The sequence below is a fragment of the Nyctereutes procyonoides genome, unplaced genomic scaffold (assembly GCF_905146905.1).
Source record: "Nyctereutes procyonoides isolate TBG_1078 unplaced genomic scaffold, NYPRO_anot_genome, whole genome shotgun sequence".
Taxonomy (NCBI): domain Eukaryota; kingdom Metazoa; phylum Chordata; class Mammalia; order Carnivora; family Canidae; genus Nyctereutes; species Nyctereutes procyonoides.
Genome location: NW_026575133.1, coordinates 55630654 through 55774832, shown reverse-complemented (window position 1 = coordinate 55774832; position 144179 = coordinate 55630654). Strand labels below are relative to the sequence as shown.

General features: G+C 37.8%; 1 protein-coding gene across 2 annotated transcripts; it reads right to left on the bottom strand.

Annotated features, from left to right (window-relative positions):
* Positions 1 to 51182: 51182 nt before the first annotated feature.
* Positions 51183 to 142462, bottom strand: ELP3 (elongator acetyltransferase complex subunit 3). Of its 2 annotated transcripts, XM_055300528.1 has the most exons (15): positions 142368 to 142462; positions 138800 to 138899; positions 135987 to 136125; positions 122121 to 122191; positions 121294 to 121357; positions 119822 to 119890; positions 116814 to 116968; positions 100917 to 101078; positions 98324 to 98450; positions 87786 to 87979; positions 75877 to 75967; positions 73141 to 73206; positions 71341 to 71568; positions 70067 to 70148; positions 51183 to 52856 (listed from the first exon to the last, which is right to left on the bottom strand). In XM_055300528.1, the coding sequence occupies exons 1-15, from the start codon at positions 142384 to 142386 to the stop codon at positions 52780 to 52782; spliced, it is 1644 nt and encodes a 547-aa protein (XP_055156503.1). In that variant the 5' UTR covers positions 142387 to 142462; the 3' UTR covers positions 51183 to 52779. The 2 variants fall into 2 exon arrangements, with proteins under 2 accessions (XP_055156503.1, XP_055156504.1); XM_055300529.1 differs by lacking the exon at positions 138800 to 138899 and having other exon boundaries at positions 142368 to 142444.
* Between the last annotated feature and the right edge of the window lie 1717 nt (positions 142463 to 144179).

Below are 144179 nucleotides of genomic sequence, written 5' to 3'. Positions count from 1 at the left end.
TCCAATATCCCCTAGGGCCTTATAATCCTCTGCAGACATCCATTGTGTGGGGTGGGGTGGGGAAGTGTAGGTAAGTATGAGTACTGCAAAGCCTTGGCCTGAAATTGCATACATTACTCACATTTCATTGATTAGAATGTAATCCCCTGGCCACACAAACAGCAAGGGAAACTGGATAGGATAATGTTGGTGCCCAGGAAGAAAAAGGAGCATAGATTTTGTTGGCTGGCAGCCATCCTTTCCATAGTGTTTACATGAATGAGATTGGCTTTTAACTTTCCTTTTCATATGTTTCTTGTCTGGTGTTTGACATTCAAGTTTAGACTAGGTTATGCAGTCCTAAAAGGATATAATTGGGAGGAGTAGTTTTTTTTTCTTGGAAGCATTTGGGTAAGACTGTAACTTACCTATTTTTAAAATAATTGGTAGATTTCTCACTGCTCCTTGGTAGAAGGATTTTTTAACTATTAATTCAATTTGTTAAGTGCCTATGGAATGATTCAGGATTTTTATTTCTCAGCAATTTTGGTAGGCTCCACTTTTTAAAGAAATTGATCCATTTCAAGGAATTTTTCAACATAAATATGCTCACAATATATGTTCTGTCTTCTTTTATTTCAGCAGCACTGGGAAGTGTTTCCTTTTTCATTTCCAATATTATTTATCTACGTTTCTTAGGAATGTAGATGAGGATGTTCTCCAGCAAAACAAGAGTGTAAACCAGGAAAAGGGAAAACATGGAATTAGTAGACTGTAGCCCTGAAGAGTAGGGCAGTAAAGTTCTGGGGGATAACTGTGTGAGGGACTTTCAAATTCTCAACCCACACAGGAGAAGAGAACCAGGGGTCTTCTTTAGAAAAAAATATTGGAGGTAGTCCACCAAATGGGGTATGCTGAAACCTTGAGGGGGGAAAAAGGCAGATTGTTCAAGAAAAAGAAAAGTGAAAATGTCAAGGATAAAACTGCACAAGAAAACTATAAGCCAACATAAAATGCAACATAATTATAAGGAATTAATGGGGTGTAAAAAGAGAATCTTGTTTTTCCTTGACGCTAGAGGTACTGTCTTTCAAGTGTCTGGTGTTGTAAAATTGAATCCACAGGGGAATCAATGTAATTCTATCACACTGTGCAGCACTACATGGGAAAGTATTTGCATAGCCATAGTAATAAAACACTTTTATGGATTTCAACTTTTAGAGTGTGCATATGGATAGGGAAACAGTTGATGGACAGAAGTAAAGCTTAATAAGGCTTGAAAAAATATTCTAAAAAGTGAAAATTCTACAGCTATCCTCATAATATACGTATTTGTCCATATGTCCCATTATTTCTTTAGGATAAATTTCCAGGGGCTGAGTGGCTGCAAATAAGAGTGCACACTTAGAATGAATACACGGTTAAATCCCCATCCAGAAAAATGTACCACTTTATCCTCTCTAGTATGTGTCCCTGCTCCTATCTGCTTCAGCTCTAGGAAATCCCCAGAATTTCTGACTTGTTTATGGTATCCTTCTCTGTTTTCCAGCCCTATCCCCAGATAGATCACCTTCTATTACTATTTATAGGAATATCTCAAATGATTTTTGTATTAGGTGAGTGGTAAAGTGTATGTCCTTAAATTACCATCCTGAAAGCAGAAGGCCCCCACCAGCTTTTAAAAATGTAAATTGGTATTTTTTTCCCAATTATAAAAGTAATGCATACTCATTCTAGAAACAGTGTGAAGTGAAGAGAAAACACCTGAGCTTTTGAAAAGGCCCAGACATAGGAGCATCCTGGCCAGAGCAGTCTGTTCTGTGGAGAGTTGGTGAGGAGCCTTCTTGGTATCTCATCTGCCAGCACTGGGAAATGGGAAAGAAACCACCTCTTTCTCCCTTTTGTTTGCCAAAAATATTGAGAGGCCAGGATCATTCAGTTTTGCTTGGTAATTTTCCCAACTGAAGTAGCAAGGTTTATTTGAGTATTTTCCTGTGATCACTGGTGCTCCTACAATTTCACTTTCCCCAATATCTTTCTTTGGCCTTGCAGTGCTACCAAACAACCAGCCTATACCCTGGAACCCACTGACCATGCCTTTTCTTTCATGCAGGGATATCATTCAGCTGGTTCATTTAGAATTGCTAACAACTAAAAACCCTATATGAGAGGCACCTAGGTGGCTCAGTCAGTTAAGCATCCCACTCTTGCTTTCCGCTCAGATCATGATCTTGGGTTGTGAAATCAAGAACTAGGGGTGGTAGAAGGGGAGGAGGGCGGGGGGTGAGGGTGAATGGGTGACGGGCACTGAGGGGGATACTTGACGGGATGAGCACTGGGTGTTATTCTGTATATTGGTAAATTGAACACCAATAAAAATTAATTTATTAAAAAAAAAGAAATCAAGCCCCATGTTAAGCTCTGCACTTAGTGGGGGAGTCTGCTTGGGATTCTTCCTTCTCTCAAATAAAAAAAAATCTATATGCAATGTATGTTACATCAGTCTGTGCCACTTGATTGCCATCACCATGGGGAGAAAAGGAATTCTGCAAAGCCATTTAGACCCATGCTTTATCGATGAAAACCAGATGTCTTCAGGGTCTTGTGCACCCCTTGAAGGTCTGGTGGAACTTGACCCAAAATCCTTTCCACAGCCCAGGACATTGGGCTTCCTGTCCTTATTTTCTTGTGACTTTCTTTTGTGTTCCCACTTCACATCAGCAGCGCTGATTCACAGGCATTTGACGACTGGTAACTGAAGTTTCACAGGGAGGGACCATTTCCATGCATCACTCACCTACCACCCACTGTCTTGTCTCCCCTCCACCTCACCCTCCATGCTTCCCCACACTCACACCTGCCTGACCACCCATATGCAGGGCCTTAGAAAGGGTAACCCCTCCAGGCTCCCAGTGGTTCTCAGCACACCAGATTGCTTATCTTCAGCCCACTGAGGTCCCAGGAAATTAAAATGTCTCCAACTTGTTTTTTCACTCTATTACTGGAAAAGAATGCTTTTATGTGATGGCCGGTTTTATATGTCACCTTGGCTGGGCTACTGTACCCAATTATTTAATCCATCACTAATCTAGGTGTTGCTGTGAGGATTTTGTAGGTGTGGCTAACATCTACCATCAGCTGACCTAAATGGAGACCCTCAATATGGGTGGACCCCACACAATCAGTTGGAGGCTTTAAGACCAAAAACTGAGGTTTTTCCTGAGAGGAAATTCTGCCTTAAGACTGCAACATTGGGCAGCCCGGGTGGCTCAGTGGTTAAGCGCTGCCTTCGGTCCAGGGCATGACCCTGGAGTCCTGGGATCGTGTCCTATGTCGGGCTCCCTTCATGGAACCTGCTTCTCCCTCTGCCTATGTCTCTCATGGGTAAATAATTTAAAAAATTAAAAAGATTGCAACATTAACTGTTGGAGTTTCCAGCCTGCCAGCCCTGCCCTACAGATTTTGGACTTGCCAGACCGACAATCATGTGACACAACCCCTTAAAAATAAATCCTTATACATATATACACACACACAGATACATATACACATGAATGTCTGCTATATATATGTACATCTCCTATCTACCTATTCTTTCCTATTGGTTTTATCTACATCCTACTGATTCGATTTCTCTGGAGAACTTTGATATACCCTGTGTATTTGTTTTAATTATGTAGATGAGGCATGTTTAGTATAGAAAACTACAGATCAAAAGAAAATCTTACCAGCAATTTTATCACCATTGTAAAATAATCACCATTAACCTTTCAAGAGCTGTGTGTAGGTATACATATTTCAAAGAGGTATATTTTACATATTTTGCACTTAATATATCATGAATATCTTTCTATGTCAGAAGGTACAGATATAGATAATTTTGAATGATTACCAAATATTATGTTTTTGGCTCAACCATAACTTCTTTAATCCTTTCCCTAGTGATGGAAGATTATAGTGTCTCACTATTTTCATTATTCCAAACAACACTGAGAAACATCCTTGCATATGTCTCTGTGCCCTTTGTCTATGATTTTTAAGTAGACTCCACAATGGGCTTGAACCATAGGGCTTGAACTCACAACCCTGAGATCAAGACCTGAGCTAAGGTCAAGAGTTGGATGCTTAACTGACTGAGCCACCCAGGTGCCCCATGTCTATGATTTCTTAATGATGAATTCTCCTGGCCACCATCTCATTTTTCCGTACACCCAAGAGGATATTTCCTACAAAATAGTGATCTGCTTGGACTGTTGACTTCTCTAAGTGGGGTTCATACATTGTTTAAGCTGGAAAGACCTTACAGATCCAGCCAAACCTTATCACTTTCACATAAACGAAGGCCAAGAGAGAGGAAGTAATTCCCCAACATGACATAGCCAGCTGAGCACTGATCAGGGCCCAGAATGCAAGTTTCACTGGATTTGTGCTTTCAGATGAATTGAGTGCAGTCCCTTCAACTGTTTCATTTAATCTCCACAAAGCACTACACCCTGCCTAGGTGATATTCTTCAGTTTGGTGAAAGTCACCATTCAGGGTAAATGTCTTTAGTATTTTGCTCATGGGAAACCAGCCCAGTGAAAGATGAAAGAGAAAAACTCAAGTTCTCAATTTCTGGTGGACTCAACTTCCATGACATTTTGATTAGGTGAACTATCCTGCGGGCAAGATAGTGGCTGCTGCTAAAACCAATGCGCAGAGAAATTGAACTGAGGAGGAGTAGTTATTCATGGCAATAAAATGTCCCTTTTATTAGAAAAAAGTTTTTACATTTTAAAAATAATAGTCCTGAAAGCTGGGCATTTTGAAGAGTAGGAAGAAAATAATTTTTCTGTAGTCCTGATATCTAAAATAATTTTTCTGTAGTCCTGATATCTATCTAAAGATGTTAACATTTCAGGTAACTTATTTCTAGTTTTTTGGTGTTCTTTCTAAAATCTAAAGTTATAATATAGTCTGTGTAGGCTGTTTTCTTTACCAGACTGTACTCATTCTTTGTTACCGCATAGTCTTCATAAATACAATTTTAATAGCTGTGTAATTGTATTAATGTGCCAGTTTTGCATTCCCCTGTTGTTGCATATGTGGTTGTTTCTACTCTTTCACTGTATGAGATACAGACAGGGAAAGAAAAAGGTCCTCTAAAGGATGTATATCCTGGAAATGTGGAAACAATATTTCATGATTAACATGTATTCCTAGCCTGAGGCTGCACTTCACTTTAATAGACCAGTAATAACTCGAAATAAGATAATCAGGATAATTCTAACCGGACAACATCCTTAAAGTCTTGAGCATGTGTTTGAAGGAGGGACTCTTAAGGTACCTATTCAATCTAAGGATTAAAAAATGATCATTCTTCCTGTACATTAAATGTGCAAGATTCCTTAGAGGCTGTTAAAGTCCTTACAGTCTCGTGTTGTAAAACTGTCCTCTACAAATGAATTACCTAGGAAATATGTTAAAATGTAGACTCCTGAGCCCACCTGCAGAAAGTCTGATGTGAGATTAGGATGGGACCTGGGAATATGCATTCTTATCTAGCACCCCAGGTGCTTCTAAGGCATGCCAGACATGAACCCACTCCAGGGAACTATGATGTTTGTTAATGGAGTATCTTCTGCCAAATGGATGGGTACATGCCCTGCATGTTCAAGTCTATTCATCATGGAATATTTCTCCCATGCCTCAGCAGTTAGTGATGAGTCAATCAGATTTGTTCCCCCATTTAAATATAACTTATCTTTCATGGAAGCTCCCATTTGACATCAAGATTAAGTTGTGAATGATAGCAGATATTACTGACTACCCCTTCTGTGGAAGGTACAAATTAAAATTTTTTTCTTAGTTTCAGTTCATTAAAAGAGGAGAATTCGACACTTTATTTCACAAAATTAGCCATAGTCTTCTGTTGGACCCTCTTCAAGCAATGATTATGCTTTGACTAGACCTGTCTTAGAGTGGTGCACAGAGTAAATAGTCTTTACTCTGAGCCCTCGAATGATGTAAAGGCAGTACTTGTAGTTAATTACCATGGGGCAATGCACTGTGCCATCGCAGTCCAAAATAGACTTGTTCATCTTTCTGAAGTCACCACAGTGGGAGACATGAAATGTAACCTGTACATCAGGGCCTTACTAACGGATATGGGCAGTTGGACTAAAAACAATGGCCATTAAGAAAAATTGGACTCCACAAAAATAATGCTAAGAAATGGGCAAAGGATTTGAATAGACATTTTTCTGAATGGATGATAAGTACTTGAAAAAATGATCAGCATCATTATTCATTAGGAAAATCTAGATGAAAACCACAATGAAATACCATTTCATATTCACTAAAATGGCTGTAGTGATCTACCATCATCATTATTATTGGAAATTAAAAAGTACTGGTGAGGATGTGGAGAAATTATAGCTCATTGCTGGTGGGAACATAAAATGGTATAGCCACTGTGGAAAATTATTTGGCAGTTTCTCAAAAAGCATAGAACTACCATAGAACCTAGCAATTCCAAAGAATTGAAAACAGACATTCAAACTGATTCTTGTTCACCAATGTTCATGGTAGCATTATTTATAGTAGCCAGAAGATGGAAACAAGTGTCCATCAACAATTGAGTGGGTAAACAAAAAGTGGTATATACACACATCCAGCCGAATGGCACATGCTGCAATGTGGATGAACCTAAAAAAAAATTATGCTAAGAGAAAGAAGGCAGTGATAAAAGGCCACATATTCTAGGATACCATTTCTATAAAATGTCCAGAATAGGCAAATGTAGAGATACAGAAAATAGAATAGTTTGCGGAGGGTTGATGGGAGGAGGGATATGGTAGGGTGATAACTAAAGGGTTCAGAGTTTCTGTTTGTGGAAGATGAAAACATTCTAAAATTACTAGTGGTGGTAGTTGTGCAACTCTGTGAGTATGCTGAAAAACATTAAATTGTATATTTTAAATGGGTGAATTGTATTATGTAAATCATATTTCAATAAGCTGCTTTTAAAAAGAAAGAAGTAATTAGCCTAAATACATTTATAGCTTACATTCCAGATTCAGAGGAACTTAAAAAAGAATCAAGATAATTATTGATGTGGAACTCTGCTTATAATTTTAAAAGAAAAAGTAATAGAATACCTGCAGAAAACAAAGCAGCAAAAAGCTGTGTATGAGTGTACAGCTTGTTGTCCAAAAAACCTACCAGCTAACATTCAATTGCAATAAATTGAATTGAATTGAATTGCTTGTTAAAATTAGATGGTAAAATAAATAAATAAATAAATAAAAAATAAAAAAATAAAAATAAATTAGATGGTGATGAAAACTAGAAATATTTTCTTTTGCTTTTTGGCTAACGGTACATACTCAGGAGAATATTATCTTATCTTTTTTTAAAAGAATTTATATATTTATTTATGAGAGAGGCAGAGACATAGGTAGAGAGAGAGAAGCAGGCTTCCCATGGGGAGCCTGATGCGAGACTCAATCCCAGGACCCCAGGATCACGACCCGAGCCAAAGGCAGACGCTCAAACAATGAGCCACCCAGGTGCCCCAGGAGAACATTTTCTGATCTCTTCCATATATGTATGTGCCCATGAGTATACATCTACATATATTGTGCATATAATTTATGTATAAGCTAAGATGCATACATATACATGCCAGCTCTATAGATGTTTTAGATATACACAGAGATATGCAAATTGCTGGACAGATCCTTTTTTATTCCTTAGTGGCTACTCTTGTTCTCTTTACTTGCATTATGTGCAGAAAGCTCTTGATTAAGTGAATAATCATAAGCAACTGGTGATTCTTGCGTGGAAACTTCCTATGCACAGCGTCTAATTCCTTCTGGGTTCCGGCTCCTGTCTCCCTAAAGTCTTTCACAGTCTGGCCAATCTATTTGTTATTTCAGCCAAAAAACTGGTGATGGAAATTTACATCCTGAGACTTAGAATGGAGCCCATTAGAGTGGGAAAGAATCAAAGGGAAAAACATGAGGAGAAAAGCAAATTTCAGAAAAAATTTTTTTGCTGCATTTTCATAGTTTGGCTTAAAAGGCTAGAATGAGAGCACACATGTTTCAACGGGTCCAGAAAGAGCCTGAGGTATGTAAAGAATACTGTGCCTCTTGGCCTGAGAATTTCATGTGATCATACCTGTGGTCCTTTATCATAGAGGTATGTACTTTTATCCACATGACCTGGAGTAGCATTCTTAAAAAATCTTTGCCCTTATTATTATTATTAAATGCCCTTTCTTGGGATGCCTGGGTGGCTCACCGGTTAAGCATCTGCCTTCAGTTCAGGGAGTGATCCTGGAGTCCCGGGATCCTGTCCCACATCGGGCTCCCTGCATGGATCCTGTTTCTCCCTCTGCATATGTCTCTGCCTCTCTCCCTGTCTCTCTGTCTCTCATGAATAAATAAATAAAATCTTAAAAAAAAAAACCCTTCTTTTTCAGAGCTGTTTTAGGTTCACCACAAAATTGAGCAGGAAGTACAGTTTTCTTATATTCCCTGTCCCATATACAGCTTCTTCACAACCAATGTGCCTCACCAGAATGGTACATTTTTAACCATCAGTGGGTCTACATTGACACATCATTATCCCCTAGAGTCTGTAGTTTACAGTAGGGTTCACTGTTGGGGAGTTTGTATCCACCATTCTAGTACCATCCGGAACAGTTTCACTACCCTAAAAATCTCTGTGCTCCACCTAAATTTATCCCTTCCTCCCCCCAATCCCTGATCTTTTTTATTATCTCCATAGTTTTTTGTTTTGTGTGTTTTTTTTAGTTTTTTTGATACAAGTAAAATGAACATACAATGTTATGTTGGTTTCAGGTGTATATCATTTTCAACAATTCAACATGTAATGCTTAAGAGCACTAAGTGTAGTTACCATCTGTCAACAAAATGCTATTACAATATTATTGACTATATTCCCTATGCTGTACTTTTCAGCTCTGTGGCTTATTTATTTCATAACTGGAAGTTGGTACTTCTTAATCTCCTTTATCTATTTCACCTATCCTCCTCGCCACCTCCCCTCTGACAGCCATTAGTTTGTCCTCTGTATTTAAGAGTTTGAGGTGGGCACTTGACGGGATGAGCACTGGGTGTTATTCTGTATGTTGGCAAATTGAACACCAATAGAAAATAAATTTATTATTAAAAAAAGAGTTTATTTCCTTTTTTAGACTCCACATATAAATGAAATTATATGGTCTTTTCTTACTCTGAGTTATTTCACTTAACATGATACTAAGTCCATTGTGTTGTTATAAATGGCAAGATCTCATTCTTTTTTATTGTTAACTTTCCATCATAGATATGCCACATCTTCTTTATCCATTCATTCAATGATGAATAATTAGGTTGTTTCCATATCTTGGCTACCGTAAATAATGCTGCAATAAACATAGGGGCACACATACCTTTTTGAATTAGTGTTTCATTTTCATTGGATAAACACGCAGTAGTGGAATTACAATTTTAGAATGTTTTCATCTCTACAAACAGAAATCCTGAACCCTTTAATTATCACCCTGCCAGGAGATCTATTTTTAATTTTTTTGAGGAACCACCATATTGTTTTCCACAGTGGCTACACCAGTTTACATTCCCACCAGCAGTGCATGAGGGTTGCTTTTTCTCCAAATTTCTGCCAACACTTATTTCGTTTTGATTTGAGCCATTCTGCTAGGTGCAAGATGATATTTCATTGTGGTTTTGATTTGCATTTCCTTGATGATAAGTGATGTTGAACATCCTTTAATGTGCCTGTTGGACACCTTATGTCTTTTTTGGAAAGAAATCTATTCAGGTCCTCAGCTCATTCTTTTGTCATATTATTTGTTTTTCTGAAGTTGAGTTTTGTAAGTTCTTGATATATTTTAGATATTAACAACTTATTGACAGTATCATTTGCAATTATCTTCTCTCATCCAGTAGGGTTGACTTGTTGATGGTTTCCTTCACTGTGCCAAAGCTTTCTATTTGGTGTAGTCCCAATAGGGTTTTGTCTTGTTTTGTTTTGCTTTTACTTTTGCTGGAGACGTATCTAGAAAAATATTGCTAAAGCAATGTCAAATTACTGCCTATGTTCTCTTCTAGGAGTTTTATGGTTTCATGTCTTACAGTTAGGTCTTTAATCCACTTAGAGTTTCTCTTTCGTATGGTGGGAGAAAGTGGTTCAGTTTCATTCTTTTGCAGGTAGCTGTCAAGTTTTCCCAACACCATTTATTGAAGAGACTGTCGTTTTGCCATTGTCATAGATTGCTTCCTTTTTCATAGATTAATTGAATATATATACATGGATTTTTTTCTGGGTTCTCTATTCTGTTGGTCTATGTGTCTGTATTTGTGTTAGCACCATACTGTTTTGATTATTGCAGGTGTGAAGTATATTTTAAAATCTGGGATTATGGGATGCCTGGGTGGCTCAGTGGTTGAGCGTCTGCCTTTGGCTCTGGGCATGATCCTGGGGTCCCGGGTTCAAGTCCCACATCGGGGTCCCCACATGGAGTCTGCTTCTTCTCCCTCTGCCTGTGTCTCTGCCTCTCTCTGTGTGTATGTCTCTCATGTTTAAATAAATAAAATCTTTTTGAAAAATCTGGGATTGTAATACCTCTGTTTTTATTCTTCTTCCTCAAGATTGTATTGGCAGGTCAGGGTCTTTTGTGGTTTCATATGAATTTTAGTAATATTTGTTCAAGTTCAGTGAAAAATGCTGTTGGTATTTTGATAGGGATTGCATCACATGTGTAGACTGTTTTGATATTATGGACATTTTAACAATATTCTTCCAATCCGTGAGCATGAAATATCTTTGTGTCATCTTCATTTTATTTCATAATGTTTGCAGTTTTCAGAGTACAGGTCTTTCACCTCTTTGGTTAAGTTTATTCCTAGATATTTTATTTTTGGTGTAACTGTAAATGGAATTGTTTTCTTAATTTCTCTTTGCAGCTTCATTATTACAGTATAGAAATGCGACAGATTTCCATACGTTGATTTTTGTATGCTGCAACTTTACTGAATTCATTATTCAGTTCTAGTGATTTTTTTTTTTTTGGGGGTAAGGTCTTTAGAGTTTTCTACATATAGTATCATGCTATCTTTAGATAGTGAATGTTTTATTTCTTATCAATTTGGATCCCTTTTAGTTTTTTTGTGTTGTCTGATTGCAGTGGCTGGGACTTCCAGTACTATGTTGAATAAAAGTAGTGAGAGTGAATATACTTGTCTTGTTCCTGACCTTCGGAGAAAGCTCTCAGGTTTTCACCATTGAGTATGATGTTAGCTGCTGATTTTCCTATATGGCCTTTTTTATGTTGAGATATGTTCCTTCTAAACCTATTTTGTTAAGGATTTTTAGTATGAATGGATGTTGTACTTTGTCAAATGCTTTTTCTGCATCTACGAAATGATCATATGGTTTTTATCCTTTCTCTTGTTGATGTGATGTATCATATAGATAGATTTGTGAATATCAAAACACCCTTGCATTTTGGGAATAAAACCCACTTGATTGTGGTAAATTATTTTTTAATGTATTGTTGGATTTTATTTGCTAGCATTTTATTGAGGATTCTTGGTTCTGTGTCATCAGGGATATTGGCGTATAGTTCTCTTATTTATGGAGTCTTTATCAAGTTTGGATATCAGGAAAATGCTGGCCTCAAAGAGTGAATTTGGAAGTTTTTCTTCCTCTTCTATTTTTTTTAAAGAGTTTTATTTTTTTTAAAATTTTTATTTATTTATGATAGTCACACAGAGAGAGAGAGAGAGAGGCAGAGACACAGGCAGAGGGAGAAGCAGGCTCCATGCACCGGGAGCCCGACGTGGGATTCGATCCCGGGTCTCCAGGATCGCGCCCTGGGCCAAAGGCAGGCGCCAAACCGCTGCACCACCCAGGGATCCCTTTCCTCTTCTATTTTTTGAAATAGTTGGAGAAACATAGCTATTAACTCTCCTTAAATGTTTGGTAGAATTTGCCCGTGAAACTCTCTGGGCCTAGACTTTTATTTGTTGGGAGTTCTTTGATTACTGATTCAATTTCATTGCTGGTAATGGTCTGTCAAGGTTTCTATTTCTGTTTCAGTTTTGATAGGTTATATGTTTCTAGGAATTTACCCATTTCTTTTAGGTTGTCCAATTTGTCAGCATATAATTTGTTATAACATTCTGTTACAATCCTTTGTATTCTCATGGTGTTGGTTCTCTTTCACTTATGATTTTGAGTCCTCTCTCTCCCTGCCCCTCCTCCTCTTTTTTAATGAGTTTGGGTAGAGGTTTATCAATTAAGTTTATCTTTTCAAAGAACCAGCTCCTGGTTTCATTGATCTGTTCTACTGCTTTTTGTGTTTCTATATTATTTATTTAATTCCATTCTAATCTTCATTATTTTCGTCCTTCTGCTGGATTTGGGTTTTGTTTGTTCTAGCTTCTTTAAGTGTGTGGTCAGGTTGTTTGAGATTTTTCTTGCTTCTTGAATTATGCCTGACATGGGACTCAATCCTGAGACTCCAGGATCGCGCCCTGGGCCAAACGCAGGCGCTAAACCACTGAGCCACCCAGGGATCCCTGGGTGTTACTTTTTAAAGTCCATTTATGCCTTTTGAATGAAGCATTTAGTCCATTTACATGAAAAGTAATTATTAATGGGTATATACTTCTTGCTATTTTGTTATTTGTTTTTTGATTATTTTTATAGTTTTTCTTTGTTCCTTTCCTCTTCTCTTGTTCTATTTCCTTGTGGTTTGACAGCTTTTTGTGCTATTATGCTTGGATTCCTCTCTCTTTATATTTTGTGTGTCTATTACAGGTTTCTGATCTGTGGTTACTATTAGGTTGATATATAACATCTTATGTGTATAGCAGTCTATATTAGGTTGATGGTCATTTAAGTTCAAGTACATTCTAAGAGCACTAAATTTTTACTCCATTCCTCCATGTTTTATGTATACAATGTTATTTTTTACACCCTTTTGTGTATCCCTTGACTAATTATGGTAGATATAATTGATTACTTCTTTTTGTTTTAACTTCAGTACTGGTTTTCTACTACCTTTATTATATGCTAGCACTTACCTATGGAATTTTTTCTTTTCATAGTATTCTTACTTCTAGCTATTGCTTTTTCTTTCCACTCACAAATTTCCTTTAACATTTATTGTAATGCTGGTTTAGTGGTGATAAACTCTTTTGACTTTTGTTTGTTGGGAGACTTCGTCTTTCCTTCTATTTTGAGTGATAAACTTTCTGCACAGAGTTGCAGGTTTTCCCTTTCAGCATTTTCAATATACATGCTACTTCTTTCTGGCCTGTAAAATTCCTGCTGAAAAATCATCTGATAGCCTTATGGGGTTTCCATTGTATGGAATCGTCTTTTTTTTTTTTCTGCTTTTAAAATTTTCTCTTTACCATTACTTTTTGCCATTTTAATTATTATGTGTCTTTGTGTGGATAATCCTTGGGTTAATCTCATTAGGGACTCTGTGCCTCCTGAATCTGGATGCCTGTTTCTGTCCCCAGATTAGGCAATTATTCAGCTATTATTTCTTCAAATATTTTCTGCCCCCACCCCCTTCTCTGTCTGAAATCTCTATAATGTGAATATTATTACACTTATGTCACTGAATTCCCTTAATCTATTTTCATTTTTTATTATTTTCTTTTATTTTTGCTGCTCAGCTTGGTTGCTTTCCCTGTCTTCCAGATCACTGATATGTTCTTTTGCATCCTCTAATCTGCTATTGATTCCCTCTAGTGTATTTCAGTTATTGTCCTTCATCTCTGATTCTTTTTTATATTTTGTTTGTTGATACTTTCATTGGGATCCTTCCTTCTTTTTTCAAGTCTAGTGAGTAACTTTATCACCATTACTGTGATTTGTTTATCAGGCATATTGCTTATATCTGTTTAATTTAGCTCCTTTGCTGTGATTTGGGCCACACTTCTATTTATTTTTGTCTAACTCTGTGTTTGTTTCTGTGTGCTAGAAAGGTCAGCCATGTCTCTTGGTCTTGAAGCAGTGGGCTTCCATAAGAGTTCCTGTGGTGCCCTGTAGCACCATTACCCCTCATCACCAGAACCAGAAACTCCACCACAATAGCCAAACTGTGGAAGGAGCCTCGGTGCCCATCGAAAGATGAATGGATAAAGAAGATGTGGTTTATGTATACAATGGAATATTACTCAGCCATTAGAAACGACAAATACCCACCATTTGCTTCAACGTGGATGGAACTGGAGGGTATTATGCTGAGTGAAGTAAGTCAATCGGAGAAGGACAAACAGTGTATGTTCTCATTCATTTGGGGAATATGAATAATAGTGAAGGGGAATATAAGGGAAGGGAGAAGAAATGTGTGGGAGATATCAGAAAGGGACACAGAACATAAAGACTTCTAACTCTGGGAAATGAACTAGGGGTGGTGGAAGGGGAGGAGGGCGGGGGGTGGGGGTGAATGGGTGACGGGCACTGAGGGGGACACTTGACGGGATGAGCACTGGGTGTTATTCTGTATGTTGGTAAATTGAACACCAATAAAAATTAATTTATAAAAAAAAAAAAAAGAACCAGAAACTCCAGAGTCTCCTATGGGCCACATATGGCTCATTATTGTGGCTGAGCTGTGTTTGTCTTCTGTCCTGTCAGCTGCAATGATCTGCTTTGCCTGCTGTGGGCATACTGGACAGGATTTGGTCTCCATGCTGTTAAGTAATCTCTACATCCAGTGAGGAGCTTGAACTTACAACCCTGAGAACAAGAGTCACATGCTCCACCAACTGAAACAGCCAGGCACTCCTCACTGGTTTTTTAATTTACAATTCCTGAATGAATATGATGTTGAGTATCTTTTTATATACTTACTTGCCATTTGTATATCTTCTTTGGTGAAGTGTCTGTTTAGATCTCATTTCCTATTTCTAATTGGGTTTTTGGTCTTTTATTGTTGATTTATAGTTTCTTTTTGTATATTTTGGGTAAAAGTTCTTTATCAGATATCTTTTTTAAAAATTGAAGTGTAATCAACATTCAATACCCTATGTTTCAGATATACAACATAGTGATTTGATATTTTTCTGCATTAGGAAATGATCTCCATGACAAGTCTAGTTATTATCCATCACCATAAAAGTTATTATACTATCATTGTCTATATTCCCTATGCTGTATATTACATTCCCATAACTTATAAGTTGAAATTTGAACCTTTTAAACCCCTCACTTATTTTGCCCATCCCCCTGCCCCACCCACCCCAGGTAACCAACAGTTCATTTCCTATATCTTTGAGGTTGTTTTTGTTTTGCTTTGTTTTCTAATTTGTCTTTTTTTTTAAGATTCCACATATAAATGAAATCATATGGTATTTGTCTTTCTATGTCTGATTTCTCATTAATACCCTCTAAGTCCATCCATGTTGTCCTAAATGGCAACATTTCATTTTTTTATGGCTAATATTCGATTGTGTGTGTGTAGAAGTGTCTGTATATATGTATACATATATACATACATGCATATTTATATATATAAATACATATATATACACACATACACCATGACTTACCCATTAATATATCAATGAACACTTAGACTGCTTCCATATTTTGGCTATTGTAAATAACACTACAATAAATATAGGGGTGCATATATCTCCTTGATTTGGTATTTCCATTTTCTTTGAATAAATACCTATAAATGAAGTTGCCATTATATGGTAGTTCTTTTTTTTTTTTTTTAAGGAACTCTCACATTGTTTCTCATTGTGGCTGCAATGATTTACAGTCTCACCATTAGCGCATGAGAGTTCCCTTTTTTCCACATTTTTGCCAACATTTGTTATTTGTCTTTTAGATACTAGCCATTCTGACAGGTGTGAGGTGATCTCATTGTGGTTTTGATTTGCATTTCCCTGACTGTTGATGTTAAACATCTTTCCATGTGACTATTAGCCACAGGTATGTCGTCTTTGGAAAATGTGTATGTCCTCTGCCTAATTAGTTGACTTTACTATTTGCCTTTTAATTTTACTAGTTTTTTAAGTATCTATTCCACTGCCTTTACTATATATTTGCTTTACCAGTGAGATTTTTTTTCAAATATTTTATTTTATTTCTAGTTGTGGCCTTATCTTTTCTTTAATGGAAATCCCTTAACATTTCTCATAACACCAGTTTAGTGATAATTATCTCCTTTATCTTTTGCTTGTCTAAGAAACTTTTATATCTCTTTCAATTTTGAATGATAATCTTGCTAGGTAGAGTAGTCTTGGTTTTAAGTTTTTCCCTTTCAGGATTTTAAATATATCCTGCCACTCCCTGCTGGAAATTCAACAAGAATCGTTTCTCCCACGTATGAGACTATTTTTTCTCTTGCTGCTTTTACAATTATTTCTCTCTTTTTAAAAATTAAAGCGTAGTTAACATACTGTATTATTAGTTTCAGGTGTATAGCATAGTGATTCAACATTTATATAAGTTATGAGGTGATCACCATAGTAAATCTAGCTATTATCTGTCACCAAACTTGTTACATGTTAACTGTATTCACTATGCGGTACATGTATTTCCATGTCTCAATTATTTTAAAACTGGAAATTTGTACCTTTTAATATCTTTTTCCCTGTTTTGTCCATCCCCCAACTTGTCCCCTCTGGCTACCACCAGATTTTTCTTTATATGTAGGAGTCTATTTCTATTTTTGTTCATTTGTTTTAGATTCCACATATATGTGAAATCCTATGGTATTTGTCTTTCTCTGACATATTTCACTTTGTGTTATAACCTCTAGGTCCATCCTCATTGTCACAAATAGCAATATATTTTTTTAAATGGCTGAATAATATTCCATTATGCACGTGTGTTTGTGTGCCTGGTGGCTTTGGTAGGTCAGCTGCAGGTGGAGCAGACATAGGCTGGGTGTTATGAGGTGCTTTACATTGGGGTTGCCTTGGTGGGATTGCTTGAGCAGGTATACATGCCAGCAGGATCCTGTGCTGGGGCCATCTTGGCTGGACAGCTGGATCAGATGCAGATCAGGTTTGTCCCAGGGCATATGGTGCCAGGGCTGCCTTGAGGGGATGGCTGGAGCTGGAGCAGGTACAGGGTAGGGGGATCCTAGACATGCTCTGCTAATGCTCCCCTGGTGGGATAGCTGGATCAGGCATAGCCTGGGGGTATGGAGCATTCTGTGACAGGGCTGCCTTGTGGGGGAAGGCCAGAGGTCATGTAGGCCAAGGGACTGGGGTGTGCTGGGGCAGCCCTAGCTTGCTATTGTGCATGGACCCTGCTTCTTCATGAGCTGTCAAGGTGAAGGGAGAAATATAAAAAAAAAAAGGTCCTCACCAGCATCTCCAACCCTGGAAAGAGCCTTTTTACCCATTTAGTGGAGACTCTTTGTTTTGTGACTTCACTCCCCTTAGTTGTGTCTTTTGCAAATATTTTTTTCCAGTCTGTGACTTATCTTCTCATTCTCTTGTGTTTTTCTCAGAGCAGAAGTTTTTAATTTTAATGAATTCTACTCTATCAATTCTTTCTTTCATGGATTGTGTTTTTGGTGTCATATCGAAAAACTCCTCACATATCCAAGGTCATCTGGTTTTTTTCCTGTTATCTTCTAGGATTTTTGTAGTTTTGCATTTTACACTTAGGTCTCTTATCCATTTTGAGTTAATTTGTGGGAAGGCTCTAAAATCTGTGTCTAGATTAGTTTTTGTGTATGTAGATTGCTGGGAAATTTTTAGAAAAAAAAATTGTTTTACTTTTGTATTTTATTTATTTTTAATTTTTTTTAAAGGAATGTTTCATTCCCCTTCAGTGTGGGCCTTTCCAAAGTTACATCTTTCAAATAATTCTTAAACAGTTTTCAAATATGGAGAAAGGTTTTTCAGAGTCTCAGTCAGGGGTGTGAACTTCTTGCTTATCATTTAGAAACAGCATGGGCATCAGCCAAGCACAGATCTGTTCTCCTGTTGATCTGATTTTCCTTCCTATTTCAACTTGGTTAGTAGCCAGGCAAGGCAGGGCATTTATCAGTGACAACCAGTTTCAGGTAAACAATGAGTGGGGGAAAAGATTACTGCTGATTTTCATTTAGCCAGCTGTGGCAGCTATTGTATGGAGCCAAAAGCACAGAAGCAGATCCTAAATTGTCTCTGGAAGGGAAAACATAAAGCAGAAGGTACTGAGCAGGGCAGGAAGGGGGCATTGGTGAATCAGTGCAGTATGGCTCCTTCTCTGTGAGTCATCACAGAAACAATTTTCTCAAAGGAATCCTGAGGAGTGTTTGAGGAATGGGGCCTGGTTAAGCCATGCTGAGCCCAGTTCTGCAAAGTGAACAAATGACATTGAAGGTGGGCCATGCTGGTGTTCCTTTCCCTTAGGAGGTCAGGGTGGATGAATAAAATTTCAGCAGGAAGTATTGTGGGGCCTCTTGAATGGTGTACTGTCATGGCCCATCAGTGTAGTGGTAGATGGGATGGTAAGTACTAGCAAGCAATGGAAATCACTTTTCTACACCAGTCCTAGTTTTCTTATGTCTCTGTTTCTTTCCTGGGTTTATCTTTCATCTTTCCTCTCTCCTGCCCCTCTCTTCCCACTCTGCTTCTCACTTCACTCCCTTGATCTAGATTGGAGTCTTCATTGAGCCCCCAACTCAAATTAGATTGAGTATATGCTCTGAGCCCAAACACTGGACCAGCTCTGAGTATTGGGAAAAATGGGAACAGAGGTAAAGAAATGTACAGTAGTGTTTCCTGATGTGGAGAACAAAGACAAAAGGAAATGTAGATAAAATTAAATTTCCTTACATCTTGCAGTCCACTGACAAATGCTTGAGACAGGCGGAGTATGCCCTACCTCCAGGAACTCCCAACTGTCTTAATGTTTTGCTAGAGGCAAAAACAAAACAAAATACCAAACCCAACAACAAACAACCTTAGCTTGACAATAGCCAGGCCTCCAGGATTCTGTTAAGTCTTCTTTAATATATGAAAATCCTTTTGGAAATTTCCTTTGTCTCTACCCTCCCCATCCAGTTTAAAAGTATATAACCAGGGCAGCCTGGGTGGCTCAGCAGTTTAGCGCCGCCTTTGGCCTGGAAACCCAGAATCAAGTCCCACGTCAGGCTCCCTGCATGGAGCCTGCGTCTCCCTCTGCCTGTGTCCCCCCCCCCCCCCCGTGTGTATATCTCATGAATAAAGAAATAAAATCTTAAAAAAAAGTATATAACCAATCTCTCCTCGTAATTCTAGGGGATCTGTTCCTGCAGACAGGTTCTGTCCCTGTGCTTTAATAAAACCATATTTTTCTGCACCAAAAATATCTGAAGAATTCTTTCTTGACCGATCACTCTTGGGCCCCCCATATCACATGACCCCCTTATCCATGGGTTGATGAGACCCCCAGTGGATGCTTGAAACCACAGATAGTACTGACCCCTAAATATACTATGTTGTTCCCTATGCGTACATACCTATGATAAAGTTTATTTTATAAATTAGGCAAAGTAGATTAACAACAAAAATGATAAAATAGAATGATTATAAGAATATGCTGTATGAAGACTATGACTATTGTTCTGTACTCCTTCTTGTGATGATGTGAAATGATAAAATGCCTATATGATGAAAGAAAGTAAAGTGAATGATTCAGGTATTGTGACGTAGCATTAGGTTACTGTTGACCTGACAATACACGGAAAAGAGAATCCTCTGCTTCTGGAGCATGGTTGATTGAGGGTCACTCAAACCAGGCAATGCAAAACTGTAGATAATGGAGGACTACTCTATAAGACATAGTACTTTTTACAGATGTATGACATACCAATGTCACCATTTGATATCAGGAAAATTTCTTGAAATTATAGTAAAAAATATATTAGATTTCTGGGGAAGATGGCAGAGTAGAAGGATTTTAATCTCACTTGTCACATGGATACAACTAGAAAACACCCACATCAATGTAAATAACCCAAAAAATGATCCCAAAACTGGCAGAACAAATTCCAAACCTACATATAGAGGAGGGACCACATCGAAGAGAGTAGGAAGGATGGAGATACAATGGGGAGCTAAACTCCATGGGTATGACCATCAGAGGGAGGGAGCCACTGGCATAGAGAGGAAAGAAAAACAGACACCCTGGGGAGTCTGCAAAGGGAAGGCGAATCCACATAACATCTGGCTTTGAAAACCAGAGGGGCAGAATTTCACGAATTTCACGAGTTCTTATAACCAGCAGTACTTAAAGCCTGGAATATTAGAAAAGTTCAGGCTCAGCTCTAGGAGAACTGGGAGGATGATAGGAAATGGAGTCCCTGCCCTTAAAGAGATAGCACGACAAACAGCCCATAGAGACACAGTGTAGGAACAATAGTTTGAAAAATGCCTGAGGCATATAGGAGATAGTTATTTACTAATCTCAGAGTTAGCTGAGGGAGCTCTCTAGGGACAAAGGAGTTGGTAGAGACATTTCCCTCCCTCAGCCCCAACATAAACAAACTGTAGAAACCAGCACTGTGCAGACACTCCCTACTTAACTTGTTTACCCTATGCCCTGCCCCCTCCAGCCAAACATCCCTCAGTCCCTGTGCTGTGGGCTCCCTCCCCCAGAAGACCAGTGGAAACCTTACCAACATTGTATTTCCTGACTGCACTCTTTGGGCCTTGGTCCTCATGGGGGCTGATCACATCCTGTGAAGGGATCATGCGCCTTGATAAAACTGCATGCCCCACCCAGAACTTTCAAGAGCAAGAGATGTAGATGAATTTCCTAACACAGAGAAACAGAGAGTTAGACAAAGTGAGGAAACTGAGGAATATGTCCTAAATGAATAAAAGAAAACAGAACAAAATCACAGCAAAAGATACAAGTGAAAATGGAGATAACCAATACAACTAATAGAGAATTTAAGGTAATGATTATAAAGATACTCACTGGATTTGAGAAAAGAGTGGAAGACCTTAGATGCTTAACAAAGGCATAATAAAAGAACCAATCAGAGATGAAGAACACAATAATTGAAAGTAAAAATACACAGATGGAATAAATAGCCAGCTAGAGGAAGCAAAAGAACAAATCAGTGACCTGGAAGACAGAGTAACGGAAAGTAATCAAGCTGGAGTAGGAGAGAGAAAAAATTATGTAAAATAAAAATAGACTTAAGGAACTCAGTGACTCAATCAAGCATAGTAATATTCACTTTATAGGGATCCCAGAAGAAGAAGAGAGAAGGGATAGAAAATTTATTTGAAGAAATAATAGCTGAATGCATCCTGAATTTGGGGAAGAAAACATAAATTCACATCTAAGAGGCACAGAGATCCCCTAACAAAATCAACCCAAAGATGTCCACATCAAGACACATAGTAATTAAAATGGCAAAAAGCAGTGATAAAAAATTTTAAAACCAGAAAGAGAAAATAAAACAGTTATATACAATGGAAATCTCACAAAGCTATCACCTGATTTTTCAGCAAAGCTTTGCAGGCCAGAAGAGCATGGTATGATATATTCAAAGTGCTGAAAGGGAAAATTCTGCAGCTAAGAATACTTTATGAAACAAAGCTATCATTCAGAATAGAAGGAGAGAGAGTTTTCTAAACAAAACTTAAAGGATTTCATGACCACTAAACTAGCCCTATAAGAAATATTAAAGGGGACTCTTTGAGAAAGAAAGACCCCAAATAAGAGTAGGAAAGGTGGGAAGTACAAAAGCAGTAAAATAAGTATATCTGTAAAAATCAGTTGGGGTCGGGAGGGGGGATGCTTGGGTGGCTCAATTGATGAAGCATTTACCTTTGGCTCAGGTCATGATCCCAGGGTCCTAGATCAAGCCCCCTGTTGGGCTCCCTGCTCAGTGGGGAGTCTGCTTCTCCCTCTCCCCATGCGCATGCTCTCTTTCTCTCACTTGCTCACTCTCTCAAATAAATAGAATCTTAAAAAAAAATTAGTCAAAGGGGGCACCTGGTGACACAGTTGGTTAGAAGGCCAACTCTTGGTTTCAGCTCAGGCTGTGATCTCAGGGTTATGAGATTGAGCCCCATGTCAATCCACACTGAGCCTGGAGTCTGGTTAGGTTTCTATCTCCCTCTCCCCTGTGCACATACCCTCTCTCTCAAATCAATAAATCTTAAAAAATCAGTCAAGGGATTCACAAAATAAAAGGATGTAAAGTATGACATCATATACCTAAAACATGGGGAGTAAAGAATGTGTTCAAACTTCTTAAGTGACCATCAAGTTAATATAGACTGCTATATGCTATATATTTATATACAAACATAATGGCAACCACAAATCAAAAACCAATAAATAGATATGCAAAAAATAAAGAGAAAGAAATCTAAGTATATCACTAAAGAAGGCCAACCTACTGTGAGAGAAGAGAGTGAAGAAGAAAGGAACAGAGAAGATTCACAAAAACAAATGCAAAACAAATAACAAAATGTCAATGAATACCTATCAATAATTACTTTGAACGTAATTGGATTAAATGCTCCAATCAAAAGACACCGATTAATGGAATGGATAAAAAAACAAGACCCATCTACATGCTGCTTACAAGAGACTCACTTCAGACCTAAAGACACATGGAAACTGAAGGTGAGAGGATGAAGAAACATCTATCATGCAAATGGATGTGAAGAAAAAGCTGGGGTAGCAATACTTAGACAAAATTGACTTTATTTTTTTAAAAAAGATTTATTTATCTTAGAGCTTGAGTGGGGAAAGGGGTAGAAGGAGAAGGAGAGATCTCACCCGGACTCCATACTGAACACAGAGCCCAATGTGGGACTTGATCCTATGGCCCTCAGATCATGACCTGAGCCCAAATCAAGAGTTGGACACAATGAAATTGAATCAGTAATCGAAAAACTCCCCACAAGCAAAAGTCCAGGACAAGATGGTTTCGCAGATGAGTTCTACCAAACATTTAAAGAAGAGATAATACCTATTTTCAAACTATTCCAAAAACTTAAGTGGAAGGAAAACTTCCAAATCCATTCTTTGAGACCAGCGTTATTCTGATACCAGAAGCAGATAAAGATTCCATAAATAAAAGAGAACTAATTATAGGCCAATATCTCTGATGAACATAGATGTAAAAATTCTCAATAAAATATTGCCAAAGCAGGGATCCCTGGGTGCTCAGCAGTTTGACACCTGCCTTTGGCCCTGGGAGTGATCCTGGGATCCCGGGATCAAGTTCCACATCAGGCTCCCTGCATGAAGTCTCCTTCTCCCTCTGCCTGTCTCTGTCTCTCTCTCTCTCTCTCTGTGTGTGTGTGTGTCTCTCATGAATAAATAAATAAAATCTTAAAAAAATATATTGCCAAACCAAATCCAACAATACATTAAAACATCATGCACCATGATCAAGTGGGATTTATTCCCAGTTTGCAAGGGTGTTCAATATTTGCAAAGCAATACATCACATCAATAAGGTAAAGGATAAAAAAACATATTATTTGCTTCAATAGATTCAAAGAAAGGATTTGACAAAGTAAAACATCCATTCATGATAAAAAAAAAAACCCTCAACAAAGTATGTTTACAGAAAACATACGTCAACATAATAAAGGCCACATATAAAAAATCCACAGCTAATATTATCCTCAATAGGGAAAAACTGAGAGCTTTCCTCCTAAGGTCAGAATAAGGCAAGAATGTTCACTCTTACCACTATTATTAACATAGTACTGGAAGTCCTTTTTTTTTTTTTTTTTTAGTACTGGAAGTCCTATCAGAGAATTCAGACAATATAAAGAAATATAAAGAAATAAAAAGCATCCAAATAAATAAGAAAGAAGTGAAATTTTCACTATTTGCAGATGACATAATACTGTATATAGGAAACCTAAAAGACTCCACCAAAAAAAACCCTCCCAGGACTGATAAATGAATTCAGTAAAATATCAGGATACAAAATCAATGTACAGAAATTTATTGCATTTGCATTTCTATACACTAATAATGAAGCAGCAGAAGTGAAAATTTAAAAATACCATTTACAATTATACCAAGGGATCCCTGGGTGGCGCAGCGGTTTGGCGCCTGCCTTTGGCCCAGGGCGCGATCCTGGAGACCCGGGATCGAATCCCACATCGGGCTCCCGGTGCATGGAGCCTGCTTCTCCCTCTGCCTATGTCTCTGCCTCTCTCTCTCTCTCTCTCTCTCTCTCTCTCTCTCTGTCAGTGCCTATCATAAATAAATAAAATTAAAAAAATACAATTATACCAAAAATAATAAAATACCTAGGAATAAACTTAACCAAGGAGGCAAAAGACCTCAACTTTGAAAACTATAAAACATTGATGAAAAAAATTGAGATGGACACAAAGAAATGGAAAGACATTTCATGCTTATAGATTGGATGACCAAACACTGTTAAAATATCTATAATACCTAAAGCAATCTACTGATGTAATGCAATCTCTATCAAAATACCAACAGTATTTTTCACAGAACTAAAACAAACCAATCCTAAAATTTGTATTGAATCACTAAAGACCCCAAATAGCTGAAGCAATCTTGAAAAACAAAACTTGGAGGCATCACAATTCCAGACTTCAAGTTATATTACAGTCATAGTAATCAAAGCAGTACAGGCAAAGAAACAGACATAGATCAATGGAACAGAATAAAAGGCCCAGAAATAAACACACAATTATATGATCAATTTATCTTTTTTAAAAAGATTTTATTTATTTATTAATGAGAGACAGAGAGATAGAGAGGCAGAGACACAGGCAGAGGGAGAAGCAGGCTCCATGCAGGGAGCCTGATGTGGGACTCGATCCCTAAACTGCAGGATCATGCCCTGGGAAGAAGGCAGGCGCTAAACCACTGAGCCACCTGGGCTGCCCTCAATTTATCTTTGACAAAGGAAGCAAGAATATGCAATGAGAAAAAATCTCTCAAACAAATGGTATTTGGAAGACTGGACACAGCTACATACAAAATAATGAAACTGGACCACTTTTCACCATACACAAAAATAAACTCAAAATGGATTAAGGACCTAAGTATGAGACCTAAAGCCATAAAAATCCAAGAAGGCACAGGCAGTAGCCTCTTTGACATCAGCCATAGTATTCTCTTTCAAGATATGTCTTCTGAGGCAAGGGAAACAAAAGCAAAAATAAACTGTTGGAATTACATCAAAATAAAATACTTCTGCACAGCAAAGAAACAACCAACAAAGCTAAAAAACAGCCTACTGAATGGGAGAAGATATTTTCAAATGACATTTCCAATAAAAGATTAGTATCTAAAAATATATAAATGACTTATATTAACTCAATAGGAAAAAAATTCCATTCAAAAGTATGCAGAAGACATGAATAAGCACTTCTCCAAAGAAGACACAGTAGATGGCCAAAGGACTCGTGAAAAGATGCCTAACATCACTCATGATCAGAGAAATGCAAATCAAAACCACAATGAAATATCACCTCACATTTGTCAGAATGGATAAAATCAAAAACATAAGAAATAAGAAGTGTTGGTGAGGATGTGGAGAAAAAAGAACCCTCTTGCACTGTTGGTGGGAATGTAAACTGGTGCAGCCATTGTGGAAAACAGTATAGAGATTCCTCAAAAAGTTAGAAATAAAACTACCCTACGATCCAGTATTTGCACTACTGGATATTTACCCAAATACAGAAACACAAATTAGTAGAGATGCATATTCCCCTATATTTATTTCAGCATTATTTACAATAGCCAAATTATGGAAGCAGCCCAAGGGTCCATAGATTGATAAATGAATAAGGATGAGGTGGTTGTATGTGTACACACATGCACATACATAAATATATATATACATGTGCACATACAATGGAATATTATTCAGCTATAAAAAAAGAATAAAATCTTGCCATTTCCAATGACATGGATGGATCTAGAGTGTGTAATGCTAAGCAAAATTAGAGAAAAAAAATACCAAATGATTTCACTCGTATGTGGAATTTAAGAAACAAATGAACAAAGAGAAAAAAGAAAAACCAAAAACTAGACTTTTATCTATAGGGAAAAAAAGGAGGGTTACAGAGGGGAAGTGGATGGAGGGATGAGTGAAATAGGTGAAGGGGATTAAGAGTACACTTACTGTGATGAGCACTGATAAATACATGGAATTGTTGAATCTCTATATAGAACATCTGAAACAAATATAATACTGTAAACTACACTGGAATTGAAATAAAATCTATATAACATAAACTTTATCATGAACCATTTTAAGTGTATAATTCAGTGACATACGGTATATTCACATTGTTATGTGACAGATCTTTAGAAGATTTTCATCTTGCAACACTGAAATGTGATGCTCCTTAAACACAAATTCCCTCAACATCCAGACAGTTTTTAATATCTGTGTCTTGACCACCAAAATTTCAGAAAACAATTGAACTTTCATCTTTAAAAATATCAAACATATTGGGATGCCTGGGTGGCTCAGTGGTTGAGCATCTGCCTTTGGCTCAGAGCGTGATCCTGGGGTGCTGGGATGGAGTCCAGTGTCGGGCTCCCTGTAGGGAGCCTGCTTCTCCCTCTGCCTCTCTCTTTGTCTCTCATGAATAAATAAATAAAATCTTTAAAAAATATATCAAGCATATACATTGATATGCTTTCATATTCCCTGGATATCTTTGAAAAGATAAATAGTTGCTTTGGGAAGAGAAAGGGTTATGGGGGACAGGGTGGTAAAGGAGGCTTATTTTTCATGATCTATCCCTTCATAGCTTTGGAATTTTGTACTGTGTGCTTGCATATCCTAATAAGAAAAATTAAAGTAGCTGAGAAGAAAGAAATTCAAGTCATGGGCATAACAGACCCCTGGTTAAAGGACAGAAATTCAACTGAGTATATTCTAAGATGTAATTGGCTTTGTTGAACGATTCATGAATGAGGCAGCATCTCATCTAGTAACTAGGGGGGCTCCAAGGATGCGTACAAAATGGAAGATTTTAGGCAAGAACTTTTTTTTTTTTTTTTGCAAGAAAGTTATTAGTGAAAGACAAGGATTGTTCTAGGCAAGTCTTTCTGTGAGGGGGAAAGGCGAGGGCTCTCATCATGCGGATTGCCTCATCATTCTGGGGGTGGTGTAGGGCTGGAGAGGACCCTGTGGTGGATTCATTGTCACTGTTAGAAAAATTCTTGACTGATGAGCTGAGACTACATTTCTGGGGGAGGTCGAAATTGCAATTAGATTATGTGGTAAGGCCCAGTTTTGAGACTGGTCTAAGTGACACCATTCTGGGCCTATGGCTTCCTTTTTAATATGAAAGTGGTCAAGGCAGTGAATATTTAGATGAATGATAAAGGTTGAGGAAAGGACTCAGAAATTGGCCACTTATGCAGTGGGGAGGGAGGATAGTCAAGGAGCGAAGTCCATGGTGACCACAGACTTAGTCTGGGTTGTTGGGACAGTATCGAAGCCATTAACAGAAACTGAAGTCAGGCAGGGCAGCACTTTTATGGGGATAGATGGCGTCAGGTTTAATTTCAGATGACTTTGAGGTAACAGTGGGCCATTACAGTAGAAATGTCAAGTATGCAATTGGAAATGGGTGACTGGAGCTCACGAGGAGGTGACATGATTGTCACTAATAGAGTCACATAGCACCTTAGACCAGAGTGGATGCATTGTCTGTCGGTGTGGAAAGGGGATGGGAGGAGGCGGAGGGGAAGGCAGTGGTGGATGTTCAGTCGTAAAATGTATAATGTCAAATAAGGCCAGGGAAAGTGGGAAGGACCATCGTAATCCTGGGCAAAGAGGCCCAGGAGGATAACCATGGAGGGAAGGCCACTGGAGTTCAAAGTTGGAGATCAGTGTTCACATTAAAGCACAGAAAACTTTTTCATAGAAGCATTTGAAGTAGAATTTCCCTTGGCTTACAAGCAAGCTACAAAATCTCCAGCAGCCGTGGTTAATTTTGTGGTTGACAAGGCAATGCAAAAAGATTTCAGAGAAACACCATTTTGATTGAGCACAATACCTTCCGCTTCCTTCTAGTGCCTCTCTCATTCTGCAGCAGAACACACTGACGGCCATTCTTCCACAAACACTTCCTGAGGCCTCCTGGGTGCCTGTGGTGCTCTGGGAGTACAAAGGTGGAGGTGGTGTGGTCTCCAGGCCTGCAGCAGCTCACAGCCTGCAGGGTCTGGAAAGCAAGTGAGCCTCCAGGCCCTGCTTGGTGGGACTGTAAAACACTGGTGTCATGGGGTCTGAGTAAATAGGGGGTAAAGACACTGCATTTGCAGGTCTATGTCTCCCTGTGCACTCCACCCCCTCACCCTTGCCCTTTGTGCATTTGCTGCTGTATTTTGAGTTCTCAACTGTCTTCTTTCCTTTGCCTTTGGCCTATTTTTTTCTTTTTCTTTTTTTAAAATTTTTATTTATTTATGAGTCACACACAGAGAGAGAGAGAGAGAGAGAGAGAGAGAGAGGCAGAGACATAGGCAGAGGGAGAAGCAGGCTCCATGCACCAGGAGCCTGATGTGGGATTCCATCCCGGGTCTCCAGGATCGCGCCCTGGGCCAAAGGCAGGCGCTAAATCGCTGCGCCACCCAGGGATCCCATGCGCCACCCAGGGATCCCCTATTTTTTTCTAAAACTGGTCTTTTCTTTTCATCCTCTCACCAGCTCCAGCCACCTCTGGGGTACATGCTACAGGCTTCAGCCTGGAATTGTCTCTGCATCTCGGCTTCCCCGGCAAACTCTTGTTCACCCTCCTGGCCCTCCCCATAGAAAGCTTTCTGGATTCTTCTCATTGAGTGCACTCCCTCGCGTTCTGTAGACTTTCTGCTATAGTCAGTTTTTGGTAATATATGAATGATGTCATCAACTGATCTCCAGAGGACAGTTTGAGAGTGTTGGCTTCCCCAAGGTAGCTAAACTTGCCACATAGTTTCTAGATGAAGGACAAGAGTATTAAATGAGATTATAGAGTATAAGAAGATGTTTCATATTTGATGTGCAGCTTTAAGGATGAATATTCAAAATCCTATTTTGAACTCAGTTAATGAGATTTCCTTAAATATTGTAAATCAGTCAGAATTCATATAAATTTGGTAAACTTGATTTTTTTGTATGTACTTCCAGTGCCAGACTGGTCAGTTCATGACCTCAACAAGCAACAACTTCCCAAGCAATTTTTAAACAATCTTATAAATTAAATACCTAAAAATGTGAATGTAGCAAATCTCAATTTAAATATTTCAGGATTGTTTACAAATTTAGTCAAATTTTCTCACACCCTCCAACTTAAAATCATGTCTAAAAACAACTGCACATTTTAAATTGGAATCACAAGCTCAACTGTCATATAATCTAAAATGTCAAATTGTCTGAAAAATGACACTTTAAATACACAGACTATCTTTAACTCCAAAGTATTGGTAGTAAGATTTCATTTCATTATAAACTTTTCTGTTGTTAAAAAATGATTTCACACATTACATAATCCCAGTCACAGGATTAAGGCTGAATTCTGTAGTTACAGAGCAATGTCAAATTCTACACCAGACAACATCAATAGGGGTAATGAATTATGAAACAAAAAATGATAGGTAAATATTTGTTCATTTTCTTTCGATTTTCAATTTAAAGTGGAAATTTAGTGTTGTCTATGCTAATCAAATAGGCTGAGCAGATGGAGCAAGACCCTAATGATGCAGTTATCTTGAAGGAGCCCAGCTGATGGAAGGCTCTCAAGGGACACCCATGATTTTTATGACCTCGCTTAGGTAATAAAATGTCCCACCTTTTATTAGAGTCACTCAATACAATCTTAGTTCAACAATTAGAATGTCCCATCCCATACAATATCCACACTTCAAATGTGTGACCTCTGTCCTCTCCCTTGTGGTGGCCTACCGTACCGGGATGCAATGTCTCCTTCTCATGCTCTACTCCCTGCAAGATGAATGGCTGGGTCTAGAAACAAGTCAGGTGTGGGGGAGGGGTTATAATAGGATAGGCTTGTCTTGACCGGGCTTTGTGCTCCCTGGGCCAGCAGGGGGTTAAGCCAACTTGACAGAAGGTCATGCATCTCTATGTTGATTGGCTACTTGCTGTTTCTGCAGTTCTTGGAATCTGGAGATGCTTTCAGTTTCTCCTGGCTAAGACCTATTTGTGCTTCTGGGAAGCCTCAGACACCCCATGCTGGCTTCCTGTCCTGTGTGGCTTGCCTTGCTTACTGGGAACATTCAAACACCTGTATCCAGACACATCCTGAGAGCCCTCATCTATCTCCTTATTCCTATTCTTTCCACTTTCCCTGGAGGGGCTCTCCAGAACCTTCTGGATTTCCCAAGGGAGAGGTACTATGCTCGTGGGGGAGAGGCACATAGCTACCTTTCAGAGGGTCCTGTTGAAGTTTCATTCAAGTGAGAGGCAACCCTCTACCTCTCTTCTTTGAGAAAAGGAGTGGGTCTCTCTTTTTTAAAAAAAATCCTTTAAAAAAAAAATCTCTTAGTCTCCAATCTGACTTTCCATACTCCTGATCTGGATGAGAGGTTCAAAATCAGTGTAATGATATCCAACCATGTGAGTTGAGTATCTCATCTGGAAAGCTCCATTCTAAGGAACTCTGCTGTAGCTTCTGTTTTACCTTTTATTATATGGACCAGCTCAGTGAGTACTGTCAGGAAACAGCTTGCTTGCTTGCTTTCCTTTTCTTTCTTTTTTCCACCTTCACATGGTTCCAGCCTCTTCCTCCCTGCTCCCCAGTGACATCTCAGATGCATGGTTTCCCTGTTTTATTTCTAAGAGCAGTCTCTTTTGTAGACATTTAAAAAGTGGTCTAAGTCAACAATGCACTATAATTCCAGTTCTAGACCTGTACCCCCTGCTAGCTGTGAGGAAGGGACCTAGCTGTCCTCTCACTCTTGCTCCATCTTGCTCCCCCTGTTGCAGGCTCCTTAAAGGTGTGGGGAGGGAGGGGCCATAGAGAAGAAGGGGTAAAGCTCTCAATGACAGAAGATGCTGCAGTCAGGCCACCAGGCACCTCTGAGTGCATGATGTGCATTTCTGGGTTGTGAGAAGACTTTTATAAGGACCTCTGTGCCACACTGCTTCTTGCTATCTGGCAAATTATCTCCTACCCTGATCCTCCCAACCCATCTGTATAGAGCTACTGCTATGGTCTGAAGGTTGTATCCCTCCAAAATGCCTATGTTGGAATTCTAAGCCTTACTGTGGTTGATATCTGGAGATGGAGCCTCTGGGGTGATTAGGTCATGGGGATGGAGCCCTCATGAATGAGAATAGTGCCCGTATAAGAGAGACCCTGGAGAGATCCCTTGCCTCTTCTGTTGAAGATGGCTATCTATGATCCAGGAGGTAGGGTCTCATCAGACACCAAATTTGCTGGTACCTTGATCTTAGACTTCCCCACTTCTATAATGGGAATAAATTTCTGTTGGTTTTAAGCCACCCAGTGGTATTTGTAACATAGACTAGAACAGTCTCTTCCTACCGAGACCCTTTATCACTCTAGACACTGCTCTTGGGAGGACCAACTTCAAGATGTCTCAAGCCATCTGTGTTCCCTGGGTCTGTGACTTCTTGAGGGCACATTCATCCCTGCACTGGTACTCACTGCTGTCCCTTTCCCTCTGCTGTCCTGGCTGCCCCAGTTGGCTCCCACTTGAGAATTCTCCTTTCAGGCAGGAACCAGGCTTCATATTCACATGTATCCCATTTCTCCCTAAACCTTCTCTCACCATGTATGCCCTGGTGGCAGCAAAGAGATCAGCTCATTAGTTTCTACAGCTGGAGGGAAACATGAGGCTCCCCTTTCTAAGGCACACCCTCATCTTGCCTAGTGGTTCTCTTAGAGACCCTTCACTTGGCTTGTGGAAGGTCCCTGCCTCCCTCTTTTCCCATGAATCCCTTCCAATAGTTCTCCTTTCCCATCCCAGCCTCCTCTTTTTAGGCTGAGGATGTCTAGCTAGGTTGGTTCCACTCTAGTTTATTAAACCCCTCTAGATTGTTGAATGTCCACTTTCTGTGGAGGTATTTATCACTATCCTCCTCAGCTTGGGGACTTTGGGCAAAGTTTTGTGACAACAGGAAGAATATCCTCACATCTTGTTTGAAATACATATTTACACTATAGTTTTGATGGTTGATCTTTTTCTTAAACCGACTTCACTCATTTACGTTAATCCCTCAGCCCCTACAGGCATTTGAAATTATCACTTCTGCTCTGCATTTATACTTGTTTTAAAAAGATTGCTTGATCATGCTCTGACAAAGATGAATTTGTCTCCCATTGCTATTGTGTTTTGTTAATTCCTCCTTGCAGGTATGGCTTTTTGTACTTTTGCAAGAAAAGTTACCTGAAACTTGGAAAGAGGCAAAAGATATTACTAGGTGTTTTTCCAGTGAAATGCTGGGCTTGACTCTATTTGCTAGATATTTTCTAAGTCTGACAGGGCAGAAGTTAACTTGTAGCTGGTTGTCAGATGGAGATGGAAATCACTTCTCTGCAGAGGAATAGATAACACCAAAGGTTACATACAGCTTATGGTCCTGCTGGATATAAATAGTTTTGTGTCTAACTCATAACCTAGTAAATGAACTGTATGCATGTATCTAGCTTCTCAGATGGTCTTTTGATTAGTTTTACATTTTTCTGGTTCTCTCATTAATTAGTCAAATAAAATCTTTGACACATCTTCTTCTTATATTTACCTGAGTGTTCAGATTTTTACCGTTTTGAAAATTATACTTTAACCATTTATTTGGTATTCTTCTGTGGTACATAATAATTTATGTCAGTTATGACCTCATTGTAGAATATCAGCTCTTTCATGATAAAGTTTCATTTACGTGTTTAATACTTTTTGTCTCAAATTGAGCTTTGTCTGATATTAACATAAACCTGCTTCTGCTTTTGGTTGATATTTAATAGATCATGGGTTAAATACAACTTGTTAATTTCCATCTTTCTGAGTCACTTGATCTTAAATATCTCCTATTGAACATGTACTTGGGGTTTATTATTTGACTTAATATGAGTTTTTTCCATTTGTATATTAACATTAAAGTATGTGGTTGGTCTTAATGCTGTTATCTTTTTGTTTTGTTTTATCTTCAATACTTCCTTGTGATTTTCCTTAATACTTTTTTAAAAGATTTCATTTATTTGAGATAGACTGAGTGAGAGAGAGAGAGTGCCTGAGTGAGGGGGAAGGGTGGACAGAGGGAGAGGGAGAAGCAGACTCCCCACCAAGCAGGGATCTCAACTTGGGGCTCAGGATCAGGACAGAGCTAAAGGCAGATGCTCAATGGACTAAGCCACCCAGGTGCCCTCCTTTATTACTTTTTTTTTTTTTAACAATTCTATTTTCCAAGTAAAATCAAGTACAATAAAATAGTTCAGAAAAGTCTGTACGCACCTCAGGTCTCCTGGCCTCCTCTTCAGTCTTGCTTTCCAGAGACTCATGGTCTTTTCTATATCCTTCTCCCCTGCTGTGTTCCTTGCACATTGGAAGTCTATAGATTATTTTTAGTTCTTCTGTTAATGACCATTATAACTTTGACCTCTATTTCTTGGTTTGTCAAGGTAAAAAATGAAGTTGAATCTATTGATTCTTGTTATTAAATATGAGGAAATCAGTGCACTCATATATCTTCCTTCCCTTTGTTTCTTTTTTCCTAATTTTTTTGCATAGTACACTAAGTCCTTTATGATTATATTACAATTCTCTCACATTGTATGATTCTTTTTTATCCATTTTAATAACTGGGAAATATATTTTAGGGTATATAAAAAATATAAAGTATGAAGAGGAAAAAAAAAATAAACGCCTGCTCTTACCTTACCACAACCTTAGAAGAATCCTTTGCATACTTCCCCAATCACAATTCCCTATTCTCCATCTCTCTGACTTTGTGCTAATCATCCCTTACATCTGTGTGTCTGTGTGTATGTACTTTTTATAGCTTTATCCAACTGTGTAAAGACAGGGAAATTTGCTACTCTGAGAGAAAGGCTCCCAGAAGATAAGCTGAACAGAGACTAGCCATAGTGTGGCTGTAGCCACCTTGAGACTTTATGGGTGTCTCTTCTGGAAAAGTCATTGAGTTAGGTTTATGAATGAGTCTTGGGAAATCTAGGACTCCCATATTTGGGTGTCTGGCAGGATTGTAGTCTGAGACAGGTATTAGAGAACTAGCATAAACATAGCCAGGGAGAGGAGGTTACTCTGTGTTTTCTGTTTCTAATGTCTTCACCACTGACCCCAGAGGATTTGGGCAGCAGGACAAGGAGGGAGCACAAACCTCATCAGTATGTGGCAAAGAGCAGCTCAGTACAGAAGAGAATCTGGAATAGGCTCTTGTGGGCATTCTGGCTTCCCACTGTAAAGAGGGTATAACTGCAGTGAAGAATTGAAGGCAATGTTCCTCAATAGGACTGTTGTTTTTTTTTTTTTGAAGGATTTTATTTTTAAGCAACTCTACACCTTGCATGGGTCTCAAACTCACAACCCCGAGATCAAGAGTTGCACACTCCCCCAACTGAGTTCCCCAGGTACCCCAAAATGATTGTCTTAAGTCATCCCATTTCAGTCAGAATTTGTTTCGCTCTGTACTGGATACAACCATTATTCTGGGACCTTCCCTTCACCATCATGTGGAAGATTTTCATCTCTATTCTTGTATATTTAGTATCCTTTAACTTGTCTCTAATGGCATCTTTTTTTCTGGAGTAGCAAAATATCTTCTTTGCTTTGGTAGAGCAAATCCTCAGTAGCTTCTTGAGAAAGAGTATATGGGAAGTAAATATTTTTACTCCTTAAATATCTGAAAATGTCTTTATTCTGTCCTTACATTGAATTGATAATCTGAGAATAGAATTTGGAAAAATTTCCCTTCAGAATGTTGAAGTTATTGCTTCCTTTCTATCTTGTTTTCAGTGTTGCTGCTAAGAAGCCTAAAGCCAGTTTGATTTTTTGGTCCTTTGTATATTATAACTTGTTCTCCAGCCCCATCAAAACCTTTTGGGTTGTCTTGTACTCTCCACTGTTCTGAAATTTCAGTTCTGTACTTTGGTATGGGTCTGCTTTCAAACTATCACACCTGAAAATCCCAATTCCATTTCCGTCTGGAAATTCATATCCTTCAGATTTTGGAAAATATTTTGAATGCTTTTGTAAGAGTCCTTTTTCTCCTTTTCTCTCTGTTCCGTCATCTGTAACTCCTATTCAGTTGTCGGACCACATGAATTGGACTTCCAATTTTTTTAGCTTTTCATTTTAGCACTATACTTTTCTTTCCTGGTGTTTCTGTTGCTTCAACTGCTATAACAGAATACCACAGACTGAGTGGCTTAAATTACAGAAATTTATTTTCTTGCAGTTCTGGAAGCTGGGAAGTTCAAGATTAAGGTTTTGGTAAGGCTTGGTTCCTGATGAGAACTCTCTGGCTTACAAATGGCTCACATATCTCATTGTGATCTCAACATGGTTGTGTGTATGTGTGTGTGTGTGTGTGTGTGTGTGTGTGTGTGTGTGTGAGAGAGAGAGAGAGAGAGAGAGAGAGAGAGAGAGTTTTCTATTGTTTCTTCTCCCCCCATCCCTGTTATTGAGATATAATTGACACACAGCGCTATAGAAGTTTAAGATGTATAGTGTAATGATTTGGTTTGCATATATTGTGAAATGATTGCCACAATAAGCTTAGTTAAATCCATCATCTCATATAGATTCAAAAACAAAAGAAAGAAAAAAATGGTTTTTCCTTGTGTGAGAACTCTTGGAATTTATTCTAAGAACTTTCATTTATACTATCAGACAGCTATAGTCATCATGTTGTACACAACATCCCTAGTACTTATTTATATTGTACCTTTTGACTGGTTTTATCCAATTACTCCTCTCATCTCCTGCTTTGGGTAATCATAAATATGATCTCTTTTTCTATGAGTTTGGTTTTTTTCTTTTCTTTCAGATTCCACATATAAATGAGATTATATAGTACTTGTCTTTCTCTGACTTATTTCACTTAGGATAATGTCCTTAGGATCCATTCACATTGTCACAAATGGCAGGGTTTCCTTCTATATTATGGCTGAATAATATTGCATTGTGTGTACACACACACCACAACTTCTTTAACCACTCATCCATTGATGGGCATTTAGGTTGTTTCCATGTCTTGGCTATTGTAAGTAATGCTGCTATGAACATGGAAGTGGTACAGATATCTCTTTGACAAAGTGGTTTCATTTCCTTCAGATATATCCCCAGAAATGGAATCACTGGAACATATGGCAGGTCTATTTTTAATATTTTGGAAAACTCCATACTCTTTTTCATAGTGGCAGCAGCAATTTACATTCCCAACAACAGTGCACATAGGTCCTTTTTCTCCATATCTTTACTAGCATTTGTTTTGTCTTGTCTTCTCAGTGATTCTAACAGGCATGAGGTGATATTTCATTGTGGTTTTGATTTGCATTTCCCTAGTAATAAGGCATGATGAGCATCTTTTTGTGTACCTGTTGGCCATTTGTGTATTTTCTTCAGAAAAAGGTCCTTCAGATCCTTTGCCCATTTTTAAATTGGATTATTGGTTTTTTTTTTTTTTTCTGCTGTTGAGTTGTATGAGTTCTTTAGATTTTTTGGGTATTAACCTCTTACCAGATATACCATTTGCAAATTTTTTTCCCATTCCATAGGTTGTCTTTTTATTTTGTTGATCATTTCTTTTGCCGTGCAGAGCTTTTTAGTTCCACTTATTTTTTTATTTTGTCACTTGTGCCTTAGGTGTAATATCCCCCAAATCATTGCCTAGATCCATGTCATAGAGGTATTCCTTACGTTTTCTTGTAGGAGTTTTATGATTTCTGGTCTTACATTTAAGTCTTTAATCCATTTCAAGTTACTTTTTGTGAGTGGTGCAAGATAAGGGTCTAGTTTCATTCTTTACAAATGAATATCCAATTTTATCAGCACCGTTGAAGAGACTATCTTTTCTCCATTGAGTATTCTTGGCATCCTTGTCAAATATTACTTGACTGTATGGTTTATTTCTGGACTCTTAATTCTATTCCATTTGTCAATGTGTCTGTTTTCATGCCAGAACCATTCTATTTGATTACTAAAAGTTTATAATATTGCTTGAAATCAGAAAGTGTGATGCCTCCCACTTTGTTCTTTCTTATTATTGCTTTGGGTGTTTGGGGTCTTTTGTGACTCCACATAAATTTTAGGATTGTTTTTCCTACTTCTGTAAAAAAAAAATGCCATTGGAATCTTGATAAGGATTGCATTGAATTCAGCTATAGATGGCTTTGGATAATAAGGACATTTTAACAATATTAATTCTTCTGCTACATGAACATGAAATACCTTTCCATTTGTATCTTCTTTGATTTCTTTCATCAGTGTCTTCTAGTTTTCAGTCTGCTGATCTTTACCTACTTGGTTAAATTTATTCCTAAGTATTTTATTGCTTTTGATGCTATTGTAAATGGGATGGTTTTATTTCTTTTTCTGATAATGTGTTAGTGTATAGAAATGCTAATGATTTTTTTGTACATTAATTTTGTATCCAGCAACTTTACTGAATTCATTGATTACATCTAACAGTTTTTTTGGAACCTTTTGGATGTTTTATATATACAATCATGTCATCTGCAAATAGAGACAATTTTACTTCTTTCTTTCTAATTCTGTTGCCTTTATTTTTTTTCTGCATCTGATTAACCATTGAATATGTATTTCTATATTCACCATTGAATATAGTGTTAGGTGTCATATATGGTCTTATTGATATATTCTCCTTCTATACCTAATTTGTTGAGTTTTTAGAATATTGAGTTTTGTCAAATGATTTTTCTGCATCTGTAGAGATGATCATTACATATTTTATTCTTTCATTTTATTAATGGTATGTACCATATTGGTTAAATTATATATCGTGTGCCATCCTTGCATCTCATGGATAAATCCTACTTGATTACGGTGGATAATCATCTTAATGAAATGCTAATTTTGGTTTGCTTTAATATTTTATAGAGATTTTTACATTTATATTCCCAGGAATAGGGCCTATAGTTTTCTTTTTGAAAAGTGTCCTTTTCTGGCTTTGGTATCAGGGTAATGCTGCCTCAAAAAAGGAATTTTGGAGTTGTCTTCGATTTTTTTTTTTTTTGAAAAGTTTTAGAAGGATTGGTGTTAATTTTTCTTTAAATGTTTAGTAAAATTCACCAGTGAAGCCATTTGGTCTTAGGATTTTCATGGTTGAGAAATTTTTGATTACTGATTTATTCCTCCTAAAAGTAATTAGTCTGTCCAGGTTTTCTATTTCTCTTCCTGCTTTGCTGTGGGTAGGTTGTATGCTTCTAAGAATTTTTCCATTTCTTCTATGTGGTCCAGTTTGTTGGCATATAGTTTTTCATAGTAACTTTGATGAAGCTTTGTATTTTTGTGGTATCAGTTGTAAAATCTTCTTTTTCACTTATAATTTTATTTGGGTCCTCTCTCTTTTCCTTGGTTAGTTTATCTAAAAGTTTGTCAATTTCGTTTTTCTTTTCATGGAACTAACTCTTAGTTTTGTTAATTTTTAAAAATTGTTTTCGTGTTCTCTATTTCATTTATTTCTGCTCTAATCTTTATTGTTTCCTTTGTTCTGCAAATTTGGAGTTCAGTTTGTTGTTCTTTTTCTAGTTCCTTAAGGCAGAGATTTAAATTGTTTGAGAAACTTCTCATTTTTAAAAACTTTTTAATTCCAACTAATGAACATAGTGTTATATTAGTTTCAGGTGTACAATATGGTGATTTAATAATTCCATATGTCACCCAATGCTTATCACGGACAAGTGCACTCCTTTAATCGCATCATCTATTTAATCTGTAACCCTACACCCCCTCCCTTCTGGTAACCATCAGTTTATTTCCTATAATTAAGAACCTGTTTCTGGATTTGTCTCTTTTCCTCCTCCCTTTATTCATTTGTTTTGTTTCATAATTTCCACATGTGAGTGAAATCATAGGGTATTTGTCTTTCTCTGATACTTATTTTGCTTAGCATTATACTCTAGCTCCATACATGTCATTGCAAATGGCAAGATTTCATTCCTTTTTATTTTATTTTATTCTTTTTTTTTTCTAGCTCCTTCAGGTATAAGTTACGTTGTTTGAGATATTTCTTGCTTCTTGAGGTAGGTGTGTATTGTTACAAACTTCCCTCTTAGAACCACTTTTGCTGCATTCCAAAGATTTTTGAACTGTTGTGTTTTCATTTTCATTGGTTTCATGTGCTTTTTAACTTATTTTCTTGTTGACCTATTTGTTGTTTAGTAGCATGTTATTTAACCTCCATGTATTTGTGGTCTTTACAGATTTTTTTTAAAGATTTTATTTATTTATTAATGAGAGACACAAAGAGGCAGAGACATAGGCAGAGGGAGAAGCAGGCTCCCCACAAGGAGCCCAATGTGGGACTCAATCCTGGACCCCAGGATCATGCCCTGAGCCGAAGGAAAATGCTCAACCACTGAGCTACCCAGGCATCCCTTTCCAGATTTTTTTCTTGTGGTTGATTTCTTGTATGTGATTTTTTTTTATACTGTTGTGATCAGAAAAGCTATATGGCATGACTTCTATCTTCTTGAATTTGTTGAGGATTGTTTTGTGATCCAATGCAAGATTTATTCTAAAGAATGTTCCATATGCCCCTAAAAATAATGCATATTCTGCTATTTTAGGATGGAATGTTCTGAATATATTTGTTAAATCCATTGAGTCCAGTTTGTCCTTCAAAGCCACTGTTTTCTTGTTGATTTTCTGTTTCAGTGATCTGTCCATTAATGTAAGTGGGGTTTTAAAATCTCTTACTATTATTGTTTTAGTTCCTTTCTGTTTATAATCCATTGTTTTGTGTATTTGGGTGTTCCTTTGTTGGGTGCATGAATATTTACAAATGTTATATATTCTTGTTGGATTGTCCCCTTTATTGTTATATAGTGTCCTTCGTTGTTTCTTGTTATAGTCTTTTTTTTTTTTTTTTAGATTTTATTTATTTATTTATGAGAGACAGAGGGAGAAAGGCAGACACAGGCAGAGGGAAAAGCAGGCTCCTCCCAGGGAGCCCAGTGTGGGACTTGATCCTGGATCCCGGGATCATGCCCTGAGCTGAAGGCAGATGCTCAACCGCTGAGCCACCCAGGTGTCCCTGTTCTTTGTTTTAAAGTTTATTTTGCCTAATATAAATATTGCTATGCCAGCTTTATTTTGACATCCGTTTGTATGATAGATGTTTCTCCATCCCCATGTGTCTTTAGATCTAAAAAGAGTCTCTTTTAGGCAGTATATAGGTGGGTCTTGTTGGGTTTTATTTATCTATTCTGTTACCCCATGTCTTTTGATTGGAGCAGTTAATCCGTTTACATTCAAAGCATTATTGATAGATATGTATTTATTGCCATTTTATTCCTTGTTTTGTGGTGGTCTCTGATGTTTTTCTCCAGTCCTTTGTCTTGCTTTCTTACATGGTTTGCTGGTTTTCTTTAATGATATATTTTGATTCCATTCTCTTTACTCCTTGCATATAAGTGGTTTTTGATTTGTGGTTCCCATATAACATCTTCTGCATATAGCAGTTTATATTAACTTGAAAACTTAAAAGTTATTCTTTACTCCTTTCATCCCCACATTTTAGGTATATGGTGTCATCTTTTTTACCTCCTTTTATTTTGTGGGCTACTTGACTGATTTTTTTAATAGAAATATTCATTTTTACTGCTTTTGTGTTTCCTGCCTTCATACTGTTACTTTTGTTCTTTCATGTTCACTCAAAAGGCCCCTCTAATATTTTTTACAGAGCTGGTTTAGTGGTCACAAACTCCTTTAGGTTTTGTTTGAGACTCTATATCTCTCTTTCTCTTCTGAATGATAGCCTTGCTGGATAGAATAATCTGGACTGGAGATTTTTCCCATTTAGCACTTTGAATATATCATGCCATTCTCTCCTGGCTTGGAAAATTTCTGCTGAAAAATCTGCTGATAGTCTTATCGGACTTCCCATTTATATTACTGTCTTCTGTTGTCTGGTTGCTTTTTTTTAAGATTTTATTTATTTATTCATGAGAAACACACACACACACACAGAGAGAGAGAGAGAGAGAGAGAGAGAGAGAGAGAGAGAGAGAGAGAGGCAGAGACACAGGCAGAGGGAGAAGTAGGTTCCATGCAGGGAGCCCGATGTGGAACTCGATCCTGGGACTCCGGGATCACGCCCTGGGCCAAAGGCAGGTGCTAAACCACTGAGCCACCTGGGCTTCCCTGTCTGGCTGCTTTTAATACTTTTTTCTTTATCACTATATTTTCCAATTGAATTAATATGTCTTGGTGTAATCTACTTTTGATTTTTTTGGGGGTTCTCTTTGTTTCCTGGATCTGAATATCCATTTCCTTATCCAGATTAGAGAAGTTTTCAACTAGTATCACTTCAAATAAATTTTCTTTCCCCTTTCTCTCTTCTTCTTCTGGGCTCCTATTATACAAATGTCATTATGTTTGATAAAGTCCCTGAGTTCCCTAAGTCTATTCCAATTTTGTATATAGATATATATATATATATATATATATATATAAATTCTCTGCTGCTGCATGTTTTAATATACAATTATACTTTCTTGATGGATTGAGCACTTTGTCATTAGATAATGGCTTTGTCTCTTTTTACCATTTTTAGTTAAGGTCTATTTTGTCTAATATACGTGTTCCTGCTTTTTTGGTTACCATTTCCTAGAAATAGCTTTTTCCATTTTCCATCCCTTCATTCTGTCTAAGTGTGTCTTTGAGGCTAAACTGAGTCTCTCATAGGCAGGATACTACTGAATGTTGTTTTTAAAATCCATTCAGCTACTTTGTGTCTTTTTAAGTAATTATTGATAGATAAGGACTCACTACTGTCATTTTATTAATTGTTTTTACCAGACATTTGGTAAACTTGTTCCTTGTTTCTAATCATGTTGTCTTTCTTTGTGTTTTGATGTCTTTTGGTATCAGTATGCTTTTACTTCATTATATTCTTATATGTAATTACTGCAGGTTTTTCCCTTGTGGTTATCATGAGGCTTACATTAACTTGAAATTATAACAGCTTATTTTGAACTGATTAAAACTTCAATGGTATTCCTAAACCTTATAATTTTACTTCTCCTGCCCCTCACATTCTATGTTATTGATGTCACAGTTTATATATTTTTATATTGTGTAACCAATAACAGATTATCATAGTTTTGTTTTTACTTTTGTTTTTTAACTTTTAAACTAGTTATAAGTGAATTATGCACCACTATTACCATTTTATAGAATCTAACTTTGACTATATATTTACCATTATTAGTGAGTTTTTTGGTACCATTTTATATTTTTATGACATTAATTAACATTCTTTTACCAAGTTAGAGACCTCCCTTTTGCATTTACTATAAGGCAAGTCTAGTGGTTATGAACTTCCTCAGCTTTTGTTTGGGAAAGTTTTTATCTCTTTTTGATTTCTGAAGGACAGCTTTGGCAGGTGTTGAATTCTTGGTTGGCAGTTTTTGTCTTTCAATATTTTGAATATCTCAGCCTATTCTCTCCTGGTCTGAAAAGCTTCTATTGAGAAATCTGCCAGTAATCTTAGAGGGGTCCTTTTACACATAACTCTTCTCTTTTCTCTTGCCATTTAAAAATTCTTTGCATTTGATTTTTGACAATTAACTACAGTATGTGTTGGTGTAACCCTATTCAGGTTCAACTTATTTGGGGCCTTTTGAGCCTCATGGATTTGATGTCCATTTCTCTCTCCAGGTTTGGGAAGTTTTCAGCATTATTGCTTTCAATATGCTATGTCTCTTCCTTTTACCCTTCTCTTTATGGAATTCCCACAATGTGGGTATTGTTCCTTTTGATTGTGTTCCATAAATCCCATAGGCTTTCTTCACTCTCTTTCCATAAATTTTTCCTTTTTATCTTCTGACTGGATAATTTCAAATGTTCTGTGTTCTAGGTCAATGATTCTTTCTTCTACATGGTCAGATCTACTTTTGAAGCTCACTATTGAACTGAATTCTTCACTTCAGTCATTGTAATTTTTTAGCTCTAGATTGAAACAAATTTTTTGATGGTTTCTACTTCCTCACTGAACTTATTTTTAATGCATTTTCCCCTAATTTCATTGTGTGTCCTAATAGTTCACTAAGCTTCTTTAAGAGAATTGTTCTGAATATTTTGACAGTTCGTAGATCTCCATTTTCTTAGTGTCAATTATTAGAGCTTTTTATTAGTTTCTTTTGGTAGAGTCATGTTTACTTGTCTTTTCTTTTTTTTTTAATAATCCTTGATTCCTTACACTGGTGTCTGTACATTTGGGTAAGTGAGTGGTCTCATCCAGACTTTATAGGTTCCCTTTGGCAGACATAGTTACTTACTGGTTAGCTCAGTTTGGGTTTCTGAATGTGTGTGCTGGTGGGCAGGTGGAGCTTGCTAAACAGGGTCTATTTTGGGGGGGAGGACACTGCCTAACCTCTGAGGCTGGGGGATGTGTCACTGGCTTAGAACAGTTGGATAGGACTGCTGGCCTGGTTCCCAGCTCAACTAGTAGTGTAGGATGAGATCTGTGGCTGCCTGAATTTTGTAGTCAGGCTTACTAGATGGTGAGGACTGGATGCTATACTCAGAAGTAGGTAGAGCTATGAATTGCTTCCTTGCCCTGGCAGTAAAACAGGGATAGGCCCCAAGCCCTACATGGCTAATTGTTTGGCAAGATTGTGCACTGAGTTTTCTGGCCTGCTGGGGCCACTGGTTTTGTTCTGCAAATGGGGAAAGCAACAGGGTACTTTTTGTTCAAGTGCCTCTGTCAGCAGGGCCATTAATGGGCTATGTAGCTTCCCATATGCTCTGGTTAGGATCCTGATAATGTGGCTGAAGGCTGTACTTAGCAGTAGGTGGGGATGTAAATTAGCTTCTCTGTCCAACAAGGCTCTTTGTGGTCTTGGCTCATGCCAACCTATGCCCCAAGTTTCCTGGCCCAGTGGTGTTACTGGCTTTGCTCTGTGATCAATTCTGCCTGTCATACTCTCTGTTAGAGCATTGTTGGGGTACATAGCTTCCAGGTGTTCTTGTCAGGCTTTCTGGTCAGGAGGGCCCAGGAGCCACATGCAGCAGTGAACTGGACTGTGATTCAGCTTGCCAGCCTGGGCAAAGCAGAGGAACCCTCCAAGGCTGGCAAGACTTTTTGTTTGTGGTTTTGACTCAAGCCAACCTGCTCCCTAAGTCCCCTGGCTGAATGGTGCCACCGGCTTGGCTTTACAGATCAGCTCTGCCTTCGATTCTCTCCGCTCAGCTTCAGCAAGTTGGGCTATGCAGCCTCCATGTGTTCCTGATGCGACTTTCTGGCTGGGAAGGGCCCGGGGCTACCCTCAGTAATGGGTTGGGCTATACCTTAGCTTCCCTGTCTGGGCGAAGGCAGACCAGGCTCCAAGGCCAGCAAAACTTTTCATTTGAGGACCCAAATCAGGTAGATCTGCATCCTGCCAAGTTCCCTGGTCAGACTGTGCCATCTTGGCTCTGTAAATAAACAAAACAGCTGTAGTCATTGGTCCTATTAGTAGGATGCTACAGATATGAACTGGGTCAGGATCCTTGTGCTAGTGGTTGTAAACTCCTCTCCTTTCTCCATCATCATTGGATGGATTTCCAGTGGTTGAGCTCCTCACATTCCCCTGCAGTCCCTGTAGGGCTCTCAAGAAGCCACCCAAAATGCTGGGGAGCTGAAGGTCTGCCATAGGCTTTCTTTTCTCACTGGAGGCACCATAGGCTCAGGGCAGGCCTCTTGGTGCAGTGCTGCGCCAGCCTGGGTGAGGGGCGATATGGTCTACATGGGCTACTCCTCTCACCCTTCTAATGCAGTCTATCTTGGTCACTTGTGGTGCAGGGGGATGCTTCAGCCCCATCCCCATGTTCTAGAATCTCTCATTGGTGTCTTGTCTATGAATAATTGTTAGCTGTTCTCCTTGTGAGGGGGGAGTGGATCAGGAACAACCTACCATCTTGTTGATGTTACTCTCCTCTGTTTTCTTTACTTGTAAGGACACTAATATTATTGGATCAAGATTCTATCTTTTGTGACGTCACTTTGCCTTAATTACTTCCTTAAAAGGCTCTATCTCTAGGCCACCTGAGTGGTTCAGTTGGTTAAGTGTCTGCCTTCAACTCATGATCTCAGGATCCTGGGATCAAGCCCCATGTTGGGCTCCGTGCTCAGTGAGGAGCCTGCTTCTCCCTCTCTTCCTCACTTATTATTTCTGTAACTATCTCTGTCTCTCTAATAAATAAATGAATCTTTTAAAAAATCATTGTTTTTAAAAAATAAATAAAAGCCTCTATCTCCAAATATAGTTACACTGGGGTTTGAGGCTTCAATATATATATTTGGTTGGGGGCGCGGAATACAAACATTCAGCCCTTGACACTGGGGCTTACTGATCTTGCTGGGGAGTAGCCATCTGTGTTGTTTCCTGAGGAACTCCAAACAACAGTCTCTTTTTAGGTCTTTCATCTAGGGTTGGTTAGAATCTCCAAAAGAGCCTTTCAATTTCTGGTCTGTAGGGAAAAGTTTCAGCTGCTTGCATTCTGAAAATTGGAGTTGGGGAAGATGGCTGGAACTCTTAGGACTCACTGTTCGGTGTGCATGGGTTCACTTAATCATCCTGTTTTCAATTATATTACCCAACCTTCGACTTCGTCAGGGTTCTCTCTTTCAAAGATCCTCTGTTTGATGCTCTTCAGAAAATAAACCTCCAGACTATTGCTGACGTGGGAACAGAGCATCTGCTTCGTGGAAGGAGCTGGTACAGGGACCCAGGGACCTATCTGCTATCAAATGATTTCCATAGTCCTGATTTTGGTCTCTTCCCTTCTTCTCCAGTGTTTGCAGCTGCCTGATCCTGTGGCTTTTGGTTTCTGTGGTATGAGCTGTATTGGCTGTGAACTTTCTCCATTGCTGTTTCAACTACTAAGTGAGTTACTACGATCTGCTCTATAGCTTCTAAAATCTTATCACTTTGGTCTCTTCTGTCATTTCTGTGGTATGGATTTTTTTTAAAAATCCCCTTTAGTTTGTGTTGTGAACTTCCAGGTGGAAGCAAAACTAGATCGGTGTGCTCAATCCTCCATTTTAACCCAGAAGCTCCCATTCTTTTCTGTAGCAATAACTTTCAGAGTTAGTGTCAATTCTCTAATTAAGTAGATTGATTACTTATTGCTGGTTCTTTCTTTCCATATTGCCTCTAGTCCCAGGTTCTTTATTTGGATGTATCTCTTGGCTATGTTTCTTCATCAAGTTTTTTTTTTAAGATTTTATTTATTTGAGAGAGAGAGAGAGAGAGAGAGAGAGAGAGAGAGAGAGAGAGAGAGAGGAGACACAGGCAGAGGGAGAAGTAGGCTCCATGCAGGGAGCCTTACATGAGACTGGATCCCGGGTCTCCAGGATCACACCCTGGGCTGAAGGCAGTGCTAAACCGCTGAGCCACCCGGGCTGCCCCATCAAGTTGTTTTTTAAGGAAGAGTTTACTGGCAGTTGTGCCAAGAGATAGCCTGAGGTAGGTGGGGTGAGTGCAGACAGTATCTGCTAGGCAAATGTAGCTTTAAAAAAAATCCCTGTCTAACCCAATTGCCAGCCTGAAGCCCTTTTTTATTTTTAAAAAAGATTTATTTATTTATTTTAGAGAGAGTGAGCATGGAGGTGGAGGGGTGGGGGAAGGGCAGAGGGAGAAAATCTCGAGCAGACTCCCTGCCGAGTGTGGAGCCTGACATGTGGCTCAATCTCACAACTCTGAAATCACAACCTGAGCTGAAATCAAGAGTCAGACACTTGGGACACCTGGGTGGCTCAGGGCATGATCCTGGGATCTGGGATCGAGTCTCACATCAGGTTCCCTGTGAGGGGCCTGCTTCTCCCTCAGCCTGTGTCTCTGCCTCTCTTTCTACATCTCTCATGAATAAATAAACAAAACCTTAAAAAAAAAGTCAGATGCTTAAGCCATTGAGCCACCCAGGTGCCCCTGAAACCCTGTTTTAGAAATTCTACAGGTACTACTCCTCATAGGTTTCAGAGTCCTTAGGTGAATGCCAATTTGTTGTCTTTATGTTCAGCCCTTCATTTCCTAGTTTTGTGGCCTTGGTTAACTTACTTAACTATTTGGGACCTTGGTTTCTAGTTTGTAAAATGGAGGCCATAATTTCTCCAAAGGTTGTTGGGGGTGGGGGGCAACACCAGGACTACCTGTTCAACAGGTACTACTTCTCTTTCTCTGCTCTCCCCCCACTTTCCTAGCATTCCTTTCCTTTCCCCAGATGGATATAAAGGATCCTTTGCTGCTGCCCCAGTACCCCAGATACACAGTGGCCTGAGACCCTAGTTCTTGTAAAGCTTGACAACAGGTGGAAACAAGCCTTGAACCCAGGCAGCTAAAAGCCAGGCTGGCTTTTCCTAGAGGTTCAGGTGCTGAGCCCGCCTCCACCTGCCCTGGTTGGGACAGCAGGAGCGTCACCTTCTTGCCCTCATAGCCGCTAACCTCACAGACAAGATCGGCCCGAGACAAGAGGATAACCTTTTCTGGCAAGGAAATCTGACTCGAAGCCGTAACTTCCATCAGGGGAGAAAAGATAAGGCCCAGTCACCTCTAATCTCCACTCACGCTCCAGTGCCTTTCCGTGAACCGGCAGCTTGACATTTTTCATCATGGACCTTGTTCACAATCAAGTGTGCTGCCGCTTTCTGAATGAGAAAGGGCAAGCTCCAGACGGGTTTGCTCCTTCCCCAGCTCCTGCAAGATGGCCTGTGAATGAAGGATTGAAGGACTTGGGGGTAGACACAGAAGCAGCCTGCCGTGGAGGAGGGAATGCTTTAGGAAACAAGTGTAAAGAGGCCAGTCTTAGGGTCGAGTCCGCGTACGTGGGCAGCCCCCATGTCATACGTGATTCCAGCTATTGTGATGATGAGAATGTAAGATACGAAAGCGTAAATAAACCGTGGCATCTGCAGACAACGGAGGGTTAGCTGTCGGTAGGTTAAGTATAGGTAGTCGTTAAAAAGGACTGGGCTCCTCTGTGTGTATCGACACAGGAAGGTGCTTGTTTCTAGTTCATCAGGTCACGAAGGTTACAAAGCAGCATGCGCAGTGCGGACATTTTATGTGAACTGATCATCCGTGTGCAGGAGACGGACGGTGGGTATGCGACAGTTCACTGCGCTTGTCCCGGGTGGTGGGATCCGGGGACTTTGTGTTTTTCTGTTTCAATTACTTATAATGAGCATATATAATTTTTAGAACCAAAAGCGATTTTCATTTAAATAAAAAAAGCAGACTCTTGGCATTCCCTCTGGAGGACCTCATTTACTTCCACCTGCCGTTTTACAACTGGGATGGATGAGGACAGGATTTTCCGCACAGGCTGTTTGTTGTGAGGGTGAAATGGTGTGAAAGCGCAGACTCGTTGCTCCATACCTGCTGGCTGAACAGCTTTGAACAGAAGCTGACTGGAATTTTTTTTCCCCTTAAAACAGGAAACATGGGGTAGCGTGGGGTGGGAAAGGCTGAGTCACTGACGTACTCGAATCCTAAATCCATTCAGCAGCTGACCAGGGCTGCCAGGCTGGGCCGTGGGGTGCGGGGGGGGGGGGCACTCTCATATTCCAGTGCAGGCCACCCAGGTGCTTCAGGACTGGTACCGACTGGAACTGGGCAGTGACAGCCCCGCCTGGGACTCGAGGCTCAGAGGTGAAGTCCCCAGCCCGGGTCGTCCTTTGTCACGTGGCGGGGAGTCCGGCATTCACCTTTGGGTGAGGACTGCCTAGCGAAGCACTGGGAGGGCCTGCGCCCAGCACAGTGGGACCCAGCAACACCAGATGCCTCCCCGGAAGGCGTTTTCCAGGCGGAAGAGAGGGGGTTCTAGGCTTGCGAAGAGACGGAGGTATAATAGTGTTGCCCATTTGGATATGAAAGAAAGCAGCCAGTTTGTTACTTCTAACAGTCATGAATTTGGGAGGGCAAAAAAAAGTGTTAAAATCAGTTTCTTTCAAGAGTCTGTAAAGTTAGTTTTTGAGACTGCCTGCCCGGAGTCAAACAGAAGCGTATTGCAGGCACATGCAACCCTATTAGGTTGCCACATAGAAACGTGGCACCACGTTGCTCCCCACGTTGAGAGGCTGCTAAACTCCCTTGGAGGGACTCCCCAAGTGGACAGAGTCACCAGCACAAGCAGGGGAGACTGGCAGTCCATATTGATATTGGACAGTATTCTGGGAAGCCCCCAGAATTACACTGATTTATTTTATTTTTTTAAGATTTTACTTATTTGAGAGAGCGTGAGTGAACATGAGCAGGGGAGAGGGACAGAAGGAGAGAAGCAGAGTCTCCGCTGAGCAGGGAGACTGACATGGGACTCAATCCCAGGACCCCGGGATCATGACCTGAGCTGAAGGCAAACGCTTAACTGACTCAGCTACCCAGGCACCCCTACAGTGGTATTTTAAAATGCTTTTTGCTGTTCCATATCTCAGCTAGTCTCTTGTCCCTCAGAGCATGGATCTGACAATTTGCAACCCTAGACTTAAATGAATGACATAGAAGGACCAACTAGAGGATGGGAGAAAAGGCCACAGAGCACCAGAGACACTATTTTTCTGACTGGCTTCTAGCAACATTTAGGGATTCTAGGAAAAAGCCACATTCTATTGCTAACATAAGAAACTCCCTTTTAAAAATGGGCCAAACACTGCACTTTGTTAGATTTAATAATAGCTAGTACTTCCAGTGTCTTAAGTTGAACAGCCCTGCACTAAGGGGCTTATACACTTGAGCTCATTGAACCTGCACTCTACTGCAGGCGGGAGTTACTGCCATCATCGGGAACTTACTAAGGGGCAGATAAGCTTATGTGCCCACGGTCACCCTTTCGAGAAGCCACTTCACTAGAGTAACCACTGTTTACATATAAGAGAATGTCATGGTGTCTGCATTATCCCTCCAGCGTGACCACAGCTGATCCTCGCACCTGTCCTAGGAGCTGTGTTTATCCCACATTAAGAGGGGAATTGTAAGGGGCCTGGGTGGCTCTGTTGGTTAAGTGACTGACTCCTGGTTTCAGCCCAGGTTGTGATCTCAGGATTGTGAGGTCCAGCCCCGCGTTGGGCCCTGTGCTTAGCACAAATGTCTGCTTAAAACTCCCTCTCCCTCCGCCCCTTCCCCCCCCAACTCTCTCTAAAATAAGCCTTTAAATGTAGCTCAAAAGGTGAGGGGGCACCCCCAGAGCTTCAGGGTTAATACAGAGCCCAGGTTTTCAGAACCTAGGTCTTGAGCTCTTAAACTCAGGGGGTCTGTGAGTTCATGAACAAATTGTTGTTTTTGATTAGATGATAATACCTAAACATGTACACCCACAGCACACCTTTGGAAATAGACATTTGCAATTTGAAAGATGTTTTCTTAGAATAGGTTTTAGTTCTTAAGCTGTACTTTTCAGTATTCCTTTGGGTCAGTAGAAATCTTTCCATAAAGGAAGTTGGTTCCTTCCCAACTTTGAGAAACCCTAGCTTTACTAGGCCTCTTCACTTGGTGATAATCTATTTTTAAAATCTATATTCTTAGCAGATTTGTCTGCGATATGGCTTAATTAAAAAAAACCCAAAAAAACAAAAAAACCCAACTCTCCAGGTGATTTAACAAGGTGAACTAAAAGCTGAGCTCTTTGACGAGGCTTGAGGTGGTTGCTAAGGTTTGTTCAATAGAGATCAGAAATACAGGCTTTAAAAGCTTCTGTGCTGAGGCTGGAGTGACCCTTCTCAGGAAGCGGTCTGTGGGACAGAGGCGCACCCGTCTTGTGAGGGCCAGCCCGGCCAGGCTGTGGAGGCGCCAAGCACCACACACACCAGGAAGAGCCCTGGGCAGTCAGAAGAGCAGCTGAAGCTTCTGCTTGCCCTCCCTCTCTCCCATGTAGCTTTAGAAATTCTGCGGCTTTACACAAGCTTAGGAGACTCACTCCAAAGAAGGCTGACAACGAGCTAGAAAGAAAGAGTATTTTTCTGAGTCCTGAGATGAAAACTCAAATAGAACACTGGCTGATAGCCACTGGAAATGAGCACACTCCTAGGCAATTGTTTTAAGATCTTGCTCTAAATTATTTTAAAAGGCTTTTTACAATTTTACAAGGGACTTGTTTGTACGTTACACATGGGGATCCATTTAGGTAAACAGGACACTGAGGATGAGAAACCAGAGGCCCAGAAACCCCTGTATAAGCCAGGGGCACACCGCAGGCAGAGGGGAGGCCGGGCCTGCGCGTTTGCCATTCGCCCCCCACTCTGCCCACAGCCAGTGTGGTGCAGGCACGGCTAGTTTGTTTTCTTTTTAAAGGAAAAAACAAGCACAAATGAGTAGCTAAATTCCCTAAACTACACTCAGGGAACTACACGCAGGGAAAGCCTTTGTGGCAAGCCCGTGTGCCCAGTGGCAGTTGAACGAAATGGCACACAGCACCCAGGAGAAAATAGTGTCACAGATTCATAGCAAATGTCACTACATGTGTAACAGACAGTGGAAAAACCCCTTACACGATTCTTCTCTGTACGTTGAAGGTTTTATTTTTTGAGGCTTTTAGGAGAATCCATTCCATTTACTAAACCTTTGTCAAATGGCACAGAAGCCAGGGGGCACAGGGTTAAGCTATGCTCTTAAGAACTGGCTCTCTCCAGGCAGAGTCTCCTTTGCAGATTGGCTGGAAGTTACAAAGAGGCAGTTATATAATATGAACCTTTGAAAAAGCCAATCTTTTTCCTAGTTTTAGATTTGGGCTTGTTTCCCACTTTTTTGCTTTCAAAGGAGTTGAACTCTTACCTTTCTTCTTCTAAAACAAACCAAAATCTATCTTAGAGAATTATAATGCAGGAAACCACTTTTGTGGAAGCACATTTTGACTTAGGGTTACACTCGGCCTGCTCAGGACAGACAACAGGGGAAGCCAGACTCTTCTCTGGGTAGAAGTGCTGCCCTCACTGTTTGGCAGGTGTCAAGAATGTGGGGAGTATAGACAATAAAAAATGTAAAATAAAGGATGTTTGTAGTGGGCTATTGTAGATGGTAGACTCCCAAGTGAGAAGGGCTGGTTTCAACTGACAGCTTCGGTTCTTCTCTCCCCATCAGGCTGTTATTTCAAACATCAGCACAGGAATCAGAACAATTTCCATGAAAATAAAAGCTCATTTTCTTGTGCTGGAATGTATATAAAGTAAAAGGCCAGAGATCAAAGTTTAACAGTTTTCATATGTTCCAATCTTTTTGTCCTTACAGTATATAAATAACCTACTCCTAAGTTTATTCCCCAAATGACAACAGCTAGTTTTATCTCATGAATTATGGTGCCCAAATGAGTTAATTTGCTTTCGTCACTGTGTGTTGAGTCAAAGTAGGTCAACTGCAGGCTCCATGCAGACTTTAGAAACTGAACATGTGACTTGAGAACACGCAGGGGAGGGCGTGTGGGAGCTCTGAGCACCAGAAGCTCAGTGGGCTGGGCAGCAGATGACTGGCCTGGCCCTGAAAGCAGTTCCTAGTCTCCACAGCTGCAGGATGAAGGTGAAGCTCCTTGCCAGGGAGGCAGGGTAGGTCCAATTGTTTAGCTCAGCCTCTCTGCTGAGTATTCAAAATATCTTGAATTTTTTTTTTCTTTCAGGGAAGATACTGCATCAAGGTAGGCTGGTATGGCCGTTATTTTAGCGTCTTTACCATGTACGGCCCTTGTAATCTGTAGCCAATCTTTCTGTAATAATTCCTGGTACCGACCCCTGTGAAGCAACAGAAAACCAAAGTAAGAAAAGTCTCCATGAAGCAGAAGTTTAGTAAAACCCTCAAAAGCCAGCAAACACTACCCTCACAACTCCCCACTCCCACTCTCATTCACAGACCAAATTCCCAGTCCAGACTGAATCTCATTTTAACAAGTTTGGAACATTTGTATTATTTTGAATTCAAGCCACATTTAAAATAGAGAAACTGTATTTTAGAGCCTCGCATATTCCAATGCTGTTGACATCACACCATGAGAGGAGGTGGATTTGAGAGGAGGTGGATTTGTGTATGAGATGTCCACGCTCTCAGTGGAGCCAAACAGTATATTTTAGTTTCCCGGAAGCTGAGAGAAGAGGTGTGGGAAAACGGGGTCTCCACACAGGGCCAACGTGAAAAAGGCCCTGAATGAAAGAAGCTGCACTTCAGTGTGAGCACCACACTCCCTTGGCACGAGTGACAACTGCAGCAAAATATTGGTCACATTAAATTAACGCTACTTAAATTTGCAATTTATTAAAGTTTTGTATTAACTGGCATATTTACTTTCCTGTATGAGCAGTATTAAGTACCAGGAATTTATGCCAGATTTGCGTTTGCATGCATTTAAACAACACAGCTGATTTAAGTCAATATGAAAGATCATTCAACTTTGAGAAACACTATCTTTAGTGACACCTCTAAAATAAAACAGTATCAAACATAAGCAACTGAGTTCCTAGGAGGATAAAGCATGGCCCTCTAAGGTAGTATCTACAGGAGTGGTTAAGAGGATGGGCTTTGGATCAGGTTGGTGTGGGTCGACCACACTCACACTGAAATGTGATTAGTTAAGAGTCTGAAAAAGGCCGATTCCTCAGAAACACCAGCTGTTGCTGTTATTCTTTTAAGCTTTTTATAATCTGGTACCTGCTTACATTTCTAGCTTCATCTCTTGCTACAACTCTCTCCCTAAACACTATGCTTCAGCCTTGGTGGATTTTAAATTTTTCTAAGTTCTCTGCATATGTCTGGCTCTTTCTCTAGCTTCCAGGTCTTTGCTCATGCCCTCGTTCCCTCTAGTAAATTAATTGAACCTGAGGAGGTGGGTAGTGGAAACTTCCATTTACAGGTCAGAAGCGCAGGTAACAAGCTGGACTTGCAATTGGCATCTGAAGTACAGACATTCTTGTGGGCCTGAGCTCTTAACCTGTGGGATCTGATGTTATCTCCAGGGAGACAGTGTTGGAACTGAGTTAAATTATGGGACACCCAGCTGGTATTGCAGAATTGCTTGATGTGTGGAAAACCCCTGCATCTGGTGTCAGTCGTGTAGTATTCAGTACTGTGTGCAATGTGAATGAAAACAATAGCGTTTTTCTTTACAGTGTTTTGCCCCCTACAGCTCTCCCCATGGTGAACTGTGTCGCTGCTCTGCCTCCCTGTGTGGTGGAAGTGTGGTGGAAGTTGTATTTAACTTGTTCATCATGTTGTATTCCAGTGCTGAGTATCATGCCTGGACTCAAATAATCGTTAGCTCTTTCAAGTCTAGCTCAGTGCTTTAGCCCAAACGTTTGCTATTTAGGAACAGGCCTTCCCCATCATGTTTTGTTTCCTATTCCCTTCAACATTTTTCAAGTGTTTAGAAAATGTAACTGGAGCTGGCACGACAGAGGTAACAAAACTGTCCTGTGAGAACCTGTCACTGGAGACTTTCCCTCTTAAGTCAAGGATTACTGCTATTCCATCTCACACAGTTGCACCTTGTCTCTGCATTCTATTCATTACTTCGGTTTAACACTGTGGCTTGGGGTAGAGCAAGGGGAAAACAAAAACAGTACAGGTGAGGTGGCAGCTCAGACCCCCTGAATACAGGAAGACAGATCAAAACCCCAGAGGGAGACAACCTTTCCTCAAGTTCTCTATCCGTAAGCATATCCTATAACCAAGCAACAATACCGAGGGAAAAGAGAAATGAATGCTTACATCTAAGAGAAGATATTATTTATAATATCCAAACAGGAAATATCCCAAATATCTGTCAATAACAGAATGGAGAAATTGTATTTTCACACAACAGAATACTACACAACAATGAAAAAAGGAGCTACAGCTATCTGTAAGAACATGGATGAAGCTCATAGACCTAACATGTACGAAAGAAAGCAGACAGAAAGGAGCCGGTCAACACAAAGTTCAGACAGAGGTAAAACTAGTTTTATGGTCCTAGAAGTCAGAGTACTGGTCACATTTGGAAGATGACATGGACTGAAAGAGGGGAAGAGAAAGTCTTCTGGAGTGCTGAAATGTTCTATTTTCATCTAGTAGTTACATGGGAACATAATTCACATGTAAAAATGAACCAAGTGGTATGCTTAACATGTACTTTTTGCATATAATATCTCAAAAAACAAACAAAAAGCCTCCAGAGGGGCAGTGCATGTAATAGCTATTTCAATGTATTTTGAGAGGTCAATTTGTCCAGAGAATTCAGTGAAGTGAAACAGAAGGAATAAGATGAGTGGCTCACTCGCCCACTCCACACTGAACCAACCTGGACAAACCACCAACTTGAACACCCCCACTTGGACAAACCGCTCAGCTAGAAATCATAGCCCCTCTCTCCATGCTAGCTGCATCCCTTACTTATTGTCCTGTTGTTTTGGTAGTCATGCTGTGCTTTGTTTTACTTGCATGTCTATCTCCCCTCTTAGAACATAAGCTCTTTAGTCAATGACTTCCATCATCAGGGCTTAATAAGTGTCTGGCATATATGAACAGGCAATAAATGCTTGCGGATATACTGTACTGTATTCAGTTATTACGTTGTGTACATACAAAGAAATGTGCTCCTGGAGGATGTCTTTAAAAAGAGAAAAAGAAAAAAACTGGCTCTGTGTTGTGAGGTGCCAGGAAGTGGGAATGACTCACTGTAAAAGGCATTAAGGGCAGGACTTCTTCATCTACTTATTACATATTTCCTACCTTGTTAACTTCAAGATTGAGAGGAAGCTTTCTGATTTATAGTATTATCTCTAATAATACTGCCCCCCAATTTTTTGAAATATTTCTGGCTTTTTATATTTTCTAATCACAAAGCAGATTCCATTTTCCATGTACTTAATTTATTACAGGGAATTTCATATATATATAAAATAGAGATGACAGTGTATCAAACCTCCACATACCCATTACTCAGCTTTAACAATTATCAATTCCTCACCATGGGAAGTCACAAAATGAATCTGTTTCCTTCTGGTTCTGCTCAGCCTGGCCACTGGAGGCATGTTTTAATTGCCTTCTTTCAAATAAAGATGATGGTATCTTCTTTACCATGGATTACCAGACTGAAGATGTACCATTGGTTGGAATGTTTTACTTGCTGAGGCATGCTACAAGCTGCATCTGTCCACCACAACCAGCTGCAGGGGTGAGACAGAAGCCACTCCTGACATCTAATGCAGAACTAGCCAGGTCCTGGATCACTGTAGAAGTTCACTCACCTTGAGTGTGTCCTGATTTCCTAGGCACGCTGCTGAAAAGAACAGCTCTGCAGGGGCACAGCTAAGCATTCCTCTGTCATGAGGAATTCCCACTGAGCGCACGGGCTCCCTGGGCTCTTCATTCCTGCCTTTAGACAGGGCACGGGCCCTATAAGCCAGTACTAACTTGAGAAGTGGCACTCAGGCTTTGTGCTTTTTTGAAAGAAAGGTACATTTTGAAAGAAAGGTACGTTTTCAAGCTCCTATCCTTGTTTTCAGTATCATGCAGTTAACACTGAGACAGACCCTACCCAGAAGTAACACTACTTCTGGACCCTCTGGGTGACTTAGTATTTGGGGAAAGGAGTCTGACCTCCAGTGGGCCTTAACCAACTAAGCAAAAATACTCCCCATTTGTATTTCACTGTGCCTATCTTTTCTAGAAAGAGCCCCTCACCCCCAGCCTCGTCTCTTGCTGTTTCTCAGATCTGATGAACAGACTGGGGAAAGGATTAGGACTCTTAGCCAGCTTGGAGGAGAACACACCATCACCGGGGCGGGGTGTTGGCTGTACCCTGCTCCCATCCCCCCTCTGTGCTGAGTAGGGCTCCTAACAGTCCTGTCACGGTAACTTTCCTCTTGTGATTCGGCCAACAACAAGCAATTACATGTCACAGCTGACGTCAGCTAGCCTCCCAGACTGACGTAGGCAGGCTGTGTCACAGGCCTCACCATTAACGCTGCTCCTGCCCTTGAGGAGAGATGCAGGGGGCTGTACATATAACTGAGTTCTCCACTTAGTTGCTGGGGTGTCTCTGTGAAGCCCCTGGGCTGGGGAATGGACAGGACTTACAGCAACATGCAGCAGTCCTTAGGATGCCCTTTGGGCAGCTGTCAGTAAAGCAGTCAAGACAGGGAGGAGTGGGTGGGTCAAACACCTGCTTCGTTTTATCCTCCAAGTTCTGTAACCCCTAGCCACAATCTACCTATATCACGGGGGCTTTTTTCCTACTCTCAGAGGCAGGATAAATGTTTTATCTTCACCACTTTGCAGGCTGTGATGATGATGAAATGAGATAAGGTGAAAGAAGAGTATTTTGAAATGTGCTAGAGTGATATTCTGGGATTTGGCTGTAGTGACCAGCCTCTGTAGCTACCTTCCTGGCCTCCGCCTGTGCCATAGGACATACACCTCTTTGGGGAGAAAAACAAAAACCTTGTTTGTTATGTGTGAAGGAACTTTAGGTAGAATCAGCCCCAGGACAGAGTTAAGTTAAAGGCAGGGAACACTGTTCACCCAGATGAGATAACAAGAACTGAGAGCCAGTCAGCACTAGGTGAGAAAGCCTCTGTGCCCTTTCCAATTATGACCTTTGGTTTTATTGTTCAAGGTTGGCTGCCAAGAGCTGCCCGCCTCCTGTGAACCTGGCTCCTGGGGAAGACCAGGGACTATAGTATTTCTCTGATCCTTTCTCTGTACCAAATGCCTTGAAGCCTCAAGCCCCGCACAGTGGACAAAAATGCCTCTGCTTTCTCATCCCCCGACCCTCTTTCTTTGAAAGATGCACACCATTTAGTTTAAGATACAATTTTGCATACTCTAAATATTGAGGAAAGAAAGGAAATCACCTAGAGTGTACATACATGCCAACTGCCTCAGTCACTGGCTATAGGAGCAGGTTAATTTTGAGTTGCTTAATGCTCTTTAGTAGAAGTGGGAGAATAAAAAATCACAAAGCCTTAAAATTTATGAAAGAGGAGGGACACAAGGGTGGTTCAGTTGCTTAAGCATCTATATCCCAGCATCCTGGATCAAGCCCTGCATCAGGCTCTCTGCTCAGCCAGGAGCCTGCTTCTCTTTCTCCCTCTGCCACTGTCCCTGCTTGTGCACATGCTCTCTATCAAATTAATAAAATCCGAAAAAAAAAAAAAAGAAAAAAGTAGTGAAAGAGGAAAAATGGGACAACTCTGTTTACTCAAATTCTACTGATTCTATTTTAGAAAACAAAAGGGGAAGAAGTAAGCAAAAGGAGTAAACAGGTCAATGTGGTGCCTAAATTGGGTGGAAAACAACTCTTCGTATTACTGCAGCCCTTTCCTGCTAAAAGGAGAAATTCAACACCAAAGCTGAGGCTGAGAAAACTGGAAACACATTTTCCCTTCAAAAGAGAAAAGCCAGGAGCAGGAATGAGCCTATATTCTACCAATCTCCATTTCAAAACAAAGGAAGTAACAACTTCAAAGTCGATTGAGTACAAAGTATAAAGCTAGAGGAGGAAGAAATTTCTTGAGCACTTAGAAATGTGGCAGGCATTGCATCTAGATATTTGCCATACCAACTTAATTAAATATCTAACAAGGGGGAGACTGGATGGCTTAGTTGGTTAACTGTCTGACTCTTGGCTTTAGCTTAGGTCATGGTTTCAGGGTTCTGGATTGAGCCCCGTTTCCAGCTTTGTGCTCAGAGATTCTCAGGGAGTCTGCTTGAGATTCCCTCTCTCTTCCTCTCCCCTACCTGAGTGCATTCTGTAAAATAAATAAAATCTTAAACAAAAAACCGAACAAGATTGGAATTACTTTTTTTAAAAAAATATTTTATTTATTTATTAATGAGAGAGAGAGAGAGAGGCAGAGACACAGGCAGAGGGAGAAGCAGGCTGCATGCAAGGAGCCCGACATGGCACTCGATCCCGGGTCTCCAGGTTCAGGCCCTGGGACAAAGGCAGTGCTATACTGCTGAGCCACTGGGGCTGCCCCTGGAATTACTATCCTATGAGGAATGTGAGTTCCAGAAAGGGTCCTAATGAAAAGTCAAAGAGTTAGGAAGCAGAACTGTAATTTGGACCCAGGTCCCTTGTCTCCACCGCTCACGGTATTTCAGATAACTAGAATGGACAACTAAGTGGCTTGTCTTCATCACCTTACCTCTCACATCTCTGTCTAGTTTTTGAGGATCGTTTTTGATAAATCACCAGATGAAATAAACATGGTAATCTTACTTTCATTTCACTAACTGGGCTCAGTAAGAAAAAGTTACATAAAAGGGTCTGATAACATAGGTAGACAATAACAAACTTTGTAAGCAGACATGGCTTACAAATGGGATACCTACTATTACTTTTCAGTGACAACTTGATAAATTGTGGTCACCCCTTTTAAAATGAAGAAAAATACAATATAGAGTTTGGAGGGAAAAAGCAACAAAGATGGAGCAATGATGGAAACCAGATCTCAGAGGAAGGGGAGTCAAGTCAGGACTATGAAACTTATAGAAAAGAAGGTGACTTCACCCTGGACTCTGCACACTAAATGATTAAGGTTAACTTTCCAGCTGAGAACAATTTAATTTAAAAAATTTGGACAAACTCAAAATGCTTCCAGTAAAAAAAAAAAAAAAAAAAAAAAAAAAGTTAACAGTTCTTATCAGGCAGAGAATAAGGAGAAAAGGTAAGCTTTAAGAAGGGAGGAGAGCCTTTTGTGCCTCAGTGGTGTTTGCTAATCCAGGAAGAGCAGCTGAGATCCACAGAGACTAGCTGGAGATAAGTGGGACCGGGCAGGAGTCACATGGTCACCGCTCATCTTACTCCTTTCCACAAAAGGTGCAGTCTGGATTGTGGGAGTAACTGAAAGCCAGAGTTGCTTCAAAGACTCAAGGAGATGGAACAGACAGGGGTCTGAATTCAGAGCCTGGTAAAGGCACAGACTCCAGCGTAACAATCTCCTTTCTGGACTGTCTTTGAAAGGCTCGACTTTGAAGTGGAGAGAGGGATTGCTGGGGAGTGGGTCATTCAAACAACCCAGATAAACTGCAAGCCTTGCTCTTGGACAACCAGTGCTCTTAGATGCCCTGGTGAAAGGAAAACATAAATCCTCCTTGGAAGAAGCTAACATCATCTGGTCTTGAAGTATTCTTGAAAGCAAACTCTCTAATAAAATGTTCAGCAAATAAAAAATGATGAGGTATACTTTGAAACAAAACAAGAGGGTAACAAGAGACTATCAGTACTCCAGATCTGAGGTCATTTGATGCAAATTGTAGAAAAGCTATGCTTACTACATTCATTGAGATAGAAGCTGACTTTAAGACTGTTTAAAAGCAACAAGAAACTATAAAACATGATGTAACAGATGAAAAATATACTAGAAATCAAAGAATTGAAAAATAAAGTGAGAATTAAGTCCTCAATGAGTTTAGCAGTAGGTTAGACTGAATTAGTAAACTGTAAGCTAAGTCAGAAGAAAATATTAACAATGACACATGGAGAAACAAAACAATAGGGGTAGGGAAAGAGGGTATGAGACACAATGGATACAATGAGTAGGCCTAACAAATGTTTAAATGCAGTCCCAGGAAGTGGGGAGAGAATGGGATAGAGTCAATATATGTGTTAGTTCGATACTACCTCTGTTAAGACACAAGACTGTCCCCCTTCATTGCTAGTCATGTGTTGGACTGAATTAAAATTCAGCCCACATCACATTCCCAAAGCCAAACTTGAAAAGAGAAAATATGCTAAATCTATCCTTTGAAACTTACATCTGATTTTTCTGAGTAGGTGCAATGATTGAGATGATGGATTCATGATCATTTTTAAAAAATCAGTAAAATAAACTGTTTTAATTACTTTGGGGTTCAATTAATTATTGAGTGATATATGCCTAGTAGCATTAATACAAGGCAAATGTATTCATTAGTTTCATTCATTTGCTACTAAAATGAGACTTTATTATATCTCATTGATCTCTTAGTTGGATGGCAATATTTCACTCTTCAACAATGAGCACATATGAGAGGAAAAGGTTTTTATTCAGAATGTTTGATAATGAACCAATTAACTCAATGACCTTAAATCTTTGAAAGAGGTTTTTTCCTGTTCTTAAAAAAAAAAAAAAACTTAAAGTTACCCACATAGAGCAGTTGATTATTCAAAGTCATTAATATAGCACCTTAGTACCTTATTCTCCAATACTTTGGAAGATACAGATAATATGTGAGCAGAGTTACAAGATCCAACCTGCCACCCAGCAACCTAAAAGTTCTTCTATCCATTCTGAAATGGCTATACCAAGATAACAAAGACAAACTGAATGAAAAAAAGTATCTCAATGAATAAAAGTAGATAACTTATAAAGCACTTAAAGAGAATCTAAATGAACGTTGACTTAAGAGTAGGGTGATGGTGGCAGGTTATCCTACAGCTCTTAGGTTTCTTCCCTTCATAGGGTATCTGATATAGTAGAGCCCGTAATCTTCTAAATTTTAAGTATTTAAATTTACTCCACTCCAAAATGGAGTGGCTCTGTTCATATCAGTGTAGAATATTGGTATGTCACAGATCATTCTCACTACTTTGCTCATGTCCCAAATTATTAGTGTGTCTCTGCAGAAGTTGAAGACTGTGCCACCTGTAACCTGATAGGAAGTGGGATCCTTCTATTTATAGTCTTAAAAAACAGACTTTAAAAGAGCAAATGTTGGAATAGGAAATTCTAGAGATCAGTCCCTCCACTGAAACTGGAAAAAATAGAACCAACTATTTTGGGACACTAGATCTTAATAAGACACTGATAACAACCAGGAAGTTGTTATAAGCAACTCTCGGTCTCTGTGATCACTTTACTGGGGGAAACAGCTGACACATGATGAACAACTCTATAGAGAGACCTACATGGCATGGTGAGGAACTGTGGCCCTAAAACCGACAGCCTATGAGGAACTGAGGCCTGCCAAAACCACACGGTAACCTGGCATTGGGTCTTTCAACCCCAACTGAATCCTAAAATGATTACACCCCCAGTTGATACTTTAACTGCAGCTTTATGAGATACCTGAGCCAGAGGTACCCAGGTAAATTACTTCTAATTTTTGACCTACAGAAACTGTGTGATAAACTGCTTGTTTTCAGCCACTAAGTTTTGTGGTTATTTATTACACAGCAACAGATAATGAATATAAGATGTTCTGGGACTTCTAAGCCCAAGTCTCGATTCCCCTTCCTTTCAGAGCTCAGCCTTCAAGCTACGGGATGTGTGAGTTATGTGGAAAAGAACCAAGGTGCTCATACTGACAGTCTCAACTGAGCACCTGCTACTAGCTAGAACTGAGACTCCAGACAAGCCAACCTAGTCAACTGACAGCCACTGAAGCCACCCTCGTGAACGGTCTAGACATCATAAAACAAATGAACCATCCTCTCTAGGATCTGCTGAATTTCTCTAACCCACAGAATCACTAAGAAAATAAAACGGTGGTTCTTTAAGCCACTAAATTTTGGTGTGGTGTGTTACACAACAAGAAAAAAACCAAAACAATTAGTAACCGGAAGGATTTGCAGTAAGAGGTAATAGAGCACATATGGTATAGATCTGGGACTTCTTTCTGGACTGGCATACCAAACATCAGTAATTCATTCATAAATAGTGGACAAACTGGACAACTAGATGCTCAGAGAGGTAAAGGATGGGGGATAAGCATAAGGAAACATTATATCTCACGGCCACTATCCAGATCCCTAAATCCACCAGTTAATGTCTTAAAATGTGAGCTATTAGTCAGAGACAACAGTTTAAGCCAGGCTGATCAAAGAGTAAGAAATTCCCTGTGTTATGCTCTGTTGGAATTAGAAATGCGTAAACTAAAAGACTCCATAAAAGCAGTATCTTAGTTGCTAAGGAAGGGCAGCATCAATATTTTCCAGCATTATTTAGTGATCTGCTCATGCAAAAGGGAAAAATCTGTCAAATCCTTGCCTCTAATAGATCTAAAAGGGGAAAGCTTTATTACATTGAATGGATTATAGATAGCAATGTCAAATATTTACAAAAAAGAGCCGCACTAATCATATGAAAGTTACATTGATAGGGAATTAACATTGTAACAAAATAAAAACAGAATTTGTGACAGCAGATGATGAGTAGTCTAGACTAGACCCCTCTGGAAAAGGCTTCCCTCCTCAGAAAAAGCCTGTGAAGTGTCTAACTTTACAATAAAGATAGTCGTTTCTATCAAAGCTCCCAGACCTCTCGGGAACATTATTAGGAGCCACACGATATAACACTATTTCTCTTGCCAAGCAGAAGCACACAGTCATAATTCTCAACATTCATAAACTAAGAGGAACAACAATGGGGAGAGAAAGCATACAGATGTGTGTCAATATTAGCAAGGCTGTCCTCTAGGACATTAATGTGCACATTTCTGAGACACAAGGAAACTTGCTAGCAAGGACCTGGGAAGAGCATCAGCACTTGCCAGATACTGTTCCTCAAGGGCCAACAAGTTACTACCTACCCATATCACTAGCTTCTGCCTAGGTAACCTCACCATGAATTCAGTTGTTGACAAGATCCAAACAGTGGAAACTCACTAGTGACTGATTCAGGAATATTTGAAAAATATTAATTAATTAATATGGTCATGAGATACTAAGAGAGGGATAAGTATAATGCACTGGATATGCAAAGTACTATAATGTGGTACCTGATTCATCTACAAATGAATAAATAACAAGTCAGGGACTAGAGTCCTGAGAGGAGCTGGGCAACAATGTCTCCACAGTGGCATTTTTGCCCAGTGGCAATACAGACACCAATGAGCAAACATTTAGCTAATTTCTTATCTAGGAAAATAGTATTCTATGTCATCAATGCTAGTCTGATTAATAATGATACTAAAATCAATAAAATCCTGGGAACAAAGCAATATTTTATGTTATATCTATTGTCTTTAAAAAGAAAGATATCAGCCACCACCATGATAAAATCCTATGGGAACATGCATCAAAAGTATGTATAATTGTTAGAATATCGAAGCAGAAGAAATAGAGAAATATACAGAAACCTAACAATGTACATTTAATTAGGGGCTAGTTTATTAAAAGATAAATTATGTAAAGGGATGAGACAGGAACTACAAGAGAGCAAACAATCTATTCCCCTCCTTTCTGAGAAGTGCTATGCACATGTGGCACAAACTGGTTTGCCTTTGGCAGGCTTCCTGTGTCCATCAGCAAACAGATAAGCCCAAATGAGGAAAAGCTTTTCTAGGCATTTTGCTAAGGATTATGAGTTCCTTACCAGACAGATCTAGTTACAAATGCATACTGCTTTTCACCTAGATTTTTTTTTTCCACCTAGATTTTAATGCAAAGAATAAAATTACCTTCACCTTAAATAAAGGGAGACCGGATGTAGCCTGGAATACAGGTGAAGTTTCTGGGTCCAGTAAGTAACTCTAAGCCATTTGTAGTTTAATGAAATCATCGACTGCTATTTTCTGCCCACATATCATTAAACACTGGCTCTGGGGTACCAGACTATTAATTTCAGTCCTGGGAAACCAAACTAGATTATATAAGGCACAGTTACATTGATGTTTTTTCACTAGTAGGCATTGTAGATGTAGCTTTAGAATCATATTCTGAGCATTGTGATTTAGAATGATGTCATCTCTACAATGACTCCTTTACTCACTCTATATTTAAGGTTTATGGTTTACTCACCCTGTGTATTTCTTCTCCCCTGCTTTCTTCTTTGCCTGTTTAATGGGTTTAAACAAAATGGCTAACAGTCTCTGACTTTAGTAATTTCTGCCATCAACCATTCAGGCATTTTCCTCATTTCTCACCACCACTGTGTGATCTATCAGCCTTGTACAATTCTTGGCCAATGGCCATATTAATTTTCTACTTGAAAGAACACAAATAGAATACTGCTTATGACGAAGGTACTGGGGGGAGCTTGGGGAATAGCTGTTCGTCTTGATGCATAGCAATTAGCTTGGCAAACAGAAATGGTAACATGATTGGATCTGATACCTAGCCAAAATTGCCAAAAGAAAAAAATCATTCTGTTGGGGGTATTAAGTGGCTTTTTAAATAGTAGCTATCAATAGTTCTATTTGCCCTTTTGGAAATGGTACGGGCAGTGTAACATCAGAGATCTCCAGTTTCCATGGTGATTATTAGTGATGGCATTTCAAATGTTGTAGTTAGGTTCTATAGTATAATCACTTGCACTTTATACCACCATATAGGGAAGAGAAAAAACTGCTTCATCTTAATGTATTAGAAAGAATGTTCATCAGAAACAGATAAGCATCACGGCTTTTAAGCTGATACAATTTGTTAATCTTAAACAGATATATGTTGATAGAAGCTACATGAGTAAGTTGGGGAAAAATACTAAAGCACTTGGATGTAATGGGGACTAATTACCTGCTTTGATACTTAGCGGTAATTAACTGCCTACACATTATTTTGTAAACTGGTTGTTCTTATCCTATCGATTTACCTATTTTTGTATGTAGAAAAAGATTATTTTCTTATTTTTAGGCAATTAATCATGAGTTGAGATGTAAGCAGAGAGAAAAATTTATCTTCTTCTGCAGTTAGGGATAATCTGTGGGGTGAAGACTGAGTTGGCTGTGCAGCCCAACAGCAACATCCCTCAAAGACAGGGCAGCATCTTGTACTCTTCTGTCCTCTCAGTGCTGGTTCCTTGAGCACTGGAGGTACTCAATACGCTTGGTGATTTTGATGTTGATGAAGCCAAATATTTATTTCATTTTTGCTTTAATTCTCACATTTATAGTTGATGGTTAACCTTAAAACACAGTTTACTTACTGAGACAAATATACATATTATAAAAATAGAATAATCTCAAAAGTGTAAGAAGGTGCTTCATTTGACTTCAATAAACAAGAAAATTTGCAATTTTCTCATATAGCTATAAAGTTAATCTTTTAAAAAAGGATCAACCAGCTATAAAATATTCAGTATATACCCTCTAGGAACAAAATATATTTGAGGTAACAAAGAAAAACTGATTTGTTTTTATTTTTATTTTTTTAAAGATTTTATTTATTTATTCATGAGAGACAGAGAGAAAGAGAGAGGCAGAGACAGAGGCAGAGGGAGAAGCAGGCTCCATGCAGGGAGCCAGACGTGGGACTCGATCCCGGTTCTCCAGGATCAGACCCTGGGCCGAAGGCGGTGCTAAACCACTGAGCCACCTGGGCTGCCCCTGACTTGTTTTTAATAGGGAAAAATAGAACACATGGAGACTTTCTGACTAGTGAGTCAAATCAGATCTACTCTGTGGTTAATCATATTGTCTAGAATCATAGATTATAAATCCAAGTGACAGAAAATCTGCTGGCAAGTTGAGAGGAAGTCATAATGAATCAGAATGTAATTAGAAAAAAACTCTACGAAAAAAAAAAAAACTCTACGTAAGTGCATTGCTCTTACAGTCACAGTAACCAGAATGATAAATGACCTGTCTCTCCCTTGCTTAAGCTACTAGTTATGCCAGGACAGACTATCTAGGCCACCACTGTGTATAAAATCCTACAGATCAGAACAAGGATGATTTACAAATCAAGGGCAAGGTCAGAAAAAAACAGAGGACACTTAGGTCACAAAGTATCACCAAACTGTGACTGAAGTCACTATGCATCCACAAATCATGGATAGGATAACCTACCTAACGGGAAACTGTACAATTTTTATCATCATATACCTAGTGTACAAGGAGACCAAACTCAATTACTAATGAAATTAAAGGGCTTTCTAACATGATTTCAGAAAAGAATCTATTTAAAATGTAATCAGTAAAACATAATTGGTTACTCTGAAGACACTGAGGGGCAGAGTTCTAGACTGCTAGAACTGTAAAAGATAACCTACCTCAGTTGTTTTTAGTAAGGAAAGAAAGGTCCATGGAGATCAAGTGAAATTATCCAAGATCACAAGGAGTGCTACTGTCAACACAGGAATGGAATCCAAATGGAATGCCTTCCCCCTACCACATGTCTCTTCCTATACAGTACATCTAATGAAGCACTGTGACTAAGCACAGTGCACAAATACCACTGTGATCAGATTTTCATTCCAAGGATCAATTTATGGAGAATAACTGTTTGACTCTTTGCAAAAATAATTTAAAACACAACCTCCCCACCACCACCCACACACACTCATTGTACTCAAAGCAGAAAAGTCCAAAGTAAAAAATGAGCAACCATGGAAGGACAAAAGCAACATAAAAGATATGTGATATCATTTGTGGAAGATAAATAGTGCAAGGGACCATAAGGGTAGGCGAGGAATCTGCGTGGGGAAAAATCAGAGAGGAAGACAAGCCATGAGACACTCTTAAATCTGGGAAACAAACTGAGGGTTGCTGAAGGGGAAGGTGATGAGCGAGGGGGTACTGGGTGATGGGCATTGAGGAGGGCATGTGATGTGATGAGCATTGGGTGTTATACACAACTGATGAATTACTGAAAACTACACTGGAAAATAATGATGTACTATATGTTGGCAAACTGAATTTAAATTTTAAATAAGACATGATAATACATTAAATCTGCACTACTCAAAGTTCTGAATTATGAACATCTCAGGTATCTGACTCAGAAACGTAACTGGAACAGTAACACATTTCTAAATTAGAGAAATAAAATGCACCATACAAAGAGCAAATGTTCTTGGTTTTTTCATTTGAAAGGTGATCAGATGTTGAGTCAAAGAGAAAGTCAAAGCATTATGTGCTTTCCCCAATAGAAAGCTTTATAGATTAGAGTGACAGGAAGTAATACTTCCTTCCTCTCATAGAACTCAGTTTGGTTCAAAAGACAATCCAGGACTGCTCCAACAGAAACTCACTGGCCAAAGGAAACCCCCATACAGAAATTTGGTGGTCCTATTGTAGTGCTGATAAGCAGAAAGGTTCTTTCCTGCTATTTTCAGTAAGTCTCTTCTTATTATTTTAAAAATTCTACAGGCAGATGATCTGAAATTGAGCTATTATTTAGATTACAATAAAAAGCTAGAAAGAGGACAGAAACAGATTTCCACTTAGAAAGACATCCTACTCATAAAAAACGAAAACTGAGGCTCTTATGGACAACTGAATAGAACCTCAGGCAAATCAGGGGGCCTCTCTGCATGTAACATTTCTAAGAGAGAGATGTTATGAAGGCTAATGAAATAATGTGGAGAAGTGAAAGAATCTACCAATGCTCTTCAGTTTTAAAATTGATTATGCTCCCACAGATACCAGAAAACCATGTGATTGCATAGCAGACTGTGGGAGTGCAGGCACTGCCAGGGCCACAGAAAGTATCCTCATCTTAATGATTTGGACAAGAATATGAAAATCCTGTTACTCAAAGTGTGGTCAGCATAGGTATCACTGTGAGCTGGTTAGAAATGCAGGCTCTGAAGCCCTACCCCAGACTGAATGTGTCAGAATGTACATTTTAACAAGATTTCCAGGTGAAATACAAGTACATTTAAAGCTCGAGAAGTATTGTGCTGAAAACACTGACAGTGCTCTAGCAAAAGGGACCACTGAAATTTCAGGTGCTCTTGACCCTCCACAGATTTGTGTAGGAGTCCTGAGTACCTGGTACCAGGAAAGGCTGACTTCTAAACAACCACAGGTTAAACAGTTGAGAGGTAAACATTTTTTATTACAAATATCAGTATCTATTGGGTAAGCCTAATTTGGTTCCCTCTTCTTTAGTGAAATTAAAGAAAACAGAGGAAAAAATATAAAGCTAGCCATGTTAAGAAATCTTTTACTAATCTGCCTGGATAATGCCAAAAACCATAGCCAGACTAAACGATGAGCCTAGGTCATTACATTTTCATAATTATAATCATTAAAACCTGAGCAAGGGTACGGATTTATTGATCAGCAACAATTATTGATTTGTTTTAAAAAAATGCATTTCAACTTTCATTTTCAGAAAGGATTATGTAAAAGATCTTAAAAGAAAATAATCTGCCTTTAAGAGAGAATGTTTCCGGGATGCGTGGGTGGCTCAGCGGTTGAGCGTCTGCCTTAGGCTCAGGGCGTGATCCTGGGGTCCTAGGATCGAGTCCCACATTGGGCTCCCTGCATGGAGCCTGTTTCTCCTTCTGCCTGTGTCTCCCCCTCTCTCTCTCTGGGTCTCTCATGAATAAATATAGAAAATCTTTAAAAAAAAAAAAAAAGAATGTTTTCTAATAGGAAAAGAAATGCTGGAGAAAAAACAACCTATGTTCTGATTACAGCTTTTCCTATTAGCTTCTTACTGGGAATAGTAATTTTTGTAAGTATATAGTACCAAAGTATAGGAGTGAAACAGTACATATGTACATATGCTACTTCTTGCTCCATTCATACCAGAATTTCCTTTTTGTGCCCACTTCCCCAGTTATCTGATGTCCTAAACAAATATGGGAAAACTTGCAAACAGGGAAAAACTATTTCTCAGAAGCAAAGTCACTGAGAGCAGTATTTAAGGAGCAAAGAACTCTACCTTTAAACATCCTGTACTGGCAACTGAGGTTCCATTCTAAGTTTCTGAACACCAATATTGATAATGGCCACATTGGTTTACTTTTTCTTGGATCCCTATCACCAAATTTCATTTTCCCAGACAGAGTAACCAGGCACAGAGCATGAGAGGAAATGCCCCTGACAGCTAGTGGGACAGACAGGTGACTGATGTGACAGACAACAAGGAAGACGAGACCCAAGTTACTGGTATTGCCAATCAGAGATGCAGTGCTTCTGAAACTATGCCACCGAACTGCTTGCAGGAACTCCGTGTCTGACTGCAAGTCTTTCACTATTATACTCTGCCCAGTTGTGAATAATCACAAATAGGGGCAAGAGAGGCCTGAGATCATTTTAATTCTGATACCAAGTTAAAAATGTGAATGGATCATGACCTCCGTCCTCCCCTAGTTACCTGATATGACAGCTATTCTCCCAGACCCATGTTCTTCTCTAGCTATTCTTTCTGCCTCCTCCATCAGCAGCATGCCAAATCCCTAGAAAGAGCAAAAGAGGGGGATAGGGAATTAAGAAGGAAGTCATTGAGGGGCCGTAAAACAAAAAGGCTAATATGCAGTAGTTGCTAAAATCTGCTGAAGTAAGAGAGACAAAAAAAAAAAAAAATTATGGGAATAAGAGAAACCATCCAATTATACCAAAAATACACTGCAGCAGATCAGTAAAAAAGGCAATAATTTTGAAACAAAAGCCATCAAAAGGTATTCTATGGATGATGTAGTCTCATCACAGGAAGGGGGCAATTGCCTCTCAACTCCTGTCTCTTTTTAAATAAGCTCTAGGCAATCTCCAGGTGATGAAGTCTGGGGCATCTAATCTTGTATCTATTAGTCACCTTTTCAATTTCTAAAAGGTTTTTGAAACCAGGCAATATTCTTAAATCACCAAGTTTAGGGTTTATGCTATATCCACATTAGTGGTTTTAAGCCATTTTCTAGAAATTTGAAAAAAAAATATTTATTTATGTTTGTGGGAGTTATGTTTAGGTTGTTTGTGGGGAGTGGAATAGCATTTCACTATATATCAGATACAGCTTGCATGTATGAAGAGCTTTCACATTTCACAAGTGCTTTTACATTATCATCTGCTTTGATTTCATAATACATAGTTGAATCATAACAAATAGCTGGTATTAGACCATTTCTGACTTTCAAAAATAGCAATTTCATATAGTTCAATCTAATACTATATTCTACTTGACTGAGTCTCAAATTTGTCTCTTACTTCCTCCCCTCTCATATACCAAAAGGGTACAACTTGGAGAAAAAAAATCCCTCAACATAAAATACTAGTTCCTTGGTTTCTGTACTTACCTTTCCCCTTCCTCCTTCCTCTTTCACTGTCCCTTTCTCTGTCCCCTCCCTCCACCTAATCCTTTCCCTCCTTTGGGCAATTTTTGTCTCTCTCTCTTTTCCTTTCTTCCTTATTAATCTATTTTTGAGAAAGAGAGAATGCATATGCCCATAAGAGTGAGTAAGGTGGGGGGATGGGGGGAGAGGGAAGGGGAAGAGAGAGAAAATCTCAAGCATAGTCTACGATCAGCACAGAGCCCAATGTGGGACTCAATCTCACAGCCCTGAGATCATGATCTGAGCTGAAATCAAGAGTCAGATGCTTAACTGACTGGGCAATTTCTTAATTACAGTCAAACAGAAATGGAATACAGGATACCTGATGCTGAAATTTAGTAGGATCTCGACTGCTCACAGGGACTACACTTCCATACACATGCAGCTCTCGAACTATGGAAACACCTCCAACCAATTCAAAACGGAAGGTTTCCTCTGAACACTTTCGTAATCGCAGGAGGCCAATCAAAATGTCTTGATCTGGGTCTTCATATGATAAGAATGTTTCCCAGCCACCATTTGCAACATAATCTCTCCTTACCAATTCAACCTAAAAAAAATTTTTTTTAAATTTAAATCAGAGAAAAAAAAATTAAATTAGAGAACAAAATTCGTTTCTACAAGTACTTACTAAGGTTAATATACTCAACTAAGGATAAAGAATGAATAATCATGAATTATGCTTCTTTTACTTGTTTACTCTCAAATATCAATGATTAAATGAGTTCATGCCTTGTTCGTGGAATATTATAAAAAGAAAACTTATTTGAACATCATTAACTTTGAGATTCTTGCAGAGACCTGGCTCAGTAAATGCTTCTATGTACTTAAATCTTTGATCTTCCATGAAGAGTCTCTAAGGTAAAATTATACATTATGTTACACGTGTAGCTCCTGAGAGAACCACTGAGGCGCAGAAAAGTCAGGTGTTCAATAGTTTCATTTCCTAGCCTTTACCTCTTTCACTAAAACCTGCTTTTGGGGGAAAAAAATTGTGTTACTGGTCATTTGTTTCTTGATGAGATTTTAAGAAAGTATGGCATTCCCTTTAAAGGGATGAGCCCTTTAAACTATTATGCCTAGTTAGTTATAAGATTAAAACGTCCAAGAAAATTCAAGCACTGGAGAGTAGCTTTTGGGGAAAGCTCTTGTGGTAGCAATCTATAGGCTTTGGACTCTTCAAATCATTGTTCAAGTGGCCACTGAACTTTGCACCTATAATATGTAACAATATGCACAGAGAAACCTACATATATGGGAATGGTCACACCCAGACACATTTCAAAAATGGGCAGACTGTATCCATAGTAAGGTGAACAATTCAAACTAAGGCTTATGTTTCTTCTCAAACTTACTGTTTGCTAACTAACTGATTTGCAAAGGAATTTGGAAAAAAATGATTAACTGTGTTTGGGTCTACTTTTCTCCTCAAAAATTCCCAAATGTTAAAAATATCAATGCAAGTATCATAGGCTTTCTTAAGTGGGGTTCCACAAGAGAGTTAACTCCCCCAGGAAATTTGGCACACAGCTAGGCATTATAGTTATATAAGGAGAGAAATTAACTGATTACAAACAATTAGGCTTAAGTTTTGTGGAACCCCTGCTGAAAGGGGCTCATATATTCATTTGATTATCACCAATGGAGTATTATATTATTTAATAGTTGTACATAGAGAAATAAACATCACATCCAACTTTACCTCAAGGTAGCCACTAGCTACATGTGGCTATTTATAGTTGAATTAATTAAAGTTAAATAAACAGTTCTGGAGTTGCACAAGTCACTTTTCAAGCGCTACTAGTCACATGTGACATGTGATTGGTGGCTGACACAATATTGGATGATGCAGATTATATATTTCCAACCCTGAAGAAAAGTTCTAGTGGATTGTGCTGATTTCAGAATGAAGCTCAAACTTGGTTTTCCTAGCCTGGCTCTTCTACAATTCAGTCACCTTCATATTTGCCTTTCCTGTCTTGACATCTGTATCTATCCTTAATTACTCCTTGCATACTTATTAGCTTCTAGGGATCAGTCCTGTTGGTTAGAAAGCGTGGGTTCAGGCTTGACAAAAATTTATGAACAGGACCCAATCTCTCTATAAAATGAAGAAACTAACCTGGTATGGCCGTACTTTGTGATGAATTTCTTGGATTCCAACCTCTCTAGTTCTCACATCTCGACACTGGCAAAAAAGAAAGAAAGAAAAAAAAAAAGGTGGAGGAGAGGGGCAAATAGAAAACTGCTAACTAATTCAATTTTTATTCACACCTTTCCACCAAACCCTGGGCTCAGAATTAAGTTTGAACAAATTTATAATGGTATAAGAAGAACATAACTTAAAAATAAAACCATCTTTAATAAATCTGAAAATAGGGGAAAACAAAGTATGAAGTTAGTACAGTAATGCTTTAAAAACAAGCTTAGAATTCAGAAATCAATATATAATACCCAAAGTAAATAACATACGTCCTAAAGTCTGAAAATAGTTTTACCCAGGGGATATAACTGTACCTCAAAGTATAATCCAAAACTATGGATATAGAAGAACAAAAGGCAAATTTCTAATTTTTTAAAACCTTCACCATTTTATGGCAGTTAATTTTTTTTAGCATTACCATGTTTGTATCATTTTACAATGTCAAAAAGAGGGATGCTGAAAGACTGCTGTGATTTTTTTTTTTTTTTTTTTTGCAGAGAAGGGCATCGTGGAAGAAAGGATACGAGGAAGGAAGGGAGGAAAAAAGGAAGAAAAGAAGGAAGCTAGAGCTATTTATTATACAATTTGATAGTCACCAGAGCATTGCTGGGAGGCAAAAAGCTGCCTCCAGATGATACACAATAATTGTGTGGTCTCTGCAAGGCCAAACTCATATGATGTGACTCTCACTTCTATTCTACACCCCATTGTGCATACTACATAGCCCGATGCTTCTAATTACAAAATCCTTACAGTATTCCATTCTATGTCATATGGCATATTTTCCCCTACAGAATAAATTGTAAAAATTATTGTCAAAGATTCTAACATTTTCTACCAGTGAGAAAAAAATCATCCTAGGAAATGTAATGATGCTATGCAAGCTATACTACTAAAACAGTATATTTATGAAGTACTGTTATATATGTATAGAATTCCACAAGAAAAATAAGAGCTCATTATTCAGTTCTATAAAAACAAAGCTATTTCCATATCCCAGGAACCAGCTCAAGATAATAATGCTTTGCTGATGTGGATTCTTATGAACTCTAAAATTATATAGCAAGCAAGGATCACAAGTCTCTATAATCACAAGTCTATTACATTTAGATGTTGTCTTTTAGCTATGGCAGTTCTGTACAGTAGTTTGCATGTGAATACACCATAGTTACATGCTCTTAATGAACACCTGTATGCCTTTGGGAGGTGGGCTATGAAAGGATGCAGAGGGTGAGTGTGAGAGAGAATCCCAAGCAAGCTCCATGCCCAGTGCACAGGTCTGATGTAGAGCCTGATCCCATGACCCTGAGATCACAACCTGAGCCAAAATCAAGAATTGGAAGCTTAACCCACCGAGCCACCCAGATACCCCAAGAATGCTTTTTAAAAAGTAGAGATTGGTATGTGCTTATTTTATGGTAAAGACACTGCCTATGTGAACTAGATATTTTTGATTATGACTGAATTTTAGTCTTCCCAGTTTACTTTGAGAGAGGCTATCAAGGTTTAAAAGGGATACTAGCTTAAAGACAATAGCTAGATGATGAGATTATCAGGATAACCAGGCTAGGCCAATCACTTTGGCTATGGTATTCTCAGGAGAAAGGGGCCAGAAGGCAAGGACAGCTAGAGATTGGGAAGCAGAACAGGCATGTAGTCTTGTTTGGCGCTATTAATTACTGTAAATAACACATTTGCTATTTTTCTACAACCTGTATTCCAAAATTGTCTTTTTTTTTTTTTTTTTTTAAAGAATAAGCCAATCATGTTCACAGACTCTTCTCTGGACAGTTTTCTGAAAAGTTTTCTCCATAATAATTTCACTAAAAGAATAAAATATCTTGGGCAAGTCCATAAACATGCAATTCTCAAAACGATGTCTTTCAAAGTGTGGTCCATGTTTTTACTGCGTATGAGAACAATCCACAGCTTCATCCCAGACCTAGTGAATCCAAATTGCAGAAGGCAGAGCCTAGGAACCAATTATCAGGCCTTGACTCCACTCCTGGCCTTTTCTCTTTAGTAGCTCTAAGAAAGAGTTTCTAGGGCACTGTGAATTTATGTCATAATCCCCTTCCTGTGATTAAAAAGTCATCTGTAGAGATTGTTGCAGATTCCTGGGCTCTTCTGTACTTCCAGGGTCAGAAGAAAGAAGATGTTTATTTAGGAAATATCTGTGAAATAAGTGAGTACCTGAACAGACATAGGGAAGGAGTAGGGCAAGGGACACTGAGCATATATGGGCAACTGCACTGTTTGGTAATCATTTTACACCTGTAATCATTGTTTCTTCAAATGCATACTCATATCTTCTATCAATGCTAGTCAAGAATTGAATACTCAAGATTTCAAAAGAAAGAAAAAAATAAATACTTCAAAATTTAAAAAAGAGAGTTGAGCACACATAGTTGGCATCTGAGTAGGTAGTTGAAAAAGCAACCCTTAAATTGCCACTCTTTTAGAAGAAAGCAGAGGGGTGTAAGATGCAGCCCTTGCAACCACTGGTTTCAACTTCATGTAACAGAGTAAGAATGCCTTCAGTACATGAAACTTTTTGACCAAACTTGTGAGTTTGTAAGCAGGTATCAAAGTTAGTATCAAAGTGTTTTGTGTTTCAGATTACTTTGATCCTAACAAGTATGGTCAGACTCTTACCTGTATTCCAAGGTCTTTCATTCTTGCAAATGCCAGCTCTCTCAAATTACCATGCTCTACTCCTGAGCTGACTAAGGGCATTGGAATATCTCTGCAAAAGAAAAACAGCTGTTGCAAAATACAAATCATTCTCTACTGCAGCAAGGCAGGGATATTAAAGAAAAGGAGACAAACAAAAATCTACAAAGCAAATCAGAAAAGCAGAATATTCTAAACAGGAAGCAAGGTTCAGGACTTCTCTGTCCCTCAATTTTCCCATCCATGAAATTATGATTTTCACCTACCACTCAGGATTTTTGTGAGAAACATCCAATGAAAATCACTTTATAAGATTACAAAGTATTAAAATAAATGTCTGATAACAATTAGTAATGATTTTTGGCTAATGGGATATTTGCACTAAGCAAAACAAGAAATACAACTGTCTTTTTAAATAAAATCCACTTTGTTTAAAGAGGAGAAATAACAATTATTATTAATGCACTGCTTTATTAATAGCTTATAAACACTTCCCCATACAGTTGCTGAATGACAAGTAACCAGGAAGCTCAAAAGCCTGGCTCAATGAATACCATCATTCCATCCCATTTCCCAGAAATCTAAATTAGAAGTGACTTGGTATTAGAAGATTAACAGCTTGCCTAAAGATAAGAGAAGATAAATTTTAATTCCTGGCATCCATACAGCATAAAGTGCCAGGCATCAAGGAGATTTCAATCAAAAGTTGAGTTATGAGCCCTATTATAGTAGCCCCCAACAGCCTCTTCTAGACAAAAATCAGTATCTGAAGATAGAAGTTAAAAAAAATATAAAGAATATGCTTAGCACGTCTGTTTCCTATTCAAAGACAAGTCTCCAATTTGCTTTGTCTAGTATTTGGTTTATTAGAAGATTTGAAAAAACAACAAATATGTTTTCTTTTGCTTTTGAGTCAACTTGAGTCTTTTACTTCTCTTTTTATTCATCCTTCCAAATGTTAAGTAAGTATATGCAATTAACTAATTCATCCATTTGATTCTAGGAAGATATTTCTTAATCACTCAAAAATATTAAAAGCCAATCAATTAGCATTAAAAGTTATACACAGTAAATATGTTAGGCTCTGGAATCCACAATTTCCATTAGACATTACATAAAACAATGATAAGCCAAAATTCTTTAAGACAATGAAACACCACAGAGTTGAGAGTGATAGTGATATTAAAAAATATATTTTAGTGTGATTAGTTAATATATATGATTTACTTGGAGTTTTTAGACAAAAAAGTTAATTTATTATCTTTGGAACTATAATTTCTTAAAATCAAATACATTTTTAATTAGTAATCAGATGTAGGGGCGCCTAGGTGGCACAGTTGGTTAAACATCTGTCTCTTGGTTTCAGTTCAGGTCATGATCTCAAGGTTGTGAGACTGAGCCCTATTTGGGGCCCTGCGCTCAGTGAGGAGTCTGCTTGTGACTCTCTTTCCCTTTCTCCCTCCCTGTCACACACTCTCTAAAAAATAATCTTAAAAAAAAAAAGGTAATCAAATGCAGCTAAATACAGTTGGTAAAGTAAAAAAATATATACATATGGTTTATTTCAGTAAGGAATGTGCAAATATACTATTTTAAATATTTTACTGTTTCTTATTTATGTAAGCCAAAGTTCAAGTTTTCTAAATGCCCCTTTTCGCCCTGACACATTGTTAAAGATTTTATTTATTTGAGAGAGAGAGAGAGAGAGAGAGAGCGCGCGCGAGAGCGTGCACGAGTTGGGGTAGGGGCAAAGAGAAAGGGAAGCAGATTCCCCACTCAGTACAGAGCCTGATGTGGGGCTCTGGGGCTCAATTTCAGGACCCTGAGATCATAACCTGAGCCAAAGTCAGATGCTTAACTGACTGAGACACCCAGGTGCCCCATTTACCCTGAAACATTTTATAAATAATTCACATATACATGTACTTTCACAACGTGAAAGTAAAATTTTAAAACTTGTTATATGATATTAATCTGATAAAATCAGTGCAAGCACTGTTAGTTTAGTACCCATTATATGACAGATACATTTGATTCTTGTTATTCACTGAACTTAAATTCTATAAAGATGCCATGAACACTGTATTTGCAATTACTCAAGCACTGTTCCTACAGAAAATGCAGAGTTAGGTTTCTGTGAGTCTTAATCACATTTTCTTCAACTGATCAATACATAACCCTGTTTTATGTATATTTCTGTGTAAAGATACTTTATAATATTGCGGCTAGCAGCAGTATAATTCTTTCCTTAATGAAGCTCATCTAATATTTATTTTCTTCAGAAGGCTCATTACAACTTTCTTGTACTTATAGGAATGCTAGACAGCACTTCAGAACTATGCTTGGGGTCATTTTAAACAGCAAAATCAACACAAAGCACAAAACTGTGAAAAAATGGGTTATTTAGTAGATTGTGAAAAGGACACCTGTTTACAGTATGAGAGCTGAAACAAGTACCCAGTATCAGAACAGTATCTTGTTCCTCCTCAACCCTCCAACTACTAGTGTAACATGTACTGATGACTGTTTCATCATCCCTATCGTGACTGTCAAATTGGTGATTATCATCCCTTCTGAATTTATTAATTGGGCTTGTATTTTAGTGCAAAGAACTTTCTCTTCTCCATTTATTTATTCACTTATGAACTCATGGATTCCTATTTTATGCAAAGAGTTGTAATCTGATACTAAGTTATTTATTTTGTTGCTTAAATTAGATTTGGCCAGTGGGTATGGATTCAGGCTGGTTTCTGGGTCCTTTTGACATGCCCTCATTCTTTGAATATTTCCTTACTTTCTGAACAACAAGATGTTCCAGGTTTATTTTGTAAGTTTGCTGCCCCAGCCCTGGAATTGGCCATTTTTCCAAGCAGCCCTGATTCCTTTTAGTGGAGAATGGAATTTAGAAATCAAGATGTGGGCACTCACTGTGCTTGCTCATTACTATTGAGGTGTAATTGTCTCCAGACTCTCTCAGTGTAAACAACCAAGAAATTTATGTATACACATACTTTTATGTATGTGCTTTATGTATGTGCATATATTCATATATGCACACACATAAACATACATCTATAACTATTTCTATATATAAATTTAAAAAAATCCATGAGTTCATGCTGATTATAATTCTAATCCAGTGTTCAACTTTTCACCTTACAATGTTTATAAATCGTTTTAGAGAGTGATAACTCTGGCTCTCTTTAGTATATTTACTTATTTGCTAAATCAAATAGTTTATTTGCTCAATATAACCAATCTCCTAACTACTCAAGCTGCCACAGCTGTACTCTCTACCCTTACTCTCCATTTCTTCAGATGACAGATATGTTGTGGCCAATGCCTCCATGGCTTGCCTCTCTAGGCAATGAGGAGGAGAAATGAGAGGGGAAAGGAAGATGGGCCTTATACAAATATTTTTAAAAATGAACCAGGACTTTTAAAAGACACTAAAATTTTCAAAGGAAGTAAACTCTCTAAGGGATTGGTTTTATCATATCGTGTTAAACAGAATTATATGACAGAGATTATTACCAGCAGGGTTGGCTAATAATTTGTGGGGCCTAGTACAATGACAACAGCCTCTTGTTAAGAAATTATTAATTTCAAGATGGTGAAAGCAAAGCATTAAGCCAATTTCAAGGCCCTATGAGACTACACAGGTCGCATGTCCCAGGAGCTGGCATTGATTACCACGAAGCACAAATCAGAGAGGACCTGATAATACAGGGCTTTATAAGGATATTGACAGTTCATAAATATCCTTAAATTTATGTCTGTCACTACAAAAATGCAACATGGTTTTAATAGTCTTTGGTGGTAACATGCTTAGAGTATACCAGATGCAAGTTCTTTCTCATTAAGGAATAGAAATATGGCAATCTCCATTTTCAGTGATAAGATCTTTTTCAATGAAAACAAAAAGACAATTCTATATATCCTGAGCAACTTCTATATGTGCAAAGTATTAAGCAATCTGAAATATATAAACATATATTGTTATAGTCTTCCAGGAGTTCAAAGCCCAAATAAGATTACTGACCATCTGAATTCCATCTAGGTAGAAGTTAAAATTATTTTTACATTTCTCAATTTGTTTCAATCTAGTTTTACTTTATTGACTTGAAGAGAGATGACACTAAAGAATATTTATTCACTTTTCTATTTCAACAGGTAACATCTTAAGTTTAGAGGTGCTAGTATTTGCAATTTGCTCATCAAAAAACTTTCAAAGTAATGTCTAGCTTTTTTGGTCTGAAGGTTCTCAAGCTTCAGAAGCATGTTTTGGTTGCAAATTGGTATTCCTATTCTAATGCTTCACAGTGATTTAAATATCACATGGAGGCAGACAGCTGTCAAAGAGCCTGCAGGCAGCAGCACTTTAATGTGGTTCCATTATGGATCTGGACAGAATTTATCATTTAATCATTCACTGCACCCTTCAGGGCCACAATACAGAATTATCTATTAGAATACTACTTCCTAAAAATACCTAGTAAGATGGTATTGACTCAAGTGTCATAAAATTAAAAGTACAAATTATAAATTAGTTAAGGAAAGAAAAGGTGGGGAAAATGTTCAATTAAAAAAATCAACTAGGGATCCCTGGGTGGCGCACCGGTTTGGCGCCTGCCTTTGGCCCAGGGCGCGATCCTGGAGACCCAGGATCGAATCCCACGTCGGGCTCCCGGTGCATGGAGCCTGCTTCTCCCTCTGCCTGTGTCTCTGCCTCTCTCTCTCTCTGTGTGACTATCATAAATAAAATAAAAAAATTAAAAAAAAATTGAAAAAAATCAAGTAATCTACTAGTAAAATATAGTACTAAAAAAAAAAAAAGCCAAGTATAAAACATTGTGTTTTCACTTGAAATACCTTCTCTCCTACTTTCCTTTCTCTGTCCCCTTCTAACACTGGTCTGAAAGACAATTCCTAAGATCTTCTTCTGGTATGTTTAGATTCACCAGACAACACAAAAGTTATTGCCTGTAATTGGTAGAAGTTGTCACCAGGTGACCCTACATAGGTATAGCCAGATATCCTATAGGCACAGAACAAAAAGACACATGATTTGCCTTTACTATGGTTTAAAACAAAACAAAAAAAAATTATAATTACCTACATTCAACACTCTGGGAGGAGACTTTTCTCCCTTGTCAATGGTTTTTTTTTTTTTTTTTTTTTTTTTTTTAGTCAGTTTTCTAAATTCTCAGAATTGCTCTAAAAGTCTAAAACTGAGGCTAGAGGAAACACTGCAGAGTCAAAACCATATGATTCTCTTAGCCTAAAACAGGTTTCTCAGTTACTTAACAGTGTCTAAAGACCCAGCCTTTTCTTGTATACATTTATATATAATGCTTGAGTTATCCACTAACAATTTCTTTAGCATCTCTATTTCAAAATTTTACCATCTAGTTGTCAATACAAATTTCCTTCCAGAGGTCCAGATATAACAAATTTGGGCTATAGCCAAATATAAACATGAGTAAATAGAATATAAAGTTTTTAAGCTGAGACATGAAGCTGTTATACCAGAACAACACAGCTATCACACTGTTATTGTTAAGTGTACTATGTGAACATGGACTTGGTTTTTTGTCTCCTTAGCCTTCATATTTGCACAGAAGAATGAAGATGATTCAAAAGGTCTCTGAAAGGTAAAACTGACATTTTCTTTCAGTTATCTCAATAAAAAGCACTTTATGATCCAAATTCCATGACTGGCAGGCAACTTATATATAAACAGACAAGCGCTTTAAGAAGCAGCACAAATAATAATCAGTTACATGAAAAAAATGTTAATCTCCACTAATAACTACAGAATGCAAATTAAAACTCCTAGGTAAATAAAAAATATAAGCATCTGATTCTATAGAGATTGCAATAAATAATAACTATTTATTACTCTAAACTAGTAGCTTATCCTAACCCCTTTGGAAAACCATTGTCAATATATACATATTAAAACCATAAAATTTATTTATACTCTCCCTGTTCCAGAAAGTATATTCATCTTCACCATTATCATAGAAAGATCCTTACTTGGATCTTTATCATTAGTAATTCTTTTCCTAGATTATACTACTCTAATGAATGACTTCAGCAAAAGTAACAAGTTCTATTACATGGATTTTTCTATGTACATGGATTTTAGCTGTAGTGGAGGTCAGGATAATGATTTAAAAAAAAAAAGTTGGAAGCAACCTAAATGTCCAACATCAGGGAACAGTTTACTAAATGAGACAAATTAAAATGCTAGACAACAGTGCTGTCATTAAAATTATAACTATGGAGATTATTCTAAGTCTTTAATAAGAAATGGAACACAAAAAAATCAAACAATATTTGCCAGTGTAAAAAATGTATTGCTGTGTAAAGATGCATCCTAATTATACAAGGAAATTTTTGGAAAAATAATGTAAGCCTATTAAAAATATATATTTGGAAGTGCTTCTAAAATAGCTTTATAGAGAAGTTATTTTGTTCCTATAAATACAGTACTGTATGGCTGGACCTCAAGTAGAAAATACAAGTTCTGGATAGTAATATTCTATAAACCCTGTTGGAAAAAAAATATAAAATCACATGCTCCAAAAGAAATGTGTTGGGATCAATGAACAGGGGTACACAGAAACACTCTACCTCAGCATTGTAAAAGTCTACACTAGAATTTCAGTGACTATTGATAACAAAAAATAAGTCAATGTGAAATAAATTTGAATAGATTTTTATGCAGTATATACGAAGAAAGTATGCAAATAAAAATGGGTTAAAAGTAGTAACACATAAATCTGAATAAATCCCTATGTAGGTAGTCATAATAATATTTCACACAAAACATAAGGTATTTGAGGAATTCTGTCCATGCTTATTGGGAAACATGGTTTACATCAGTCCACATAATTAAGCTACATAAAACAAAAGAATTCTAATGTAAACTTGTTTAGCAGTATCATAGTTCTATTAAAAACACACACAAAAAAATAAAATAGCATCATAAATTCTATGATTTATGATAGAATCATAATTTGAATTCAAATTCAAATTAAGTAAATATCAAATTTAGTAATTCAAAATTAAGTAAATTCTATATTCAAAATTCATTTAAATTCAAAATTAAGGGGCAGCCCGGGTGGCTCAGTGGTTTAGCGCCACCTTCAGCCCAGGGCATGATCCTGGAGACCCAGGATCTAGTCCCACATCAGGCTCCCTGCATGGAGCCTGTTTCTCCTTCTGCCTGTGTCTCTGATTTTCTCTCTCTCCTCTCTATGTTCTCACGAATAAATAAATAAAATCCTAAAAAAAAAAAAAATCAAAATTAAGTAAATTATCAGTCCCAAAGCATGAAACTCTGACATCATTGGTAGACTCAAGATGACTCCACCAAAGGCATGTGCTTTGTTTGGAACTGAGTCATCACGATCTTGAAATAAATTTTGAGTCTGAGGACATTACTAATTCTACATTTTAAAAGAGATTGTACCTCTTGTTTTACAGCATTCTGCTGAGTTTTCATTCACCCACACGTATGTGAAGTAATAAAAGAGTGTCACTTCAAACTCTTAAGCCTACAACCCACCTGTATCATTTGTTCTGCATAAATCTTTTAAGTGATATATTGATAGAGAAGTAGAACTGACAGTTTGGCCCCTTGGAATTAGAGCGAGGGGACACTTCTATTGCTGGATTCTCCAGAGAGAGCTGTAATGGGGTCATGACAGGAGAACTGAGAACAGAGAGGTTTGTTTTATCAGACTCATGTTGGTTATCCATAATATTATGCCCTTCTCATCATACAACCTTTGGTTATATTAACACACATATTCTTAATTCTTTTGGTCATGACGCCTTTACAATTTTCCTACAGAGATTATTTTGCTGCTCTTCTCTTCTCAAAGTCCTTATTTTCTTAGTTGGTGATAGGCCAGGATAATGTCCCACGGTGATACTTCATAGTTTATAATTTAAGCTTTTAATGTTAGAGCAGTATCTCTGTTTCTTTTGACTCACTGGTTATAGTAGTAAGAAATTTAAACCTGAATGTGAAGGGGGTGAATGCAAATTCTTCATCTAATTGTGTGAGCTATGCCTTGTTACTTATGGTAAGAAAACTATGACGTCTATGGCTGTGAAATTTCTATCTACTCTGTGATATTTGCTGCCATGCTCTGCTGTTGGGAAGTATTATCTTCTGTGCTCTTTGGTTATTACCCTGTAGTCTAAGTGCCTGACATTAAACTTTCTGTAGTCTAAGTGCTTGACATTAAGTTTTTGATTGCTGAGGCATTCATTTCAAAAGACATCCCTCCTGAATAAACATATTGCAGCTGTGTGACACAGCTACTAACAAAACAACCAGATAAGGAATTAGACTACCCCTTCCCCCATGAAGTTCCCTCTTTCAGAAAGCCCTGGGTAACCTAGATAACTGACCATCCGAGTCAGTTATCTTCCTTATCACACCCTAATTCCCATTCTTATTCTTTAATCAATAGTGAGTGAACGCACAAAACCCTAGACACTCTCCATCCTTGGATCCTAATAAAGGCAGAGGCCCGGGTTCATGCCTTTCCCCCTTCCCCCTTCAAGCTCACTGTGTACCTCTCAGGTTTCCTGGGTATCCTCTAGGACATTTGAATAAGTCCTCTAGGACATCTGAATAAGAAATCTTGTTTCTCAAAGTCCCCTGATGGTTTTTGCTGAAGTGTGTCCTGCAATTGTAATAAGCAGTATAAGGGTTAGTCCAACAACACTGGTCCCCATGCAGGAAATGTCTGTTGGGGCTCACCATGAGTAGTAATGGCCAGGTGAGTGTCTCAGATATTCAAAGCTGATAAGATCACTATCATTAAGCTGACGTCAACACAGTAGATTTGTTGCCATGCTCTCCTGCTGGGAAGTAGTATCTTCACTTGTATCTAGTTGCTTCAAGTCAGTTAAATGCAAATAATCTTTTGTCTTTGCTAATACTATCTATTGCATCTTTGTTTTCTATTGTATAATTTACATTTTTTGAAACAATCTCAAAATTACATAAAAAGTCCTAAGTGTCATACAAAAAACTATTTTCCTAAATTATTTGCTTGTAAATTGGGAACAAGATGTTCCAACACCCTCTGAATAAAGTATTTCCTACAATAGGGATGTTCTCTTATACAGCTATAATACAACCATCAAAATCAGGAAATTAACACTGGTATTTTACTGGTATTTCTACTGCAGGCTCACTAGTGTCTAAATAATGTCCTTTATGGCAAAAGAGTCCAGTCAGAACCTTGTGTTGTATTTAGGTATCATGACCTTTTGGTCTCCTTCAAAATGAAACTCTTTCTTTAATTCTTCTAATTTTGAAGATTTCACCCTTTTTTTTTTTTTTTAGAATATCCCTCAATTTGGGATTGTCTGCTGTTTTATAATTATATTCAGATTATGAGTAACAGAAGTGATACTGTCATACTATAATGTGGCACATAATTGACTTATACTAGTACTGGTGATATGTACTTTGACTAGCTGCCAGTCTTCTCCATAGTCAAGTCACTTATTTCTGCTCTGTAATTAATAAGCATGTTGTAGGCAGGTACTCTGAAACAACGTACAATCAATTCTCATTATTCATAGTAACTATGTTCTACAAAGTTGTTGTGAACACTGAGTTAGTGAATATTAAAACATTGCTCCTAGTGGAAATACAGGGCTAGGTTCCTGTAAGCCTCTAGTCACAACATTTTAATTAACTGATAGCCTTGTTTCACATGTGTTTAAAAACACCCTGTATATGTAATTGCTGGTTCAACACTGAACTCCCAGGCAATAGGGCTATAACTCATGGCTGAATGAAGCTTATCTCACACATGTATTTTCTCTGTAAGGCACATCATAGCCTTCTTGCACTTACACTACACAACATTTCAGTACTATCCTTAAGGGCCATCTTAAATAGTGAAATCACCAACTGCACAAAAACGCAAAAAAACCCACATGGCATTCAACAGACTATGAAAAGGATACACACACTATATTTATTACTTATTACATATTTACAATTATTTCTATATCTACCTATATATTAAAAACCATGAGTTCAGACCAGTATCTCCTATTCTAAAACACCATGTGGTACATTCTAATTTTCTCCTTTTTCACACTTGCAATTTCCATTCCAGATAACACAAAACCAACTCCCATTATCCTTAATTACCTACTTTCTAGATCAGCCCTCTGCAAGAAACCAATCTTCTGTTGCTGTCCTCTTCTCTACACTGCCACATCACCCCGAGATATTCTCCTTACCCTGCTCAGTTCTGACATCCAGTGCCAGACCAGTCCTCAGTGAGAAAGCACTTTTTACCACATTCGGGCTGCCAGAGACATCACACTGCTGCCTGTTCCACGTGAACAGCCTACAAGCCCTGTGGCTACCTACTTCAGTGTGGATGGTGTCTCGCTGAACAACTTCTAAAGTCTTTTGAATTGAGTTGTTTCAGAAGGGTTGAAAAAGAAGTGGAAGGACAATGCAAACAATTTTGGCAGCTGAGTTTTCCTCAGTATTTTAAAAAAGAGATCATATAGGCAATTTAAATCCTTAAATTAGAATAATAACTTATTAAAATTTTTTTTAATTTTTATTTATTTATGATAGTCAGAGAGAGAGAGAGAGAGAGAGAGAGAGGCAGAGACATAGGCAGAGGGAGAAGCAGGCTCCATGCACCGGGAGCCCGACATGGGATTCGATCCCGGGTCTCCAGGATCGCGCCCTGGGCCAAAGGCAGGCGCCAAACCACTGCGCCACCCAGGGATCCCTAAAATTTTTTTTTTTAAATATTTTATTTATTTATTTATTCATGAGAGACACACACAGAGAGAGAGAGGCACAGACACAGGCAGAGGGAGAAGCAGGCTCCATGCAGGGAGGCTGACATGGGACTTGATCCCGGGCCTCCCGGATCACACCCTGGGCTGAAGGCAGCGCTAAACCGCTGAACCACCCGGGCTGCCCTAGACCAAGAATTTAAAAAAATCTAAGAAATCAATATGCTGTGGCAGAAGTATGGTGTAAACATCCTTCAACTTTTAAGCAAATCCATGATTTTATAATCTTGATAATTTTCCTTTAGTTGATCATTCTGCTTAATTTTCAGTGTTCATTATTTTATATTATCAGGCACACAATTTTTGTTTTTAGTGGAATAATATAGCAACTGATTGTACATGCATTTGCTAGTCATCTTTTCACCTTTTATTTATACTAGAATCCAGGTAGCTTTTGGCAAGGTGGTGGAAATATGCCTTCCTGACCAGCAAATACAGGAATGCCTTTGTCAGGATTATAGGTACACATGTAATTTTATGGCTCCTAAAATTTTTTGTCAATGTCATATTTCTTGTTAAAAAAAAAAAAGGCATGAATGCAAATGAGATTTTAGCTTTTCTCTCCTTTAGGGAAAAAAAAGTTAAGATGATCTCCTTCATACCATCAGGAATCGGTTACTCTTTCTCCATCTGTAAAGAATGATTATTGCTACTCTTTTTTTCTTCAGAGACTCTACCACAGGGATAACAGACACTTCTTCCTTCCGTACTCACTACTGTATCCAGACTGAAGTAGGGCTGGCAAAGAAATCCTGGAACCAACAACATGCTATCGTAACTCTGTCTCTTGGTGCATGAATCAATGGAGAGATGAATACATGAATAAATAAGATACTGGCAAAGTGGCTTGGACATGCTGTCCTTTCATTTTCATCCCTATCTATGTGTAGACAGCATTCCAGGTCTCATTTTTAATTAAAAAAAATTCAAGCTCCTCAATATTAAATTATACTGTTCTCATTAGAAATTAAACAGACAGACTCATCACTGATTTTTTTCTGGCCTAAGAGATAACACACTACCTCTGCACTCGGTACACTCGTGTCCACGGAGGCACAAGGGCAAGGATCCGAGCCACCAATTCAATCAGGTCGCTAGGAGAATAACTCTTATATCTTCCTGATTTCCACAGCTCATAAAGCCCAGTTCCACGAATCACCAGAGTAGGGTAGAGTTTCAAACCATCAGGACGAAAAGCAGGGTTCTCAAAAAACTCCTGTGAATGGAGAACAGAAAATTACCACTCCATTAGTTATATAGAGATTGATGATCCATTAGTTATATAGAGATTGATGAAGTTTCCATGGTCAAGTTTCAGTCTCGGGGCAACTTCTCTCATATATCTATCTAGTCTGTAGACTGCCTTTCCTTTCCAACAAGGGAGGGGATGCAGACAGAACAGCAACTCATTGTTTTTATAGGCTCACTGGAGCAAAATGTGTGTGTGCTAGGTTACAAAGCCCTTGTTAATCCAACCCCTGTCTACTGCTACAATCTCCTCTCATGCCACCCTTACCACCCTGCCTTTCTGCTTCTGCAAAGGCAATTTACTCTGTCTGGAAAGTACGTCAATCTTACTTTATCTAGCTAATTTCAAGGTCTCAACATGAATGCCAATTCTTCAGATAGGCATTCTTGACCTCGAATACAAGTTGCCTCGCTTAAAAAAGAAAAAACTTCATATTGGGACACCTGGGTGGCTCAGTGGTTAAGTATCTGCCTTTGGCTCAGGGCATGATCCTGGGATCGAATCCCACACCGTGCTCCTTGCAGGAAAACTGCTTCCCCCTCTACCTGTGTCTCTGCCTCTCTCTCTGTGTATCTCTCATGAAAAAATAAAATCTTAAAAAAAATTCATATTGAATTCTATATTACTGCTTTCTTAATATCACCATACTTTATTCAATGCCTGCCATTACCTTTAGACTGTATCCTCCTTTAATAATAGAATACACTTATTGTTTAAACTTTGAAAAAGTTGTGACAGAGATCATCACTTGCCTGCAAAACCTAAAGTGTTTACTATACAGCCCTTAGCAGGAAGAGTATGTCAATCCCTGGATATGCCTATTTTGTCTTCAGGCCAACTGACACCATTCCTAACCTCGGATATACACTATTTGTTATCTAGACACTGAGGAATACATCTAATTTATCTACTTTGACATAGTCATTTCCTGTACTATATCATCCCAGCTGGCTTTATTTGGGATAAAGCAAGGAGACACCAGGCATTATCTTTCCCTGACTTTGCACTGTTCATTTGCTCTTAATTTAGCAGTGTGTAAGGGAGGAATGAAGGTGGACTCAGTTTCCTCTCAACTCACCCTGGCATAGTATCTATAGAGCCAACTGTACTATATCTTATGACTGTAACAATGCTTTTTATCTTATGCTATATTCTTCAGAGCTTTCCATTGCTTAACCTGTTTTTCAAAGAAATGTTAACTACAGACTTTTTGATCTCATTGATTTCTGTCATATTTTTAAATGCTGTATTCTTTGTGCATCGTTTGGTCTTAGGGATATTCTTCTGTAATTGTCTGTAATTTTCCCTATAACGTTTCTATGTTGAAGGTTCATCAGCCCTTTTTAAGTATTCTATAACCACCCAAAAGAACATGTATGCAAGTCATTCTGTACCTAGTTTGAATCCATATTGGAAGATGAGATTTCAGAAAAGTAGTTCAAGTGCTTATATGATAAAGAAGATAGATGGGTTGATAAGAATGACAATAGATGAAACTGGTTCTGGATTTCTGATTAAACATGGAGAATTAAAGCATGTGTCTCCTTCCTTTTCCTCTAAAATCATAATTACATAACAGAGACGAACTTTTTAAAAAAGTATAAACTCAGAAGAACAAAAAGAACATCAGAGGAGATGGGGGTTGTGGGGGGAGGACAGGACCAGTTATGATAATAAATTTTTGGAAAACAGAAAATAGATGAAGACTGGTAAATGACTTTGCAAGTAAATAAAACTATAAACAAAGTACTTGCAAAAGGGGATACCATGAAAGTCCAGCTCAGTCACACTAGAGTCTCAAAAAGGCTCATGCGTTAAGTGAGCAGGATGGAAGAAATCACGAGATCAAAGTCTGTACATGGAGGGATTATTTCCCTTATTCCTTTGCCATTCTTACTGGCAGTCACCTGCCCATTTGTTCCCATCCAAAACTACTGGATTCTGAGATTCCAAGGACAAAGGAAGGCCTAGGTGAGAATAAAGGCTGAAAACAGAGAGATTAAGTGAAAGCCAGCACACTGACTGGTGGATTCCTTGCCTTGCTCCCTGGGTACCAGCAGTCAATTTTCTGTGACTTACTCATACCAGCCACCCCCAAGCAGGAAGTTGGAGAGTTCATCTATGGATTAATCAAATGACACTAAATAAGAATTCAAGATACTGACATTTGAGAATTCCCTAAAGAAAAGGAGAGCTGGGCACATCTGGATGGCTCAGTTGGTAAAGCATGTGACTCTTGATCTTGGAGTTATGAGTTTCAGCCCCATGTTGGGTGCAGAGATTACTGAAAAATAAAATCTTGGGATGCCTGAGTGGCTTAGTGGTTGAGCGTCTGCCTTTGACTCATGGTGTCATCCTGGGGTCCTGGGATTGAGTCCCACATTTGAGTTCCCTATGGGGAGCCTGCTTCTCCCTCTGCCTATGTCTCTGCCTTTCTTTTCTGTGTCTCTCATGAATAAATAAAGAAATCTTAAAAAAAAATAAAATCTTTAATAAGTAAATAAAACAAAACCTTAAAAAAAGGAGAGCTTATTATACGAATACCCTCCAATGAGATATATTCAGCAGCTAGCCACCTAGAGCTTGCAATCTGTTCTTTCAGCTCCTTACTTTTATTTTTAAATTTTTATTTTTATTTATTTTTTTAAGAGGGGGAAAAGGGGTGGATGGGCAGAGGGAGAGGGAGCAAGAGAATCTTAAGCAGTCTTCATACCTGGCATGGAGCCTGACATGGGGCTCAATCTCACAACCCTGAGATCACGACTTGAGATGAAATCAAGAACTGGATGCTTAACTGACTTAAGCAAGCTACCCAGGCACCCCTGACCCCTTACTTTTAAAATATGACCATTTGGCTAAGGATCACCAGAAAACTTGGAGGAAGCCTAGAACATAAAGGGCAGAACAAAACAAAAAGAAGGAAAAGGAACTTTAGAGGAAAGAGGCATTGCATAAAGGAGAAAAAAAAATCTATAATTCCTTCAGAGAGAAGATATATTACATCCATTAGACAAGAAAGGATGTTAGAGAAAATCAAACAACCAGAAAGTAAAAAAGAACTCTTGAAAATCAAAGCTATAACAAAAATAAAAACATTTAACAGAAATGTTGAAAGATAAACATGAGAATATAAGCAAGCAGAAAAAAAAGAAAAATAGGTAAAAAAAATATATGAAAATATTTGATGAATCCAGGAGATCCAACATTTGCTTAATAGGAGTTTTAGAAAGAGAATATAGAAAAATGAAAGGGGAAAACTATCCAGTAGTACAAAGAAATTTCCTAGATGACAGATCCTTCAAAAATCTAGCACAATTAAACAACTCTTACCAAAATACAGCACTGTGAAATTTCACAACATATGGGATAACAACAATTTCCTAAAATATTTCATAGTTAACAAAACAAGACACCAGGTTACATACATCATAGGATTAAAGAATACGGAATATAGAATTAGGAATAAAAACAAAATTGTGCTCCTTAGGAGCAGTGCTAAAAGCTACAAGGCAATGGTACAATGCCTTAAAAAATGGTTTTACAGAACTGTGTTAAGTGTAAAGGTGGAAAAGATTTGGAACACACAAATGGCTTACTTTCCATGATGAATCTTTCCTTTGGAAACTGGTGGAAAGTGTGTTTTAGTAACGGCAAGGAATAAACAAATAAAAAGGGCCAATTTGGAACCCAGAAGGCAAAGAATCCAATACAGGAGATTGGTGAAGAGAAGCCCTCCAAGGAAGACAGTTGTGAACTGGGTATACAAAGAACTGCCTAGCACAGTTTGGCATTGGAAGACAGGGTATCAGGAGTCATGGCCGTAGGCTAAAAAACAAACTGACATAGTATCTGATTAATTATGCCACAACAGAGAGGCCTTAACATTCAGTGAGTACCCCTGAAAGTTACAGGTGCAAAGAGAACTAAGCAAGTAAAAAAAAGACAATTGTTGATTCCAGAAAAAAACCAAAAGGTTATTCAAGAAAAGAATACTAGTATTATTACTTGGCTTTAGATCAGTAATAATTTATGTAAAAACTATAATGTAAACAGTGACTACTAATGTAACTAAAATAGTGACGTAACAATATTGGGAGAATGGGAGCAAAGTATAAAAGAAAAACAATTAACTTTTCAACTATGGTAACAGTAAGACAAGAGAATCTATCTAAAACTGATCATCAAGAAAAAGCAATCCAAACATGGTAGTAAGAAATATAAAGGTAAATATCAGGAAAAAACCCCACAGCTACAATGGTTTAATGGAGGCAGAGGACTACTTCTGTGTTCTGATATGATCTCTTTAGGATTTACTGAATTTTCAAATAACAATAGTGTTGAATTTATTATTCAACAACTTTTATATCGTAAAGATAAAAAATTAATAAACATCATTTTGGTGCAATGTGAATGGAACATCAGAAGGGAACAGGACTTATGGTAGGGTGACTTTGTTGAGAAGCTGTTTAACTGTGTAGGTAAGCTGACGAAAATATGAACTAAAGTTGTGGCAGTGGGAACCCAGAGGAGGGAGTAAATTGAAAACCTCCTGTAGAGTTAGATCCCAGGTACGAGGGGATAGTCACAGCAGCAAAGTACTGAGCACTCACTACATGCCAGGCATGTTTCTAAGTATGTTACATGTATTTTCTCAGCTAATCTTCATAATTGGTAAATACTATAATTAACCTCATTTTTGGGATGAGGAAACTGGGGAACAAAGCAGTCAAACAAACGGTCTGTTACTAAGTAGCGGGAGCTAGTATCCAAACTAGGTGCTCTGGCTCCAGAGTCCAAATATTCTCAACTTGCTCCTGAAAAACTCCTCTAAATTTCTGGCTAGGGAGAATATGTGGATGAAGAGGCCACCAAGGAAATATGAAAGGAAATAAAAGGGGAAAAGACTGCTGGGGAAAAGGATAAATATGTCCACAATGGATATATTAAGTTCTAACTACATGGAAGACATCTGGTGCTAGCTGCAGAGTATTAAGTAATTGGTCTTAGGAGCCTGAGGCTTAAGGCTAGAGAGAAAATGAGACTCAATGAAATGTTAAGTGGTCAAGTTAGAATTACAGAAGAAAGGCAAGCACATAGAAGAGTGCAAAAGACAGAACCTACATTTAAGTTGTGAGAACATATAAAGAAGATAGAGCCAAACAAAACAAAACAAAAGAGTCCTAGAGGTAAGGGGAGAGCCAGGAGACAGTAGAGTCACAAAAGCCAGGGAGGTGAGAATCCTAAAATGGAAACAGTCTCTAACAACAACAAATGCTAAGACTGAATAACATGACAGCAGAGAAATATCCTTTCCATCTGGAAAGCATCTTACAATATTTGAGGGAAGAGTTTCAATGGGATGTGGGAACTAAAACTGCAGCAGGTTTGAGGAATGAAGGCAAGGAGGGAGCAGAAACACTGGAGAGTTTGTAAAATGGTCTGGGTGCACTCAAGGAAAAGGAAAGGAAGGTATTACTGTCTTTCATTGCAGGTCTTCTGGTACAATTTGACTTTTAACATTATGCATGTATCCCTTTACTACAAATAAAAAGTAACTAAAAACAGAAACAGAATGAGGTTTAAAGTTTTGTTAACATCCAACTTGACTTATATTTCAACATCATTCAGGTCATGCAGTCACTCATGGTCAAACAGACTTCCCTTCACCTAAAAAAGTTACCACAGAAAGGAAAGCCATGGAAAGGGTGCTCATCTTACAGCTTGGGTTCTACCTGAGACTACCACAGACTTTTAACAGTTACTTAATCTCATCAGGCTTGCTTCCTCAACTGAGGAGACTATAACAGGTGGTCTTGTCTGATAGAATACTACTATGACCTGTATCCTATGCCACTATCTTCAGTAATAAACCTTTACATTAAAAACAAGTAACAACAAATACTGCCAGCCATCCCTGCCAAACAGTAACTTAATCAGATTGGCTCAGTGTAAAAAAAAAAAAAAAAAAAAAGGAACTTGTGTCATGTTAATGGACTTTGAAAGAGAAACAGATACTTTTCAAGCATTTTCAGCAATCTTAGCTTGTATATTCAAGAACAGTCTAATTTTTAAAGGAATAAGCCACCAAAACAACTAAATGTTATTTTGAGTAATAAGTCCTATCTGAGAATAGGTAGAAAGGGTGAAGTCAATACTCTTAGGATAAATTCCTAAATTTCCACCACAAGGACTTTCAGCTTTATAAGGACAAAGAAAATTTCATTTCCGAGTTCCTGGAAAATATAAGCAAATGCTATTTATCACACACAGCTACAAGATCTGCATCTACCACTAGGGAAGAGTGTGAATTTGTCATGAACAGATGCAAATAAACAGATACTAAGAGTAGTGACCCAGAGCTGACCTAAACAACAAAGTGTGAGGTCTAAGCCAATTTATAATTAGTGTTGTGCCCAAGACTGCAAATCCGAGAAACCACCAAGGAGCCGACACCCATGCAAGCACATGAGGGTTTATTAACAAGCTCGAGCTTGGGTCCAAGTATACCCGACACAGAGGAGCAGGGACTTGGACCCCGAGGCTAAGAGGTGTAGCAGTTTTATAGGGGCCAGTGGCCCATGAGATTGTAATTTACACAGGAAGTTGCACAGTCATGTCGGTCCACACGCAGGTGGCCAACTGAATTACAATTTACCCTACAGTGACCTTTTGAACTAGCCTATCACTCTGGTCAGAATCGATGCACAGGTTTGGTGGGCAAAAGGCGGGGTTTACATTTTTATAAGCCAGTTTCTGGTAAGGGTGTGCTCAGCCGCTTGACTAGGATGGGGGAGTCCCTTAAGCAATTGGGGGTTATACATGAGATGGCGGGTGTAGCACAAAATGGAGTTAGTCCTGCTCTGCTTGTCCAGGGGTAGGGGATTTTTGTTAAATTCCTTGGGTCCCACAATTAGCACACTATAGGCATACAACCCAAGATATGGCTGTGACATCTCAGCAGGCTGGGTAGTTGCTTTATGGATCTGTGCCAGGCAAGGCCATCCCATCCTCTACAGAAATAACATTTGGTATATTTCTGTAATTATATGAGCAGACCCCCAATTTAGCAATCCTTCCTATGGAACAAAACACATTAATTCAGGAAAATATATCTGTGGGTTTCTAATGATGGGACAATGAAATAAAATGGGGAAAAAGGTTTTAAAGTATAAAAGAGGGGTGCCTGAGTGGCTCAGTAGGTTAAGCATCTGTCTTTGGCTCAGGTCATGATCTCAGGGTCTTGGGATCGAGCCCATTGGGCTCCTTGCTCAGTGAGGAGTCTGCTCCCTTTCCCTTTGCTAGTCTACACCTACCCACTCATGTGCTATCAAATAAAAATCTTTAAAAAAGTATAAAATATATTGCTTACTAATTCAGGAAAGGTTGTGAATTCCAAATAGGTCCAAATAAGACTTCCTAAACAAAAACTAGTTTTAAAAGTTTTTGTGTGAACTTTTATTAGAATGTATCTTAGATACAGAAAAGTACACAAGCCCTAAGTATACATCTTGATAGATTTTTTACACGTCATGTAACTAGCACCCAACACTCAGATTCAGAAAAAAAATATCAAAACGTTAGAAGTTCACCTCCTGCCTGTTTCCAGTTACAACTCCACCCAAATTTTTTGACATAATATTAACGGAATTGTATGTGTAGTCTTTTGGATCTAGTTTCCTTCACTCAATTTTATATTAAAAAGAATCAGTCATGAGGATGGATAAGGTTGTAATAAATTTATTATTATTTCTAGTATTTCACTGTATGATTCCTCAATTTATTCACGCATTCTGTGTTAATGGATACTTGTTGCCACTCTGATGATATTACTAACAGTAGTAAACTGTGACTGTGACTTTTGGTCACAAATATATGTACACAAATACAGGTAGGTGTTTCTGTTGAGTACAATTGCTAGGTCATGGGATATGCATATATATTCATCCTTAGTAGATAATGCCAAACATGACATACCAATGCAGTAAATGAAGAATTCTAGTTGCTCCATACTCTTAGCAACACTTGATTTTGTCTTTTTTCATTTTAGCTATTCTTACCTTTTCTGGTGAGTATATGGTAGGAATATATTGTAGTTCTAAATTTCATTTCTTTGAAGATTAATGACTTTGAGAACTTTTAAATATGTTTACTGGCTGTTTAAATAGCCTATTTGGGAAGTGCTTGTTCACGTGTTTTTGTCCATTCTATCGGGCTGTCTGCTTTTTTCTTATTGACTTGTAGAAATTCTTTATTTTAACACTATTTAATTCTGTAGAGAATTTTGCTCTAGAGAGAAATGTTAGCTTTGTCACTCATTTATTTGCTGAGACGCAGTCAGAAAAGGCATACGGTCTGTTCATATTCCCTTTGAGTTTTTCTGAGATTTCAAACAAGAAGATAGATCTGTTTACACAAAGGGTTGTCTTTGCATTATCATCACTGAACTATTCTTTATTTTGAAGACACTAAGGAAAATGAATGGAAAGACTCAGCTATTTGCTATTACTTGAAATATGCCATATATTTTTCTAAGGATATTTAAAGTTATGAATTCTGGCTATATCTCTGGTCCACCTAGGAGCTGGGCTAAAGAAAAGTGTTTCAGGGGCCTTTCAGGAGTCTAAGTACCTGGCTATTAACTACTGAGGAGAGGCTATTAGACTCAAAAATCTTTACACAGAGAACACAGGAGAATTAGTAACAGGGACATTTATGAATTAGTACTATCTTATAAATTGGCCTTCAGTTGTAATCCATTGGCTTAAAAATTGTAAAAATAAGCTTTTTAAAAGGAAAGAAAGAATTATTAAATATGTTTACAAATAAGACAATGTGAATTCTAAATAGAGTAAAATAAAGTATTTTATGAAGAAAATAACTTGATAAATTGACAAATTTATTTGAAAATAAACTTGAAAACAAACTTGATAAATAAATGAAAATAACTTGATAAATTTTATCCTCTTCTCTAAACAAATATCCCAAAGGTACTTTTTTTAGTTGAGAATCTGAAGGTGAAAGAGTTCTGATCAATCTCATTTCTTAAGACAACAGGAACACAGATCAAGCAAACATGTGATAGAGTAACAAAAACAAAAACAAAACAAAAAAAAACCAAAAAACAAAAATACCCAAAAACAAAGACCAAAACCAACCAACCCAGAGTTAGATATTAGAATTCAAAGAACAGAAAACTCAAATATTTTCTTTCACTATTTAATGAAATAAAATCTCTCCTTGAAGAGAAAGGCAGCTCTAAATTCAGAAACATCTGAAGAAATCATAAATAAATGGGATGGATTTGACAACAGATATAAAAATGAAAGGCCCAAGGTGAATTGTGCAAACATATTTGTAAAAAAAATGAATCCACAATGTCCTTACCTAAGAAAGTTCGTCTAAATTAACATTAAAAATATTCATATACAATTGAATGATTGGTCAGAGAACAAAAACACACAACTCCAAGAAAATGAAAGAATTATGACATGCAAACCTGAAAAATATATTACTAGAATTACAAAATACAAGTTGAAATGGCACTTTTATCCACTAAATTAGTAAAAACAAACATTATATCTGTGTGTGTGTGTGTGTGTGTGTGTGTGTATAAATACATAAACAGGAAAGAATTATTTGGGGGAAAAAGATAACCCTGCTAAAATGACTAAAATGTTACAACCCTCTGAAAAACAACTAAGTAATATGGTGAGATATAGCTTTATTTGATAATTCTACTTCAGGGAATTTATCCTAAAGAAATAATCCTAAATATTACAAAAAGTTATAGGCATAAAATTGTTTACCTGCAGTGCTATTTACAATATAAAAAACTGGCAATACCTTCAATTTGAAAAAACTTGGAAGGAGTTAAGCAAAGTATGGCATATTTATTCAGTGGAAATTAAGTACACATTTAAATATGTTAACATGTTAACAGAGACCATCCTATATATATTTCACAGATAAATGTTTATATAATGTCAAGTGAAAAGGCCATTAAAATAATTACTTATCATATACATAAGTCTAAGTGTGTCTGTGTGTATATATGTATAAACCACCTCATCCCTCCAAAAAGCCTAAGCATAAAAAAAATCCTAGAAGGAAGTATATTAAAATGTTAGAGTTTTATTTGGTGCTGGGGCTGTGAATGACTTTTCTTTCACTATAGTGTTTCTAGTATTCTATAATGAGGACATATTGCTTTAATCATGGGGGAAAATTAGCAGTAAATAATCAAAAAGAGCAGAGAGGGTAGGGTAGCATGCAGAGGCACTCTAAAGTCCTTGGTTTTAAGGCAACACTTACTGTAAACTGTTCAATGTCTCTCTCTAGTCCCACATTTGGCAGATCAGGCATCATATGAGCCACGACTTTGAAACCAGAATCCTTGGCCAAGTGGAATGACTCACATACTGCCTTCACAGTGTGGCCCCTGAGGAAAGAAAATTCACTACCTGTTATATAAATAAATGAGCAAGAAGGTTAACACAAGGAACAGAGGGAAAACAATCTCTGAGATGTGTAATAGTAGTTTTATAATGAAGAATAATATGGTTGGGGAATAAAAATCTCAGAAAATAATTTTTATATCTCTAGCTCTGAGAAGGCCTGGAAATAAATCATTTCACTGCTGAGATACTTCTCAGAAATTCCCCATGTATCTACTAAAGGTTCTGACTGTAAATGATTGGGTTAACCAGAGTTAATGTACACTAAAATTATTTGGTTTAGCATCATCAGCCGAAGTAAGCCTACTAATGTAAATATTTAAGTTAAAAAAACAAAAATAATGAGCTCAAAACCAAGTAGAAGCAGCCTCTTGTTATGCTCTTTCCTTTAAAAATCTTTTGAAATTATCTGGAGAGACAGAGAGAGAGAGAGATGAAGAATGACACCTACATACAAAACAAATTGCACTCTGGTCACCTCTAAGGTCTTTAAAAAAGTGAGAAGAGTGGATTTTAGTGACAAGGCATAATCATTTGGGGCCAGCTGGGTAAATCATCTTAACATTCTAGTACCACATTCAAGTACAAGCAAGCCCTAATAACAGTTTGGAGCTACTAAAAATTGAAGCCCTATGTTAATCCTTTCACCTCTAGGACATTCTTATTCAACACACACACACACACACACACACACACACACACACACACACACCCTAGAAACATGGATTCCATCCCACTCTGGATGTTCCCATCTATTTCCATTAACCCATTTCCAATTTCTTTTTGCTAATCACTTCCCAATTTATATGAGAGCACATGTAGTTACTCAGTTTATATTTAAATTAATTAAAATGAAAAATCCATTCCCTCAGCTGTGCTATCATATTGGACAGTGCAGGTATAGAACCCTTCAATCATCACAGAATGTTCTTTTGGACAGCTCTGCTCTAAAGCAAACCTTCAATGGTTGTTTCACAAGTATCTAGAACTCAGTACATCCAAAACCAAAACTCACTTTCCCTCTAAGCTTCCTCTACTTCCATTCAGTCATCAAACACTGTCATTCACTTCTTTTCAAGATATCCTTTCTTATTTAAATTAGTGCAAATTATCCTTCCAAAGATATCTAAATGCAGATATGCTCCTATCACAATTTAGCTCACAGCCTGTCCTCAGATTAAAGCCCAAACTCCCTGTGCATCATTTGGCCATCATGACTTATCTTTATAGCCTTACCTCTCACCACTCTCCTACCTCATGCTCTACACTCTAACCAAGGTAACCTACTCTGAATCCCCTCAATATGCCATGTGCTCCCATCCTCAGGAGTTTGCTTATATGCTTCTTTCTGCCCGAAATAATCTTTCTCTTCCCCATGTGAAGCATATTCTTCCTGTAAGTCTCAGGTCTGATGTCATTCTTTTCATTTCAGAAAGCTTTCCTATGTTAAAGAGACTCTTCCCATCTTCATGGGTACAACTCTTGATCACTGCAGCAGGCCAACCAATGTTTCCAGTTCAGGACTCCCCCTACAAGAATGCATTCTAAGGTTAATCTTTCTTAAGCCTGGTATCTGTGCAATCCTCTGTGCTCAAATGTATCCAACAGACTGTTAGTACCTAAAGGAAAGACTCCTCCCTCCTTAGCTTGGCATTCTTCTGGTGGTTTCTAAGATGCTGACCACTGAATGTTTCCCTAGTTCTCTTTTACTTCCTTCTCTTACTACAGCTCCCCAAAATGTCTGCCCCTCCTGGTAAAATAGCTTTTAAAGTCCAATTGAACACTTACCAACTCTCTGAAGCCTGCCTTTATATCCACAAGCAATGAACTCTGCTGCCTCATAAACACTTGAAATCTTGTTTTTTTCTAACTTACCAATTAATCATAAAGTTCCTCATACAGCTACTCTTTCATGTGTGTCTTTTCTCCTCAACTCAGTGATCTATTTCTAGAGTTCTACAAGGGAACTTCATATGGCTCTATCAACCCTTATTTCTATCCTTTCTTACGCTCCCAAATTTCTCAAAGTTTATACCCATTGCTCACCAACCACTCTCTTACTCTGCTAATTGGCATCTGCTTCACAAAGACCAATCTTTTAAATATCCTAATTTCCTTCCTGTTCAAACTCTTCTTGCCTTCTTTCCTGCTTTAAATGACCGAGTTTGAGCCCTGCCTTCTGTTTTCCACATGGGAAAGGCTGTTTATGACAAAAACAGGAAGAGACAAGAGCATGTTTACAGGCTACTGGAAAAGAACCAGTAGAGAAAAGACTGGAAGTAAGGAAGGGAAAAAGAAATCAAGAGCAGAGATAGAAGGATGACTCTGAAAAGAATATCTATGTCTCTTTCTTTAAGATTGATAGGAAGGAGGAGAGGATGAGTATGAACATAGATATAATCCACAGGAGTAGAAGGAGGCTTGTGTGAAATCATTCGCCCCCATCTTACCTATTGGTGTCTCTGGCCACATCTTCATAGACACTCTGTACCCCTATCTCCAGCCTTGTGCAGCCATAGGTCAACATGTCACTTAAATGCCGCTTCATACAATAATCTGGTCTGGTCTCGATAGTAATTCCGATACACTTTGTGAGGCTTCTCTCAGAATACCTGCAGAACAAATCTAAAAGTGAAATCTAAAACTTGCCACAGCTTTAGGACATCTGCTCCCATTTAAAGGACTGTCTTCTGTAAATCCTTCCAGTATAAGATAGTGGTAAAGAGTGTGGCCTCTGGAGCCAGGCTGTCTGAATTCAAATTCTGGGTTGGCTACTTTCTAACTATGCAAATAGGAATGTTATTAATCTCTCGGTGCTTCGGTTTCATTATCTGCAAAATGAGGCTAACAGGAGCCATACCTCACAGGACTGACATGAGTGAACTGGCACACAGTACTGTTACCATTATCATTATCATTCTCCTCCTCCTGCAGTACGGTGCAACCATAATTTCCCTGAAAGCAGTGATTTCAACTGTGGAAACCCTGACAACCACTTTTCATATACATGAAAACTATCTGCTTTATTTCCCACTCCATATTTTATGTCATGTTAAATAAGAGAAAAAAAAGGGGGAAGTAAGATATGTATAATGATCATAGGAATAACTTAGATAAAATGTCTCTATATACACACAAGTCATTCTGACAAGCCTATTAATCTTAGCAATGCTTTATTAAATTAGGCATTGGTTTTCTCTTTCACTAATACCAGGTATCAAAGTAGTGAGTAACACTTTAGGTTCAAGCTGCTTGAGTTAATGGTTTTACTGCTGGCCAAAGATCCAGAGAAGCAAAAATGACTTGCTAAGGGAGCTGCTGATGTGAGGGGACAGGAACTAATATTTACAGAGGCTACTGTGCCAAGTGTTATGCTATACACTCTGTATAAACAGAATGCTTTATCAGCTCTATGATGTATGTCTTATTTCCATTTCACAGATGAAGAAACTGAGTTTTAAAGAGATGAAACAGCTTGTCCAAGAACATAAGAGCTCGTAATATCCAAGTCAGGATTTGAAATTGGGTCGACTTGACTTCCAAACCCTTGCCTTGTTCCAAATTTCACTTCATCACACTGCTTAAGACAATTCAGCAAGGGGCATCAGATTTCTCTTTTCAACTTCTCTAACCCTTCTACAACTTTCCCAATTCCTTGGGTGGGTGGGTGGGGGAACACTTATTTTCTTTTTTGCTGTTTAATTTCCTTCCTTTCAAAGAATTTCATAGTAATTTCTTAAAGTATAAAAATCATAAGATTTCCACAATTTTATAACTACTCCTTTAGGTTTACTTCTTCATTAACTGTCAATAAAAGCTGACTTATTCATAACAGTTATTAACAAGGTTAAGAATCAATGAACTGGAAGACTGATTCTGAAATCTTTGATTCTCAACATTCAAACTCTTTTGTACTGTTTAGTACTGTAATAAGGTTTTATACAAGATTACCAAAAGCAACAGGACTAAAAATTAAATAAATGGTCCAAAGTTACTAAAAAGTGAATTTTAAGTAGGAAAAAGGGCTCAGATTTTATCAAATCCTGCCTAAGAAAGGATACTAAATTATTAGGCTTCTTTGAAACAACCAAATCAGAAACTCCCACGCCTCTTGAATATGTGGGAATCAAGAATTGCAGTAATGGAAGTACATAATGCCATGGATAAACATAATTTTCTTCGAATATCAATTATTGTGTTTGGGGAAAATCATATTTAAAAAATTACACTACTCCTATATTATGGAGAAAGTAAAACCACATGAAGATTGATTAAAACAAAAGTAGGAAACTCTAAAACTACTGCATTTAAGAAGGTAAATAAAGCATTCCAAAATTGTATCACAAACCTCCCTATTAACTAATCGTTTTATAGAGCCTCCAATATTTCTTAAAAGGGAACTCAGCAGCACAATAGTACCTTGCATCACTGGGGAAAAAATAGAGGATGGGCAACTAACTGTACAATTGGGAATCTGTCGAGAGGAAAGAGAAAATCACCAGCTAACCTTTCTATTGCCCAGATCACAAAAAGCATAGACAAAGAGAGGAAGCTGCTGCAAGGATTATATGGTCTCTTCCTAAATAGATGGAATATAGTATGACAGAGACAAACTTTATTCTCAAGCAATAATTTAACTCCATTTTCAAAAATGTCTTTCTTCTGGAAGTAAATGTCATTACTTTTGCAGAAGAAATGGAGAAATAAAAAAAAATAAAGTTTTTAAAAGCGAACAATTTTATATTTACAAAAAGCTTTTACTACTATCTTCTTTTCAGAATTGTAGTATCATTTGAAAAGCAATTAAGCAGAAACTCTTAATATGAAAGACAAAACCAATGGGGTGTTTTCCTAAAGAACAGAGTATATGGCATCTTTCCTATAGGATCACTGTGTCTTTATTAGGAATTTTGTTAATGCTACATTTTGTCCTACCATCACTGAGCCTGTCTCTTAATTTAACTGAGGTGTAAGGATATTAATGATTGTTCTTTAATATGCAAATATTTGCATAAAGGCTGTCAACTAGTCTAAGTAAAATACGACTTTTGGGTGAATGCCTGCTATATAACCATCCATATCATTTAGGTAGCCATCTAATAGTATTACTCTTCTTTAATACCTACTTCAACTGCCATCCCTTCTGGGGGGCCACAGAATTCTTAAGTTCTTGGGCACCTAGGAATGTGTCAAACATTTTCCAGCCTCTATCTCTTACTTCTAAGAGACCAAGTTGGGATGTACCCAGGTCTTTTGACTCTAATTCCACTGCTCTTTTTGTGATATTACAGATATCTTAAATAAGTCTGGACCCCACAATTGTGGGGCTATGTTAAACATACACTTTTTTGAATGCTGCGGTGGGTATTCCAACCATAAAAGATGCTAATATGCTCTGCAAAGCCAAATATAACTGAAGCCAATAACTTATGCTGACATCGTTTTTTTCAAAGATTTACTTATTAATTCATGAGAGACACAGAGAGAGACAGGCAGACACAGGGAGAAGCAGGCTCCTCGTAGGGAGCCCCATGTGGGACTTGATCCCAGATCCTGGGATCATGCCCTGAGCCGAAGGCAGATGCTCAACCACTAAGCCACCCAGGCATCCCTGACAGCATTTTTTCTATGAGGTTGGAGGGTGTGGGTGGGGTGGGACAATACCTTCAGCATTTGAAAATACAAAAAAACTAAATGCTACCCAACCTTCAAAACATAGCTTAAATACATTTCTCCTCCCATGACATCTTCTCAGAGCCTCTCATAACTTTGTGCTCCCATTCCCAGAGCACCTTGCCCATAAAATGAATACAGTTTGCCTTGTTATTTGTGGATGTTTGTGCATCTAGACAGGAGGCTCCTCGAAGGCAGTAGGATCGAATACAATTTAGAGATAACTGCTCAAGGGCTTCAGAACTAAAACCTCTTCTTCAATGTAGAATAATATAAATATGAAGAATGAATAAATGAATCAGGCATAACTGAAGTTACAAGTCTCTCTTTACTCCCAGACAACCTCTAGATAATTTCACTGGTTATCTTTCCTCTTACAAAGAGTCAACCCTAGAAGGTGCCTTGCACTAGACCAAGTATTCAATAGGAAGGATAATACAATAGTTCTTGTCCCAGAGATGCTTAACAATCTAGCTGCAAGTAAAAGACACACAGGTAATATCAAGAACCACTTAAGAACAAGGAATCAGAGGTGGCAGAAACATAAACATAAATTATTTCTTTGTTCTATTTATAGAAGGAAAAAAGTAAACTATAAAAATGGTATCTATCATGACTTACTAACTCCTTGCCTGAGGCGTCTCAACAAAGAAGACACTGAAGGAAGACAGCAAACCACTGTCAAAAGTCTCTCTATTATGTTCTGGAAACTGTTTACATGATTCACTCCAGGGAGGCTATGGCATCACAGAACACTTTCCATTGCTATCAATTTGTTGCAGTCCTCTTTTAAAACCTCTGTCATTAATAAAGTTGGATGTGTTTTAGTCTAGTCCTGCATGAAATCTCACTAGAGCTGTAGGCCTAAATCCCTGAAAACCTTACAGAACCTTTCCTACATGGACCTCAGCCTGCTCAAATCAAATTACAAAGTAAACAAAAATGGTACATAGATGAAATGTTAATTTTCATTAGTCATAACATAAAACTCTCTTCTGAATCTACAATCCCAAAATCAGGAAGCAGAATTTACAAAATCCCTGGACAGCCAAATATTTGTTTCAATTGCCAAATAACATCTGGGGTTATTGGTGCAATTCCTCAGTAATAGCACCACAACACAAATTCTTTTTTTTGCTAAAATCATCTCGTAAAGTATCTCAATAAAATTTCATTCTCTGTACAATGCTGTGCTGTGATATTCTACACTTAAGAATGACCTAGATGGGCGTTTAATGATTTAGAAATAACACAGTTCCCCCCCTTTCCCCTTTATTTTTTGATACAGTGGTCAGGTCTGCTTCTTGGATATTGGTTGTTATGTCAAGGGAGTCTATAAATAAAAGGATCTGCCCAAAATAAACCAAGGAAAAAGAAAAAAATGGAATTTGAATTTTTAAATAAGTACAACCTATGAAAAACTAACCTTGTGACCTTTTGGTTTAGAGACTAATCAGGGACCCTTGCTCCCTATCATACTAGTTTGACAAGGTGTAAGATATATGTAGGAAATACCACCCATTACATTTTGGGTTTTGATTCTTTAAACATCTGCAGATGTATCAGACAGCTAAAGAACCAACAGCAATGCATTAATTGAAAAGGAAAAAAAAAATCACAATTATTACACGTTATTTTAACATTATATTCCCATTCAAATTTAAGGGATTATATACATAAATGCATTATAGAAAAGTTGTCATTGTCAGAAAGTGACTGGTAGATGAAAAATAACTTGCAAATACATCTTCTACATAAACACTCTTATTCCAATAGAAATCATCAAACTATAGAATGTTAGAGAAAGAAGTAATTTTAGAGATAATCTGGTCCCATCTTCTCGTTTTTATAAATGAGGACACTAAAGCACAGAAGACATAAGTGACTTAAACCAGGTAATAATGTAAGATAATCACAGACATAAACGTGGAACCTAACTCTCCTGATTCTTCATGCACAGTTCTTTCCACTGGTTCATTTAAAAACATTTACTAAAATAAATAATTAATATAATTAATTAATTAATTAAAACATTTACTTAGTACTCTCTATCCTTAAGGCATTATGCTAGATATAAGGGATCTCTCTTAAAAAGACATTCCCTACTAAAGGAAATAGGAAAAAATGCATTATACAGAATTAGACAATAACATTATTCACAAAAACTATTATTTTTGGCTACTGAAAACCAAACTGAAGGGATGATTAAACTGGTAGATGCAAATCTAATTGTATCAATGATTACATTAAATGATAACTGACTAAACCCTCCAACTGAAAGTCAGACAACACCAAGATGAATAAAAACTCAAGCTCCACTATTTTAGACTGCTGGCTACAAGAAATCCACTCTCAATATAGAGGCAATATGTGTGGAAAGCAAATGGATGGACAAACTAATACATAGGGCAAACAGTAAGCACATGAAGACTGTAATAAATTTACATCAATTAGAAGAGACTTCAAGACCAGGGATAAACCATATTTCATAATGATAAAAAGCTCATACATCAGGAAAACACAGAAATCATAAATGTATATGCACCTAATAACAGATTCTCAAAATAAATGAAAAATTAATACAACCGAAGGGAGAAATAACAGAAAAAAAAAAACCCAATACTGATCACCTCAATTTAACTAATATTTATAGAATACTACATCTAACAACTGTAGAATACACATTCTTTCTTTCACCAAGAGAGACCATGTGAACTGTGGTCACAAAATAAATCTCAATTAAAAAAAAAATGTTAAAAACCTGGAATCCTGGGTGACTGTTAGTTAAGTGTCTGACTCTTGATTTTGGCTCAGGTCACTATCTTGGGGATGTGAGACTGAGCATAGTATCAGGCTCCTTGGATACTTTCTCTCTTCTCCCTCTACCCTTCCTACCTCTCGTGCATGCGCTTGCATTCTCTCAAATACATAAATAAAAATCTTAAAAAAAAGAAAACCCAAACCCACAAAAAAAAACCAAGAAACTGAAATTATACAGAATAGGCTCTCTCTGACCAAAATGGTATTAAATCAGAAACTGACAACAATGAAGTATCAAGAAAAACTCCATGTTTTTAGAAACTTGGAAATTAACCCATTTCTATATAATCCATGGGTCAAAAATATAAAGGATTTAAAAAATATTTTAAATGGAATAATACTTAAAATACAACATATCAAAGTTTGTGGGATTCTGCCAAAGCAGTGCTTACAGGAAAACTTAAAGGTTTAAATACATCAGAAAAGAATGAAGGTCTATGTTGATGGCCAAGACTCTATACCTTACAAAGTCATAGAAAAAGGGTCATAAAGTAAACCCAAAGAAAGAACCATAAAGTAAACAACAACAAAATAGAAAAGCAGAAATCAATGAAGTAGAGGACATAAAGTCAAAAGTCAATTCTTTGAAAAGAACACCACAGTTGATAAACCCCTTACTAGACTAATTAAGAAAAAGAGAGAACACAGATTATCAGTATCAAGATTGAAAGAGGGATGATCACTAAGATCCTACAGACATTAAAAGCATAATAAGGGAATATTATAAACAACTTAATACCAAAAAGCTTGACAACTTGGATGAAGTAGATAAATTCCTTGAAAAATAAACTTGGCAAAATGGATAGATGAAACAAAATCTGAGTATCCCTTTATCTAGTAAAGAAAATGAATTAATCATTAAAACCCTTCCATAAAGAAAACTCTAGCCTTGGATAATATTACTGTGAGTTCTAGCAAACACTAATGGAAGAAAAAACATTCATTTTATATGAACTTTCAGAAAATGGAAGAGGGAACACTTTCTAACTTTTTTTATGGGGCTGGTATAAAAACACTAATACCAAAACCTAACAAAGAAATTACAAAAAGGGAAATTCCAGACCACCATCTCCCACGAACATATACACAAAATCCTTTCCAAAGTATTAGAAAAATGATATATCAGAAGAAAACATATTATGACCAAATAGAGTTTATACTAGGAATGCAAAGTTAAATATTAAAAAAAAATCAAAGTAATCTACCTGATAAAACTAAAGAAGGAAAATTATGTGGTCATCAGAATATAGAGAAATCATTAAAAACAAATTAATGATAAAATCTCTTAGCAAATTTCTTCAACCTAATAGAGGTATCTATAAAAAACCCCTCAAGTAATACTGCAGTTAATACTGAAATACTGAATGTCTCCCTTGTGTTACTGGGAGTAAGATAAATAAGCTCACTCTCACCACTTCTATTTACCACTGTACTAATGTCCTAGCCATGACAATAAGGCAAGAAAAAGAAAAGCATGTAAATCCAAAAAGAAAAATTAAAGCTCACTATATTTGCAAATTAAATGATTATGAAGAAAATTCTAGCAGACTTACAAAAATGACTTTTAGAACTAGTAGTGTATTTAGTAAAGTAATATGATACAAGGTTAATATACAAAAATCAATTGTATATCTAAACACTATCTGTAAATAATTTGAAAATGAAATTTTGAAGAAGTTCAATTTCTGTAGCATCTACAAACACAAAAAATATTTTGGAATAAATTTAAAAAGGCTAACAAGATCTCTACAATGGAGATCTCTAAAAGAAACTAAAGAAGACCTAAGTAAATGAAGAGACAGACTATAATCATAGATCAGAAGACTCAATATTATTGTCAATTTTCTCCAAATTGTTCTATAGTTCTAACACAATCCTATCACACTTTTTTTTAAATCCTATCACACTTTTTAATAGAAATTGACAGGCTGATTCTAAATATTAACATAGAAATGAAAAGGTACTAGAATATCCAAGACAATCTTGAAAAACAATGACAAAGATGACTCACACTACCTGACTTCAAGATATACTATAAAGCTACAATAATCAAGAGAGTGTGTTACTGGCATAAGAATTGAAAAATAGATCGGGATGCCTGGGTGGCTCAGTGGTTGAATGTCCACCTTCAGCTCACGTCGTGATCCCAGGGTCCTAGGATCAAGTCCCACACCAGGGAGCACGATTCTTCCTCTATGTCTCTGCCTCTCTCTCTCTGTCTTTCATGAATAAATAAAATCTTAAAAAAAAAAAAGGAATTGAAAAAATAGATTAATGGAACAGAAGAAAGCCCAGTTCCACATGTATAGTCAATCAATTTTTGACAAAGCTTCCAATATAATCTAAATGGGAAAAGAAAGTTTTTAAACAAGTACTGTTGAAACAATTAGATGTCTACCTACATGGGAAAAAAGAAACCTCAACTCCTACCTCACACTACATATAAAACTTAATTCAAGATGGATATAAGCCCGGAGCACCTGGGTGGCTCAGTGGTTGAATGTCTGCCTTAGGCTCAGGGCATGATCCCAGGGTCCTGGGATTGAGTTCCGCAGCAGGCTCCCTATAGGGAGCCTGCTTCTCCCTCTATGTATGTCTCTGCCTCTCTCTGTGTGTCTCTCATAAATAAATACATAAAATCTTAAAAAAAAAAAGATGGATCATAAGGCAAGCTAAATATAAAAAGCTAAAACTAGAATTAGAAGAAAACATAGGAGAGTATCTTCTTGTCTTGGGAGTACGCACAGATTTAATAGAGACAATACAAAAAGTAATAACTATTAAAGAAATAAAATGCTAAATTAGACTTCATCAAAATAAAAACTGCTTAAAGTTATTCTTAATATAATGAATGCTCAAGCCAGACTGGGTTTTCATATCTGTAAAGTAAAAAGCTAACAAGGGCCTAGTATCCAGGATTTATAAAAGCCCAATAAAAAACGGGCACAAGATTTTAACAGACACTTCACAAAGGAAACATATAGAGAAAGCATAAGCACATAATAAAGTACTCATCCTCATTAGTCATCAGGAAAATGCAAATTAAAGCCACAATGAGATACCATTACACACCTACTAGAATGGCTAAAATTAAAAAGACTGACAACACCATATGTTGGTGAGTATGTTGAACAACCAAATGCTCATACATCACTGGTGGGAGTACAAACAGTACAACTACATTGGAAAAACGTCTGGCAGTTTCTTATAAAATTAAACATATGATGTAACAATTTGACTTCTATTACCCAACAGAAATAAATACTATATTTATAGTTAAGACTTGTACAAGGATGTTCACTAAAGTTTTATCATAATAACAAAAAATGGGAAACAGTCCAAGTGTCTATCAATTGAACAGATAAACTGTGGTCAATGCATACAATGGAATACTACTCAGCACAATCACTGAAATACCCAATCACATTAATGAATATCAAAATACTATGCTCAGTGAAAGAAGTCTTACCCAAAAGAGTATATACTATATGGTTATATGGAAAGGGGAAAAAAAGGGAAAAGGGAATAATGGTTATTATTATTATAAAGTGAAAGTAAAAGGTTACTCTGCTTTTAGGAGGTACAGGTGAGAACTTACTGGGAAGGTGCACAAGGAAACTTTCTGGGATGATGGTTATGTTCTATATCTTAATAGGTATATGCACAGGTGTATGTACTTATTAGAACTCATGAAATGGTACACTTAAGACCTTTGCACTTCATTGTATATAAACCTATTTTAAAAGAAAACAACAGGGATCCCTGGGTGGCGCAGCGGTTTAGTGCCTGCCTTTGGCCCAGGGCGCGATCCTGGTGACCCGGGATCGAATCCCACGTCGGGCTCCCGATGCATGGAGCCTGCTTCTCCCTCTGCCTGTGTCTCTGCCTTTCTCTTTCTCTCTCTGTGACTATCATAAATAAATAAATAAATAAATAAATAAATAAATAAATAAATAAATAAATAAATAAAAACAACACAGTGAACTAGTTAATGATGTACATGATGATATATTTAGAAAGTGTACTGAAGTCTGCAACATACTTTGAACTGCTTAAAAAAAGAGAAGGGATCCACGGATGGTTAAAGAAACGGATAATTGGATAAGTAGGTGATAAAGCATGTACTGTAGAACTCAGGTGACAAGTATATAGTGCTCACTGAAAAATTCTTTTTTTTTTTTTCAAATAAAATATTGGAAGAAAAATATAGTTAAGATAACAGATTATATTTTAGGTTAGACTGCCAATGTTAAAGATCCTGGTCACCATCAATGAAAATCTGGTTGACTAAGAGAGGAAGTAAACAGGTCAATATATAGAGTGATGGGTGGGGAGTATATTAGAGTCAAAGCCCAGAAATTCAAGAAGTCTGAAGCATGCCAGAAATAATGCATAGGGCAGCAAGAAGAAGACAGTCACTTTCAAGCCTTCTGAGGCTGCTTTTGCTTTCTCCCTAACTTCTGCAAGTCTCTGAAACTGTCCCTTAGGCCTGGTATCCAGCATTATCTAGGACTCTAGCTTTTTCCAAGACACATAAGGACACAGCTGGAGGACTTAAAGTCATCGATGAGGGGCAAAAAAGAGGAAGGAACGGAAATGAATTAAGAATTCCACTGAGAGAAGGTATGACTCACCCACTCCTTGATGGGTAACTACCCTTTCAAATTGCATCTTCTGAAAACAGCCAAGAAGCATTAAAGATGGAATGTAAAACTGCTTCTGGGCAAGACTGATTAAAAAGGAATAAAACTATTTTAAAAGGTTACTCTGAGTTATTTGGCAATATTTGCATTCCAGTGAATAGGTGACTCAGATCCCACTGCTGGTCCTTTTCATCTCCAGAGCTATGATTTTTAGAGGACAACAGTTATCAGTAATTGTCGCTCTCTCCACAAGTCTCAGTCTAGCTGATAGAAATGAGTGATTATCACTTTGCTTGATTTAATGTGCCTTCACAGGAACTATACCTGCTTTATCCTTGAACTCTTTCATTCAGCTTTCCAATTCTTCTATTTGCAAGGATATAACATACTTTTGCTACTAACTTGCTATAAATAATAACCAGGTTCACTTCTACAGTTTTACCTTACCTTAACTTTTAATCTTGTGTAAAAAGCAAACCTTTAATCAGGTTTAAATACAGCCTAAACTGTGATCAGGTTAGACACCAGATAACAAAGGAGAGTAACAGGAGCTAACTGCAATTTGAATGAAGATTTCTAACTTTAAACATTATAGACTTATCTGTCACTATGTAATTTTTAACCTAATTTAAAAATTAATCTTTTAGTGCAGTCTGGGTGGCTCAGTTGGTTAAGCACTGCCTTTGGCTCAGGTTATGATCCTGGGATACTGGGATTAAGCCTTATGTCGTTGGAGCCTCAGATCAGGCTCCCTGCTCAGCAGGGAGTCTGCTTCTCTCTTTCCCTGCTCATGCTTGCTCTCTCTCTCTCCCTCTCGCTCTAGTGTATGTGTGCACGCATGTGCTATCTCTAACAAATGAATTTTTAAAAAATAAATAAAATAAATCTTTTAAATAAAAACCTCTGCTATGCTAGTGTAAATCAGTATTGTATATGTGTACTCAGCAATAACAACCAACCAATATCAACTGGTACTAAAGCAAACATGAAGTTCATTACTTTACATCTGAGAAAGGTGAGCCACTCTGGGTAATCTAGCCAGTCTTCACAAATACTCTTGGTACAAGATAACATAGAGAATGGAGAGGTAAATAGCTCATCTAAAAATTTTGAAGAAAACACATTATGTTCAAACCAGTATTTCTGAGCTGTTCTTTATTAAACCACAAAATGCTATCATTTGGAAATGGTTTTCTATGTCTCTAGTTCTGTAGTACAAACCAGACAGCTATTTCTTTAAACTATGTAACATTTCTCTAAAAACTACCATCTTTATTGTAGGGAGTGGATAGCAAAAATTTACCTCAACAAAGCAAACAAGGTGCCACAAATCAACTTTTTCCAGATTATCTCATAAAAGTATAGAGACCAGGAGAAAGAACAAAACATGTCAAGTGTGGGTTGGCATGATTCAATGTAACATTTATGGATGGTTTTATGGCTCCCAGATTGTACTTTTATTACTTCCCAAGAGCCATTCATGAGATTTGTTGCAATGAAGACTCAAATCATATATGAATTTTCATCTGAAAGTAAAGTATTTGTTGCCCTCTTGAGGTAAATTCAAGAACAGAAACAAAACAATGCTGGCTTTGCCTAGTCCATTACAGAAAGAGGCTTTCTTCTCCAACAGGCTTTTTCTACAAATACATCATGATCTGAAGCTGAGCAGTTATAATATAAACTCTATTTTTACCCTAACAATGGAGAACTTACAAAAGGCACTAGAATATTTCTGCAAAAATAAAGCTAAAACTTCACACCAGTAATACAGCAAAAATTTTAAAGTTTCAACTGATAAAAATGTCAAACTAGCTGTATCCTAAAAATTCATTATGCAGATCTTCAGTTAACCTAGCTTATATGACCTGGGATACCCAAAGTGTAGACTGTGAAAAGCTTTGTGGCAATCTTTAATGGAGGCTGGGAGGGCAGGGCAAGCCAAGACAGTATACTTAATTCCACGTAGTAAATAAGGTCTTCAACACGAGAAGAGCTGCACTGAGAAGAGAGTATTTAAGTGTGGGTAGAAAAAGTCAATGGTCTTGATAGACTATCCCGTTAGGGAATTCTCAGAGTTAAATGAATTTTAGTCAGTAACTCTGAGATGCTGCTGCCATTTCAATGTCATGGAGCTTTGAACTAATTAATGTTGTTTCCCCTAAAATTACATTTTATTCTAAACTATCATCTGATTTTCAGTATTATCAAGAAGAATGAGTTGGATTACATCACTATTCCTCTAAAGTTCCAAAGACTTCAGTGTTTCACGAAGAATGACTTATATTCATGAATGATCAAGGTTTTGAATAAGCAGTAAAAATATGGTCATCATCTCATCTTGCTACTAAAGATCCTGTAGAAGGAAGAGATCACAGCAGCCAGCTGTTGTTAAAAGTTTAGATTCATGGACACAGAATTAAACCATCACATTCTGTAGAGGCAGTCAAACAAAGTAGGTTCCTCACACACTCACCCAGCTGCTGCACTCTTTCTACATATCTCTCAAGATATCTTTGATTGCTAAGGGGATAGGGAAAGTAGGAAGGACACAAAAGATGTCCGCATTCTAAGAGGTTGCCCTACCTAATTAGCTGTCAGTATTTGACCTACAGACTGATCATTCATTCAAAATTCATTCACATATTTACTTATGGCTACTATGTGCCAAGAATCATTTTATTTTCAAGCCCATGAAAACTATCTTTAGGTTCATTCAAACTTTGGTTCCACTTATGACCCTACAAAAAATTTTCTGAGAGAGGCACTATTTGGACAACTTTGCAACCAGCTATGTGACCCTCTCTCCCTGATATAAAAGCCAGAAAAAAGCCAAAAGGCAGAAGAGGAGTATAAAAAAAAAAAAAAAAAAAAAAAAACAACTCCAGAGAGATATTTCTTCCACTGTTTTAAGCTCTGATGATGTACAAACATGTGTGCTTATATACACATAGAGACACAGTCTCATACATTTTTACACCTAGCACAGTTTCTTGCATTATAGCAAAGTTCAGACTCCGAAAGCAAAGCGGCCTGGTTTCATAGCCCCACTCCGCCACCAGCTACCTGTATAATTTTGGTAAGTTGTTTAATCTCTGTGCCTTAGTTTCCTCACCTGTAAAACAGAGATAACTTAAACACTTAACTCAAAGGTTTACTGTGATTTTAAGTAAATGAATAAATATGTATCACAATGCCTAGAACATGGTGTACAGAATAAACGTAAATGTCCTTCTTTACCCCCATCTTCCATATCCCTTCTTCCTCAGCTCTAACTACTGTCCACAATAATCATCACTCTATTACCTCTTCCATGCATTTACATTGTCTAAGTTTTGCACGCATTTCTAGCATTTCCATTTCCATGTATTTACATTTATATGCATGTACATAAAAATGGTGGGATCCACACTGTAGCAAATGCTCTAAAAACTGCTTTTTCACATTTTCTACCTTGGAGACTGGTAACTCTCCCATATTAGGTGATCTTATTCATCTGCATGGCTATTAATGTCATCTATATGCTGATAACTTCCAATTTTGCATTGCTAGCTCAGATGTCTCTTGTATAGCCTACCTGAATCTCCACTTGAATGTAACAGACATTTCAAAATTAACATATCCAAAGTAAAACTCTGGATTTTCTCCCCAAAACCTGGTCTTCCCCCGTTTTATCCATCTCAGCATATGGCACTACCCATTATTCACTTCCTATAACCAAAAACTGGGTATCATCCTTGATTCCTTCCTCTTTCTCACTCCCAACCCAAAGTCCTGTCATTTGCAACAATAAAACAGAGCTCTAATCCATTCTCTCTTCTCCATCATTACTGCCACCACCCTCAACTGAGCTATAAAGGATATAATAGTTTTCTATCTGGCTTTTCACTTTTACTCTTGTAATTCTCTAATCCATTAGCCAGACAATAGACAGAATGACCTTCTTATCGACATGAATGTGTCACTCTCCTGCTTAAAATCATCTACTTCCTACTGAATTTCAAATAAAATTTTGGATCCTCAAAGCATTATATTCTCTGGCCTACACTTAACTCTTTAAGCTCACTTTATGACATTCTCTCCTTTGTTCACTGGAATCTAGTCATACTGGTCTCTCTGTTTCTAGAAGACTCCAAGATCTTCCCCATTACAGTGCCTTTGTCTTATTTCCTTCTGCTCTTGGCCTGATTCCTCCTTATACTTCAGGTCTCAGCTTAAATATTACCACTTTGTTTAGAGAATAATCTTATTCTTTATCACAGCAGTCAATTTCTATCACAGCATTCCTGTTTACTTGTTGAACTAGTAGAAATCAAGCACCACAGGGCAAGAAAAACATCTGTCTTATTTCCAGTGCTTAAGGCAATGCACGCCATCTATTGGACCCTCCATAAACATTCAGTAAATAAGAGGGAATAGTATACGGTAATTACGTTTTCCTGAAACTTCTGAAAATAAAAACTACTTTAATACTTTTTAAATAACTGAACTATATATGGAACGTCAGTATTCTTACCAAAAACTGAGATATGAGATATCAAAAGAATGCAAAACTTTTTGTTTTATCAACTACAATAAGTGATCTCATCAATAAACAGAAATTTAGTAGTTATTATTGTTATAAATAAAAATCACTTGTTTTGTTGATTTTATGGCAGCTAGATGTTTTACATAAAGTGTACCCCTAGTACTCTTTTTGAATAGGCTGAAAACTCAACTAGTCAAATCAAAACTACTCCTGTGGTTTAGACCAGCCTAAGGTTGAAAAAAACTTCAGTGATTTTAAGAATCACCCTTTCTCAGAGAATACTAATGTCAACAAATCATGCTCATCTTTTTAAAAAAAATAATTTTTTTCAATGAAAACAATCTTTTCCCACAAAATAGGCATAACTTTGAAAACTAGGAATGTATAAGGTAATGGATGCTAACTAAGCTGACTTGGTGATCCTTTCACGGTATGTGTAAGTCCTTATGCTATGTACACCATAAGCTTTTACAATGCTATATGTCGATTATATCCCAATAAAAGTACAAAAAAGTATTTAATTATAACCCATCAAAATTACGCAAATAATAACAAAACTCCCCACCACCACCAAGGAACTATATAGGAATACAGATGTAGAGCAGAAGGAAATTTCACAGGCTGTGGCTAAGAGGATAAACTGACAATCACCTGGAGAATATGGTAACATAAGGATTTCTTACTTGACTGCCTCGTAAATATTGTTGGAGGTATGTCCTGATAAGGCATCATGTAAATTTCGAATAAAATAATCTCTGTATTCTTCTGGAAGAGCCATAAACGTTCCACCCATCACAATAAACTCCACTTTATCCACACTGTGACCAAGTTGTTTTAACTGAAATAAATATAAATTCATCAGCATTAAACAGATACAGTCAACTACCTTAAGAAGGCATGGCAAATTTCTAATATTATTTTGTAGTATTTTCAGCAGTATAGTTTAAAAATGAAAAAGCAATTAAACATATTTAGCAAATTCTGTGGATTAAAGAAACAGACTTCAGAGTCTGAAAGAAAAAAATTATAACTCATGGAGAGAAAGGGAGAATTAAAAAGAATAAGCAAGAAGCCAGACATTGATATCTATGTGAATATTTAAAAACACATGGAATATAAACCAGAAAGTAGGAAGGGCAAATATAATAATATGAAACAATATGCAACATAATATTTATATTTATTGATCACATATTTTTATGTCAGACCTTGCAGTAAGCCTTGGAAACAAAAAAGATGACTACATGCAACATAATCAGGACTTGATGCCAATGGAAGAAAAAGAACACTACATTAGAAAGAAAAATTAAGACAGCAGCTTTACATCAAAACCATAAGTTTTAAATCAATTGTGAAGATTTTGAGCAGAGGTGGCACTGCTTTCTGGGGGGAAAAAAAGGAAAATAAAAATCTGATTGATAAAATATGAAATAGTATATCTTTCTACTAGGGGAGAGAATGGTACATAATAAGCCAAGATTCTAAATTTTAAAAACAGGTATATACATTTCTTAGGTTCCTCAAAAAAATTAAAAATAGAAATTCAATATGGTCTAGTAATTCCACTACTGAGTATCTACCCAAAGAAAATAAAAACACTAGTTCGAAAAAATATATGCACTCCTATGTTTATTGCATTATTTATAGTAGCCAAGCTATGAAAACAACAGTCTATCAGTGGTCACTGATAGACAAATGGATAAAGATGAGATACACACACACACACACACACACACACAAACACAGGAATATAACACAGCCATAAAAAAGGATGGAATCTTGCCATTTACAACACCATGGAGGGAACCAGAGGGTATTAAGTGAAATAAGTCAGACAGAAAAAAAAAATACCATATGATTTCATTTATATGTGGAATCTAAAAAACAAAAACAGATAAAAAGCAGAAAGATTCATAAATGCAGAGGGAAGTGTGTGAGGAGATGGACAGAATAGGTAAAGGGCAGTAGGAGATGTGGGCTTCCAGTTATGGAATGAGTAAGTCACAGGAATAAAGCAGCAGAGAAAATATAGTCAACGATATTTTAACAGCATCGTATGGTGATCAATGGTAGCTACACTTGTGATGAGCACAGCATAACAAACAGACATGTTAACGCACTATGGTAGACACCTGAAACAAATGTAACATGGTGTGCCAACTACACTTCAATCTAAAAAAAAAATTCTTGCTATAACTCAGGGTTGAGAAAAACTAGGTCAAGTAGACTACCACAATATGAACTCAAATTAATGCACTATGTAAAGGACGTCTACACTTACTAGGGACAAAAAGGAATCTTTTAATGTTTCTGAAAATGGCAAGTAACAATTTATGTACATAAATCATATGTACATAAATCATATGTTTTCTTTATGTACATAAATCATATTCATATATACATATACATACATACAAACAAACAAACATATTTAAGTACATATGTAAGCTGTGTACACACACAGGCATACACACACATACATGCACACACAGACACACATACACACTAAAAGAAAGCTCTGTATCTGTGACTGTTTACAAGGGATAAAATTATCCTGGTACTTTTTTCAAAATATCTTGCAGGACCCTAAACCACACTTGATCAGAGCTCCAAAGGTGAAATATGTTTTGGAAAAGATACTCAGGTGGTTCTTGTGTATTTACAGTTAAGAAAAGAATCACTGCTTTATGGTCGTTTCTAAATCTTTTAAAACCCATTCCTTTTTTGGTAAACATAAAAATTTCATACTCTACTGAAACGTTTTAAATGAATTAAATACCATGGCTAAAAAAGAAACTGAAGCATCGTTCAGTTTAGAACATGCCTTTTGAAACTATGTAGGTTCCACCCAGGTGGAGTCCTCTCTTATAGCTGACAAGCCTGATGCACATATGTTTGGGTGACAGTGAAGTGAAAAATCTGAACTGGCTGGTATTCACTAATACTAGTCAAACAAAGAAATGACTTAATTACTAGGGTATATAGTAATTTCCATTGGAGATCCTGTAGATGCCCTATTAGATGTTACTGTTAAAATTAGTGTTCGCACTTTTTTAAATTGGGTGAGTTCAAAATAGAAATGTAAAAAAGAAAACCTGTATTAATGTTCAGATTTCCCAAACAGAGGAAGGCCATTTACACAGGACTTGTTTTTAATCAGTTATACTGAAGTATAATTTACATACAATAAAATCAATTAATTTTTAGATATAAAACTGAATGAGTTTGGGTTAAGTGTCTGGAGTTGTATAACTATCACCAAAGTCATAATGTAGAACAATTTCATGACTCCCAAGAGTTCCTCCTACCCTTTTGCAGTCAATTCCCTATTCCCATTCTGGCAAATCAGGCATAATACTTAAGTGGCCTATGGAAGCAAAAATTCAATACATTCAACTATTAAGAACTTCCACACATACACATCTGTAAATTTCATACAGTAAATGAGTTTGTACAAGTTGAAAGAAATTTAGAGATTATAAAACCCTTAAAGAAAATAATACAGTCTCTAATGGAAGTAGTGTTTTTTACTTTGCTGGGTATTAAAACAGTCTCCCTCCCTCAGGTGGATATTAAAAACTTACTGAGGAAAGACATTCTTTTAGTTATTTAAGGTTCAACTCAAATCAAACAATAATACCTTCCAACTGTGTACAAAAATCTAATTTAAAAATGCTTTTTGAAAACTTACCTGTTCTATTCGGTGTCTTGTCTGTAGATAAGGGTCATATCTAGCACGGATAGCTCTCATGGAGGTCGGCTACGAAAAAAAGAGAAAAATCTCCTGCTGGGCCCACGTTGAATAAAAAAATAAAAAGTAGTTTCAAAAGGACTGTATTAAAAATAAAATTCTCTTGTGCTCCTTCCTTCTTCAGTCTTGTTAGGGATCAAAATAATGTTCTGAATAGCATCTGGCTAGTCTCCACCCCCACTGTCTTAAGTATCTGAACAGCAGGGCATCTCCTTGAATCATATTTATCTTTGTGTAAACACTTAGGAAATCTACAGGGTCACTTTCTGCTGGAACAGAAAGGGATGGTTAAGGGACAGAAGTGAGAGGGAGCCTTTTCACTGAATAATTCCTTTTTGTATTTTTAAAAACCTGAACTATGGAAAACAAGTAAAAAGTGAAATACCATGTATAAGAAGAAAAAATCCAGTGGTTTGCTAGGTTCTGACCTCTTCGGAAGAGGCTGACTGCTTCAAAAGCCTGCTTGCTGTTCTTCTGCTTGCACCTCATCCCCTCTCTAATCCATTACCCACACAGCATCAAATGATCTTTTAAAACCCTACCTTGGAACAAATCATTCCCCTGCCTTCAACCTTAATAGTTTCTCATGACACCTATAATAAAATCCAAACTCTTTGCCCAGTTTACAAACTCCTATATCATTTGTCTCTTCAATCTCTTTCTTCCTCTTACCCACTATGTCCTGGTACACTCCACTGTTGTTTCTGCCATTGCTCCTTGTTCTAACTACTCTCTCTGCTGGAATGCTCTCTCCTGATATTCCTGCAATGGCTCCTTCATATCATTCAGGACTCAGTTTAAGTATCACTTCCTCAGAAGTGACTAACCTAACCATCATGGCTAAAGTATCTATTCAGCTTCTACAGATCTAACTCAATTTTACTTCTCTGTTTAGCATTTACTAGCACCAGATATTTTCTTCTTTATGGTCTATCTCCAATTATTGGAATGTAAATTCCATAAGATCAGGCACTTTGTCCATTTTTCAGTGCTAAAGAGAGTATAATGTGGTGGTGAGGAACAAAGAATTCAAAACCTGGCTCTGTCATTTATTAGCAGTGTGTTTCTGGGCCAGATGTTTAGGACTTCTAAGCCTGTTTCCTTATTCACAAAACCAGGATACTAACAGTGTCTACCTTCAAGATGCTACTGTAAGGTTTAAAGTTATAAAGCAACTTAGAACAGTTTGAAATATATAACAAGTACTTATATAAGTATTTTTCCAGTGACTAGAGCAATATATGTAGACACTCAGCAAATATTTGATGAATGAACAACTTCTGTAAATCAAGAGAAAAATAAAAAAAAATTTAACAAAGCCAGTACTTGGTACTTGTGCTCATACTTGTACAAGCACACTATAGGTAAAGAATGATGTTACACTTCCTCACAACAACCTCACATTACTTTACCTCATATCCAGTATAAGACTGGGTTGAATATTCAAAATCTGAATCAGGTCCACCGGGGCAGTATCTGTCAATACAACCGAAGAATGAAGATGTCAGATACAAAACTTAGTTCAATACTCTAGTTCAAGTATCTGCAGTTTCCATAAAATCCTGAGAGCAAACAAGCTTCATTTTCAAATCCTAATAGAAGAGTCTACCTTTGTAGTATCTATAGTTTCCACAATAAACATATAAGGAACATTATTGTAGTCATTTTCAGAATGTTGCAGTCACTGTTATTTTAGAGGTTTAAGCTTTTAGAAGTAAGTAACAGGACCTAGGTTTTCCTAGGCTTGGAATGATACAATGCTCTCTTGGTAACCAAACTTAAGAAAATCTTTCTCTCATTTAATCCTCCTACCTAGAATTATGCATATTATTCTGCCTATTTTTCCAATTATCTAAATTTAAGAAGTTTAAATGTTATTTATATGGGTAACTTTTTAATTTGATACTTTTCTAATCCAAACTCATTTTAAATTTCTGACATTTAGAATTCAGGCCACTCATATTTACATGTTTTATTTATCAAGTTAATAGACTGTCACTCTTATAAGTTCCATAACCTATGTATTTTTTTATTGTTTATTGCAACATATTAAAATCTTTATATATTTCATTTTTAAAGCAGTGAAACATCCTATCAATGGCTGTTTGTTTCAAAGAACTAACTTATGAGTCGACTGAATCGAAGTTTTAAATATTACCAGCATCACTGATTAAGACTCTAGGGTATTCACGAATTCAACTAAAGTACACACACAACTTATGAAAATCATCACACTTACACACATATATTTCCTGTAAAACTGATATGTGGGCATCTGTGGGGTTTGCACATCACAGCCACGACAGCAATCTACAAAAGAAAGATTAATAAAAAAGCTATTATGGAATAACAAATATACAATTCTGGAGAGTGGTTATGTCTCAGGAGGGCAAGGAATGCAATCAGGAAATGGTACATAAGGGGGGAAGAAAAGAAATGGCACTTAAGTGTCTTCAAAGTACTGGTAATGCTGTATTTCTTAAACTGAGTAGTGGGTATAAGGGTCATCTTTTCAATGTTTTTAATTTCTAAAATATACAAATGCCCTTATATACTAGCTTGTATTACATTTTACTACAAATTAAGTGCAAAATAAGGAATTACTAATTTTCAAAGTCATAGTGATTCTATTCCCTCTCTCTTTGATTTATTTTACTAAAATAGCCTACAAGAAAAAATTAATTTATGAAAGTCTATAAAATTATATCTAAACCTAACCTTTGTAACTCAATCTCCTCACGGATATACTGGATCTCAGTATTTAGAGCAGACAGTATTTAAACTAGGAGCTACACTTTATAGAGTATGTGCAAACTATTCTCAAAGGGGTCTATCACAGCCCTCCTGGGATAAGGACAGTATGTGTTTCAGAAAGGGGGTGATGACAGAGACAGAAATATGGTTACATTTGGAGGGAGTCAGCCAAATAAGGATATAGACTAAAGTGAATGCAAGCCAAGTTTCTTATTATCAGAGAAGGAAGTTATAAATATGGAAAGGAAAAGAACTTGGATGGAATAGAAGGTAGTGCTGTGAACTCAGTTTTCAATAAATACGCTGATATACAAATAAATATAAGTGCAAATGTGTTATGTATATATAAGTACATATGTCTGCATATATACAGATATATTTCTTAGCTTGGCCCACTGACACAATCTGGGAGCAGCAATACCCTAATAGCAATGCATATTAGTACTCATCTTGGTTTCTAAATATCCTTCTTCACTGAAAGGAAGCAGGGCTCCTTAGTGAAATGAAATGGCTTATTTCAGACCTGGGGCAAATAAAGGACAAGATGAACATGGAACATTTTATTATAACAGAAAGCTATAAACTGCTCAAAAAATGATGGGGACATTTTAGAAAGATATAGAAACCAGCCTGAAAAGGTTCTTACTGGCCAAATCAGGGATCATTTGAGCATCAAAATAAATAATAATAGTTAACAGATTATAACCCCCCAAATAGGAAACCACCAATCCATTCATTCAAATAAATGAATGAGCAAACAGAAAATCTGATAAGGCACAGAATACTTACAGAGTCTCAAAGTATGTCACCACATAAACTTAATTACAAAGTGAAGAAGATTAACTTTACATAAGAGAAGCCTGGTAGATACTACCTTGATCAAAATGAACAATATCAAAAAGAAGAACAAGGATAAAGGTGTCATGCATGGTCTCTTGATTTCAAACTATACTACACAATACAGTATTAGCATAAAAATAGACACACAGATAACAGAACAGAAAAAAGAAAGCCCAGAAATAAACCCCTCATATATGATCAGTTAATTTACAACAAAGAAGCTAAGAATATATAATGGGGAAAGGACAGTCTTTTCAATAAACTGTGTTGGGAAAACTGGACATCCACAAGCAAAAGAACTAAACTAGACCATTATCTTACATAATACACAAATTAACTCAAAATAGAATAAAGATTTGAATGTAAGACCCGAAACCATAAAACTTCTAGAAAAAACACAGGCAGAAGCTCCCTGACATTGGTCATCTGAGTGTTGAACTTTTGGACCTGAGTCCAAAAACAAAGGTGACAAAAGCAAAAATAAATGGGACTACATCAAAATTAAGAGCTTCTGCACAGCAAAGGCAACCATCAACAAAAGGAAAAGGCAACCTATTGAGTGGGAGAAAATATCTGCAATTCATATATCCAATAAAGAGTTAATTCCAAAATATATTTAAAAACTCAGCTCAATAGCAAAAACCAATATGATTAAATAATGAGCAGGGGACTTGAACATTTTCCCAAAGACATAGAGATGGTCAACAGGCACATGAAAAGATGTCCAACATCACTGATTATCAGGGAAATGAATATTAAAACCATAAAATATTACTTGTTAGAATAGCTACTATGAAAAAAATAAGAAATAACAAGTGCTGGTGAGGATGTAGAGAAAAGGAAACCATCATGCACTATTGGTGGGACTGTAAATCAGTGCAGTCACTGAGATCAGTATGAAGGTTAGAATTAAAAATAGGTCTACAATATGATCTAGTTATTCCACTTCTTGGTATTTATTCTAAAAAAAAATTGAATAAAAAAAATTAAATCACTATTTTGAAAAGATATGCACCCCTATGTTTACTGCAACATTGTTTACAATAGCCAAGACATAGAAACAACTTGTGTCCATCAACGGATGAATGGATAAAGAAGGTATGCTACACACACACACACACACACACACACACACACACTGGATTATAGCTCAGCCATGAAACAGAATGAAATCTTGCCATTTGTGGTAACACAGATGGACCCTGAGGGTATTAAATGGTAGATGAAGTAAGTCAGAGAAAGACAAATACCATATGACTTCACTTATATGTAGAATGTAAAAAACAGAACAAAACCTATATATGCAGAGAACAGACTGGGGGTAATCAAGGAGGGAGGTCGCTAAGGGATGGACCAACCTGGTGAAGAGGGTCAATTGTATGGTGATGGATGGTAATGAAAATTACTGTGGTGATCACTTTTAGTGTATACAAATATCAAATTATTATCTTATACACTTGAAACTAATATAATGTTATATACCAATTTTACCTCAATGAGAAAAAAAGAACATTATCGGTGACAGGACAAATTCAAACTATATACCACCTGATAGGATACAATAAGAACACATGATCGCTTCTGTGATGTCCCTGCTAAATATGCATAACCTGAATCTAATTATGAGGAAACATGTGATTAAACTAAACTGAGGAACATGCTACAAAATAACCTGCCTGAAACCTTCAAAAGTGTTACTGTAATGAAGTCAAGAAAACATAGGAAGTGTCCAGACTAAAGACACATGACAACCAAATCCAACATGTGATTCTGAACTGGGTTCTGTAGATTATTGAAACAGTGGGTGAAACTTGAATGAGGTCTGAGGATTAGAGGACAGTACTTATCAGTGTTAAATTCCTGATTTTTTTTTAAGATTTTATTTATTTATTCATGAAAGACAAAGAGAGACAGAGGCAGAGACATAGGCAGAGGGAAAAGCAGGCTCCCTCCAGGAAGCCCCTGATGCAGGACTCCATCCTGGAACTCTAGGATCATGCCCTGAGCCCAAGGCAGAGGCTCAACCACTGAGCCACCCAGATGTCCCAGATTCCTGATTTTGACACTGTACTGTGGTGATATAAAGAAATGTCCTTATTTTTAGGAAATGCACACTAAAGTATTCAAATACAACTTAATTTGCAACATACTCTCAAGTGGTTCAGGGGGAAAATGTTCTTTATATTAGACCTTCAATTTTTCTCTAAGTTCGATTGTTTTTCACAATAAAAATTATTAAGGGGATCCCTGGGTGGCTTAGCGGTTTGGCGCCTGCCTTTGGCCCAGGGCGCGATCCTGGAGTCCCGGAATCGAGTCCCGCGTCGGGCTCCCGGCATGGAGCCTGCTTCTCCCTCTTCCTTTGTCTCTGCCTCTCTCTCTCTCTATGTCTATCATAAACCAACAAACAAACAAACAAATATATAAATAAATCTTTAAAAAATTATTAAAATTTAAGTCATTAGCAATCTAGAAAAAGTACAAAATTTTTTAAAAATTGCAAATCTGAAAAATTTAGATTTTCAAACAAATGTTTACATTTAAAATAAGCCACAACTATATATACCACTGATAAGGCCAGTCTAACTCAACCGTCTGTATTGAGGGCCCAGTATATAGTCCAGGTTCTAAGCCTCACAGAGCAAATGGGCCTTGAGACTACAAAAATATTAATGCACTGCTTCTGTCCTCTGAAATCATACCTACCTAGGGGAGCAAGACACATAGAAATAGGATATTTCAAAACCACATGGTTAGAAGCATGTGGAAAATACTAGGAATGCTGAAGAAGGTACTTAGCCTTGACCAGGGAAGTCAGAGAAGCCTACCTGAGTTGCTAAGAGCTGTGCTGAGTAAGAGTTAATTGATGAGGCATCTGGGGAGCTCAGTTGGTTAAGTGCCCAACTCTGTTTCAGCTCAGATGATGATCTCAGAGTTGTAAGACTGGGTCCCGCATTTGGCTCTGTGCTAGCATGGAATCTGCTTGTCCCTCTCCCTCTGCTCCTTTCCCTGCTTGTGCACGCGTGCTCTCTCTCTTTCAAATAAGTAAATAAGTAAATAAATAAATAGTTAATTGAGCTAAGAAGATAGGGTAAGGTGGACCAGGGAAGAAAAGTGCAGCAGTTTTCAAAGTTTTAAGCAGTAGACCTCTCTTTCAAGTAACATTTTACTTAGAACTTCAATTTATAAGAGATAAAAAAGCTAGAGCCCTAGGTGAAATAGAGACGTACCTGCTTCTATGCCTTCCCTATTTATTATTCCTCACAGTAGCTCCAAAAGACTTCTACAGAATTCTAGTTTTGTAGAATACAGTTTAAAAATCACCAATAAAGTAGAAAATGCAATGACTTTGGAGTCAGTCATGACTTGGGAGATATAGGTTTGACTCTTTTCTCTGTCCCAAATGGGTATTTTCTTATTTGTAATATGTAGACAATACTACTTACCCCTCAAAACTGTTTTGAGGATTAAATTAGAAACACAGAGACCAGTGTGTAACAGGTGAGCAACATATAGTAGTTGTTGTTGTATTTAATACTGATACTATTAAGAATAATCACTATGTTCTAAGCAAAACAAAAAGTCAAATGCAAACTCAAAATGGATCACAGACCTAAATGTAAAGTCAAAAAAACTAAAAAACTTCTGTAACAGGAGAAAATCTAGGTGACCTTGGGTTTTGCAATGAGTTTTTAGACCAACAGTCCTTAATCCCATCATCTATTTAGCCCATCCCCCTAAATTCTTCCCCTCTGGTAACCGTCAGTTAATACTGTATACTTAAGGTCAGTTTCTTCATTTTTCTCTCTTTTTTTTTTTCCCTTCGCTCATTTATTTTGTTTCTTAAATACCACATAGGAGTGAAATCATATGGCATTTGTCTTTTTCTAACTGCCTCATTTTGCTTAGCATGATACTATCTCCATCCATGTCAGATGGCAAGATTTCATTCTTTTTAATGGCTGAATGATATTACATGGTGTGTGTGTGTGTTTGTGTGTATGCCACATCTCCTTTATCCATTCATGGATGAATGGACATGGGCTGCTTCCATAATTTGGCGATTGTAAATAATGTTAAAAAAACAAAACAAAACAGGGTGCACGTACTCCTCTGAATTAGTGTTTTTGTATTCTTTGGGTAAATACCCAGTAGTGTGATTAATGGTTTGTAGGGCAGTTCTATTTTAAAAAAAAAAATTTTTTTAAAGATTGATTGATTGATTGATTTATGAGAAACACACACACACACAGAGAGAGAGAGAGAGAGAGAGAGAGGCAGAGACACAGGCAGAGGAAGAAGCAGGCTCCATGCAAGGAGCCCGATGTGGGACTCGATCCCCGGTCTCCAGGATCACTCCCTGGGCCGCAGGCAGCGCTAAACCGCTGTGCCACCGGGGCTGCCCTATTTTAAAATTTTTGAGGAACCTCCATACTATTTCCACAGTGGCTGCACCAGTTTGCATTCCCACCAGCAGTACAAGAGCGTTCCTTTCTCTCCACATCCTTGTCAACACCTGCTGTATCTTCTGTTGTTGCATTTAGCCATTCTGACAAATGTGAGGAGATAACTCATTGTGGTTTTGATTTGCATTTCTCTGATGGCAAATCATGATGAGCATCTTTTCATGTCTTTTGGCCATCTGGATGTCTTCTTTGGAGTAATGTCTCTTCATGTCTTCTGCTGATTTTTAAATTGGATTATTTGTTTTTTGGATGTTGAGTTATATCAGTTCTCTATATATTTTGGGTACTAATATCATTTGCAAATATCTTTTCCCATTCAGTAGGTTGCCTTTTGGTTTTGTTTCCTCTGATGTGCAGAAGCTTTCTATTTTGATGCAGCCACAACAGTTTATTTTTGCTTTTATTTCCCTTGCCTCAGGAGGCATATTTAGGAAAAAGCTGCTATGGCCAATGTCAAAGAATTTACAGCCTCTGTTCTCTTCTGTGATTTTTATGGTTTCAGGTCTTATATCTAAGTCTTTAATCCATTTCAAACTCATTTTTGAGTATAGCATAGGAAAGCAGTCCAGTTTCTTTCTTTTCCATGTTGCTATCCAGTTTTTCCCAACTACTGTTTGTTGAACAGACTTTTTCCCAGTGTATATTCTTTCCTACTTTTTCAAACATTAACTGACCATAGAGTTTTAAGTTTATGTTTGGGCTTTTCATGCTGTTCCACTGATCTATGGGGTCTATTTTTGCATCAGTATCATGCTGTTTTGATTACTACAGCTTTATAATATTACTTGGAAGTCAAGAATGGTGATCCCTCCAACTTTGCTTTTCTTTTTCAAGATTGCTCTGGCTATCTGGAGTCTTTTAGTGATTCCATATGAATTTTAGGATTGCTTATTCTAGTGGTATTTTGATAGGGATTGCATTAAATGTGTAGATTGTTTTGGGTAGGATAGAGATTTTAACAATATTTGTTCTTTTAATCCATGAGCATGGGATGTTTCTACATTTCTTTGTGTCCTCTTCAATTTCTTTCATCAGTGTTTTATAGTTTTCAGAGTACAGGTCTTTCACCTTTTGGTTAGATTTGTTCCTAGGGATATTGTTTTTTGTGTCATTGTAAATGGGATTGTTTAATATCATTTTCTTAAGATTTTTATTTATTTTAGAGAGAGAAAGAGTGAATGGGGGGAGGGTAGATCAGAGGGAAAAAGAGAATTTCAAGCAGACTCCATGCTGAGTGGAGGGCTCAATCTCATGACCCTGAAATCATGACCTGAGCTGAAATCAAGAGTCAGACACTTAACTGAGAGCCACCCAAGTTCCCCTTAATTGGACTTTCTGATGCTTCATTATTGGTATATAAAAATGCAACAGATATCTCTACACTGATTTTTATATCGTACAATTTTACTGAAATCTATCAGTTCTAGCAGGTTTTGGGTGGAGTCTTTTGGGTTTTTTTACATATAGTTATCATGTCATCTGTAAATAGTGAAAGTTTTACTTCTTTCTTACTGATTTGAATGATTTTTATTTCTTTTTGTTGTATGATTGCTGCTGCTAGGCCTGTACTATGCTGAATAAAAACGGTGAGATCAGACATCTTATCTTTTTCCTGATCTTAGAGGAAAAGCTCTGTTTCCCCCCATTAACAATGATGTTAGGGTAGCCCAGGTGGCTCAGCAGTTTAGCGCTGCCTTCAGCCTAGGGCATGATTCTGGAGACTAGGGATCGAGTCCCACGTTGGGTTCCCTGCATGGAGCCTGCTTCTCCCTCTGCCTGTGTTTCTGCCTCTCTCTCTCTCTGTGTGTCTTTCATGAATAAATAAAATCTTTTAAAAAAATGATGTTAAGCTGTAGGTTTTTCATATATGGCCTTTATTATGCAGAGGTATATTCCCTCTAAACCTACTTTGTTAAGGGTTTTATCATGAATGGATGTGGTACTTTGTCAGATGCTTTTTCCGGGTCTACTGAAATAATCATATGGTTCTTTTCCTTTCCCTTACTGATGTGATGTATCACATTGATTGATTTGTGAATACTGAATCACCATTTCAACCCAGGAATAAATCTCACTTAATTGTGGGAAATGATTTTTTTAAATGTATTACTGGATTCGGTTTGCTAGTATTTTGTTAAGGATTTTTATCATCTATATTGATCAGGAATACTGACCTGACTCTTTTTAATGGTGTCTTTATCTGCTTTTGGTAATGCTGGCCTCATAAAATGAATCTGGAAGTTTTCCTTCCTATTTTTTGGAATAGTTGGAGGAATAGGTATTAACTCTTAATTCTTTAAATGTTTGGTAAATTTTGCCTGTGAAGTCAACTGGTCCTGGACTTTTGTTTGTTGGGAGTTTTTTGATTACTGATTCAATGTCTTTGCTGGTAATCAGTCTCCTCAAATTTTCCATTTCTACCTGTTTCAGTTTTGGTAGTTTATATGTTTCTAGGGATTTATTTCTTATAAGCTGTCTAATTTGATGGCATATAGTTTATCATAATATTCTCTTATTACTGTATTTCTATGGTGTTGATATTTCTCCTCTCTCACTTATGATTTTGAGTCCTTTCTCCTGTTTTTCTTGATAAGTCTGGTTAGAGGTTTATCAATTTTATCGATTTTTTTTTCAAAGCACCAGCTCCTGATTTCATTGATTATTTTCTTAGTTTTTATATAATTTATTTCTGCTCTAATCTTTATTATTTCCTTCCTTCTGCTACTTTTAGGTTCCATTTGTTCTTTTTCTAGCTCCTTTTGCTGTAAGAGTAGCTTGTAAATTTGAGATTTTTCTTGCTTCCTGAGGTAGGTCTGTATTGTTATAAACTTCCTCTCCTCAGAATCACTTTTGGTGCATCCCAAAGGTTTGGATTGTTGCGTTTTCATTTTTATTTGTGTTCATGTACTTTTTAATTTTTGTTCTTTTATTTCCTAATTGATCCATTCATTGTTTAGTAGCATGTTATTTAGCCTCTATATATTTGTAATCTTTCCAGATATTTTCTTGTGGTTGACTTCTTGTTTCATTGTGTTGTGGTCAGAAAAAAGATGCATGGTAGGACTTTGATCTTCTTGAATTTGTTGAGGCTTATTTTCTGACCTAGCACATGATCTCTTCTAGAGAATGATCCACGTACACTTGAAAAGAATGTGTATTCTGCTATTTTAAGATGGAATGTTCTGAATATATCTGTTAAATCCATCTGGTCCAATGTGTTTGTGCTTCCTTGTTTCTGGCTGGTTGATCTGTCCATCAATGTAAGTGGCCTGTTAAAGCTCCCTACTATTACAGTATTACTATGTATTAGTCTTTTATGTTTGTTATTAACTGTTTAATATATTTTGGTGCTCCCATATTGGGTACATAAATATTTACAATTGTCTATCTTCTTGTATCGTCCCTTTTATTATTATATAGTGTCCTTCTTTGTCTTTTGTTACAGTCTTTGTCTATTTTGTCCAATATACCTTGGATTTCTTTTGACATCCACTTGCATAATAAATGTTTCTCCAACCTCTCACTTTCAGTCTGCAGATGTCATTAGATCTAAAATTAGTTTCCTGTGAGCAGCATATAGGTGAGTCTTGTTTTTTAATTTATTCTGACTTCATATATCTTTTGGAGCATTTAATCCATTTATATATTCAAAGTCATTACTGATACTTATTTGCCATTTCATTCCTTGTTTTGTGGTTGTTCCTGACATTTTTTTCTGAACCTTTCTTCTTGTTCTATCTTTCATGGTTTGCTAATTTTCTTTAGTTATTTGGATTCCTTTCTCTTTAATCTTTGCATATCTATTAGTTTTTGACTTGTGGTTACCATTAGGTTTGTATATAAATCTTCTGCCTAGGGATCCCTGGGTGGCACAGCGGTTTGGTGCCTGCCTTTGGCCCAGGGCGCGATCCTGGAGACCCGGGATCGAATCCCACGTCGGGCTCCCGGTGCATGGAGCCTGCTTCTCCCTCTGCCTGTGTCTCTGCCTCTCTCTCTCTCTCTCTCTGTGACTATCATAAATAAATAAAGAAAAAAAATTAAAAAAAAAATCTTCTGCCTATAGCAGTCTATGTTAAGTTGACGGTTGTTTAAGTTTGAACTCATTCTTTACTCCTTTCCTCCCCACATTTTACGTATATGGTGTCATTTTTTTTTAACCCCCTTTTATTTTGTGGGTTATTTAACTGATTTTTTCCAATAATATTCATTTTTACTGGTTTTGTGTTTCCTACCTTCATACTGTCACTTTTGGTCTTTCTTTCCACTCCAAGAGTCTTCTTTAATATTTCTCATGGGACTGGTTTTAATGGTCATGAACTCCTTTAGTTTTTGTTTGGGAAACTCTATCTTCCTTTCTATTCTGAATGATAGCCTTGCTGGGTAAGATATTCTTGGCTACTTTTCCCATTTCTCATTTGAATATATCATGCCACTCCCTTCTGGCTTATAAGGTTTCTGCCGAAAAATCTCCTGATAGCTTTATGGTGTTTCCCTTGAATATAACTATCTTGCTGCTTTTAAGATATGTATTTTTAAAATCACTACTTTTTGCCATTTTAATTATGTCTTGGTATGGATCTGCTTCTGCTTTTGTTACTTGTATTGGGCATTCACTGTAACTCCTGGGTGTGGATATCGGTTTCTCTCCCCAAATTGGGTAAATTTTCAGCTTCTATTTCCTTAAATTCTCTGCCTCCTTTGCTCTCTCTACCTCTTCTGTGACACCTTTAATATGAATGTAAGATTGATGGGGTAACTGAGTTCCCTAAATGTATTTCAGTTTTGCATAATTCTTTTTTCTCTTTTTATTCAGATTGATTCTTTTCCATTACTTTGTCTTGTAGGTCAGTAATCCACTCCTCTGTTTCTTCCATCCTACTGTTCATTCCATCCAGTGTGTTTCTCATTTCATTTATTGAACACTTTATCTCTGCTATGTTATTCCTTATTTCTATGTTAAGTGCCTTATTCATGTCTTCTACTCTTTTCTCAAGTCCTGTGAGCATCCTTATGATTATTGCTTTAAGTACTCCATCAAGTGTGTTACTTATACCTGCTTTGCTTAGATCTCTGGCCATGACCTTGTCCTTTTCTTTCTTTTTTTTTTTTTTTTGGTAATAAATTTCTCTGTCTTCTCATTTTGTCTAAGTCTCTGTGCCTGTTACTCTATGTGAGGAAAGTCAGCTATGTCTTCTGTTCTTGAGGGTTAATGGCCTTATGAAGAAGTCCTGTACTGCCCTCCCATACATCGCCCCCTGCTCCCCAGGGCCTGGTGCTTTGGGGAGTCTCTTGGTGTGTGCTGTGTCAGTTCTGCTGTTGTGTTCTAGCCATTCTATCTTTCATGCTAGTTATCTGTAAAGGTTCTCTGTGGGCTCCCTGGTGCGACAGTGTTAGTCTGTCTCTCACCCTTCTCTGTGACTGGGGCTCTCTCCCCACCACAGTGGCCATGATCTCTTTCTCTCTCAAAACCCATCGCTGCACTTCCTATGTGGCCCGCTCTCTACCTTTAGTTGTATAGTTTGTTCTGTAATTCTTCCGGTCAATTACTGGGGTATTTAGGATGATGTGATAGTTATCTAGTTGTATTCATGGGATGAGGTGAGCCTAGGGTCCTCTTTCTCTGCCATCATCCAACCTCTCCCTGTACTTCTGATATTTTTAATAGTTCACTCTGGTGATATTGTCAAAGATGGATTTGGTGCAGGTATGAAACGTAGACTAGTTAGGAAATAACTGAAATAGTCTGAACACGAAATAATGAAGGCCAAAACATTCCTAGGAATGTGTGGTAGGAATGGACAATGCATTTTACATCTTTTAGAAACTGAGTGGACAGAGGTACTATGAACTAAGACAGACAAGAAAAATGAATGAGCAAGTTTGAGGTTAGTTTTGGTTATGTTATACATGAGGGTATACAGGCAGTCAAAGGAGAGATATTTATCAGGTACTTTGACCAAAGCCTGATGTTTGGGGAGTGGTCAGAGCTGGAAGTCAGCATATAACAATAATTAGAAATGTCAATGGATGAAATCACCAAAGAAGGCATGCATGGTACTAAAAACAGCAGACCCAGGACCACAAAAAAACATCACTTTTTAGAGGCAAGCAAAATAGGAACAGACCTCAAAGAAAGAAAAGAAAGAATCAGAGGTAGGAGAAGGAGAGAGAATGGTGTCATGGAAGCCTGGTTTATTAGTCAGGTTGCAAGGTTGATAAATCTTTGTCTTCCATAGTGGCAAGCTCATACATAATGCTGAAAACTAAAAATTCAAGACTGAATCTACAGAGTGTGTTATTTGGGGATAATGGAAGGAAATGCCAAGAAATCAGCTAAGAGTTAAAAGTGGTTACCCTGAGGGGAAAAATGGGAAGTGAGGGGTTTGAAACTATAGTTGGCACTTGAACAAAGCAGAGGTTAGTGGTGACAACCCCTCAGCTCAGTTGAAAATCTGAATATAACTTTTGACTCCCCAGAAACCTAATTACTTTCACAGCCTACTGTTGAGAAGCCTTACTGGTAACAGAAACCATCAATTAATACATATTTTGTAACTTATAGATATTATAAACTGTATTCTTACAATAAAGTAAGCTGAAAATCTTAAAGAAAATAAATCTATAATGCTGTATTTATTGGGAAAAAAATCTGCCTGTAAGTGGACCCATGAAGTTCAAACCCATGTTGTTCAACTGTATTAGTTTCTCTTAAAGAATCTTTTATACGAGGTACAAATAAATAAAACAAAAAACACTTAAGTACAAAGAAGAGCCCATGATTGGTGATAAAAATGAATTGTATAAAAAAGTTTTAGGGTTTAATTAGCCACAAATCCAGTATGATCCAGGAGATAATAGCCACCAAACAAGTCAACTTAAACTGTAATTACCACAAGTATAATACTCCCATCCAAATAACAGATTGAATTTCTATGATCATATAAGAAATACACAATTCAATTATGGGTACCAAGTTTTATGAGGGTTCAAATGCTATCTTTCACACTCATCCTTCTTATCCTAGAGCCCTTACCCTAATTCCAGCTCTTAATACATTTCACACTTAGATCAAACCAAGAGTATCCTAACTGGTCTTCTTGGCTCCACGCTACTCTACATCTTGTATCCAAATTAATTTTCTGAAAAATCCATTTTGTTCATATCACTCTCCTTCTCAAGTATCTTTAAGAGTTTCCTATTACTCAGGTCCTTTGCAGGACATTTAAGATCTTTTGCAAGCTGATCCCAAACTAACTCTTCAATCTAATGTCCTGCTGCTTTCTCAAATGAATGATCAACTCCAGGCAGTCTGAGGTACTCACTGTTCCCTGAACAAATCGTACCTCTTACAACATCTCTACCTCTGTGCCTTAGTTCCTTCTGCCCTTGCTCCCACTGCTCTTCAAGCCTGCTCTGCTTATATGGGCGTCACTTATATGTCAAACAAGTGCCACACTTTCTCTTGGGCTTTCCCTAGTCTCTTTTAGGGAAAGCTGCTTCACAAATACCATATACAGAATGACTTTGTACCATTAATTACCTTTTAAGAGTACAAGCGGCACCTGGCTGGCTCAGTCAGTTGAGTTTCCTACTCTTGATTTCAGCTCATGAAATTGGGGTCATGAGATTAGGCCCAGCACTGGGCTCTGTACTCAGCACAGTCTCTCTCCTTCTCCCTCTATCCCTCCCTCTGCTCATGCGCACACATGCATACATGTACAATATGCTCTCTCTCAGATAAATAAGCAAAATCTTTTAAAAATAAAGTAAAAGTCACTTGCATAAAATGGCCAAGAATGTGATAATCACTAAGCCTCAACTTACACTTTCAAGGACATCAAAACATCATCTACTCCTTCAAGTACAATGATTGGTTTTCCTCACTATGACCTTATTCTACACATGTCTCTACTGCAGCACATATCATAATATAATGGATTTTATTAAACTGACTCCCCTACTTCTACCTCACCACCTGGGTGTTACACATGCAAGCAAAGATTTCTGGCAGAACAGAAACACAGTATTTCATGAATCAAATTACTCACCCCACTGGCAGTTCTGATGGGTTTTGCCTTTAACTTGGGGACTAAGACCTTTCGATACTGAGGTGGGACCGCAGCGATGATATCCACTAGACGGGGCTGTGCTGAGAGGCCATATTTGGCAGCTGTCCTGGTTTTCACCCTGAAAATAAAGTACCTAGCATTATCAAGATCATAATATTTCAGGCATACTATCAAAAGAATGACTTATAAACATCATCAACTTCTGTCACTTCCCTATCCTTTCACCAGATGACAACAGTGGCTTTAACATTTGTGAGTATCAGAAAAATAGAAGAAAATCAGGAAAATGCAGCAGTGACTTCTTCTTACCCTGGAGTACAAGAAAAGAAAACAAGATGACTATAGGGAAGGGTCCCAGGACAGTGACACAAGGTAGGTCTCATTCAAAATAGTGCAGTAGCTTCAGAGGGTTCTACCCTTTTCTCAACCTCAACACTATACCATTTGGGATTAATTCTGTTGTGAGGGACTATTTACTATACTATAGGATGTTTAGCAGCTTCATTGGTACCCACCAGCACCCCACTTCCCATTGTTAACTAAAAATGTCTCTTGACATTACGAAATGTCTCCTGGGTGGGTGGATAGCAGGTATCATGCCTAGTTGTGTGTCTTAGAGCAGGCAAACAAACAAAAAATAATTTAAAGGAAAGGTGTGCAGAACCAAATAGTAAATGAATTATACATTTTTTAGAAGTGTTTTAAAACTTTTTTTAATATAAAATAGTAGTTACATAAAAAACAGAAGATAAAACGTACAAATGTACTTTAACATTTATGAAGGAAACACATGTACACATGTATCCCTTCCTGATTGTAATTCTATCTCTAATCCCTAGAAATAACCTTCAGCCCAATTAAATAGGTCCTTGCTTTTCTCTGTAACTTTATTGGTTTCTCATTTCTTGACTGCTTAGCAAATCCTAACAGTCACCTTAATTTCTCATTTTAATCCACCTAAAAATATTGTGAGGTATTTGTATCATTTTCAAAAAATGTTAACCCAGTATCTGATTTATAAAGAGACTACCCAAGTACTTATGCCAGAAGGTATAAGGCAGAGTTGTTTCATGCTCTATGTCTGTATGTTTTCAGATAAGCATTCACAAAAATAAATGTTAAATGATAAAAACACATGTGAAAAAACACCCATATAATAATGAATGTGTCCAGAGTTCAAGAGAGGAACTCAGTGTGTGCTGGGGAAACAGTTACGGAAAAGAGTTGGCTTCAGGCAGACATGGAGATGCCACTGAAAGCAAACAGGCTGGCTTATGTGAAGATGCAAAAACAGGAATGCACATATTTAAAGATATAGGGGTAGACTTGACAGAAAGCAGGAGACTTCCAACGTAAAGGTACAGAAGTTTAAAAAGTTGTGAAAGCTGAAGCCAGACCCAGAGGCTTTACATAATGAGCTGAGGAGTCTGTATTCAATTTCTTAAGTGTTGAAGACATACTGAACTTTCCTGTACAGGGAAATGACATGATAAAAGATGAGATGAGGAACAATTAACTTGTAAGAGATAAAAAAGAGGCTAAAGCACAAGCTACTACAGTAGTCTAGAATGAAGTTTACAAAAGAACGGATTTGGGAGCTGGTAGTGGAAATGAAAGTGACAGTCATAATGAAAAGAGAGAGAAAAAAAAAAAAAAGAAAAGAGAGTAAGCAAAACTTAAATACTAATTGAACCTAACAAGAACAATTTGAAGAGGACAAAAGAGTTTCAAGCCTAGGTGAAGGTTAACACAATTGAGCAAAGAGGACATCTGCGTAGAGGCTGATTTTAAGGAAGATGGTAGCATAAACTTGAGATAAATTAAAGAGACTGACAAAAATATCCAGGAAATAGAAATGTTCACTATAAATAAAAGACTTGTATAATTAGGGGCATAGCCAATCAATGACAGAAAATCATCAAAGGGTAGAAAAATCAGCAAAACATAACTCCACAGTCAAGATAGTTACTTACTTATTCCTTTAGCAAAACTTTATTAAGCACAATATTCCAAGGAAGTGATAAAACACTGCCGTATCTCTAGCAACAGGAAATAGTCTAAAAAAAGCCCACTGGTGATTAGATCACTGATGACCTACCTGGGAGTGGGGAGAAAACTATTTCATTAGAACAGATCTACATAGTGACTATCAAATGAAAACAAAAGATGTGGAGATGAAATCCTAACTGAGGATTTAGCAAAGTCAAAGCTGAACATGACTGTGGAAAGGAAACAGATGAACAAGTCAAAGGCGCTGTAAAGTAGCAAAGGATTGGATTAGATCAAGGACCCCAATGGTAGGGTTTTTCCTGAGAGAGCTACTGCTTCTTCTGAGACAATAGGGAGGAACAAAGATGTGAAGTGATGTAGCACAGGAGATAACATGGGCTCTGAGACAGATGATCTAATTCTAAATCCCAGTTCTGCCAACTACCAGTTCCTTACTCTTGGACAAATTACTTAATCTTTCTCTGTCTAAATTACCCACCTGTCAAATGAGGGTGATATAAGTACCTAACTCACACAGGTTTTGAAATGACCAACTGAGCTAAGACAATGCACTACTAACAGTGACTGGGACATAGTAAATGTCAAATTAATATTAGAAGCTCTTAGTACTATTAGGCCATGAGAGAATTTTGCCGTAAATGAGTCACAGGGCAGAGCAGAAAGCTAAATTCTCAATTAAAATATAAAACGTGAGACAGAAAACATAGTATTTGATAATTTCATTAAAAAGATCTACCACCTAAGAACAGGATTGCCTTCTTTTTTTTTATAAATCCACTTACTTATTCAGATCGATGTCTTTCCCCTGTTCGTGGGCTTCAATTAGTTGTTTAATAACATCTCCTATGGTCAGCATCATTAGCTCAGCAGGGCTGAGATCTCCTGGAAAGATCATATTTAACAATGTAAAAAGTCACATTACTCCATGAAGTTTTTTATTTTTTTCTTCCAAAATTATCCCAACCATCCCAGATGAATAGGTCAAGTTTGCAAGACACCAAACTTCTACTGTTTATAGTTTGGTTATATTTTTGTATCTTTAATTAAAACAAACCTAGCCTCACCTATACATGAGAAGAACTTTAGAAGCACTTTAGAAGCAAACATGCTGTCAAGAATGATAGATACAGGAAAGAATACAGAAAGAATCTAATTGTACCAGAAAGCACCAAATTGGTTAAAATAGCTTCCCTTTATTTCCAGAATTACAATTACTCTCAGAATGCAGTGGATAGAACAGAAATATTTGCTTGTCCCATAAAAATGCCATGAATGGGTAAAGTTGAAACTCAAATCCAGGTATCCACAGAAGTAATACTACAAAGCAACACAACACTACTTTGTAATACAAGCAATGTTGGTCCTATACTTGTCTAAAGATCTTAATGCATCACAAAGATATAGACTGTCCACCATCACAACTTTCTGGCAACTGAGGCTGACTTGACAAGCAGAAGCTGACATGTTCTTACATGACCCCATCCCAATTACAGTAGATTGGTTCAAGGATGGGCACCTACCCAACTCAGGCCAATCTGAGCTCTTTCCTCAAGGGAAAAAAATGTCAGTCTCTCACCAGTGATAAAAGCCATGAGACTGTGGCTTGGGAACTGCCAGCAAGTATACTTCCAGCCTGTAGAGAAAGCTAGCGTGCAACGATGATGGAATCATCATAGAGAAGTCTAGGTGAGAAAGCCCTGGCAGTTATGAGACCCTTTCATTACTTTATCTCATTTGAAGCCTCACAACACTATAAGGTAGATATTGTTAGCCCCTTTTACAGATGTTAAAAATTAACAGGAGAAAAAGGTCCATTATAATCAAAGGCTAAAAGCTTTCCAAACCATGTAATTCAGTACTCCAGAGTTCCAAAAAGGCACTTGAAGGACCATGTAACAGAAGTACGGTTGGTGGTGATGGTGCTGGAAGAAGGGAGAGAGGGAGGAGAGGAAGGAAAGGGAGGGTCTCTTTTTTTCATTAAACCAAAGCAGCTTGGCTTTTGCATATTTAATATATTGAAACTCTATGTAATAATTTAGAGGAAAAGAGGATTCAGGTGATAAAAATAAAGATTTGAAAACCACTTGTATAGCTCTTGAGTAAATCAAAAACTAATTAGAGATGCAAATTAGTAAGAAAAGACTTCATGAGGGAAATGGCATGGGGGTCTTTAAAGAAAGTGAACAGTGGACAAGAAAAAGAGGGCAACCCAGAAGGAACAACGGCAGGTATAGGAATTACTTATCTTTGTGAAAGAGTGTTGCCTAACAAGAAAATATATATAGGCTTTCTGACAAGGTTCGATAAAGAACAGATTACAGGGTACACTAAGTACTAGGCAAAGGCATTTAAATGGAGTGGAGAACTATATATTCTCAATTTGGGAGTAAAGAGATGAAAATAGTGTTTAAAGAAAAGTACACAAAATAAAATTATACAAAAATGACTCAGAAGGTGAAAAGAATACAAATAATTTGACACTAACTAAACCGCTCTTGAAAGGCAGCAATGTAAAATAAATAAATAAATAAAAATAAAAAAATAAAAACCCCATGAGATTTCAAGTAAAACATTTGGACAAAAGGCTCTCACCCCTAGTTCCCAACCCCTACTGGCTGTGTGACAATGAGAAGATCAATTACTTCTATATTCCCATTTCCCATTTGCCTGCCAAATCGGGATGAAACATACACATTTGACAAGACTACTGTAAGAATCAACAGAAATAACATACAGGAAAGCCAAAGTGCTATTCAAATATTAGTTATTGATGAAGTTGGATCAGGAGTATGGTGGCCAAAATGATAGGTAATAAATTATCTCAAGAGGCAGGGCTGTTGACAGGTGAAGGGAAGAGCCTAAAGCTATCTGGCCTGACAGTCCCAGGAAGAGTAAGGCAGAGGGAGGAGATGACTACCTGGGGGGCATGCGGTTTGATGCCACAACACAACTGCAGGTAACTTGTACGTCAGGAGCCGTGGTTCCAAGAAATAGCACTTGATGCCCAGAGGTATAGTGATGAAACGCAGACTTTTTTTTTTTAATTGTATTTTTTTGGGTACACACAGCCTGACCATATGTCCCCTTCCTATGGACAATTTTGGGCTGACAAAGTTACTTACAGCTCTCTGAACCTCAGCTTCTTCATCTGTAAAGTGAAAATGATACCGGCTTCAAAATTATTAGCAAAGGGGGATCCCTGGGTGGCTCAGTGGTTTAGTGCCTGCCTTGGGCCCAGGGTGTGATCCTGGAGTCCCAGGATCCAGTCCTGCACAGGCTCCCTACATGGAGCCTGCTTCTCCCTCTGCCTTTGTCTCTGCTTCTCTGTGTGTGTCTCATGAATAAAGAAAATCTTAAAAAAAAATTATTAGCAAAGGATCAACAAATAGTAGCTATGGTTATCATGGCCATCAATCATTAGACCAACGGCTCACAGAGAATATACAGAGATAAGTTCAGAACTTGCGAAAACTTTTTTTTTTGGCCAGAAGATAAGTTGAAACCTGACTCCATCCTGCTGAAAACGGGAAGATGGAATCGCTCCATCCTAAGTCAGGAGGTAATACAAACGAGAGAAACCACACAACTGTCCCACAGAGAACCAAGGACTCAAGAGTTTTTCCCTTTTTGAACCCAGATCTTTAAAAAAAAAATCTCAAAAAAAAAAAAAAAACAGGTGAAATTACCCTAAAACAAAATTTAGCACATCAAGAGACCCGACAGCACGTTAAATCAACCGACCACGTTAACTCCTTGGAGGGCATACCTCGGAATAAACCTTTTCCTGCCACCTATGCCAAAGACACCACGTGACTGCCAAAAAAGAAAGAGAGTAAGGACAGGTTTAAAAGGCGCCTGCCTTTGGCCCAGGGCGCGATCCTGGAGACCCGGGATCGAATCCCACGTCGGGCTCCCGGTGCATGGAGCCTGCTTCTCCCCCTGCCTCTGCCTCTCTCTCTCTCTCTCTCTCTATCATAAATAAATTTAAAAAAAAATTTAAAAGGCCCAACAGGGGCCACCTGGGTGGCTCAGAACGTGATCCCGGGATCCGGGACCGAGTTCCGCGTCGGGCTCCCTGCATGGAGCCTGCTTCTCCCCCTGCCTGTGTCTCTGCCTCTCTCTCTCTGTGTCTCTCGTGAATAAATAAATAAATCTTAAAAAAAAAAAAAGTGCAACAGGTCAAACCAGAAGGGCTGGAGCCGACACACACACCGATGGCAGGTGGCAAGGCGACTGGCTCGGGCAGAGGATTTCCGCGGGAAAAGCTGCGTTAGGCACCTGCCCGCCCAGGTGTTTGCCCCTTCCCTACCTCGCCGCGCGCTCCCTCCTCCTCTCCCCTCCCTTCCGTACCTTTTCGCTTCTGCCTCATTTCTCCGCGGGCCGTCGTAGGAACCACCACACCACACGCGACGTAGCTACCAACCCTGACCTCGGGGGAGAGTTGACAGCCACAAAGCAACCCCGGCCTGTCGTAAAATGACGGTCAATGTGTCGTAAAGGTGTTCCCCCAAAACGGCGGGCGCGGAGGCCCGCCCCGCCCCCCGCCCGGTGGCAGCTGGCGGAGCTGCTGGAGGCGGGGAAAGCGTGCGGCCCGGGAGGTTCCCGCCTGGGGCTTAAGGGCTGCAGGATGAGACCCTCTGAACCGACGCAAAGGACAACTTGGGCGTCGGGAAGCTCGACGTGGATGGTAGATGCTTATGACAATGCTTATGAATAGAGGTTAGTCCGGAAAGCCTAAGTGAAAAGTGTGGATGTGGACGGTCTGTAAATAAGGAGCCCAGGGTGTGCTGAGTCCAAGGAGGCTGGGCCGAAAACCCGAGAGGAAGACGCCTGAGGACGAGCCATCTAGTCTGTGGGAAACTAAATTCAGAGCCTGGAAGAGACCGTGCAGGAATCGAGTAACAGCCTGAGTTGCAGGCTTTGTCTCCAGTTCATCACCTTGGTCTCGGATAAATGGCGCGAATATCATGGAGGCTATGGAGAGCCCTCCAGAAAAACTAGCACACACGTGAAATCTTGCAGAGTTTGGAGGCAGGACTTGGGAGAAACGTTTTTCCTGAAATCCACCCATGATCTTTGCTCCCGGACCAGGAATTTAAAACTCTCGTTAGCATAAAGACAGGAACACAGCATGGAGCCTGCTTCTCCCTCTGCCTATGTCTCTGCCTCTCTCTCTTTCTCTCTGTCTGTCTATCATGAATAAATGAATAAATTAATCATTAAAAAAAAAAAAAAGACAGGAATAGGTGCCATATCCAGTTCTTTTCTTCCCGCTAGAATCAAGGCTACTTCAAGTCTTTGACCCCACCATGACACCAAAACCATCCTGGTCAAATTTTGCAACTTTCCATCAGACAATCCAGTCGTATTTGTCAGTCCTTACTGTCATCCTGGTACCAATGGACATGTTAGCTTCCTTGAAAGTCTTTCATGATAGGACCCCCGCCCCCCCCCCATTCTTGGGTTTTCTTCTATTTTTTCTCTACCTCACCTCCAAATATGGGTGTACCATAGGGTTCGTTTCTCAGCCTCGTCTCTCCCTGAGTGATCCCCAGAGTACCAAAGCTTTAAACACCACCTATCTGGTCCCATTTTTTTTGTAGTCCAGCCTCAACTTCTTCCCCATTTGACATCTGATTAGATCTGGGTGTCTAGATCTGAGCATCTCAAACAACATGTCCAGATCAGAATTCTATTTTTACTCCACATCTGCTCTTTTTCCACTCTTTCTTATCCGAAGTCTCTGTCATGCGCCTTACCACTCTTTTGCCTCACACAAGAGAATAGGTGAATAGTACAGTGGTAACTTTTAAAAAGAGGTTAAGGTGGACCTTATTCAGAAAGTGATTTTTAAAAAGATTCTATTTATCCATTCATAAGAGACACACAGAGAGAGGCAGAGATACAAGCAGAGGGAGAAGCAGGTTCCCTGCAGGGAGCCTGATGCAGGACTTGATCCCAGGACCCCAGGATCACAACCTGAGCCAAAGGCAGACTCTCAACCACTGTATCCACCCAGGTGCCCCAAGAATGTGATATTTGAGCTAGTATTTTATATACAGTAATCAGGGGGAAGAGCAGTTCAGGTAAAGGGAATCAGTAGTGCAAAGGTCCTTGGGCAAGAGGACACCTGGTAAGTAAGTAGGAAAGTAAGAAAGCCGC

Coding starts and splice junctions, on each gene's coding strand:
- ELP3 (XM_055300528.1), bottom strand. Junction 136,126..138,799: donor AAAGACATCGATCTGAATAA/GTAAGTGGATTT, acceptor CTTTATTTTCAG/GGTGAAAACCAGGACAGCTG. Junction 101,079..116,813: donor AATATTTACGAGGCAGTCAA/GTAAGAAATCCT, acceptor TTTGTTCTGCAG/GTATTCTGAGAGAAGCCTCA.